Source organism: Drosophila erecta, unplaced genomic scaffold (assembly GCF_003286155.1).
Source record: "Drosophila erecta strain 14021-0224.00,06,07 unplaced genomic scaffold, DereRS2 tig00000021-arrow-pilon, whole genome shotgun sequence".
Lineage (NCBI taxonomy): Eukaryota > Metazoa > Arthropoda > Insecta > Diptera > Drosophilidae > Drosophila > Drosophila erecta.
This window is the reverse complement of record NW_020825198.1, coordinates 22,082,461-22,213,988: the sequence shown is the minus strand read 5'-3', so window position 1 is coordinate 22,213,988 and position 131,528 is coordinate 22,082,461. Positions and strand designations below refer to the sequence as shown.

Sequence of the window (131,528 nt, the reverse complement as noted above, 5' to 3'; positions counted from 1 at the left end):
CTGTTCTTCCAGAATCCAGTCCGAGACAAGGGCATCTTGATGCGTATCCAACTTTCTTGCAGTGCTGGAGTTCTCACTTCGTTGGCTAGGTGCTGGGTCGTTGTGTGGAGGTGTCTGAAGATGTCCATCGCAACTGTCGAATTTTATTTATTTCGCAAAGGCCAAGAGCTCACAATAGAAACGTTAATGGCAACGTCCGACCCCAGGCAGGGATCCATGGGCGTCCGTAACGGAGTTTCCGCCGCTTCCTCAAGGCGGTGCCCCCAATTCCGGTGCCACCCACCCCGCTGCACCGCACATTACCACCTTGCGGATGGACGGATGGCATAATGGGGTGGCCTGTTCCTCCCCGAAAGAATTGCCAAAGTTTTGGTTGTTCTTTCTGCCAACGCCAACGCCCCCCCTCCGCCGTCCCGCAGCAGCATGTGTGCGTCGTACGAGTATGCGTGTGCCTTGTAAATGTTAATGCCTTGTGCCCTGCTCACCTACAACGTACCGCTGGCCTTGGGAGGGAGTGGGACAGGTGGGTGGCTGGGTGGTGGGTGGTGGGTGGTGGGTGCCGGAGCAGCGTTTTATCACGTGTCAGCAGCAGCATTGACGTTGACTTGGCTCGTACTCTGCCGCACGCCCCTTGGCTGGATCTGCAACCTAAACCAGATGGAGATGGAGATGGAGATGGACACGTGAGGAATGAGCCAGCTCATGTAAATCACAGAGGGAAATGCCACGATTTTTCCCAGCTTGATGACAAACGGGTTTTTACAAATCATGTGGCATTTTCGTTTATTGTGCTCTGGGGTGCGAGTTTGCATCATTACACCTTGCAAGCTTGTTTTAAATCAACGTAATGAGGAATAAATACTCGTATATACTCGTATGCAAATACATATACAAATGCAGTAATAGTTGATAAAAGTAAGCAAGTAAGCTAAAAATTAAATGGCAAGTTTCATTTTAAATGTAAAATAAGTGCGCTTCCCACATTGGGAGCATAAGTAAACATATTTGCCATACAAAATATCTTGTACAGTGCGGGGTATCTGGCAGCCGGGGTATCTTCGGCTAGAGGCTGCCACCAAGTGACCCCTGAACCTATAGGTAAGCTAACCGCAATCAGAGGCAGTTCCAGCGCAAAGCAACGTAACGCCAAACGTAACGCGACGTGATGCGGACATTAAGAGCAGCAATTCTTGGCAGGAGCATGAGGCATGCCTCTTCTGTCATTGAGGTGCAAAGTTTAGCTCATTAATTCATTAATCAATGTGTCTGCGCCGTGGTCCTTGCTGTTGGGTGCGTGGGCGGGGGCGGGGGCGGGGCGGGTGTTGTGCGTGTGAGCAAGTGCGTCTGCTTTGTTTTGGCACTTTTGGGCGAGCAGCACCTGTACATAATGGCCTTTGTTCTACGCCTCGGCGGCGGGGGTAGAGGTGTGGAGAGGGGAGTGGGGAGTGGACACAAAAATGAGTCGCGGGAGGGGGAGGAGGGGAGTGGAGCATGACTGGGAAAACTCGAATGAAGATTTATGCTTGCTCCAGTTACCATTCGCCATTCGCCATTAGCCATAGAGCCATGGAGCTCCTACCGCTTTTCGTCAATCATCTCCGTTTGCTAGTTTCGTTTTCGTTTTCGTTCTCGATTCCGATTTCATGGCTTTTACACGCGCTTTTGGCCAGAAGAGGCGAGGAGAACTAGGGCGAAATTTATGCAACTCACTTCCGTGGGAACTAAAAAGCCATTTACGCAATACAACAGCACAAAAACTTAATTTCCTGCGCCATTCTGGGAGTCCGGCCAGCCAGTTTCCAGGGGAGAAAGCCACCTCCTCCGTGTCCCGCAACATATGCCGAAGATCATTAACTTGCCGGGTGGCAAGCGGGTTGGGTGGGCGAATCCACGGCTGGCTAGATAAACTGCAATTTCGCTGCAACACCTGCGAACTGCTCAAGTCGTACGAAAAGCAGCGCCAGTTATGGCCCGAGCAATAAGCTGCCTCCTGCTTCATCCCCCACCTCGTTGTAATCCAGAAGATTTCACCCTTTATGAGCCTCTTCGGGCAGCAGTGTATTGCTGGGAGCCACTGCATCAGGATCGGAGGGGTGTGCAGCACATAACACTTAAACAACATAGCAGCGGGCCATGAAGACATAAAGCGCCAGCCGACAAAGTAGCCGGGTGGCTAACTTGGCCACTCTGAAGCTACCAATGGAACGGCTGAGCGGAGGACTTCTGGTCTTAGTTTGCACTCCAACTTCAAATATTGTTAATAATAATTAACAACGTATCTTATATGAATAGTCTGTTCTAAGCAAAACTCCTTTTGAGAATGCCTGATAAAAGTAATTTATTGCATAAAGTAATTTAGTTCATAAGAGCCGTCGACACACCAACAAGTAAAATTAGGCAAATCCCTGGGCTTTGGAAACATTTGGTCGCCTGGCTGCACTTGAGGCAGTGGAAAAGTAAGCAGGAGCTTTTGGGTGTGTGCCTTTCTTAAGATCATTTATGGCAGAATTATGCATATTTTTATTGCACTCGACTTGCATAAATTCAGGCATTATTGCACTTTACGACCAGCTGCTGTCCTCCACCATGCAGGTGGCTGGCATTCTATGTCAGAATCAAAATCCACAGACAGACATAAAGGGAGCGGGTGGATCCAGGCTCGGCTGGGGGGCAGGACTCGTCATCGCACTTGGAAGGCATAGATTTCGGCATGCCTTTGCTGGTCACCGAGGTGTCCTGCTGCACCTGTCCTGGCCGCACCTAAATACCTCTTCGTCCTTAGGTCCTTCGCACAGGACTTTTGCCGAAAATTTCTGTCACTCGGAATGCCCTGCCCACCAGTCGATCCTCGATGACGTTTGAAAGGCTGCTTTGAAATTTAGATTTTTATTACTCGAGCGGGGGAGTGGTGGATGCTGATGATGAGAGTGCCGAAAGTGGCTTCGTCTATTAGAAATGCACAGTTCGACATATTTGGCATATAAACTGTGGAAATATGCTAAAACTTCGGAAGGCATCCAGGTAATAGGGTGTGTCGTGGCTACCATAAAAAGGGTTAATGGCTATAGAAATGCGAGACTTGTCAGCAGGAATTGCTGGGAAATTATTGAAATTCTTTTAGGTGTTGTTTCCGGTCCATCCTGTTGCTATTGCCACTCGAAGCGAATGTGACAGCATTTTACTTTTATTTCTATTTCTGCGGCATAATTTCCACCCTTTTCCCCTGCTAAGTGTTGGCTTAAAAGCGTGGCACGCTTTTAGGCTCGCATTATGCCAAGTGTTTGAGTGGGTTTCGAGTGTTGGGCTCGAATTTCTAATATCCCAACACCCGCACACCTGTGAGGTAGCAACTTGTGTGGCTGCAAAGCTGCCGTGCCAACTTCATCAAGGGATCGGAAAGTGCTGGGCAAATGAGATTTGTTAGTTTGGGAGAAAGTGGATGGTGAGGTATGGATTCCTTGACTGAATCCCTTTTAAATTCTTGTAATTTAATGCGCGCCACAACGCATTCGATTGGCCTGAGCTCATTAAGTACGCACTGCTGGCAATTTGCCAAGCCGACACATAACTCTTATTGTGCCTGCCCAGTGGGATTTGGATGTTTTGTTCACATAATTCCATTGAAAGCCATTTTATGCAATCAAATATTGTTTTCGCGAAAAAATTAAAGCACTGCTTAATGATCATAAAAAGTTGGGGATAAAGTGGCAAACGATTGCAGATTATATATCGCAAATAATGACACGCCCGCCCAGCGCCGACACCCTGAGCTTAAATCCCTGGCACATTAAACGCTTTTTAATTCGATTTTTTACGATTTTTATTCCGCCGTTGTTTGTTTGCGTCTTTGAGGCTATTTTATTTTTTATCGGCGTCCCCGCGGCCGAATCTGAAAATCATTGTTCTGCCATTGAAAATAATTTAATATGCAAATTATTATAAATGCGCATCACTATGCGGAGTAATTTTAATAACTGCAGCTGCCCAGCCAAAGCAAAACCAGCAAAAAAGGACTTAAACTGATTCCACACAGGGCCAAAACCAACCGCAATCGATGAATCGACGCTGGAAAGGCGTGCTGAATGAATAAATAAATAAACAAAATCGCTCACTACTCGAAATTTGAGCTGTTTATATCGCTGCACATACACACTTTTTATGCACTTTAGCGATAATTGTTTAAATACTCTCAGGGCTTGGTCAGAAAGTTGACAAACTCCACGTCGCACTGGCCCACTGCCATTTTCCACTTTGTTTGTTGACACAGTTTAAGTGGCCATGGCAAATGTGCAAATGCGTGTTTTAAATGGTTAATTAATAGAAATGGTTTATGAGCTGAAAAGCGATTTGCCGTCCGCAGCGTGGCCCAATGATGGAAGCTAGATACACGCTAAAAGCTGGTAACTTGATTAGCCTTATAATTATAGCGAAAGAAGAGCGCCGTCTATCGTTACCCTTAACTATAACTATTGTATTATACCTTTTTTATTTGCTAGCGCACTAATAAACTATGTAAATTACATGTTATTTATTATTTACCTTTACGAATGTTTTTTCATGCGTACTTAGCCACTTCAAAGGGCACTGCGGCAATAAGATGCACATATACTCAAATACATCGAAAAGTATCTCAAAGTACAAAGATACAGTAACTTCACACCCTAAGCCCCTTAGAATTCGCCACTGCTTAAATGTGCGACAGTTTTCCAGCGGACTTTATTTCACTATTATTTTTGTGGCTGATTCCGCAGTGCAAGAACCATTGCTTTCGCGTTTTGGTCCGCCGGGTGTTTGCCCAATGCCACGCCCACTGGCGTGGAAGCCACGCGCCTTCCATCTGCCACAACTGCAGAATCCCCCGATTGGCCTCCCCCGGCCATGTGTTTGCGCTTTAATTGAATATAAATGTAAATTAATGATGCAAAAATAATTTTGCTTCGAGGCTTGCCTCGCTTTTACCCGTTTTTCGTGCGGCTTGTTTATATTAAAGCAGTTGCGTACGTGTGCGAAGTCGCCGAGCTGCTGTTTTTGTTGCTGCACTTTGTAAACATTTCCATTTGGCAACGTTTTCAGCCATTACAGGAAGTTATGCAATGATTTTGCATTTAACTAAATTTGCAAAAATAAATACAGAGGTATTTAAGAGGGTATGAATACTCTTACTTTTGCAGGCGCAACGATGCACAAATTTAATTAAAAGGCGGTTGTCGAAATGAAAATCCATTAAGTTGAATTTAACCCGAGATGGTTAGCTGAGAGAATAAAACACACTTCATTTCTATATATATATATGTATATATATATTTAATATATATTTTATTTTATTGTTTGTTTTGCTTTTACTGTTTCGGTTTCCATCATTTCTTGTTATAGTAAAAGTTGCTTAGCTTGCGGTTTAGTATATTACAAAATTATTTTAGTGAATAACCTAAAAACATTCATAGAGAGTAGTGGTTGTAGTAGTCGGAACTTAGCTCACAATCAAACAATGTAGTTCACAATAGATAAATGATGTTCGTCCGCCGTTCTTTTGTTCTCCTCACTCTGCTTCCGGTTCGCAATAATCGGTATCATTTAGTTGGTATCAAAAATGTCTGGTTCTAACTGTGTCCGAGTGTGGCTGTTCGTGAGTGTTGATTTGGCTGTGGACTAGAGGCAACCGCTTGCTTTTAACTGTGGACAGATTGAGGTAAGGTTGAGCTCAGCCTGAGGTTAGTCGGACTGAAAGGGAATTCGTGAGGGAATTCAGTGAGTTACTGGTATTTAGGAGGTATTAACTGCGGTTCTGCGCTATCCTCTTACTGAAGTATCAAGAGCAGTTGCCTCCGTGCTCGCAGAGCTCGATTCTGATGTGTATTGCTAGTGATCAAGTGTTGTCATCCTTTCGTCGGGCTTTACTTTCAGTTCCTTTCTGGGGATGCATCTATATGTTTTTTCGGGGGACAGCTTTGGGTTACTGTGTGGTTGGGCTTAGCTTTATTTATCCGTACGTTACGATATATTAATGTTGGTATGCATATGTTTATGTATCTATGTGGGCCTGTTTGTATGTACGTATGTAGTGCGTTTCATGCAGGGCTTATACACAAATACTGATGATGTTTCTAAGATGCCGGCTGCGTTAGTTCTCTTTGATTGATGTATGGTATGTATGCTTCTTAAATCATTTCCTTTTTAGCTCCTGCGTCCTCGCTATCAATATGCAACTTTTCTACTATGGCTAACGACAATGCAACTACAATTTTTGGGGGTTTTCTAACGACACATTTAAATATTTTTGCAAACTGCTCTACTTTAAAATAGTTTTTGTTTTACGCTTTAATCATATGCAATTCAATTTCGGCCTTCTTTAACTCTCCTTAAACCTCCCTGTTCCTGTTCCCATTTGCCTTTTCCCCTTTTTCAATTCCGACCAGTAATAGATCGATCCATTTCCGTTTCCGTTTCCGTTTCGTTTCCGTTTCGTTTCCGCCAATAGGCTGCCCAAAAGTATGCTACACGTTTCCCCTGCGACCGTCAACTATGTCTTACTGTTATCGTTTGCCTAGAGTTAGAGTATTTGTTTAGCCTACCTCTCGATCTCCCTATTGATAGCTATGCGTTTGCTCATTATTGCTTTTACTTTACGTTATTTCTCATATATGTATATCTATTAAGATTAGTTTTCCTGGGATCTCCCGCTGCATATACCATCTTGGCTTAGGGCTTCTTTTGCTATGAAAAAATCAAGGTACACACTAAAAATAGTTAGGTTTTGTTTATCGCTTTAGGTAGGTTGTTTTGTTTTGGTTTCCCGTCTTTCCTCATTTTCACATTCATTCACTTCTTCGCCTTTCCGCTTCCGCAAAATAAAAACGTTCAATAGAGGGCCTAGAACATATACCCAAGTCTTGATACTACTAACATGCTATATTGTTTTTCAGTGCGGGTGTGTTTCTGTGTTTCTGTGTATCTGTGTTTCTTATTTTGCCACCTTGACAGCCTACAATCTGCATCCTAGGGAGTCGGGCGGTTTTTTCCTTGTTCTCGAGATGCCTTTGAGCAGATGAACAAAAGGTGTCTTTGAGGCGTCAGCAGGATGGGGCAACAAGTTAAACGAGCTAATTGGGTCAGTTTTAAAAACTTATTAGTTTCCTGAATGGAGTGCTCCGCTTCCGCTTTCTCTGCGCCAATAAAGGACCGTAGTCGGAGTGGGTCAAAGCGGAGTAAAAAAAGTTAAATGCCTGTAGACGGCTAGAAGACTGAGCCAAGTGGACGTGCCGGACAAAGCATTGAGCCACCAGAGCCTGAGCACGGACGAAGCCGGGCAGTGGAGATGGACTCCAAGGCTCTGCTTCGCGTTCCGAGTATTCTGCTCAGGACTCCTGTGCTCCTATCGTCCCAGGACCATGACGGCCAAGAAGCCCGATTCATTGGATTAATCTGCGCAGAATTTCGGTCAGGTTGATGCAGCTCCTTACCAGCTTATGTCCCCGAAACATCCTTTCCCGACTCCTGGCTCTCTCCATTTCCGGCTATCTTTTGCTTTGCAAATGTATGTGTGTTCCTGTGTATTTAGCTGTATTTAGCTGTATTTAGCTATATTTAGCTGTATTTGGATTATTTTATTTTAGCTTTCGTCTAGTTCTCCTTTATTACGTTTTGTATAAGTAGTTTTTGAAACTATTTTCCAAGTTTTTTATCATTTCTATCGCAAGTACATTTTCCAAAACCGTTTTTGTTGTTTGCATTTCATTAAATTATATGAATACATTTCCCTCTGTTTTTGTGTGTGTTTGAGTGTGTTGTTTGTCTGTTTGTCTGTTTGCCAGTTGGCCAAACTAATTTTCAATTGGCGAGCCAAAGAAGGAATGTTTTCGTTTTAGTTTCCCTCCGCTGCCTTTGTAATTGTGCGCCTTGTTTTTGCCCAGCTCCCTTTTCCGTTTTTTTCCGGCAAGAAGTTTAATTAATGTGCAAAACAAAGGTAAAAAGAGGCAACGGAAAGTGGCCAGGTTGCTATGACAAAGGACACAGCGGGCGAATCGAATGCCAAAACTATGAGAACGACGTTTTTGTCGGTTGCTCATCGCTCCTAATTAGACCTAGTTGGGGCTGCCGGCACGGTTGATGGCGCCGGCGTTTAACTGGAAGGGATGGGGCTCGGGTGGAGGGGGAAGAGGGTCCATTAAAAAGTTACCGACAAGTGGGAAAACCTCAAAAACAGGATGGCCCATATATTCTGGCTGCAGAAAAGTTTTACTTTTTCCGCTAACTGGGATGTCAGTGTGTGCGTGTCTCTGTGTCTGGGTGTCTGTGTGAGGCGAACTTTTAATAGTTAAGCGCAAAAAAGTGTTTCCTCTTTGTCGCTTGTTGTTTAAATGTTATTTTGATTGTTTCAACTTTGCATTTGCTTTCTGTTTACGCCAACTTGTCACTAATCTTAGTTACATCAGTTATCCTAAAATATATATGATTTGTATATATAGCGGGCGACTCCTCGCGATCGCTTCAAGGGGCCTATCATCATCTTTTTGGTATAAAAATGGTTTTCTTGTTATCGCTTTATGCTTTGCTTTATTTGCTTTTTATTTCCTTTCCTTCGGTTTTGTATAAAATACTCACATTCACATTTACAACTACGAACCACGTAACTACTTATAGATGTATGGTATTGTATATATAAACTTTATAGGTATAGTTATCGTATGTGTATATATAAATGTACTTTATATTTATGTCGTATGTATATGGTATATTTTTACTACTTCGAGCAGATCTTGGCGGCGCCGTAAAACACTTCTAAGTGCCCTCTAGCTGCCATCCGTATGTAATTTTAGGTAGAACCTAGAGGGACATTCAATACTACGCCTAGAACTGCTAGAGCCGAAAGAGCTGATCGAGAGTCGTACCTAATCACACACCCTGTATAATGCTTCTCTCCACCTTTCCACTCCTCCAATTGGTTTCCCGCTCCGTCCGCTAGAGTACTATATATTTACAACTTAGGTCTAGAGAGTTATAGCCTATCGTGCTAAACGTAGAGTTATAGTAGAACGACAGCGAGTAAGAAAGAGAGGAGGCAACACTTTGAGTGCTCAGAATATTTATGCTTCTTTTCCTTAACTTCGTTCTGTAGTTGAAAGAGCAGGTAGTTTAGCATTAGGTAACTGAATGAAACTTAGCATACAGCGCGAGTGTAGTGTCATTTAAGTAGGTGAATGAAAAGGAATAAGATGCAGGCAAATTGCAGTCGAATTAAATGGATAGTTATGAGTTGACGGCTTTCACAAAAACGAAAAACTTGCCTTGAAATCAGCCTAAATTACTAAATATATTGTGTGAGGTATCCCTCGCTTTCCGTTCATTAATTTCCCCTCTTAGTCTTTTGCAAAACAGAGTAAATTCTTCCAAGTCTTTTCTAAAGTTACGTTTAACTAAATCCTTTCTGTCTCTCTCGATTTGCTTCTCTTAAATGGACGTATAAAGTTCATGCATGCTTGTTTGTGTTGTCTTTGTTGTGTTTGTTTGGGTGTTGAGTGATGTACGAGTATTTATGATTCCGCTCGAACTTAGTTCCACGTAGTAGCTCGGACTAAACTTAACCGGGGGAGGGATGAAGGGCTTGATGCACGCTCCTCTACTTGCCACTTGATGCCTTTCCCATCTACGATTGTTTCTTGCAATGCCCAACTAAACCCACCAGACGCTCAAGCTTTACATAAGTCAGACCCTATATGTATACATAGATATCTAAATATAGGTGTATGGTTTATATCCGTATGGTTGAAGGAATGACTGCTATATATGTAGCCACGGTGTATATCTATAATATCTGTATCTTTTACAATTTCGCATTTTGTATATTTTATAACGACAACAACAACTAATTATTGCTTTTCGGTTTTTCTCGACATTGTTTTGCTTATTTTTCCATTTTGCATTTTGCATTTTCTTTTTTAGTTTTTATTTCTGTTTTTGACATTTGTTTCTTTTTGCTTAGACTACTTAAAAAAATCATCAATAATTTACTAAAACTCTAAAACAAAATCAACAAAACTGTGGAGGGAGAAGCTTAAATAAATGGGCGTCAGGGACTAGCAGGTGTACGGAGTTTGGGGCCTGGAAAAGCTGTTATACGCTAGCTTATTATGAATATTTCATGGTTTCCTCTTTTCCGCATGTTCATTCTGCTTCTATTTGTATCTTTATCTGTATCTGTAGCTGTATCTGTAGCTGTAGCTGTAGCTGTAGTAGGATTAAGAGATGTCATTTGTAGTTAGAGAGAGCTGTAGTTGAGTTGCGTTTGCTGTTTCAGTACCCTATTTTCGCCTTTCGCATTTCACTGATCTGTACTGCATCTGTACTGTAGCTGTATGGTTAGTTTAGTGTATTGAGACGGTGGTGCCTGTGGTGCTGCTGCTGCTTCGCCCCCTTCAATCCCCTCACGTCCTGAGCATCAGCAGGAGCCACCAGGACGAGGCGCCCAGCCAGAGCAGGCAGCTGATGAAGTGGCGCCCGCTCCCGCGGCTCAGGCCGTGGACGTCGGTCGCCGAGCTGCGACTGCTCCGCGCCGCTCCCTCGATGATGTTGTTGTTGTCCAGCTCGTGGAGCACCGGCAGCTCGCTGAGGTCGGACGCGGGCGGCGGTGCGGTGCGCTCGGTGGGCGTGGCCAGGGGCCGCTTTGGTTTGCACCGCCGGTGCTTCTTGTACGTCTTGGTCACATTTATGCTGTAGCCCTCGAGGAACTCGGAGCCCTGTGGGGCGATAAAGAGAAGGAAATGACAAACATTAGTGGCTGCGGCTCTGGATCTGTATATAATAAATTACGACATTAATTACATTTTTCTCCCTTTCCGACGATTTTTCGGCTCTTGTCCTTCCGAGACGAAGGAGCGCGAGGAAATTGAAAACCTTATTTATGCCGTTGGCAGTGCAACAAAAACGGGAAAGGACCCACGCAAGGACAACTGACATAGGGATACTCTTTTTAGACCAACGTGGAATTAATTAGGGTGAAAGTAAGCTTTTACCAGCACTGAATTGGGTACAAATTACGCTATAGAAATACTATGGTGTTTATATTCCAAAATAATCTTACTGAAATCTTACGAAAGAGACTAGTTTCTTAAATGGTTTCAACACCATATTTCTTTTTTGTATTGTAATATCAAAAAGATTCAATAAGAACCATCAATCTTTACAAAAACCCAATATTTCAACAATGTTTCGTTGCTCGATTTAACCGGAAGGGTTCGATTTTAATCAAAGCTAACTGATACTGCGTCCGTAAAGAAATATTTTCAAAGTAGATAGGGTAAACAGCACACAAGCTTAAGCAGAATCCCGGGACAATTGCAGAACAATGGAGCTCCGGAGCGGGATCCACACCCACTCACTCGATTCCCACGCCCACGCGGTGTTTACTCCTGGAGTCCCCAGTGAATTCACTGCGAAATTTTGTGTTTTAATTACGCTGAATAAATTTGTGTTCATAAATAGGTGGTTGCGGGAGATGCTGGGACTTGCGCTGCGGTCAAATATTTCATGCCCAGTCGAAAATCTAAATCTAGCGAATGTCTGCATTTGTATGAGGGGCGGACATCGGCGGTTGGTGGGCGGTGGTCGGTGGGCGTGGCTGACTTTATAACGAGTGTTTACTAATAATATTATGCAAATCGGGGGACGGCTACGACGGCGGCGATGGCCGAGCTCGTTGTTGGTTGTTGAATTTTTGAAAAGGCATTTTGTGAATCGTTTTGGGGACGCTGAAAGGAGGACCAAAAGGAGCGGAGTGGGATGGGGATTCCATGGGAGCAGCCAAATGCTTGAGAGACACGTCCACAGCCAGATCCACCTGCAGGTGTGGAGGTTGGAGGCGTGGGTTCCAGAAGCGTTCGCCTTGCTGCCACCCCGACAGACATTTTAATTTTAATTGAAAAGGAATGTGTGCTGGTTTGTTTGTTTGTTTCCACGGCCATTCAGGTTGAACAGCATAAAATGTGCAATTCTGTGTTATGCATAAATTTGGGGCTTTAATAGCTCGCTCTGGTCTCAATTTCTGACTGCCCCAAAGCTAGGCTATGGCTTTTCCATAGCCCTGCCTGTGTGCAGAGATTGACATGCTAATTAGGTTGGCCTGCTTTGGCTTTGGCCTTTTTTGGGGGCTCCGCTTTGCCGGCTTTGAAAGCCAAAGCCGGCCAAAAAAGTGCGCTACCTTATTTAATGCTATGCTAATTAAGTTGATCCAAAAAGAGGACTTTGTGTTAAGGAGTAAGGACTTGATTGCGCTGTGTGTAGAACAAGCAACTCCGGTCATAACTTGATATCAATCATTCAGTTTTGAGGGCATTTCCCAGTGGGTTGGGCTTCCGGAATTCATCGGGCTTAATCCCCATCGGCTTGAGATCTTTTTGTGAGTGGGAACTAGGCCGGGAACTTCCGATTCACCGAGCTCTGGGATCCGGCAGCTTTGTGAAAACTAATCACAGACTTCTTCAGCTCCTTTGTCACCTTTTTGCCGCTGTATATTTTCCGCTACATTTAACTGCCGTTCACCTCTTGGGCGAGCACACACTATGGGTTTTTTGCTTGCTTCTCTGCTAATTTGGGCGCTTGGAGGGCTTTTACAAATTCGATGGGCCTGTCCGTCAAGTGGGACTAGGGAGGTCAGGGAGATGCCTCCGGCTGAGCTCCTCAATGAATTATTGACTAAAGGACAACGGCAAAAAATGGCGGAGCCCTAACTGAGCCGAGCTGAAACGGCCAACAATATTTAACGCAATAGCACGGAAAATCGATGGCAATTCAAGCGTTGATAATTTTGCTCCAGAGCCTCAGTCGGAGTTGCAGCCACAGGCGAAACACAAAGTGGACGTCTGGCCAAGTCGGTGGCATAAAAATGGCAACAGTTCCCAACTTAAGCAATTTCCCACAATTTTCACAGTGCAAACTATTAAAGGCCGAGCCGGCAAGGCGGAGAAAGGGCACGGGAAGGAATCATGCCCATATGGGAGCATTCAGTCAGTCGATCTAAAGCATTTTGGACGTGAATTAGGGCCAGCTGGATGGGAGTCGCCTCTCGGCTTGGTCCTGTTCCGCCTCGCCTCACTGTGTGACCCATTAGAATGATCGTTGTCGAAGTCGTACGTGTGTTGGCCTGATATATGCGACTTGGTCTACGAAAAAGGGGAAGCCACCATCCACAGCACATCCACATCCACATCCACTCCGTACTCCATATTCCGCACTCCAGACTGCCGTAAAGTGGCGCCTAACAAACTCGAACGAACGCTGCCCATGGCCGCAATGCAATTGATTGCACTTTATAACGTGCGGTTTCCGGTAGACATTACCCGCATTTTGCCCCAAAAGGGGGGACTAGGGGGGTGGATGCGTGGGTTGGCCCTAATGTCTTTTCTGCCTTAACTCTGCCGCTCTCCCCGCCCCATGAATAAATGAGCACTTGTCTGGGTCCTGCTGCTGTGGGTGTGTGGCTGTGTAGCTGTGTGGGTGGGTGGAGCCATCAAATGGCAGCAAGAAAAATTATCCCAGATATTGTCTAGCAATTTAGCTGATTAAGCTGATGGATGTAAAGCAGCAGGACGAGCGAAATGCTCCCTGCGATTAGGGCGAATGGCGAATGGCGAATGGCGAAGTAAGAAGGACGAGATTGAGATGCCCAGATAGATAAAAAGGGTTAATGTGATTTCAACTGTGACAGAGCGGACGGCGACAATCCCCATCTTGGCAGTTGTGCAAAAGTGGAGCACTCCATCGCCGATATCATCGGGCAAATCGGGCATAAATCGAAAAGTCTGGCTTTAACTTACCGGCACCACATGATTCTTGGCCCCCCAGCAAATGGGCTTGAAGCTGCCCTTGCGTGTGGCCTCCTGGAACTCGCCAAATTGATTCTCCCAGTCGTAGGATATCAGACGTGCCTCCAGTGTCATTCCGGCCAATTCGGGCGGCGATGATATCAGCACGGGGTTTGAGTCGCTGCAAGACAAGACAGGAGATACAGAGCGTTAGAGGGCGAGCATAACAGCTAAGCTAAATAACATTATTAACTTTATTATTATTGTCAACTTTGATTAGGACTTCAAATTTATTACACTCCCAAAACGCAGTGAGTGCGGCACCACGAAAAGGCGCTTTGCCAGCAGATTTTCAACTTTTGCCCCCGAAATAAGGAGGCTGCGATGGGATGGGCGTGGGTGGGGCAATCCTGATCCCCTCGGTAAGTCCTGGCAGATTTACGCTCGAATTTTCGTCAGCGAAGGCGCGCGTCCAACAAAAACTTGGGCTAATTAATCTTTTAGATTTTCATTTGTGACGCGTCAAATACGCTGTTACAATTTCGGTCTGCCAAAGCGAAATAAAAACCGCACACGAGGGTAAGAAAAACCCAACAAATGGGCCAAAAGTGTAAAACCTCAGCGGCAGGCAATCAGTGGCGTAGTTCGGGGTTGCAAAACGGAAAACCCCGACCGGAAGAGTCGAGGGAGATGACTAATGGATTGGCTCATGGAAGTCATTTCTGCGGCTCTGTTTGTTTGCTGATTATTCAATTGTGTCAATCCCGCTGCTCGGGCCGTTCCCTATAACAAATATGTATAATTTGGCTTTTTAATTTGATTTCTGTTTTTACTTAGGAATGTCCATTTATCACTTTTAAAAGGCTTTTTCAGCGCTGATTTATTGTCATTAGTTGCGTTAGATTGCTGAGATTTGCAAAAGCGAGACCCTTGGAAAGTTCACTAGCCGTATCGAACACATTGATAAATCAAGCAGTCTAAAACCTTGGAAAACTCAAAGATATATATCCACTTGAGCTCCTACTGGATAAGCAGATAATCCATTGTGGCTTATTACCACCAGCCTACGTGTTAACTCTACAATGCTGAAAGTATTTTACTTGTTCGATTACTATATATGTATATTTGGATCATTTTGTATGATCCAAACTCTAAAAATTCGCTCTGCTCCGCATATGGATTAATGGATTTAATGTGTAATTCCCTTTCGGGTGGAAAGCTATACCCCTGCACCCCTTTTTGTCCACTACGCCACTGGCCTGTATGTTGTGCAATATAAATTCCTTCTGTATATTCATCTCATCTCATTCATTCCCTCCATTCATTCATTTCGTTTGGCTGGCTCACAGCCGTCTGCCCCTCCCCCTCGACATGCCCGTCCGCCCTTACAATTAGGCTAATTAATTTTGTTCTTTGCCGGGCATTACGAAAAATGTTGCTTTAATATCATGGAGCCCACACACATAGCGAGCGAGCGAGAAGGCGAGAGAACGAGGGAGAAGGAGCGAGAAACGCACATTTTCTTTGTGCTATCCTGCGAGTTGTTTTTGGCGGCTGGCAGAATCCTTTGGAAGCCGCAAACAAATCTCTTTTAATTAATTTATGATTCCACTCAATCCGCATCGAGGGTTGTGTCTGCGAGAGCCCAGCGCTCTCCGAGTGGAGAAAGGTGCTTGTGGTGGCAGGATAGGCAGGAGTGGCAGGAGTGGCGAGCAATTCTGTGGGGGATGGAGAAGGCGGAAGTGCCGCTGCAGCAGCCGCAACAATTTGCGGTGGGAAACACGAAAAATATTAATGTCTGCGGATTGATTGCAAAACCTCCCCTCTCGCCAGCATCCTCTAATGGCGCTGGCCACTTGTGCGAGTCCTCCCGCATGTCCATGTCTGTGCGGTCCGTATCCGTGTCCTGCGTCCCGCCATAATAATAATATAAAATAATATATGGCCGGCTCGATTCCGTCCATCTGTTTGCGGCAGTGCAGTACACTTGCACAAATTTACGCGCACTTCTGATCTGGCAATGGGTACTCTGCAAAGTACAATGCAATCTAGGCATGAGGCTATACTAAAAACTTAGCGATATGCATTTAAAGGTCTGAAGAATTCAGCAGTGCAGTGTAAAGTATGATTTGAACTTTATCCTCAAAACATAGTAAAAAATATATTGACAGACTAAGAACCCATGGAAATAACTTAGCCTTAAGTTTGGCAAATAATAATAATAACGTCAGAAGACTTCAAAGATTTCACGTGTTAGTATTTAAGTATTAAAACATGTTATGCATAGAGTATGGATAACTACTGGCTCTGTTAATTTAAGATTGATTATAAAATTTACTTATTTACTGCCATACTTGCTCAAGAAAATAAAAAGAGAATAAAAATAGTAATTAAAAAAAGAAGAAAAAAAAAAAACTTTCTCCTACATCCCTCTAATCTAATTGAATGCATTTCTAATTATACAGGTGCCTCTGTTAATTTAAGATAAATTATAAAATTTACTTATTGCCATACTTGCTTAAGACAGATTGTAAACAAAAAAAAAAAAAAAAAAATTTAACCTACATCCCTCTAATCTAATTGAATGCATTTGTAGAACTTTTCTAGCCGTGTATCCGTAGTGCATCTCCCTTTTACATTTGGTGCTTCGCGGTTCATTGGATGGATGGGGCGGGTGGGGAGGGGAGGGGTGTTAGAGGCGGGGCGCCAGGTTCGCCCGCTAATATATCCGGCCAGCATGACCGCAACCGAAGCCACCGTGACCTCCCACATACATATAATAAATATAAATGCAGTGGAAACGCACACAGATGGCAGTAATGTAAAAACGGGATAACATCCTATGGAGGATGTGGCCCGGCCCACCACTCGCCACTAGGACGTCCCGATGTGCGGCATCAATCGACGTCGTTTTAGCCTTATCGCCATTGACTTCATTGGCACTCAGTATAATTAAAATGATGGCCCAGCAGCAGCAGCAGCAACAGGATTTCAGCCAACTAGCCGGCAGCAACATTCGGCAGGACAAAGGATCCGGGAATCCGGGGATCCGGGTTCCGGGGATCCGGGCATCCGAGTGGGTTTCGGCTTGGGTTTGGGCAGTCACTGGTTTGGCATTGTTGATTATAAAATCCAATGGCACAGCAGCACAGCAGCACATCAGCACAGCACAATGCATTTCGGGCGGAACCAGCTCTAGGCCTCGGCCATGGACTCCAGTTTGAGCCACTCCAGGTCCCGCTGCATTCCTGCACTTCTTGTGCCAATCCGCATGCACATCTATTTCAACTGCGGAGTGGGGATGTGCAACTGCAGCTGCAACTGCAACTGCAAGTGCAACTGCAATGCGCTTTGCAATGGGTTTATTTATGTAGCGTTATGACGACGGCGCATTCCACTCAACACACAGGAGGCGGAGGGGCGTGGCATGGTGCATTTATGACCTCCTGTTCGCATGGGGGCAGAATTCAATTTTGAAGTCGAATGCAATTGCAATTGGCTTGGCATAACGACCGAATGACCGTTCTTGATGACAAATGAAAACTAAAGTGGGCGGCGAGGGGCGTTGGAAAGTGGGTGTATGATCAATCTAGCTATTAGACTGTCACAAGAGGGAGCGAATGCATACTCGTATATCAAGTAAACTTTAAATTAGGGCCAAGTAATTTCGGCAAGTGGCAATAGTTCGAGTGTTCAAGTTTCTGCGTTTTAAAGTAGCTGTGAGCGAGCTGTTTATTGTACTACCAAAATGCCAGATATTTGTATTAGAGTTTCAAAACTTTTTGAAGAGAACTGAAAGGAATCCTCCTTTTACTTATATAAAGTGACATTGAATTGGTATAATCATATTGAAGCCGAAAGCGCAAACGGCTTTCTAAGTATAAACAAGATTTCCCTCACCGTCGTATTAATTAACTGAGTAACTTTTCCCACGTCCCGAAGATTCAAGCTTAACAAGATGAGGAAGGCAAGGGATCCGAGCATCCGAACATCCGAACATCCCGCCTGATAATTGCGATGAGCCGCGCAAGGAGTATCGATAACAAAGGCAACGCGGCTGGAGCCCGAAAAACTGCGTGTGTGGAGTCGGTCATCCGATATGCAAAGATGAAGGCATGGCCAAGAAGGAGGAGTCATAAAGCAATAAAGGATATCATGAGCCTTAATGAGGCTCCCTTTTGGGCTTGGGAGGGCGCACCGCGCACAAAGAGGATATCTATATCACTCAGCCCCAAACAATTAACGAAAGCTGCGACCCAACGGCGAGTCAGGCACTATAAAATGAAGCCAATTTGCGTAGCTCAACAAACAGAAAACGCCAATAAACAAAGGCTGGCGCGGTGGGCTGGGAAAACAACCGCGAACGGGAGCGAAGTGGACGTGGACGTGGAAATGGAAATGGAAATGGAAATGCACACAACTTGAATAATTACTTTGATTTTAATGCCGGCACCAGATCCAGGCCAGTGGTAAGCAGAGGCAAACGCACGTACAATTAAAATTAATTTCGGTGGCCATGGCAAGTGCGTAAATTGTAAAAACCACTATCACATTATTTTTTCTGGTTTTCCCTTTTCGCATTTTCCCTTTTTCGCTGTTTCGCTGTTTCGCTTTTTCCGACGCGTTCCACTCGTTTCGAAAATGGTCATCGGGCAGCTCGGAAAATCAGGCAACAAAACCCCAAAACGTAAAACGAAAATTAAGCCAATAACGGGGCAATCGTAGCGATTCAGGAATCAGGCTCTGGCCAAAGGACTCCTGGAAGGGAATGAACCGTGTGCGAGTATGTGGCGACGAGGAGGGGGAAGAGCAGACGCCCATTGGGCGCATGATCAATGGAGCTCTGCGATTTCGAAGATGCACCGAGAGAAACCGGTGGATGATGCTGCTCTTAATCAGTGCATGCAATCCTTCCAATTGAAGTGCTACCCTGTAAAATACATCTCTTGTAATATGTCGTTTGAGCATAACTATGCATAACTCCTTCCGTCGCGAATCCTCGCCAGCAATTGTCCACCAACCGATTGGTTTCTCGCTGTGCCAGATGCATTCGCCAGCCAGTTGATGTCCTGCTGCCAGCTACTGCACTTCATCTATGACGCCCCACAACAACCGAACAACCGAACACCACCCACCACCCATCTTTCAGCAACCGCCCGCCACCCGCCACCGCCCCCTCCTCGGATGCATTGTGTGCTTTATGGCCTTGGGCCCTGACGCACGCTAACGACTTCAATGAGTTTTGCATGATGACGACGGCAACGAGGACAACGTGGTCGGTCCGGCCTTCTGCTGCCTCCGCCACCCGCCACGCACTCTGGGCAGCTCCACCTTCCCCACTTCGGTTGTATTGGGTTGCATCCCGCTCCGACAGAGTGTGTGTGTGGTGTGTTGGGCGATTCGGCCACAGTTGAAGTGCAAACAATTTCGGAAGCCCCTTGATACACTCGCCGAAAATCTGTGTGTATCAAATTAAATTGAATTTCAACCACAATAAGCATCCCGGCTTAGAGTCCATTTGGGAGTGGAGAGGGGATTGGTGGCGTTGGTGGCGCTGGTGGCGCTGGAGGAGGTTCTGATTGCGAGGATACCGGTTGGCATTTGCAAGTGGCTTATAATTACATTAGTTGCAGACCAATTGAGCCCCAATTTGGCCGCCCGATGCTGCCGGCTACGACCTGTGTGCATCATTAGCTTATCATTCAGCGTGGCATGCCGAGTGGGCACGAGGCAGCGGTTGTTTATGGCCACTGTTGTGTGAACGAGGAGATAAAAAGCATCAATTTGGAGCAAGGCTTTTTCCGATGTCTGGTTTGCTGTTTGTTGTATTTTAAACAAATCGAATGCTAAGCTGTCCAATTATCTCCTGCATTTCCAATTCAAATTTAATGGCGTATTGTTTGAGCAGCTCGATGTTCTTGCTCCCTTCCTTTTCCTGCTTAATTACCGCACACTGGCATTTAAAAGGACTAACAAGTACCACACATACTCCTACGCAGCACCCAATCCTGTGGCAAGTGATGCTATTGTTTCGCCTGTGCTCGCCTTCTATCATTGTTTAATTAAACCTGAAGCGTGCAACATGCGCTACCTGCGGGCACATCTAGACATAGAACAAATAGGAGCCGCAGTCCTCGCCAATCCTCACTGCGTTACCACCCCACCACCCACTTAAAGTTGGGACTGTTGCACTTCCCTTACTCCTGGTCTTTCACCCGCTTGTTGTCGTTCGGGCTTTCATTATGAATTTTAATCCGCATATCGCATTCGCACTTTCGGCTGCAGGAGCTTCAGACCCGCCCCTGGACCCCGGACCCGGACACCAAGCCCTATCCCAGATCAGATTCGAATTCCGGGCCGGTGGAGGAGCTCCTGCCCGTCGCCGGACATGAAGCGCTACAAAATTGCAGTGGCCATAATAACTGACCAACAGCAATAATAAGAACAACAATGGCTACAATGCGGGGAGCAGGGAGCAGGAGCATTGTATTAAACAAACAACAACAAGCGCGTGAAACAACAAGGCCAACAATAACACAGGCGGAGCTGGCCTGAACCCGTACTCCTCCCGACTTCCGAGTTCCGGCTCCCAGCTCCCGGCTCCGGCCGTCCGTGGCAGTCCCATAACGACAGACAATTGCAAATGACTTTATCAATTCATGTCGATTCGGGTACACGCAGTTCAGTTCAGATGTCGTCGGGCGGACGGAGGGGGGATGCGATGTTTGGGTCCATGAGGCCATGAAGTGGACATTGTCTGGACAAAAGCCAGTGGATGCGCCACGGGTGTCCGCTCCGCAATCACTTACAACAAAAAGCTGTAGGCACACAAAGCCGGGGATGGTGGGTTCGATTGTCCGGGCTTAGTGCCATGGAATGCGACGGGTGGTCTACTGAATGTGCGCACTACTAACCCGTTATCAAAGACAGTGATTAGCACTCCTTAGCTTCCATCTTGTCCGAAACCAATGAAGACTTAACGCTCACTTTTCATTCAAATGTAGTTCCAACCAGCCGAGTGCCTCATTTACGTGGCCATGTTGTCCGTACCACCTTTTTGCCGGGACCCACCGTAATCCGTTTATGGCGTTTACTTTGATTTGCGGTGTTTCTCCACCACGGCAGAGCCTGGCAAATTATCTTTGATTCGGCTTGATTCGATTTGATTCGGCCCTGGCCTGCGCCAATAGGAAGTGATTAATAGGGCGTGCCTCCTCGCCTCCTTACTTAATTTCGACTAATTTTCAGCGCACGCTTTAATACAATATTTATGGTCCCGGGCGGATTCATCCCAGACCGCTGGGGCTGCACTGCGGCAGCCATCCAAGAGTCAAGTGGCGGGTGGTGAGCGATGGGGGTTAAGGGACCCTGAATGGACCCCGAACGACTGCTTGGATGTCAGTGGATGCCAGCGAGGACGACTCCTGCGCGCTGTTTATTTACCACTTGACGGTAATAGAAATCAATATTTTCTAAATAAAGCGAGATCGTGGGCGGCTGCTGTCTCGTAATTTATTTTTCCACATTCACAATTCTCAATTAGAGCGGAGCCGGGTGCAGTGCAGTGCTCAGTGCTCAGTTCATTTTCCGATTGTTTGTTAGGCAAATACTTCAGAATTGAGAATACCCGAGTGCGGCGACGAGGAGCTCCAGTCGACCTCCTGGCCCCACTGGCACTTCCTATGCTTCCTATCCTTCCTATCCTGGCGCTCTGCGAGTTCGTTAGGTGATTTGGTTATGCAACAACATCATTAAATCACCAATTACTTTAGTCAACAGAGGAATAAACCGAATTTCCTTCTACACAAGCCGGGTGCCGACTACGTCGAGTGGGCGGAGTGAAGAGCACGGGTGGAGGAGACGAGCTTTGGAAGCTACAATGGATCCAAATTGAATGTGAATGGCGGACAAATTGATTGGGCGAGGACCTTAACGTCTCCATCTGGGCGATTAATTATAAAGTGCACGTATTTATACCTTGTTGGTTAATAACCCTTAAAAAGTTTCCTCCCTGTGCCTCCGAATAATGAAATCCATTTCCCTGAAATATTCACGCTCTCCATGAAACTTACTCATATTCGGAATGTGTCAATATTCATTAGCCCGGGATCGGCATCCGAGTCCGGCATTCGACCACCCAGTATTGTCGGTGCACTTATGATGGGCAGATGGGGCAAAAGGAAAATAAGGAAAATGTGTTACTTACGTTGCCAGTTGCTCGATGCCAAGCGAGTGCAACACGGTGGGCAGACTCGGCAGTGAGTGGCACGTTGTCAGCTTCTTCTGGCGTGGATAGTAGAGTGTCAGCACCGTGCAGCTTTCTTCCTTCATGGTGAGTCCACCTGTGCGGGAGGAGCGAAAGGAGGGTTGGAGTCATAAGAAATGCACCAGTGAAAGGCAAAAAACAAAAGCGGCGCTTTCCCGAGCCCATTCCCATTCCCAATCCCAATTCCCGTAGAATGCAGGAGGTGTCACCAGTGGAGGGGGACCCCATCCTGCCCTGGACTTTCGGCGATTCCCTCCGGTTCAAGCTGTTCCGGCTTGGCTGGCTGGCAACAAAGGACGAAATTAAGCGGCCGCTGCAGTTGGTGAAACAGCAGTGAAACAGCCAAGGTGCCATCATAATAATATTGCAGTGGAGACAGACTTGATGCTGATGGCTTGCAACAGAACTGAACTCAACAGCCCAGAACAGAACGGCGTCGCCCATTTGCTCCTGGCTTTATTTGAGCATCGCTTCAGACGGGCAACGCTTTATTTTTCCGGGCGCACGCCTCACTGACTTGCTCACTGTGTGCGGATCTATCTGGTTCTGCTCCATCCTGGTCGGTACTACATCATTACGGTTGTCTATTAAGACTCTGTGTGTCTCCATTGAGAGCTGTCACCCACTTCCAGGTTCCGCCTCCGTATTGTGTAGATTGCGTTTGAATTTGTGCAAGCAAGCAAGAAAGTCAAATTTGCGTTAGGTGCTTTTATTTTCTCAGCTCTACGGCGGAATTAATGGGCTGCAGTGAGGCACCTGGTATATTATATTATAAAAACTCTTTTAGCAACAGAAACATAATCGCATCTTGAAGAGATCTAGTTAAAATCATGATTATTGGATACTAAATTGTTTCGTCGGAAGCGCAAAGCTACGGCATCATTGTCCAGTTAAATTACTAAAATACTTCTAGCGCCTTCCTACGCGCTTCTCATTGAATCGAGTCCGGGTTATTCTCCACCCTTCAAAATCAGTTCTTTCCATTATCGTTGTCTGTTGTGTCAGCCTCACATTTTGCCATCTTCCCGTATTCCAATCTCATTAATAACAACCTCTATCCAGACTGCAGCATGCCATTGTCCGCACTGTCCATTTCGTTTGAGTCCTGAGCAGCTGTCACAACAGGAGCAGAGCAAGACCAGGACAACTCCCACTACAACACCTGGCAGCCCACCCGGCCCATTGCATCCCACTCCGTACCGCTCCATGCCGTGGCTAAGTGAAATGTTTCACTGTCTTGGTTTATGTATTTTACAATGACGTGGCTGCTCTGTCTTCGCCGGCAGGATCCACCTGCTCCCCCTCCCGAGGAGAGTGGTCGGCGCCTTTGTCTTGCGCCATCGTGTGCAACGGTTCGACCTGCTATTCTGGTATCCGCCTGCTATCCTCCCCGACCACCGCCTGTCCCGCCTGTCCCATATCGTTTGGCTGATTTAAATGTGTCATAACGACGATTGCTCACCGTTGCCACTGGCTGTTTACACAGCCCCCTCCGCCCACGCCCCTGTTTACACTTCAGCGCCATCGGCAATTCTATAGAACATTTTCGCTCACGACAATGTTGGGACTTCGTCCTCGCCTTTTACAATTTCCTATATACTGAATACTGCCTTTTTTGCAATCTTTATGGCCGTTTGGGCTGGGGCGCGCTTTCTTCGGTGCAGGAGCATGTATATACTCGTATACTCCCCGAGCACTTACCCAGGGTAATTGCCTTTCGTGACGAACTGTCATAAATGCATTCGGCGATGAGTCTGTCCCCGGGCATGGAATGCACCGATTGTGGCAGACGTCGAAAGTCCTGATAGGCAACATCTATATTGCTGTCGTGTGCAATTGGCGGCAGCTCCTCGGTTTGGCGTATCTGGAAACGGGGTTAGGAGCAGAAGTTAGCTCATTAGCATGGCGCTTCGGGTGGCTCAGTATGTCAGGGATATGGAAATCCAAGGGCACTCACCTGGCGTAACTTGACCTCCTTGCCGATCTGGTGGGTGCGCATCATCACCGCGAATATGTTGATGCCCTGCTGGGGGAAGGCGTAGCCGGTGCAGTCCTCGATGCACTGCCCCTCGGAAACGACCCGCTTCTGGCCCGGCGGGATGATGTGTCGCCAGTTGGGGTCCATTCCTGCAAAGAGAGTTCGGTTCAGTTGGGCTTCAAAAACGTTTCAGTGCTTTTAATTAACGGTTCGCCGGGGTTCGAGCGAGGAGGTGCTGCTAAAAGCTGCCTGGTTAGCGACAGATCCCGTTCCGCCCGTGAAAGCGGAAAGCGGAATGTGGCATGTGGCATGTGGAATGTGGAAGCCCCAACCTCGTTATCATCGCTCATCAGTGTCTCTCCAACGCCCACAGCCATCCACAGACACCCACAGCCTGCACTCGACACTCTATTTAACTTTGAACGCTGATTTTTTAATTCGATTTGTCGCAGAACGTGTAATTACATTTTAATTGCTGCTTTTGATGTTTTAACAACTTTGTCAATGCAAGGCAGCTTACCACCACCCAACCACCCAGCCACCCATATATCAATTAGGAGAAAGCTCTTTACTTCCATGAGATTCTTCACAAATCAAATTTTGCATTTTCCAATTTTAGGGTGCTCCTGCTGGCCCCACGTTGGCTCAATTAGTTAAATGTTGTGGAATATTGTTCATACGCAGGATTCCCACTCCCCGGCCACTTCCCATCCCAGCTCCCAGATCCGATGCTCCCCACACTCAATTAGGGCCTCGTGTCGCCTGGCCTGGTGAAAAAATATTTAAAATTCATGTGCCACATATAAATTTGCGCTCCTTCCCCCGGCTGTTTGGCATTTCAATTGCTGTGCGTGGGAGGCGGCGGAATCGGGAGTCCGGAGTCGGGAGTCGGGGGTCGGGGTATAGTATGCCAATCAAAATACTCGCGGGAAATACTTGGCATTGCTGGAGCAGCCCATTTCTGAATTCAGCTGGCAATTCCATTTTTGTGCTTCGCGCTGCTCTCCTATTGGGCGGCCGCGTGAATCTGGGCTTAAATGTTGTTTAAATCCTGCATCCTTTCAAAGCGATTAAGCCAAAGCGATCGATGTGTTTAAAGGGGTTTCGCATCCTTATGTTTTTGGCAAGCATGTTAGCTTGTTGCCATCGATTTCGCTTATATGGGAAGCCAATTCAGGCGCTGCATTCACTTTCTTATTGAATATACGATTTAAGATTAGTTTGCAATTGCATTAATTATTTTTTCATTGATTTCCGGCTTTGTGTTTACAACTCTTCGAGCCAGCTGCCACATTCCCATGCCGCTGACCTACTTTCCTGCCGCTCCCTTTTCCCGCTCGGGCTCATCCGCTTTAATCCCATTGAACATACGTAAAAATATTAACTTTAAAGCCCTTTGCATAAAATATCCATTTGGCTGGCCGTTGTGTACGCCTTTTTCCAATTTAACCACCTCAACGGGCGGAATATGGCATAATGAATTGAATTTTACGCCCGCCGATACGCGACTATTTCCCCATATCCATAACTATGTGCACGCTCTATGCGTGGGGATATATGTAAATTTGCTTTGCATATTTGCCTGCGAGATTATTTCTATTAATTTTCATAGTCGCCACCGAATGGGTTTTGGCTTTGTCATGTGCCAGGGAATCAATTTTCAATTACCGAAAAAATTGTTTAACTATGCCGAGGTGGCTTTAAAAACTTTCCAGCCAATAGCTCCTATTTTTTGGTCATTTCACAAGTGTCATGCGACCGAAATCAATCAATCGACCGGGCGAGGGGAGTGCGCGTGTCAGGACTTTATGATACCCATACTAAAGCTCTCTATCATCAATTTAATTGAAAGTTACGATTCATGCGAGCGATGAGCTGTCGCTTAGGAAGTTTGGGCTCCTTTACGGGAACGCTTGCGTGAAAGTCGCCAGAAAGTTTTGCGGCCATCCTTTAATTGGTTTCCATTAACTTTCAATTTGATCAGTCCATTTGAATATTATCAAAGCCCGCAGAGAGCTCTGCTGTGAAATGGCTGGCCAGGCCATGGGAGTTTCCACTTCGTCCGGATTCATTTCATTTCGTTTCGTTTCGATTCAATTCCATTTCCGTCTCTATTCCTCTCAATGCGACTCTGCAAATTTCCATTCATTAAATCAAAATTCAATATTGGCCATGCGAAGCATGACGAAATTCGCCCAAATTCGGCATGGCCCAAAAGCGAGGGGCGGGGCGATTGGCTCTATTTCTATTTGATTTGGCCCAAAGCGCGGCGGGGACAAGCTCGCTCGCAATTCATAACTACACATATTTTTCAAATCGATATTTAACGCTGCCATCCAATGCCATCCAATGCAGTTGCCGGGGATTTCGGCAGTTGCATGTTGACAGCCAGCACACGGTGAATGGCAAATGGCAATGGCAAATGGCAGAATGCAGAATGCAAAAATGTCCGATTGCAACTTTTCTAATTATTTTAAATGGCAATTTATGTCAAAGCGTCAGCTCACTCACTTTATGTCCAAAAAGAGGGAACGATTTGATTAGCGTCCATGGGAGACACTGATATCGGCCATAAACTCGTATTTGTATATTTTGACGCCAAAATTGCTGACTAAAACTCGGTCACGAAATCAAATTTCATATAAATATTTTTGGGTCAGGTAAGCGCTGTGGCAGCGTCTAAAATTTATTCCATGCATTGTGTATTTTCCCGGCCAACTTAAAAGGCACTTGTATGCTTTGATTGAGAGAGATTTGTGCAGCTGAATGTGCACTTGCATGTTCATTAAGTTTCTATGGCAATATCTATACAAAAATTTGCGAAAATATTTTTTAACTTGCATGCTTTTCATTTATTAAAGTAGTAATTTGGCAATGAATCGCTTTTCCTCCCTCCTTTGCGTAGTAAACTTTTGTAGAAATGTCCATTTCTGAAGACCGACTCTTCATAACTTTCCCTTATTTGTCAGCAATGAGTCAACCCTATGAGATCAATGGATGTTCACTCATTTTCCGCTGGGCTTTGAGCTGCCGATTACAGTCCCCAAGCAGGCTTAACATGCCCAATCTCATTTGTTCCGCCCCACCTTCCATGGAGCCATCCCCATCTCCATCTCCAAGGTGCCATAAAAATTCGCCAAGCCGCAACATTAATCACAGATTCGTTGCATACTCCAGGGCGCTATATCAATAACCAATTAAATTGAAATTAAATTTTGCCGCAGCCAGCCAGAGCGAGATGGGCGACTGGGGGAGAGGGACGGAAGCAGACCGGAAACGTAGCAATTTCGTAGCTACTTATGCGTGTGGGACCCGAAAGCTTTGGCTTTAGCTCCCCTCCGTAATTCAATTTATAGCAAACCAGGAGAAAATTGTAGCCAACATTTTATTTTTCGCTGCGGCTTTCCTCATTTTTTATTTATTGACTGGCTGCTGCGAATGTGTTTGTGTGCGTGGTATGCGTTAAATTCCAATTAAATATTTCAATGGCAAATGCCGTCGGCCGCCCCAAAGCCCTCCCGTCCGAATTTTCCCTGGATTATACCGAAATTCTCCTCTGTTTTTGGCTTTCCCAAATTGTATTTTTCTATCAAGATGTATTAATCCACTTCTCTCTCTCTCTCTGTTTTTCGCCGTGCTTCAGCGTTCTACGCCGGAAGTTTTGGCAACACCTACTCAAAAAAAAAAAAAAAACAGAAAAGATGGATGAAATGTAAGTAGTCGAAGTTCTACCAACCGTCCAAACGCCCCGTTTCCCCTCTTCCCCCCTTTTATTTAGCGCTTGGCCATGTCTTTCTGTGCGGTTGGAGAAAAGTTATATTGGTTTGCGTGACTCTCAACAAAAGTGAAATAACAATTGCAGCAACAACAGCAAGGACAGGCCTGGAGTTCACCCACCACAACCGCCACCACCACCACCACCACCAGCACCACCCAAAATGCCAAAAACAAACAGAAGAAACAGGGCCAACATGAAAAAAAGAAAAATCTAAAGTGAAATTAGTATTTTAGTTATCCTCTGCCTGCTCACGAACCACACAATAAGCCAGGTACACAGAAAAATTGAGAACCTGAGGAATTTTCAGGTGGTTTGTTCGGCCGTTTTTATTTGGATTTGGATTTGGATGCGCGGTGCAGCGTAGGGTGATTGAGAAGTACTCAAAAGACGCTTTCTTTCAATCGAGAGTCGATAACCTAGACAATATGATAATTGGAGGGAAACTCGACGGAATTTCACGGGGATGTGGTACCAATGAGGAGCTCGCAAGTTGGCTTATAATGAATGAGTGATACTTGCAGAAGTTCTATCTATCTATCTACTATCTAAGTTCCAAAGTAAGAGTAATAAAAAGGATATTTTTACTGAATTACACGAGAAGCCCTCGCTGCAACCATCCACAATGAACTGTTACCGGCAGCACCTAACCTTTTGCTTTTTGAATTATTTAGTTGCCTGGCTAGAAAGTTTCAGCTTTCCGCTTTTGTTTCGACTACAGACACATGCCAAGTCGTTCGAGTTGTTTGATTTGGATGCGTGTATGTTTGTGTCCAACGGACGGCAAATTTAAAATGAAAATCTATTTGCGAGCGATTTGGAGCAGCTCGAATGAAAAATGAAGAGCCTTGCCGTGTCTGACAGGCCCGCTCGAATTACAATTGTGACGATATAAACTTTCATGGTGGATAAAAGGTAGTTAAATTGCTGTCTGGCTGCTCCTTCCCGGGATTTATCTCCTTTGTTTGTTGTTATGGCTGTTTTCGCAGACAGCCCGTGCACATGGATACAAGCACCCACACCCAGGCGCAACTAAACCGCATTTGGACAAGCTGGGCAAAGTCATAAGCTTTTGTTTTACTAGCCCCACCAATGCGGTTAGAGCTGCCATTCCACACCCGTCGTGGCGCTCCAGTCCACTCGGCAATCTCATAAATTGCATGACATGAGCTGCATACACACAGATACACACATGCATATATAGAAAGTCCTGTCGCATAAAATATACAAAGGGCACCAGCTGCTCTCCCACTCGCACCCGCTGGCAATTTATTTATCCACATACTCGCACATGCATATGGCCAACCCCTTGCTTGGGGATGGGGATGGGGGTTGGATACTTACCGATTGACAGTATGCCAGCATCGTTAGGTCGCAGGACGTGCGTGAAGTAGATTTTCAAACCCGAATTATCCGCCATTTGTCTGGCGTGCAATTGGGCAAAGTCGGGCTTCAAATTGTTGTAATGGGTCTCCATTAAATAATATTTCGCCTGCCGCGACTCGATCGGGTAGCCGGCCTCATGTGGATAAGTAAAGCCCTGCAAAAAGAAAGCCCGAGAATGACAGCAAGCAGCGGAAAAAGGGTTACAATGGATGGACTGGGCTGGACTGGGGGAATATGTTGAGTGTTTGTTGTTGTACTCGCACACGAGTGTGTGTATATATGTATGTATAAGTTGGGGGAGGCGCTGGGTGGGGCTGCCCGGAACGGAAGTGGATGCCATGGCCATGTGCAATTTAAATGCAGCCATCGGAGGAGTCCTTGGCCGGCTCCACCCCGCAACTTGCCATCTCGTCCATTGCCATTCAATTGCAGTGCACAGCGCCCCTGGCGGACAGCAGCCGAAACATGCCACTGCATTATGGCGCTCTTCTGATGAAATTATAAAAGCCGTGCCCTGAGTCCTCGAGCTGCTCGGAAAAACAAAAACACGGATCGGACGGAGGGGTCAGGGGCCAATAGGGCCAAGGTATTCATTTTTTCGATACACTCTGTAGCGTGCGGAGTATGTGCTCTCCGGAGGAGCAACTTGAAGGATCACGTTGGTTCTGTCTTGATTGTAAATGAGATTTTATCATAATCAGTTTTTATCAGTTTTTTTACTAGCGATCTCATTTCGAAACTAGAATCAGGAGGGGTTCCTTATTACTTTTAAGGAATAAATAGTAATCAAGATATAACTCTAAAATTCCTATTTCCTGTGTGTGGCGAGCATAAACTGAAGTTTTGTGGAATTCGCTTGACTAATGTCCTTGCGAATTACTGTTACGGACGACTTAGGGTAGCAAAGAGTTCGTATAGGCTCCTTTGCCATGGCTTTTTCTTGTTTTCGCGTTGAAAGGAGGCATTTGCGAAGGTTAAATTAATATTGCATGGTTATGGTTATGACGAAAATGGTCGAGGGTATTGGGTCTCGGGGCATCGGGACATCGGGTTCGAGGCTTTGGGCTTGGGGGCATGGGGCATCGGGGCCGGAGATTGTGATTCCGTTCTCGGATGATTATGCTTACCTCGCTGCCGCGCGACCAGGAGGCCACGATGGCGTTGCACGCCAGCGGAATGGACCGGGCTCCGAGGCACGGGCGGCCCTGCTCGCGTGCCATCTCCTCCAGCTCCGCGTGGGCACCCTGGCACTCGTGCAGCGTTATGTGCTGCAAGTAGTGCACGCTGGACGATGAATCATAAATCGGCTCGTACTGCAGCCATGAAAAGAAAATGAAGCGGAGGACGGGAGACAACGGTTAGTGATGTGATGTGCATGGTGCATTGTGGGAAAGATAGGGCGCGCGAGACGGGGATAAATTTTTAATATTTCAATTTGGTTATGCCGAGGCCAAGAGACAACGGTGGCTCACAATGCGGAATACAGCCGGCGGAGAGCTGGAGCAGTGACTGCCAGACAAAAGCGGAATGCCCGAACGCGTCACTGCACTTGGCCTTAATTATGCATTGTATTTAATGTCGTTTAGTCCTGCGCCCAAAATGCTCCTGCAAAAATGTTCGAAGGAGGTGCAGCAGTTGGACTTTAATGTGTCCTTCTATGACTATAACTAAGTTGGATTATATTTTATTAAAATTTATTATGTAAAGGTATTAATGTCCTGTTCACTAGGCAAATATCGCGCTCTTAACTTGTTACTTTAATGCAGACGAATCATATCTATATTCAAATGGTAAGCGAATCTGTACAAATTTAGTAAATTATCCCGGTAGCAGGGAGGGGCCTTGAACCGAATTTCCTTACCCGGATCAGGTGGTGCTTGCGATTGATGTCCTCCAGCTTGAACATCTTGCACCAGAAGAGCGGAAGGTCGCCGGCGGGCAGCTCCACATCCTCGTTGCGCAGCTCCAGGACTCGCACGCGCTCGTCGTGCGTAGGCGAGGGCATCGGCAGCTGGGCGCGCTGCATGAGGACCATGGGGCGGTAGGGGCGGAAGGCGCGGGCCGGGTCCGGAAGGGTGCCAGGACGCACCGAGCCGTGCGGCGGATCCTGGGCGTGGTACATGTACAGCAGGCGCATCGTGTCGTTCTGCAAGGAAGAGCGGATAATGGCGGGTTGAAAAATGAGAAATGTGTAAAAAATTAGTTGCCAGAGGTGGTCAAGGTGGGGTCGTCGAAATGGCGTTATAATGGCGCTGCAACAACCCAGCAACAGCGGCAATAATGTCCTTGCTGACGTGTACACGGATGCACTGTCTGGCTGGGAGTGCCCCTCGTGGACCGGAAGCCGCCCTGCCTGCTAAATGAAGTACACACTCGCAAAAAAGGCAGGAGCTCGCGCTTGCGAGTTGGGCAACCGGTAACAACAGGGCAGGAAGGAAGCAAGGATGTTTGCCTGTGGGCAGAGCGGCCAGTTGGCAACGAGGGACGAAGGTTGCAGGACTATGGGGCAGGTGGCTGGGATGTTTGGTCAGCTGCAGTCGGCAGCTGAAGTTGCGCATTGTCGATGGCGGGTTAATGGTGCAAATTGCATCGTACGCGAGAATGTTGCCGCACTTCACCCGGAACGAATGCCACTGGGCATCTTCATTGCTCGCCACTACTCCATGCTCCTCTGGCTCTCCAAGTGACCGCACCTTATTCATTCAATGCTCATTTAAGAAATGAATTCGGAGTTGCACTGTTGTTGCGTTGCCAAATTTCACGGGGGCAGACTGTACTTGTGCAGTTCAGATGTCTGCGCGGTGCATTTAGCTGAATTAAATTGCAATTGCATCTTTGGGTGCTCCCAGCATTCGTCTAGCTCAGCGATAGTTTCCCCGTTTCCCAGTTTCCGAGATTCGCTCCTCCCAGGAGGTCCTTTGTATAATGCAAGCTACGTACTGCATGTATTTCTCATTGGCCACGTAGTTTAATTGGTAAGCCCGAAAATTAAAGCAGTCATTAAAGAATCACGGCCTGCTCTATGAGTCCTTCGACTCCCCGGCTCCTCTGACTCACCCCTGACCCCTGGCGTCTGCCCCTGCCGAACTCTCGTTTGTGGACTGCCGTGGCCTCGGGGCTTTTGGAAGCCAACAGTCAGCTGTCATTGTGTGCACGTCATGTCCACGTGTGTGTGCAGCGACACAGGAGACACAACAATAACAACACATGCAGGCCTCGGTGTGTGAGTGCGGTGCAGTGAAAAAAAAGGACGAACGAACGTCGGGGGCATCCATTTGAATTCATTGTGGCAAAGTGCCCATTGTAGCTGTTAAGTGGAACTGTAGAGTACCATGTTCGACAATTGACGGCCAGGACGAGCAGAGTAGGACTAGTGGGGCCAGGTCCTTGTTTCTACTTGTTCATTTTGCCAGCAACGAGGAGACAATACTTTAATTAACAATTCCCTTTCCCCACTCCCACCAGCCCACCAGCACACCAGCCCACTGCCATCGCCGAACGAGGCAAAGTGTGTAAAAAACCTGTACAAATGAGTCGGTTGTCCTGGTTGTCCTGGCAAACACTGCGGGCGGTTGCAAACGCGGCGCACTAACCGCCCGGCAATCGCCAGTAACAACAACCCACAATAACAGCAGCGGAGCAGCAGAAGAAGCGGCGGAGCAGCAGGGCAGCAAAAACTGCTGGCCAGTTTTAAAACATTTGGTCAGGCGAGTGAAGGGAGCCGGGCAAAGGAGCGGGCGCAGCACAAAAGTCATTAACGCTGAGGCTACCGAAGCTGACTGGGCCTGGACATGGCCCAGATGTAAAAACATGACCAGTGTGGCAAAAAACTCAACGGTCAGTCCCCGGAAACACAAAGAAAAAAGAGGCCGTCGCTGGTCAGCGTGGCTCCGGACTGGGGAGTGACCTGTAATCGTTTAATTTGCGACCTGAAAGGGATTTGGATGTGGATTGCAAAGGTGGCAGGACAATGGCGCAGCATTGAGAGCTTATCAAAATGATGGTGCCACCGTCGGTTGAATGGTCAAAAGCTAGAGCATTCATGGCGTAGAAATTTAAAATGAAATTACTTTGTATCTCGGAAGTGTCAGTGGCTTTCAATTGAATGGGTGATCCTGATTTGAACAATTATTGCAGTTTGTATTCATGGGATCAGCAAGTAAAAATGAGTATTCTACAATTATAGATGCAATTCCACATTTCCTAGCTACATCTAAGCCTGTAGGAGACAATTAACGTAAATAAGCAAAATCATTTTCCTATCTGAAATTGCTGGTTTTTCATCTATAATATTCAAGTTCAAATAGCTCAGTTATTTAGGGGGCAATTCATAGTATCTAAGATTCCATTTGTGTGGCTGTGTTCTAGGTTATCTAAATTAAATTCCCAGTGTTCTAGTTCCCAGCTAATCATAAAGGTTATAGCAGAATAAATTGGCTTTGGAGATTTCGAGAACCCTGAACGCCGAACCCTTGGACCCCTTAAACCATGCCACCCCTCCAGGTGCTGGGCATCCTCTGCAGAGCTCTGTAGGTACGACCAAGTGTGAAAAAGTGTGCACCGAACTATGCACACGCACGACAAGGATGACGAGGAAGAGTCCGGCAGTCCGGCAGTCCGGCGAGTCCGGACGAAAAGAGCCCGGCCGTAGTCGGTGGAACAACAACTGCGAGGCGAAAACTAAAATGAAATGAAAAGCTTCAGCAAGGATTACAACCAAAAATTAATGAAAGCAAACTGGCTGCGGTCATTTGCCGTGGTCAACGGTCGGCCAAGGCTTAATTGCCAAAGACGATGACGATGACGATGTTGTGGGCACGGTGAACGGGCTGAAGGGGGTGGGCAATGGGGAGTGGGGAGTGGAGTGCGGTCAAGAATACAGGTTACACTTTAGTGACTGCTGCAGGACCAGAAGGACTCGAGGCTAATTGTGAATGCGGTGGGACTGGAGCTCGGACTTGGACGACTCATTAGAGTGGCTTTGGTTGAGACCCAAAAAACTTGCGAGGGTTGCAGGACGCAGCACGAACTACACACCAGCACAACCACACACACCGAGGCAGATGCAGCCTCGAATGGAGCGCTTGGCTGAGCCTGGCTGCCTGGTTAAGTGCACTCCAAAGGTCATTTAACCTCTGACTAGGCAGGTTTCACTGGTCGCAACGCGACGGGGGTGGCTCTAACCCCTTCGATTTCTCAGGGGGTCGGGAGCACTGGCGCCTTTTGGCCCGGTTTTCATTTAATTAAGCCTTGTTAACAACGCTGCAGATGCGCTCGTTTCGAATGCAAAATGTTTGTTTAGGCCTAATGAATATAGGTATTTAAATATGTTAATTTTAATCCGAAAACTATATTCCCTAAAACAGCTTAGCTTGGCTTAAGTAAATGATATAATGTCCTACCACATATCCTTGCTGCAAGATGGCTCAACAATGTGCGCTCTAACATTTTCTTCGAACTTTGTGAAAACTGCTTTGGCACTGAAAGTTCAGCTGCATATCATTGCAGTTGTTTCTTATTTCAGGCAGCCAACTCCTGCCTGCCCATTCGTCGGCACTCGGCATTCGTTCACACATTGCACCTTTAAGAGCCATTTGCAGTAGTTGTTAATGGCATTGTTATTCTGGGCGCCTTCCCCTCGCACTCTTTGTTTTTTGCCCGCTTTCGTTTGCCGTTTCAACGCGCTGCCATAATGGGCCAATTGTCCTTAAATGCGGAGCGTGTTCCGTTCGCTAAGTTGGCTCTGACTCCGGACCACATTCTGGACCAGACTCTGCCCGGCAATGGCCGTGGTAATGGCCCTGGAACTGCTTCTGGTCCTGGTCTTGGCCCAGTGGTCAAGTCGGAGTCCTTGGCCCGACACCGAAAACTTTGTCTGCGCTGGCCCCGTTTAATGTGCACGTAATTGAAATGCATTTACAATTGAATTATAAACAGAGCAAACAAATGCGGCACAGGACTTGCACACACATTTACATGAATTCACACTTGAGCGGGGAAATGGAAAAAGGGAAATGGGAAATGGGCAACTGGCATTGTGAAAACTTTCTGCAGCAGCTGAGCGCAAAACCCACGGTCCATTCCATTCCTGCTGCTCCTCTTTTCAGGCGACTTCCTCCTCACTCGGCAATCAAATCAACCATTCCCCAGAAACCCGTGTCCTTTGGATATGTGTGTCTGTTCCTGCGAGTGCATGTGCCTGCATTAGGGTGACCCTCGAAGGTTTTATCCTCTCATTTTGCCAGATAAATATATCAGCCGTACGCAATGTAGCTTGTACCGAATCGCAGATGTTTTGAAAAGGTCACATTACACTCCATCCATAACTGACTGGAAGAACATGCACCACATGTGACCGTGAGCAGGCTTTTTGGGCTACCCTAGTGTGAATGCCAACCAGGTTACCTAGGTCACGTCGGCCATTTTTGTGAGTGGCTGTCGGGGGATCTGCTCTTCTTAGCCGTTTTACACTAGCCAAAGCACATTGAATATCAATTTTGCATGTGGGAAATTACATCGGAAACTTCGATTGCCACTCAGACGTGCCCAAGTTGCCCTGACATTTCCTCGATTTCTCGCAGTGTGTGCCAGTGCCTTTGCTTGCTGTGGCATTTATGCCATTCCAGTCATCAGTTGGGACTTGTGCAATTTCGGAACTTTCTGACAGCTGATTTCAATAACTAATAGGCAGAAGTGGTCACTCCCCCCGAACCCTTTTGTTGCAGCCTAATTGCCGTGTCAGCCTCTGTGATTGCCTTCGACCGGAGAGAAATCATTGCACATTGTTGACAACCCTCTCGAGCGGAGGCAGCCCACATGCATCATGACATCTTGGGGCACAGCTGGAGGCTCAGACCAGGCGGAATAAGAAGAGTGGCCAAAGCAGCCGAAATATTCGAGTTAGTCCCAGGCCTGTAATCGTTTTTCGACACTCTCTACGTCTCCGCAAAGTGGCTTAATGATTTCTGTTTCATTATATTGAGTCCTTTGAGCCGAACCTGGCCAGAATGTCTGGACACATTTGTGCCGAGCCGGGCTGCTGTTGTTGTTGTTGTGTTCGGTGCAATTGACATTAATTTGATTTATTTATGGTACGAAGGCAAAGGCCATTTGGCTCAAGGTGCAACTGCTTTCGGCAATTGCATTTAAATTAACAAATCTAATATGGTTTCTCCCCAGAGTGCCCGCAGATGTTGTCTCGGCTCATTCACTCTTCCACACACTCACTCGACTCGCTCTACTCACTCTACTCACTCTACTCACTAGCCCATTCACTTATTCACATGTCTGTGTAAATGAAAATGTTGTTTGAGCTGTGAGGAAAATTAATGCTTTTGAGTGGACAAAAGCGGCAGTATTTGAGCTCGGAATGCACAGGAGGAATGCAGCGTAAATTATTGCAGCAAATACGTTTGGACATAGACATAAGTATGTGTGCGATTTGGCAAATGAAACTAAAATTGCCACCCGTAAGGAGATTAAGACAAAAGTGTAAACAAGATGGCATCTTCAAATGGGTCAAAAGGAAAGTGTTTGGCCAAGCAAATATAGTTTAAGTTATGGCTCAAATTAAGACGAGAAATGGTGGGACTCAGCAGGGGTAAATAGCCATAAAAAGGAGGGTTTTGTGTCCGAAAACTAAATTACCAATAAGTTGGTAAAATAAATAAACCACAGCCAGGAAGATGGCAATTTATAACGCCTCTTCCTTTACAAAGCTACAAATCTAATCGTATTTGCCGATGCTTAACTCATCCTAAGCGTTAGAGTCATCCTGTATTATTTATAACATGTCACACATTTATTTGTTAGGAGAATCGCTCGTTAGCCATTACCAGATTTTGTAACCAATGTCATTCAATTAATTAAGTTAAAGTCGAGACAAAAATATCCAGGTTGTTTGCACAGCTATGCAAAGCAGTCGATTGGGGTCTCTTTTCATATTAGTAGCACATCTGTATTGGGTTACTTTAGACTTTTCCTCCACCCTTTGCTTCCCTGTTGCCTAATTCATATTCATTTATTGTGCTAACTGCTGCTGCAAATGCTTTTAACATATATCCCTAGGACCGCTTTTCCGATAAAGTGGAGTGGCGCGGGGAAGGGTGAGAAGTGGGGTGCAAGCCAAACTGGCATATCCGTTGCTTTATTACATTTCGTTTAGTTTTTGGCCAACTGACCACTTTTTTGCGGCTACTTTGTGTGTGTCAGTGTGTCTGCATCTGTGTTCCTCGCCCGTCCATGTGTGGATGTGTCTTAGTTGCTCGGACTTTGCGGTTGCTTTGGTCACTAGCGCGGTATTTGGCTTACATCGGAGTATGAGCCAGTCCCGCTTGGCTTAAAATGAATTTACTAACCGAGTTTGTTCAGCGAGTTTACCGAATGAAAAGCGTAAAAAGCGGGGCGAAAAAATGCAAGTTTACTTCGCCATTTGACCATAAATAATATAATAAAATAACTACACAGGTCAGGCAACTATTGCATACTTTATGGTGTCCAGCAGAGCCCCCCCAACCCCGCCAACCCCCGCCATATGTGGTCTAATATTTTTATAAACAAATTGGTTTTGCACAGCTCAGCGGATGAGGAGCATGGAAGCGGCTGGCATGCGGTTTCCATATAGCATATACGTATATCCACGCTTTTTATATATGACGGATTTTTAGGTGGCGCCCTCTGGCTGTCAGCGTTTGCCACTTTAATTACTTTGGCTCGAAGGATGCGCAGATTTTCGCGTTTTTTGCTACGACCTGGTTGGGCCGTTTTGGTTTTTGTGCCGGCCCTGTTGCATTTGACAGGACGTCTCCTCTCCGGTCCGGCCATAACCAGCTGCGCTGAAAAGCAACTCAACTGGGCTCGTTATTTATGGCCCTCCCGCTGCCGTGGCAGCTCACCTCGCAAAACGTTTGCCAAAACTCGGACGGAAAATGGCCAAAAACGTGCGATCCCCGGTCGAGCTTCTCCACTTAAGCCCCTGGAAAACTGAAAAACTGCGAAACTCGAAAACATAGACGTGCCGGCTGTTTTGTTTGTCATTGCATTACTTTGGCTGTTAAATCGCCTACTGGAGCTTAGTATTGCAGTCCCAGTACCAGACTCCAACTTCACTGCGCTCTCTTTCAATATTTGTCGCTTTGGGGCATTAAAACAAACGTTTCCCATTGCGTTGTGTTGGGTTTGCCTGCTGCTTTGCTTTCGGTTTTTTGCTCTGCACGTTTCACATGCACTTCGAGTGCCACAACACCATCAGAATGGAACCCCAGCCCTTCCGCCTCCATCACCCGATCCCAAACAGCCAAACAGCTACACACCCAAACACGGCGAGTGCAAACCTGCGAGCGCGATTCGGGAAAATCACAGTCCGAAAAAAGAGCGATAGGGGGAAATTCGGGCCTGGTCGGAAAGTGAACCATTTGGGAATGTACTCTCACTGTAGATGGAGTTCCGATACGTTTCCATCTTTACATAAGTATTATAATATATTAGGTTAGTCTTAGGTGCGGACTCTGTGCTTACCAGCGACTATACGCGAGTATAAGCAATATTTGAAAGTATATTCTACAAATGGTTAATTCAAAGTGTTTTTTTTTTAAATTAAAGCCTTTCAGTTCTAATATTAATGCACATTTCCATGACATGCCATTTGCGGGTTCGTTCCGGTTAACCAAGGCTGACTGACCAGCTTTTACCCTAACAACTTGGATTGTTTTCTGCGCTGGCTGCAGCTGGAAACCTGGGCATACGAGAATCCCTCTACAGTTTATATGAGCTGCCCCAATGGTTCCCTCGTCCTGCGACTGTGCATTCGTTGGTTGATTTGCTCGCTCATTCGAAGCTCGTCAACTTGCAAACTCATGTGTGAAAAGGGACAATGCCGGCTTTAACTTTAATAAAGCGACTAGGCGGGCGAGCGCCGGAGTCCAGGACCAGCCGACCTCCGGCTCCGCGTAGACCACTTTTCGGGCACCAGGCAACATCAAAATCCACATTTCACTCCCTCCAATCCTGGCCCGCTGGCGGCACTGTGTTTTTGGACTGCGAACTGGCTGTGTACTTGATTTTTGGGCAAAGCGGCAAATAACATTTTTGTTTGGCTTTGACGTTGTAGCAATTGCAGCGGTTATTCCATTTGCTTGACAAATATACGAGGACGGGGTTTCGGGCTGGGGAGCGTTTAGAACTCCGTGGGCAGGACTCCGCCGAAAAGGAGGAGTGGTGGAGCCCATCTCAGAACTCGAAACTTTCACCGAGCCGGAATTATGCGCAATTTTTGTTTGGCTGCGCGGCCAGTGTAAAGTGGTCTGGTTTAGATGAGAGTGTTTGCGTTGCAAAAGAGGCTTTCAGCGCGGAAGGAGTTTCACGGTTGCAGGGGCTAAAAGGGGCTTGCCTCTTTTTTGCCAACATTGTGCGCTTCAAAGCAATCAACATAAAACGGTTCCCAAAAATGTGAAAAACATTGCGAGGCGTAATGAGCGGGAAGCACAAATGAACAAGGCTCTAGTCCAATTCACATTGCGCTGCTTTTTTTTGGCATTTACCTCTGCGTTTTGGCCGAAGGTTAATTTCATCATTTTTTGGCGACCACTTGAACTTTGCCACTGCATTAATGGTATTTTTGGGCGGAGAAACGAGCGGCTGACCACCTTGAGCACTTAACTTGGCTTTTAGTTGCCATTTATTTTTTTCGGGCAAGGCTAAAATGTTCGGTTATGCTCTTGTGACTTTGGCACTAACAAAGTGCCAAAGGATTTCCAGTCGGCTGGCCGAGCTCAAAAAAAACCTGAAAAATTAAATCAATTTAAACTTCTTTGCATGCTTTTGGGGGTTCGGGTGGCTTCTTTTTGGGTCGGTAGTCGGCGTCGGTAGTTCTGTTGCAGCCCTATTAAATTTTTAAGTGCCAAGCTGAAACCGCAAGACCCGCAAACACCACACATTCAACCCAAGCCCCCGACCACTCCACTAATAATTCATTATAAAAGTCAGTGCTTTGGTTTTGGTTTTTGCGTTCTGCTGTGACGCGAATCCATAGCTGCACTCCTTGGAGCCCCAAGCCCCCAAGTTGAAGCCCCAAGCTCTGGCTTATGCCGTGACAAACTGCTCACATATGTGGACCGTTTGAATGTTGGCGCTGGGATGTTGGGAGGTCCTGTTTATGGCACGATTTTGCACAAAAGTCAGCGCCACGAAGGAAATGTCTGCGAATGTCTGTTCCCCAAAACGCTTTCTCTGCGGAACCGCCGGCCTTCCATTGGGGCCCACTTTCTTGGCCGCGTTCGTCACAGGATTTCCCCCACTCAGGTTGGATTTGTTTCGAAGAATTCGCTGCTTTGATGTAAAATTGCAATGGCCATTGGGGTTCTGAATCCCGAGGTCCCGAGGTCCTGAGGTCCTGAGGTCCTGCGACTCTGGGGCTCTGGGCACCCTGGGTCCTTAGCCCGCTGGTAAGTGTTGAAAATTACTGTCGACTTGACTTGTTGCCTTTTTGTTTCCCTTCTGCTCCACCCTAGGTCCCTATTGCGAGGAAACAACAATATGTACAGCATGTATGCACGTACACATGTGAGTATGCAAGGACCCGCCATTAATGGGCAAAAATTACTGTTTACAAGTGGGGAAAGCTCCCCGCGGACCCCGCCCTTCGGCTCGAGTGCAAGTTTCGTGTTAAAATAATAAACACATAGCAAAAATTGTAGCGCCATGTGCGGATCTGATGGAGGGCAGAGCGTGGAGAAGGGGCCATAATTCCATTACAGAACTACTTCGACTTGTGCCCTGCACCGGGCACATAAATTATATTAAAAACAATATTTTCACCCGGCTTCGAAGCTTCGAACTCGGCTGAACTTCACACGGCAAAGTTTTCGTCCCACGATTCTTTTTTCTGCACTCCAGTTTTTGCATTTTAAATTGTCGGTACAGCAAAATGCCGTGGCCAGCTTAAACAATTACCAGAACAACAACAGCACTAGTGGTAACAACAACTGAGAGCAAAAAACAATATGAAATTATTATAATGACAATTAGTGTTAATTGTCACTTTCGGCGCGGAATGTTGCTTTCGGTCTCTGTTGAATTATAATTTGCCCAGTTTAGAAAATTAGCATTTTAAATGAGTTTCTTTTTGTTCTCCCTGGCGTAGTTTGTTGGCCTAAGCAAATAATAATTACAATAATAATAATATTGCAACATGAAAGTCAATGGGAAATTAAAAATTGTAATTACTCAATTATTATGCATAAATCACAACAAAAGCTCTTCTGAGTGGAGGAGCAGCTACATATAATGCCCATTAAGGCGGACTTTTCCATTTGGTCGGGTGGTCCGATGGAGGCTACGTGATGACAATTCTGTGTACGTCGTCAAATTGAGGGTTTTCATTGGCAGGGCGATAAAGATTGGCCGGCCCATAAAGATTTTAATGATTTGCAGTGGGCGTGGGGCAATTAAGCGAGTTGAGAAAATTTAATTAAAGCCACGACAAAAACACTTCGAGCGCCTATTGTTGGCCCGAATAAATTGAAAGCCATTCATTATCAATTCAGAAAAAGAACCGAAAGTGGTGGGCAAAATTAGGAGGAATAATCAAGCAAATGACAGGCGAAGGACGCAAATATTGAGTGATAAATGTGTCTCAATCTGTGCTTGCCAAATTTATCTGACAGTCGCTTCCTAATCCTTTTGTGATTACTTTGAGCTATAATTTCGCATTCGCCAGTGGTCGTTTAGATTTGAGTGCCAAAGTTTCGGGATAACGCAGGAAATCATTAAAAATATTTCAATGAGCTGGAATTGACCGACTCAGTGGCAGAACTTTACAATTTCTTTACAACTTTTTTGTCCATTTTCGATTTTACGCCCTCGCATTAGGCAAAGTTAAGCTTCGCAATCAAATTGAAATGACGCACTAAATGGCATTTTATGGTTTATGCGCAGTATTATTATTCCTCCTCTGCACGCCCTTACCACCTATCTATATATATCATCCATTTCCCCCATCAAGCTCGCTATCTGTGGAATGCTTGATTTCTGATTTCTTTTCATAGATTGAACGCCCCAGAAAACTTCCTTTATCCACTTGCAGTGGGTCAAGATGGAGATGAGATACTGGGCGCACAATGAAGGAAAATCCAATGACGTCATCTGCCCATTGCGCTCCTGACTCTTTTTGGCCAATTGGTAATTTCGTTATTAGTCGCGCTCTTTGCGCTTCATTAATGTTCATTACACATAAATGAACCCACATCGATTGATATTTTCAACTTCGTCGTCGCCAATGTCGTTGGCGGTTTTTAGTGGCTGTAATTTTTGTTTTGTGGTTGACGTTTTTGCGGCTGTCTGCCACACACCGCCCACCACCCACCACCCACTTTGGTTTTATTGGGAAAAAAGGTGCGTGCAACTTCTTCGCCTCCCCCACAGTTTTATTTATGTATGAGCCCGAAAAAGAGCGGGAGCCAGCCAAAAGGGTTGCTCGCATGGCCAATTTCCTCCGACTGATACAATTAATTATATAAATAACATTTTTATTTATACTTATAGGAACAGCGGTCGAGCCAAACTTTGAACTTTCCCCGAGATCATGCCCTTCGCACATATGCTCCGCGTTCGAGTACCGCATACCCTATATCGATATAGGATATAGGGGTGGCTCCACGGCCAGGGAATTTATGGTACACGCTTAATTGAGCACTGGCAACTCGAAAGGTTGAGCAGCTGATTGACTCCGCCCCGAGCACCCTGCACCATTTTTATTCCATTTTTTATGACCTTTCGCCGTAATATTCTGGGTCTCGGGGGTTGCTGTGCCGTGGAAATTCCTGAAATCGCTAAAAGTTATTTAAAATAGGATTTTATATTACGGACTCAAACAGCTGGAAATTCTTATTTTGGTATATCAAAAACGCAGGCTCGGCTTGAGTTCATCTCCTGGCGGGGTTAATTTGGGCATTCTTACGAGAAAATGGGTCAGATCTGGCGGGGTGCGCTAAAATGATTATGCCACTTGAGCGGCTTAGACTGATATGTTCATATGCCTGGCTTCAATGGGCTCTAAAGTGGCCGAAGTCCAAAAAAAATGTGTAAAGGTGATGGAGATTAAAGTTGAAAGTTTGGGAAAAGGATCAAATATTCAGTTCGGCGTGAATGCCAAAAGGGCTGGGAGTTTTCATTTCCAAAGGAGCTTGAAGTGGTCCGAGGTTCTTACACCAAAGACAAAATGGAACAAAAGTATTCTTCTGCCAGCGAGCTTTTGCTGTAATTTGCACAATTGCCGCTCGTTAAACGCGCAAACGGGGTGGGGGTGCTGAGGGGCGTTTTCGGGGCGTTTTCGGGGCTTTGGGGGAGTACTTCTTGCAGAAACGCAAACAATTAATAAATTTTTAAGTGCATGGCAAATCATGCCCCGCACGCTGACCTCAAAGTTCTGGACAAACCAAACTCAAACCTTGCAAATGGCTCTGCACACAATACATTATTAATTTTTCCCACCTCCCACCTCCCTCCTCCCGCTCACCCCCCCGGATGCACAACAAACAGCGCTTAATTTGCCAAATGGTTGCTTCTGCTTTCCTACTCCACTGCCCTCCACCACTCACACCCCATCCCCATCCCCCACCCTTACTTAATGCAAAAAACTGCAAGTTGTAGTTTACTTTTTATTCATGGGGCGGCGGGGAGTTCCGGGATGGCGCACAAGATGCAAAATACCTTGCCCAAAATGGTGCAAAAGCGGAAATCGGTGAAGAAGTTGGGGGAAAGCACAAAAGCAAGGCCAAAATGGGGAAAACTTCTTTTTAGCTGATGAAAATGGGAATAGCGGTTCAGGGATATAATACAACCTGCACCACCAAGTTATTGGAAAGAGGAATATAGAAATTTGAGTCACTGGAGATATCTTCATGGTTGATACACATCCTTTAAATGACAACCTTTATTAGTCTTTATACACAAAAATACTTGCAACCGCCTGTATTTAAAGTGGATAGGGGCAATACCAGCTCAAAGAACTCAATTGAAAACACATTTTTCGATGATGTGAATGCCAGTTTCAAACCCAACTGGATTTTTAAAAGCAAATACTTCCTGTGGTCCTAGGGTATTTGGATTGTACAAATAGTGGCAATCCGGAACGCCCCTCCACCACCTCCGTTTATCCACTCCCTGATTCAGAGTAAATTGTAGTGGCAAACTTAAGCGAACTGCGTAGAGCGGGGTCAGCTGAAACAGAAATTCATTAAAACTTTGCATTGTGCTCCAAAATTGCTCCAAAAGCTCCAACGAGAGCTTGCCAAGGCTACAACAACACTAAGTACTGGCTTATTGCAAACTAATTTGTCTAGGGCGATTTGGCCGAAAGACTTTTCCTGCTGAGGTGGGTCTGAGGTCCCTCCATTCGCCAATCCCCATCTATACGGGTTCACTGATGACGCGACAAAATCCAATTAATATGCTAGACAAATAAAATGCTCCCTCCCACAAAAATGCGCCTGGTTCCTGGAGGGAAAAGGGAAAGGGGAAAGGGGAGGGGATTTACTAGGACCGTTTAGATAAAGCAATAACCAAATGTGTCTACAAACAAACACACGCGACTCTGCATAACATTTTTTGCCCACCCCGCTGCTTTTGGGTTAGTCAAACTGGAGACACACTACATCTCAATATGCGTATACTCTTTGTGGTTGGGGCGTTCAGTTGCCTTTGGTCCTTGTCGCCATGTCTGGCATATGTGTCCTTTGCCCCTTCCCTGCTCGGGAAGTATTTGGGTGTTTGCGCCACGCGCTTTGTTTACTCAAGTTAACCAGAAAGTTTTCTTTAAGATTTACGCTTAAGTTATACGTGATAAAACTTTTATCACTATGACTTGTTCGCCCGCTCTCCGGATTTTCCCAATATCTGCGGCTTTGATAAAGTGCCATGAGCTGGCTGACGATGAAGAGATTTGGCAGCTAATTGCACAGCCCATATGAACCGATTGAAATGGCCCTGGAGTGCAGCTAATAAGCGGCAGCAGGGCTTAACGGATAGCATGCAACCCCTAAGCCGCAGTCCGTAATCTTTAATCCTTAATCCTTGCTGCTTGCTACTTGCTACTTCAGTCTGGGAAAAAGGAAACGGCCTGGGGGCTGATTCCGCATGCTTAGCATGCCACAAATTTTATATAAATGTTTATATTTGTTTAAGGTCATTGGCGAAACGGGCACCCCTCTATTCCTTACACAGAAAAACAAATTCTTTAAAATTAGTGGATTTTGAAAGGGTATCAATACCATAATACGGTTGCTAAGCAGGAATTAAAAATGTTGGATTACTTAAATTTCATTTTGATATTTATAAAATTCAACTAATAGGATCATTTATTCGAACACGAATTTCATCGCCTTTGCCGGAATGGTTTAATTACAAATTATTCGCTCCCTTCCGTATTTTTTCCTCGTATTCTATAAGCCAATTATTCTCAGTGTACGCCCACGAGCGCCTCCCCCGAGAAAAGTGGAAGTCACTTGAGTACTTCTGGCAGTCGCTCATGTCATAGTAGTTTTGGAGGCGGCACTCGGAAACTTTTATTAACATAAACTATGAGTCGGGCCCGCAGAGGGTATAAATTAGCAGGGTATACCCGCAAACTTGCAGCTGCCGAAAGTTTGACCAGTATATCTGTTAAGCAGTTGACTCCGGATGGACTGAACTCACCGTTATGGCGATGTCGTGGCTGGGGTCGCATGTGTCCAGCTTGCGTCGGAAGCGGAGGACCGTGTGCGTCGCGTTCTCGTAGCCCAGCATCAGCATATAATCCTGCGAGGGATCCACCACCGGCTCGGGGTCTCCGTTCCGTGTGACGTGACGATCCTGTAATTAAATGCAGCGAAAGCGAGCGGGGATTAATGAATGAAAAACGCGGGAGAATGCGGGAAAATACTTAATTTACTCCGGGCTTTTGCATCTCTGTGGAGATTCTCGGTTTCGTTTCGGAAACGTAACCAGATATCGCATATCATATATACGCCTATCATTTGGCAGAAGTCTTCCTTCGCCTTTAATTCGGTATCCCAAACTTTGCTCTAGTGCTTACTGTAGTGTTTACTGTACATATTGTAGGTGCGCGTGTTTCGCAGGATTTTTCTGGGTGACGCAACCTACCACCGAGTCCGGGACCCTGCACTTTTGGCTCCTCCAAGTGTTTTGACAGAGTTGCCAAAGTTAAAGTTCCATAAGTAGTTTTGGCCAAGACCAGGGAAAGAAGCAGATGGGTAAACCCTTTTTCGGTTTAAAAATACAAAAATGTTCGTGGCCCTTGTCCCTGTCGCCCTATTCGTTCTTCTCCTCCGATTTCTTCGCACATGTTGGCCAGCCTCGTCGAACACAGAAGCCAGATATACGTGGGTGTATGTAAATTCTTATACATATAACAACATGACCCCTGTCTGCTGTCTGCCTGCTCAATATTTTGAAAATGTTCTCTCAGCTTGTTGTGGCTGAGTGCTGGGCGGTGGGCGGTGGGTGGTGGGTGGTCGGTAATGGGTGGCCAGGAGCCGGGTAAAAGGATTCGGCTTTTCATATTGGCAGTTGACTGGAAAAGGGCGTTATGCTCGCCATCTTCCCCATGTTAGCCCCATCTCCCCAATTCTTTGCTCTCCATCTTTTTGTTGTTTGGCAGAAATTTTGATGATGTTGGCAAAGTCAAAAGTGAATTGGGATGGGTGTGGTTATCGGTATGGGTATGGAGATTGGGTGCCCCCTCTTCGCCCTTCGATCGTAATTGGAGCTGATGGAATTCGGGGAGTTGTCTTCAGTGAGGATATTTCAAAATTTTATTGATTTAATTATTTGTTTTCATATGGAACTATGAAGAGGCCTTCTCAAATATTCGCTTTACATTCGAATCGCTAGAAACACATCTCGACTTGCTTTGGCTTTTACTGTGCCAGGAATCGATTGAAATAAAAGACTTTTTATTGCTTATTAGATCTTTGAAACACAAATCCTGGACAGACGAGCTTACTTTTGAATTACTAAACTGTTTGGTCTCGATTTCCTCATTTCCCGTTTAATAATTTCGCTCTATTCACTTGGGAGATTGCATTTACCATTATTTACGAGGAAACACGCAGCTGGTGGTCAGTTCCTGATCCAGCCTCCACCTGAGCATTTGATTTATTTCTGCTAATGCCCCATCTTTTATCACACTTAACAGGATGTGCACTTTCCCAAGCTGTTTTATCCCGGCTGACAGATTATAGCGTATAGAAAAAAGTTATCCATCTGTCTTATCCTCGACAACGAAGCGACCCGCCCCACCCCATCGCATCTGATAGCAAAATGAGCGTTTTCCATCACCTAATTACCTCGAAAATTTCCCACAAACACACGCAAGCGGGGAGGCTAGTCACCCACGCACACACCTACACACAACCACACACACACCTGAGGCTGTTGCAATTAATTTGGCCCAATTTATATCATCTGGATCCAGTGCTGCGTGTTGTTGCCGGCCGAATTACATGCCGGCATTTAATTAATCATATCTCAGACCCTGCGCCATTTGCCATTTGCCATTTTAGTTAGCTAATTAAAAGTTTCTCTGCTCCCGAAACATTTAACATAAATTGTAGAAATATTTTTCATCTATGGCGCGATAACTGTACCCCTCCACTCTCCACTCTCCACTCTTCCTGTCTATTCGCTGTCCGTTTCGCGGGGAGGGGAGGTAATCTGGGAACGCATAATTCAAGATCGCAGGCGCGCAGTTCCTCTTCCCGTTACGCCTGTTTTGCACAGCTTCCCTTTTAATTTTACATTATCTACAAACCGGCACACACACACTCGCACATAGAGCCATACACATAGTCATACCTTGACATGTTTCCCGCTTATCTAGAAAAAAGAGAGAGAGACAGCGGCAACTGACGGAAATTAAAAATACGCGCTGCAATGTTGCAAGCACCCAACATGGAGCGACGTTATCAAAATCTGCGTGTGCGTGGGCGCTGCCGGGAAAGGGGGCGGGGCGGGGCGGAGGGAGGGAAGGTTACCCCCGGTCGTCGAGGGGTAATTATGCAAAAAGGGAGGGCGCATAAATTTGCAATATTCTTGGAGCTGCTCTCAAATGCCAACGACGTTTAAACTGCTCGCAACTTTCTTTACAGGTGTGTGGGTGACTCCCCCTGTGTGTGTGTGTGTGTGTGCTGGCGGCACAAAGGCTCGCGGAGAAGAAGCAGAAACGTCGCCAATGTCGACTGAAAGAAATTCAGAGACTTTAAGGCACTCAGCAGCGCTTATGAGTTTCCAGATAGATTCATAACATTTAGGTCCAAATAATCAACACCAAGGGAAGTCGAAAGATTTACTTCTAAGTCAAAAGTTTAATAAAGAAACTGTTTTCCTTAAATTTGACTTAACACTTTTTAATTAGTCAAGCAAAGCTGTTAGCACCATTATTTCGATAATTAAGGGAAGTGTCTCCTTACATTGTGTCACCCTCTTTCGAAAGAGTATTCCTTTAAGACCTTTATTGAAATTTGAATTTCCCACTTTCTTTTTACGTTGCATTCCACGTTGACTCGGCTCTTGACGCAGCTCCTCGACGCTGCGTTTCCACCCACCGGCTCCGCCACCTTCTCCTCCAGCCGGATCCCGTTCCCGTTCTCGTTCCCATTCTCGTTGTCGTTGTCAACGCACGCGTTTTTTTAATTGCTGAAATTTTATCACACCTTCATGGTTCGCAGGACTCGTAAATTGTAATCCTTGCGCGGCTCTCGGCGCGTCTGCCTGACTACTTCTGCTCGAGCAGACAGCTCCTTGCCCTGGTTTGCCCAGGCTTGCCCTGGTTTGGCCTTTTTGCGATGTTGTCATTAACGTCGCTGCCTCTTAAGCATTTAATAGCCTTGTCAAGACTTTAATGCCTTTTAGCCGGCGCTGCTCTCTAATGTGTGTGTGTAGGGCGGGGCGGGAAAGGGGCGGCGACTGGGAGAAATCAATAAAAGCAGCGCACAAATTAAGCACCTTTTGCGCTCTTCACCCCGCCAGTTGCTTGCTTTGCTTTTGCACGCCGCAACGTGAATTTAATAGGATTATGCGGCAAGGATGTGCCGTTGAGGAGGAACGCGATTTATGCAAAGTCCTTCCACTCTCTGCTCCCTGCTCTCTGCTCCTGCTCTCTGCTCCTGCTCTCTGCTCCTGCAGCGCTGGAAACCCTTTGCGCCGCCACACAACATGAGCCTAATTGTCCCGATTTTCGCCTGATGGCAACTTTTCACACTCCCATTCGCAGATTCGTGGATCGCGGAGGACCTCCGCCCAAGTTTTGTTATGCCAAAAACAAACTTCGCCAATTTATGATAATTCAACGTCAGCTGGGACAGTTCAAGTACATAGGGGGAACCGTCATCACGGCAAACTCAGCTCGACTCCGCTCAAGTCATCTGAACTCAGCTGAACTGACAGCTGGCTAGCAGAGGCCTTAGAATATGCTCGCAGCACACATTAAACTTATTGCCCACCCCACTCGAAGCGCCCACTACAGATTTGCTCCGCAGCAGACGTACAGCAAAAGGGTTGGTTCTGGCTACCCCTCCCGTGCCCTCGCCTCCCCTCACTGGCTCCGGAATCCCACTACACATATCACACGAATATCAAAATGTTAGCTCTCCTTTCGCTTCACACACAGACCAACTAATATGTGCCTCGGAGAGTTGGCAGCAAAGTTACTCGCAGTTCTCACGCTTGAGAAAGGTTTGCAGCTCACGACAGGTTTTTATGATTCAGACTCGAAAAAATGGGAAACGGCTTGGAAAAACTGTGATGAATGGCGGTAGAGTTCTCCGGACTAAGCTGTTGATCTCGCCGAGAACTTGTCGAGCGCACCTCTGCGCAGCGCTGCTTCCTGCTGCCAACTATCTAACTGTCTCAGTCTATCTATTGCCATTTGCCAGTGCCAAAATTGTATGCAACTCCCCCAATCCCATTCCCCGCCCCTGAGCCTGCTCCTCCGCTCCTGCGCTCATCCTGTTTAGTTGGTGGCATTGTAAATTGTTTTCCTGTGCACTGCTTGTCCTTCCTTTCCTGCGCCATTTCCTCGCTTGCCAGGCGGCCAGGCGGCCAGTCTCCTAGCCTGCACTTGATGTATGCCACAGGAGCTCCTCTGGAGAACCGCACCCACTCGCCCGCGCTTGTTTTGGCCTAGGAATTGATGGCGTCGCCGCCGTCGTCGTTTGATGTCTTATGTACATTTGATTACGTATCCGCCATGTTGCCTGCTTATTTGCCTGTGGGAGTGCACAAAGTCTGCTCCGTGTGCACAATGCACATCGCTCGGCAGCCCAGAATCTCCCCTATGTCAGCGCCAAAAAGAGAACGCGCCTCTGGGCAAAGTCATCAAGAAACGAAATCTCCACCCAGAATCAGGCTCCAGCCCCCACACCCCAGCAATTCCACTTCCAAATCTCCCATACTCCCTCTGATAATGACGAGTAGTTGGAGGCGTGGGGCAGGGGGCGGGCTGATGATATTGGCATTGGCAAGCGACTTCAGTTGGCTTAAATTACCGCTGCGAGCAAGTATATCAATTAATATAGTTAAAGTGGTTTCAAGGGGGTTCGAGCACATTGAGTGCTTTGGATGGTAGTTAAGCCTCAGCCAAAAACCGAAGGAGCTTGTATCTTCCAGCCAGAGTGCTCCATCTCGTACTCTGGCAAATTAAATCGCTTTTAGTTGATTTTAAGCCAGCCTGGCCAGTCGGCATCTCATCTTCGGGAGCTGCGTGTGTTTACCTAACCCTAGACTTTGGCCGCTTTGGCTTTCTATGTATGTATGTATGTATATGCAGACACTGCAGATTGTGAGTTAATATTTTATGAAATCAAACAGCAACAAATTGTGCAATGCAATGCAACTTGGCCGGCACCAGCGCTCCGATTGTAAACATTGTATAGATCCAAGTGGGAGAATCCTTCATTCATCTTTCCCATCTCTCAATCATCCCAACCCAAAACCCTCCGACCCACTGCATTTCAATCTATCTCCCCTATCCCCCTATCCGCCCTCTATTCATGCAGATAAAAGGCATTTTATTAAAATTGAAATTGCCCAACGGACTTTCGGCTTTTATTTTAGATTAAATATCAATCACTTTGTCTTGTTCAGTCAGTGTAGGCAATTTGTAACCCAGCGGAAAATGGGAAAATGGGAGAGCAGGGGCGAGAATGACAGCAATTGAACGAGTTAAATGTTCTTCAATGGTCATATTACATTAAAACGTCCAGTGATTATTGCCCACTAAGGCTGTATGAATGCGAGCGATGGCAGTCGACACATTTAAATTAGTCAGTGCCATTTGTCAGCCCCATGCCCCGAGTTTCCCCACATTTCCGCCGACTTTCCCGCCGACTTTCCCGCCTCGGCACTTGTCCGTTGATCACTGTTAAATTCATTGATGCATTAAGCAGCGTTGGACAGCCGGACAAAAAGTGGCATATTAAAATGATTAAAAACGGGCAGGGTGGGGCTGTGTGTGTGGTAGGCTGGGTTAAAACGTGGCCGAATGAAATGTAGCTGCAAACAATCAAAATCAAAGTGGAGCAGAGCGCGCAGAAAAAGCAACATCCGGATTAATGGATGTGAACAGTGGAGATACGCGAAAGTGAACGAGTTATGAGTGCGAGATTCGTTAATTAAAAACTAAAGTGCTTTCCAGTTTGAATTCAATTAGATCGCATACCTTATATACCGCCGTAATAGCGTTATTGGAACAATTTCAAAATATTGTATTTAATGGCCAAAAAAGAGATAATTTCATTGTTGTTCTTACCCCTAATTGGACAGCACTCATCAAAGGGATTCTTTAATTTTCAAAGTCAACGCTTGTTTAATTTTCCACTTCTGGGACCACTCCACTCCCCATTGTTTTTTAGCACTCTCCTATCCGCAATCTCAGACTCGTAGCCCCGAGGGGGAACTTGATTTGCCCATTTGCATTAAACAATTTCTCGAAACCCAACTGGCAACGCAACTCGGCTGAACCTGATGGCTGTCCATAACCGGAGGGCGGGGGTGGGTGGGTTGTTGACGTAATGGAAGGGAGGGGGAGCGCAAACAACCCTTTTAACTAGTGCGCTCAATTAATGTCATGTACACAACCCACTTAGCTAGTCCCCACTGTACTGCGGCGTCATCATCAATGTGACATACATATCAAAAAGGCAAATTCAATTAACAAACTTTGCACGTCACTCAAAATTAACTCTAGGGCGTTCAGCCAGATACTTTCCCCACCCCTTTTCCACTGCCACCCCGCCATTGTTGACAAATACCGCAAAAAAGGAGAAATAAAAGAATTCACCAAAATGGCAGGAATTATGAGAAGAAACAAGGGAAGCCAGATAGAGCGAGCCAGAGGAAGTGACTATTTTTTATATATCGCTTTCAATTGTCCGAGCGTGTGCCGCCCCAACGCTGTTGGCCCTCTGCTTTCGGCCACGCCCACTCGCCTGCGGATGCGGATGCGAGTGCTGTCGCTGATGATGGCACTCTGCGCTGGGGGGTGGGGCTGTGAGAATAGCCCAACGCATTATACAATAATGCGTTGTTATAGCAAAATGAAATTATAAAGACGAAAAATTGTATTTGTCATATTGTTAAGCTCGCGTCTGTCAGTTTTCGTCTGCGGTTGCGGGTGTCCCTTTTCCAGCTGCGAGGGTTGGTGAACTTTGGGTTCTTTGGTACCGTGGAAAGTCGAGTGGTTGCTACCCTGCTAACACAGGGTAATATTATCAACTATTACCGGATTTTCAAGTAAATCTACTGGGCTGTTCACGTGCACCACTTATTGATCTTGCAAGCATACAAGTAAAAAATGACTGCCAGTTACGAGTAAGTGCAAAATTCCTTGTCTACTCGGTACCTCTCTCGTCCATCACTGCAACCGCCGGAAAGGCAACTCTGTTCCCCGGTCTGAACATTGAAACCACTTTTAAATGCGATCCGTAACGGCTGCCATCGAAATCTGTTGAATGTATCTCACACACAGGCAAACCCGAAAAACTAAAAGCAAATTCAAATAAATTTCCAATCCCCCAGTGCATTTTTAGCTCTTCGGCCTGCCCTGCGTGGGTGGTGGACGGGGTTGGGTGTGGGTTGGGTCTGCCTGTCTACGTATCGCTTAGCATAACGGGGTGGAGGGTTGGGGGCGGTCTGCCCTTAAGGGCTGCATTTATGACACTCCATTTGTCAAGCGAATGAACGACGGCTGGATGAGACGAAGCGCGCCAAACGGAATGGATGGAAGTGAAATGAAATGAAAGTGTGTGAAACCGAGAGCCGGAATTGAGGGATTGGCATCGAGATGTGTGTCCTGGGTGTCCTAGGATGCTCCGGCTCCGGCTCCGGCTCCTTTGCCGGTTCGCCTGACTCTGCGAATTCAATTGCGCTTCGGTTTCCAATCCCCAATCCCCAATCCCAATCTGCAATCCTGAAGCCCTGACAGCACCCCATTCACCTCATGCCCCCCGGCCTCGTCCTTCCCGACTGACAGAAGTGTGTTTTGTTTGAAAAATTTTGAATTTCGCCGCTGACTTGGAATCGCCTGACATTGACGTTTATTAAGCGTTTTTGACACTTTCCGTGCCACCAGAGAGTTATCTCAGAAAAATGGACTTGCACTCATCCCTCATCCCCTGCCTCCTGCCTCCTGCCATCCGGCTCACCACTTAACCACTCAATGTCAGTCGCAGATTGGGGATTGCCAGCGACATTCGGATTATATGCCTCGGAACGTTTTCGGCTATTTAATATTTGTGCAAAAATTTTATTTTAATGAGCAAATGGTGTCTCGCTTCCCGCATATTTTCCAAGCACACATGTGTGTGTGCACCCTTTGTGGCAGCTGCTCCTTTTTTGGGATTCTTTTTTGTTTGTGACTTGTTTGGGAGTTTGATAAGCTGTCAACCCTGAGGGTCGCTCTTAAGAGGCGAAATTGATGAATATGCTTGTGTACCATGGGGACTTTAACAAGTGCACATTGGACCAAAGAGTGGTGCTAAATTCAAAGCAACTAAGATTTGAAATAGAATTCCTGTCCTCGCGTAAATTCCTGTCATTGCTATTTGGCCAACAGCGCACGTATTTTACGGCCGTATTTTTTTGGAGGAAACGAAATGGCTCATTTGGCAAAAAAAGCACAGGAAAATCCTTTTTCTAATTACTTGTCCACTTGCGTTCTCCCTTCCGTCCCCTCCCTCCCCTCCCTCCGTCCCTTCCGTTTCGTCCATTATTAAGGCCATAAATCCATGATCGCTTTGATATGAGCCTCATCCCCTCGGTTTTATTTCGCTCCTCAGCAAATGCCCCCAAAAACGTGCCGAGATGCCTGGAGCCCTTCGGCTTGTTTCCAATTTGGGAGGGAAATGTGCGAAGTCGGGGTAACAAAGATAAAAAATGTAAATATCATTGTTTGCGTCATAGTCCAGGGGAGCAGTTCCGAAGGGGAGCTCTTGCGTAATGGGTGGTGGGTGACCGGCAGCCAAGCGGCGAATGCTGGAAAAAGGTTAACAACGACATTGGCATTGTTTTCACTGCCGGGGAGCAAGTCTGAAAACACGTTTTTGTGCCCTCTTCCCGTTTCTCTGATTTTTGACAAGTTTGCAAAAGGTTTTCCCCTGCGGACCCCAGGGAATGAACACCTTATCACCAACTTATTGCATCCGCCGGCAACAATTTCGAGTGTCTCGGCCTGGTTTGTGCGCGTGTATACTGAACTGTAGAGATGTGTGTGTGGCTGGAAAACGCTTTTCCCCTTTCTGGACACATGCACACGCACACACTGACACGACAAGGGTTTCCCCATACACTTTGTGCTGTTGGTTCTTGTGCCTGGCGGCGGATACGTAAAACGTTTTAATTACATTTGTATGTTAAAACTTCAATTGACGCAGGCATCGCCAGGCGCCCCAAGCCAACTCCACCCACCCCGCCGAACCCTGGATAACCCTGGCAAACCCTGGGATCACCCAACCCCAACCCTCCGGGATTCGCTCTACCGCTCAAACATTTCGTTGCCTCGAACGCTTTTGAACTTTAAACCGGGCTCGGAGGAGGTATAAAAGTGTTTATGTCGGCGTGTCTGAGTGGCGATTAGGATATAACTAGATTCCCCACTTGCAGGCGAGTTTTCTGATAAAGGTACATTTTCACATTTGAAATTTAGCTTGTAGCTGTTCGACTGTTTGGCTGTAGGTTTCCACGAATGTAAACAAACAAAATTAGTGCCAAAAGTCAAATTAATTGTATACGTAATTGAGGTAATTCCAATTCGTAGACTATTGAATTAATTGTCCCTTTAAAATTCAAAGGGTTTTAATTCACTCGCCGAAATATTCTGATTTGTAATGAAACTTGTATAATACTTTCGTATCTTTATTATTGTTCACATATTTTCTTTTAATATTCTTCTAATCGTTAATAGTTATTAATTATTCATTCAAAAGAACATACACCGAATTTAAGTTTTCCTGACGCTTGGGTATTCGTTGAATATTGAATTAATTGTCCCTTTAAAATTCAAAGGTTTTAAGTTTAAACTCAAAAGTTGTATATCACCAAAACATTCAGATTTGTGATGAAATTTGTATAATTTTACTTTCGTATCTTTATTATTGCTCACATATTTTCTTTTAAGAATCTGGTAATCGTTAAAAGTTATTAATTATTCATTCAAAAGAACATACACCGAATTTAAGTTTTCCTGACCCTTGGGTATTCGTTGAATATTGAATTAATTGTCCTTTAAAATTCAAAGGGTTTTAATTCACTCACCGAAATATTCTGATTTTTAATGAAATTTGTATAACTTTACTTTCGCATCTTTATTATTGCTCACATATTTTTTTAAGAATCTTCTTATCGCTTATAATTATTTATTATTCATTCAAAAGAACATACACCGAATTTTAGTTTCCTGACCCTTGGGTATTCGTTGAATTGAATTGTCCCTTTAAAATTCAAAGGTTTTAAGTTTAAACTCAAAAGTTTTAAGTCGCCGAAATATTCTGATTTGTAATTAAATTTGTATGATTTTACTTTCGTATCTTTATTATTGCTCACATTTTTTTTTTAAGAATCTTCTTATCGCTAATAATTATTTATTATTCATTCAAAAGAACATACACCGAATTTTAGTTTCCTGACCCTTGGGTATTCGTAGACTATTGAATAATTGTCCCTTTAAAATTCAAAGGGTTTTAATTCACTCACCGAAACATTCTGATTTGTAATGAAATTTGTATGATTTTCTTTTGCATCTTTAATAATTTTCAGATATTTTCTTTCAAGAATCTTTTTATCGTTAATATTTATTTATTATTCATTCAAAAAAACATACACCGAATTTAAGTTTTCCTGACCCTTGGGTATTCGTTGAATATTGAATTAATTGTCCCTTTAAAATTCAAAGGTTTTAAGTTTAAACTCAAAAGTTTTAAGTCGCCGAAATATTCTGATTTGTAATTAAATTTGTATGATTTTACTTTCGTATCTTTATTATTGCTCACAAATTTTTTTAAGAATCTTCTTATCGCTAATAATTATTTATTATTCATTCAAAAGAACATACCCCGAATTTTAGTTTTCCTGACCCTTGGGTACACGAGACTTCGGTCACCGAATAGATTCTCTGTTCGCTTAGGGCTTCCTATTTATTTTGTCTAAACCCCAATTTAATTTAACTAAACTGTCAAATCAAAAGCTCAGGCCTGCAGCAAACACCCCAAGAGCACGAAGATGGGGACTTAACCAGGCGAAGGACTTTCCCCAAAGGCGAAGTGGGGATGGGGAGACCTCAGTCGGGTCCCTAGCCGTAGGATCCTCGGTCCTTGGAGGAGAAAAGCGAAGGAGAGCTTATAGCAGATGTGGAAGCGGAAATGGAAGCAGAGGAAAGGCTGTCAACCTAAGCGGCTAACACTTGTGTGTGTCAATTTTATTTGATGAAAACACAAACACAAGCGGAGAGCAGATAGGGCGAGATAGGGGAAGCTGGCTTGTTGCTATTTGTAGAGAGTCCTGATTGCTGTCGCAGGCCAGGCCGACCAGGACATGTGCCAGCTGCCATCCTCGTGGTCCCCTTTTAGTGCCAAGTGTTATCGGCAAACAAATAAAAAATACATTCGAGTGGATGGAGAGGGCCAGCGGGAAAAAGCCTCTTCTCTGCCTCTTATTGTGTTTACTTTAGGGATAATTCCCCCCTGCACGATCACATGTGGCAGGACTTCCTTCCACTCACTTCATTGTTCGAGACCAATTCCCCAATCTTAATTCACTCAAATTCGATTATTGCTCCATGCACTTTCAGGCTTCGAGCTTCAAATAAACTTTCCAGGCAAAGAGTCATTTATTTCTACGTTTAAATGGCGGGAGCGTGAAAAGCGAGCAGCGGCAACAAAGCAACTCTAACAATAATGGCAGCAACAGCGGGCGAATAAAGAGCTACATTGAATGAATTGCTTGGGGAATCGAATCGGGCATGAATGCAATCGAGTCCTTAGAGTGTAGATATAATATCCCATAGAGCTGGAACTTTGGTGCTAACTTTGAAACAAAACAGATGAGTGCTGTACAGCCAAAGATCCAAGACCTCAAATGCTTCACTGCATTCTAATCAGAAGAGTGTTCAACAATCGGGCTCGGAAATGATGGAGCCATCTCCACAGATTAAGTAGAATTATTCAGGTCCGAGTATAATATCCCAGGCAAATCAACTTTTATTTGGGTGACTTCACTTTCAATATCCGGGCGTCAGTCCAATTACGTTTTTTCTCATCGCCCCGACCCGTAACCGGAATTATTGTTATTTATCAGCAATTATTTAGGCACATCTGCTATCTGCTGCAACCACACTCCAGAGACGCCCACGTGCCACCCCAGCAGCAATTTCACACATCCCCACTTGCTCTACCTGCCCCACCAGGCCAACTCATTGCTAGATTAACCGAATTGGCTCAAACGCGGAAGTGTTGTGTTCAACCCCCCGTCTCAAGACTAACCCCAATTGGAAGTGGCCAACCCCCAGGAGCCGTGTTTCAGCTGTATCTGTTTAAATTCTACTACTTTGTGCATTTGCGCCTTGTTCCTGAAAGCGTGCTGTAATTTCTGGCTCTGCTCTTTTCACTGAGTCACTTCCCCGAAAAACGCCAGAGTTCGCTTCGGTGTTTTGGTGCTCACCTTGCCACAAGGACTCGCATTCACGCATACACAAACACACGCGTTGGGTGAGGCACGCACACACACACAGTGGCCTGCGGAGAGCAATAAAATAAAAATTGAAAACACAAAGGATTTATAGCTCCAATAGGTTTTCAAGGAGCCTTCAAAAGCTCAGTACAATTGCTATGAGGGCGGCGAAACCCTAACCCAATCCATTCTACTGGGTAGCTTGGCTTTCAAACAAATCGAGTCGAATTTTATGAAGGCTGGTGGTAACCGAATCAAAGACACCCATTGCATTGCCCATAATACACAATTTTGTTAATGCATTTCAGTGTTTACCATTTAAGGCCAGTTGAATTACCAGGACTTACTTCTAGGTATTTGAGTTTTGAAAGAGTTATAATAAAAAACCTGAATTTGTTCCTGCCCAAAGCTATGTTGTCATTGTAATTGTCATGCCCCGGGGATTACCCTTTCTTCGCTACAGGGTAAGCACATACAACAGGAAGATATATTTAAGCAGCCATTTCATTGTCTATGTGCCTGGGTGTGTCCCTGTCTGACTCCCTCGCCATCGGTTTGTCTGTCTGTTTGTCGACCTGGCGCTGGGCATATGGCGCCCACAGATTTAACTTCTCTGATTATTTTTCCACTTCCTGGTGCCAACCACCCAGCCGCCCAGCCGCCCAGCCGCCCAGCCGCCCAACTACTTCCACCAACCTTGCCTATCTCGAATGTCTACCTTTTTCGCCCAATTTTTACATTGATTGAAGTATTTTCCGTTTTGTCGGCTTTCACGCGCCTTGGGCCATGTGGCTTTCGGATTTGGATTTGGATTTGGCTCTGGATTTGGCTTTGACTTTGGCTTTGTCTGCCTTTTAGGCACATGCAAAACAAACAAGAGCGGAAAGCGTCGAGGAAGGGAGCGTTTCTCCTTCGGCGAAGGTGTAAATAAATATTCTGGGAATTCGGGGGCTGCGAAAGTTGTGTTTTCCCCCAGTGCGACTTTAATGAGACGGAAGCAGGCTGGGATCCTGCGAAAGGGAAATTGATATAAAGTGAAAAGCTGCTTTGAGTTCTTCATTTGGTCCTGCCCTATTTTCTTTGGGCTGATTTTGTGTACTTTCGTCTTCTTCCTTTGCTCTGGGCCCTTGGACAATATAAAAAGCTGAAGTTGTTGGTGAAATAAAAATGAAATTACTTAAAATTTGTCACAATAAGCTGGTGCCCGGTGCCCATCCGCTTTTCTAGCCACGATGTTTGCCTTTCAGGCTTCTCTGCGCAATATTATTTTGTATTATTAAAATTGTTTCAAATTGCGAGGGACGAACCTCTAATAGCTCGGCAAAAACAGCAACAAAGCACTCTAATGGACCATATTGTGCCTTTGGTTTTTCATTTTTATTGCGAATTTAGGCATCATTAGTTACGGTTTTTTAATAAAAGACCAACGGTCTGCCGACCGTACTGAACCAAGTTTGATTTGTGTGCATTTTGACCGCCTTAAGTGCGCCTTTGGGTGCCATTGTCTTGCTCGATGTGGTCAAGCTTTGTTTGACTTGAAGCTCGTTTCGGGGGCGCAAAACTTTGACAGAAAGTTGAAAAATAAAAACTTTTCTTTGGGGGCATTTCGTCGAGGCAAGTGGACAAATGTCCGAGTATTAGCCAAAGATGTTGGCCCAAACGATTTCAATCGCATGGCTTGAATTATTGGGGCGCCCTGCTCAGAATTTCTAATTAATTTTCCATACTGCATAGCCCGAGTGCTTGGGCATATTTTCACCGCCTTAATCGAGTCACTGAAATTCCATCATACTTATACTTCTTACATACTTATGCAAATAACTCAAAGGCTTGGGCCGCTCCCAATCCCGGCTTATGGCTTCGCCATTGCACTTGTCCCGGCTGCCGGAGATCGGAGGAGTCCGTGACAGAGGCCACAATCTGTGGCACTTTAACACCTACCTCAGGGGCTGGGCATTTCTGAAAAAACTACCTACTGATGACTGGCCCGGCATTCATTTTTCATGCTAAGCTCCAGCGTCAGCCGTTTGGTTTATGGCCCTAATCCTTTTCTACATAAATGAGACCCGTACCCAACCCAGCTCAGCGAATGCCACGCATTTCATCATTAGTCAGCGGACGCTAATGCCCAGTTCCAGTTTCAGTTCGCAGTTCCCATTCTCAAATCGCCCTGTCTCCAGCTACTGGGCACGCAGGGGGATTTATGGGCAGCGTTTATATTGATGCTGCCTACGCATTCACATTCACATTCACACTCACATTCAAGAGTACATACTCGGATTTATATATAAATGGAGCGAGATGTGTGTGCCCCACCCCAGTGCTGCAGCCATAATCGAGAGGCCGAGGCGTTGACTAAGTACCCAGGAAGTGCCAAGGTTGTTGCACTCACTCCCCGTCGCCTCTAATCTTCCTCCTGCTCTCCTCCTGCCCACCAGGCGCCCGGTCCAGCTTCCAGTGGCTTTTAATTAACACGCTGGCCGGGCAGGAGTCCCCACCACGCAGCATCCACAATCCGGCAGCTCCACCATCATAATCGTTCCTCTATCCCCATGATGGGCTGCTTCTATTTCCAAATCAATTCCGTGCAGATTTTAGTACGTGCACTAAAAAAAAGTGTCACCTATCTATCTATCTATATATTTATCTATCTATCTATATCTAATTTGTCGCAGAAATATCTTGATATTATAAGATCGAGCGCATCTTCTTGTTTATATACATTATTTAATTGGTTCTATTAAATAAAGCTGTAAGTAAAATACCTTGATCTAGGCAATACATCCGTGAGCTATAATTTTTGATTTTTCTAGAACAGAAAAACGTAAGATGTTTGGAACCCAGATTTTTCTCAGTTTTCAGCACTCACATTGCTCGCAGCGCTGCATTCATGCGTTCCATGTTATATGACGACTTCCCTTACCAATTCTTGAATATGATGATGATGTCATGCTGAGCGCTGTTCGGAGCCCCACCACTCCCCGATGAAAAGCCCCCAGAAACTCCTCGCAGCGGGCGTCTGTTTAGCGCTTAATTAATGATGAATATAAAAATTGCCGCCGCAAGGAGGAAAGAGAGCAACGTAGCTGGGCGGAGGGAGATGCAAGATGTGGGATTTCGCTTAGTTTCTTTTTGTTTTTGCGTTCCGCTGGCCATTCGGCAATTGCAATGTCACTTAACTCGCAGCTTAGGGAAAGCCTTTCGAAAAGATACACACATTTTACACAAATATGCTTTCACGCAACTGCTTTTGGCTGGGTGGCATCTGCAGTCCCGTTACCAAGAAAAGTGCGCAGATATCAGATACAAACCAAGGCAAAGATACCAATAGCCCAGGCTAAAAAGGTTACCCAGTTCAAGATAGTCTTTTACAGAAGTAATCGCGCAGGCCGAGTATGCGGAGCAATTCTATCTACATGTTTGGGCCGGGTGTGATTTCTGGTGCCTCTGACAATCAAAAAGTGATTAGCAAGACACTCGACAACAGCGGCGACAACGGCAAAAACAATTGGGAATGTCGGCAAGGCCTGGGAAGCGAGAGGTCTGAAAAAAGAGGCGAAATGCTTAACATACAAACACACTTAACGTGTAAACATGGCTAAAAGAGCGTTGACCATATTGGGCTGCACTCCGGCGGTTTACGCACGCCAGCAGCACGAACAACAGGTACAAGCAACGACATTGGCAACGGGACAGGCTAATATGACTGGCCAGAAGAAGATGCTGCCTGGGAACCGGTTGGAGCTGGTTTGACGTTGCCCCCTCCCAACCCCTTTCTCCTGCCGACATTATCAACATAATCAAGGGGCCCGCTTGCAGCACCCCTCCCCCCACCGCCCTCTTCGCGATTTCTAAGCCTTTTCAACGCTCATAAATTGAGCCGGCAAGACACCAGCAAATATTTTGCAAACGCAATGAAAATTGCGGCTTGGCCTGGTTGGGCTGGCTTTGTTGATTGGGGGAGTGGGGTTTGGGGGGTTGGGAAAAAGAATCTTTCGCATATGGGCAACGGTACTTTCTGCAATTATCCGTTGTCTTGGCCAAGAAGCGAACGTTGTCGAAGATGCGGCCGCTAAAGCAAATATGCGCACTTGGCATTGTCCCGCCGAAGACAACGACGCACTAATAGCCCCGAAGATGGGGCCTTGAGCTGGGATGGCATGGAGGATGGTGCCCCTCCAGTACCCAGTACCCAGCACCTATTACCCAGTAACCAGGATGCAGTCATGAGGAGTGTCTTGGGGTCTGGGCTGGCTGTCTTGCGGTTTTTGAGGTTTGCGTTATGCGCAACAGATTATCAAAATGCTTAGAGGAGCCATGGAGCCCGGGAACCAGAGGCTTTTGACCAGGCCTAGGCGAAATCCAGCCAGGCCATCCGACAACGGTTTATGTCACATGAAAGTAATGAAATTAAATTCCCCCTGCCACACACACACACACACACACAAGCTCAGACACTTTGTGCAGTTTTGATATGTGCGATAATTTTAAAAGCCAACCAACTTGGCCAGGACAAGTCTCAGTTGAGGCCGCAGTCTTAGCCCGAGACTGCGTAAAAGCCAGAACCAAAGGCCTGGCCATCTACGCAATATTCTGCAATCAAGTGTGCATATTTACTTCCTGTAATTGAGCATTTATGGCTTTTATGGCCTAACGGATTTGCCCGTCCTCGGTCTGGGCCCTCCTCCATAATTGTTACGGCTTTGGCTTTAAAACGGCCAAGATGGATGGAAGGGAGATTCAGGATTCAGATCGAGGCTGAGTCATGCGCTTAAGTCTATTGATTATAAAGTTTATGCATAAATTGTAAATTGATTTGGCAGTTAATTGATTTGCCAGTGTCTTCGCCCTGTGTGTGTATAGGAGTGTGTTTAAGCCCGAAACTGATGAGTAATGACTTTGATATTGGCCGAAAGTTAGCATAAATCGATGCACTTCGAATCGCTCAGCTCGGTTGGGCTCCATTGGATTCGATTCGCTTCGATGGGGTAAGTACTTTTGCGGCACATCCAGAGAAAGTTTCCCGTGCATAGTTTATGGCCATTGGAATGTGTTGGGTCCATTGGGGCTGGAATGCTGGTGCATTAGTTGGGGCTACACATTAATAAGTTATGGCATTTCATTAGTTGATGAGCAGCAGATTCGAGTTATGTTAATGGCAATAAGCGCCGCAATTCCGTTTTGCAAAGCTTTTGTACAGGACACAGCCAAAAAGGAAATGCCATGCAAAATAATAAGTTTCAAACTTAGTTATCATCGTAGGACTAGCAGGCCATTCTTATCCCATTGAAGACCTTTTGCCCAAATCGAAATTCCCCTCAACTCCCCATAGCAATTGAAGCAATTTGCTACACACCCACACTCAATAAAAGAGCCCAAGGCAATGTCGAGGCTAAATATCACAGAATTAAATAACAAAATATTTGTGCCTCTGGAGAGCAGTAATAAAAAACTTCAACTATTATTTATTCTCATCCATATAATTTGCCAGCATGTATTTATGATTTATAAAGGAGCGACGGGTGCGTAGGCACTTTGTGAGTGTGCGTGTCTCCACTGGAAGTAGTGCTTTAAGGAACAATAGAGAGTGTGATCCAGTAGAGCCATTGAGCTCAGCACGCGAATCGCTTCGGTTATAGATACAAGCTCGCACTCCCGCGAAACACGCAGCCAACACTCCCAGAACCACGAATCCAAATGGAAGAGGAACAAATTGGATAATGTCTATAAAACTAATTGAATTCTAAGCGGTGAGCACGCCACCAAGCCACATCTGTGAGAAAGTAATGAAAGCACCAGCGGACCAATCAAACAAATACAATAAGCGAAAAGCGAGAAGCGAGTAACAAAAGCTGAGAACGAAACACAGAGCTCCGCATCTGAACTCTGAAGTGATGACATGCAAGCTGTGGGATAGATTTATCTACGAACCGATGACGAGTGTGTGTGGGCAGCAGCTAGAATTTGTGGTACGAGCAGGGAGAAAACAATTTCACACACAAATTGTACGAGTACAAGCAGAAAAATGACTCAAAACACTCCAAGATGTTCGCATGTCAGGCACCAAAAAAATGAAATACGAAAAGTGGAAAAAACGCAGAACAAAAAGCTCATTACTCATATGCCAATCAAAAGGGAGAGCTGGGAGGTTTTCCAAACCGGACCCGGACCCGGACCCCAAACAAGCCGCAGATCTTGCGATGCTCGAACTGGACCGAAATGCCATAATTAATCATTCGCCGATAATTAACAGCGCAGTACGACCAAATAGAACATCGCGCTAATGCCAATGCTAATGTCGATGGTAATGGAATGTAACTCCCAGATACTCGCGCATCTAAATCTGGGGAAAAAGAGCGCACGCATGGGGTCAATAGGTTGCCAAAACTGTTGTTACATTTCGAGCAACTTTAATGAGTTTGTAATGAAGCTGCGGCACCGGTGCGGTTCGCCTTATTTTTGTGCAGCGTAACCACTTGAAAATGAGATAAGCAGATGGACACCGACCAGATACGCTGGATACCAAGAGCTCGGCCCTTCCCGCCGCCGCTGTCAATTCTTGGCCAACCTTCGGGTTGAGTGATGTACTGCGCTGGCCATAAGCACAAGCACAAAACATCGACATCGCATCGATGGTCATTAGCAAAAGATGACGACGACTGGGATGTTGATGGCGCTCCGCTGATGTTGCGCACTCGTAATTCTCCTATAATGGATCTGTTATCTGTGCGCTTAATGGAATGGGTCTCTTCGAGACTGGGGATCGGGGTGGAGTGCCCGTAGGGGTAAGCTACAGTCGGAGTGACTGACAGTCTTGGGGCACGCTTAAAACTTGAAATTAAATAATTAGTCGGTGGCCAAGTTCGCCGTATTTTTTGTTTTGTTTCGCTGCGTATTTAGATGGGGCCAGGGTAACGACCTTTTAAGTACTTTTAAGATACTAATCGCTTCTTGGTTTTTGTTGGCTGCTCTAAACAGCTAATGGCTTGTTGTGGCTTGTTTGTTGTAGTTCACTACCGCCAGCGAGTGCAACAAAGTCGCCAGCCACTTCGGATGGCACTAATTAACGTCAGAGAAGCTTTTGGCTCTTGGCTCTTGGCTTTGGGCCCTTTCGGCCTTGGCCAGCCGGCAGTAGCGACAGCTCGGCGTTGAAACCGTTTTCACAAAACTTTTCTCAGATGCGTATTAATTAAAATTTTGATAAGACTCCCGCTCCTCGGGGCGCGTGTAATAAAAGTTGAAAATAAATTACACGAAATTAGTATTTCTCTTTAGGTGTGGCATCATCATCATCATCGTCGCTCTTTCGGCGCAGCGGCAGCGGCAACGGCAAAGGGCTTATCGCAAAAGTATCTACAAAATAATGGGCGACTAATAGGCCGGGACCCCATCCGCATCCCCATCTTCAGATCCACTTCTTGGCTTGTTGATTAGGTCAGCTTTTAAAGCGGATTCGCCGAGGCCATTTACCGCCTGTCCCCGTCTTGAATTCAGTAGAGTTGACCCGACTTGGCTTGACTTTGCGTGACTTGGCTGACTTCTACGTCTCCTACTCTGCGGATGAAAGTGGGCAAAGTTTCTGCTCGCAGGGGAACTCCGAGAACGGACTTACAGAGTTACACTTATAGTCGTCGTCGGCGCTGTGGGAGTGTCAACTTCAGATGCTAGTCAACTGGCCAATAAATGATGATAGTTCTGGGTGAAATCCGAGTGGCCGGGGAAACTTATCAAATATTTGTCCCACTTGAGTGATATCCCAATAAAGCTGTGTGTAAGCGGTTGGTAAGACTTAGGAATGCTTAAAATGCCAGCTAGATGCGTGCTTATCTGTAAGATACATTTCAAATTTCGGAGCCGTTTGTTTACAGCTAGGAAATGAAATATTTTGATGTGATTGAGTTCGTATGGCGTTCGATGCATTTTCAAATTGTTTATTTTATTCTGGTACGTTTATTACTCACGCTTGATATTTTATGCCTCCCTAAATATTTCCCAACAGTTTATAATATTCAATTTAGATCTCACTCAATTGGCTTAAAGTTTTCCCACAAGCCTTTCGAAAACCAAAATAAACTTGAGATTTTGTCAGACTCACGAAATAATCATAATAATGGCAGAAGATATAACCATGCCACCAAAAACCATTTTAAGTATGCCAGGCCAAGGCACATGGCAGTTGCCCAAAAAACCGAGCCAAAGGAAACCCAAATTGAATGCGAAAATTCCCACACATTGTTCAATCTAATGAGAACTATGTCAGTGCCTGCTCCATCGTTTATCCCCCATCTGGGCCCCCCATTTGGGCTTCCCGCCCAAAATACTTAAGCTTATGCTTATATATTTGCCCTTGGGCTGACACTTAAGATAAAAACTCTTGACAGAGAGACTCTCAATGTCGATTCGCCCGTAGGCTTGAGGCTCCGGATTCCATTCCCTCTGAATCTGCTTAAAGTCAATTGAACAAATTCTAGAAGCGAGTATTTTATGGTCAATGTGCTGCTCTCACTCTCTCGGTGTGTGTTGAATTTTAAATGAAAATTCCATAAATGCCCGCCACATAAAAATGTACTGGCTATGCCTATTCATATTTCATACCCATCCTGACGACAATAGTATTCCAAAAATTAGACAATTAGTGGGCGACGAAGCCGCTCTGATTGCCATAAATATTTTCATATCGGAAATATGCATAATTGCATAATTTGTTTCAATTAGCAGGCGGCCAGCAGTCAGCAGACACTTGTAATTAAGAACTTAAGGGCGATAAACTTCTGTGGGCCGAGGGAAGGGGAAAAACACAACATGCCAAAAGCACTGAGCCCGAGGCAAGTGCACACTAGACCTGGTCCTTTGACGCAGTATCCTTTGTCACTCACCCACACTTGGGCACCTGTGGCACTTAATTAATATATTAAATCGGCATATCTATTTCAGCTCTAATTAACCTTTTAACCTCTCCACAAATCGGCGCCTCTACAAAAAGTCAAAGCGAGGCTCGACCCCACCCACACCCACAAAAACCGGGGTGGTGATGTGACAGTCACGAGTCCCATTATACGATATTGTATGTACAGTTTGAAGCAACTCGCAATTACCAACGACACGTCAAGATGTGAAATTAACACCGTCACACAAGCAGACCGAGCAGGGGGCGGGGCCGGTCGGGGGCGGCAGACAGACATATTAATGTATCTGGCTGGTATTTAACATTCAACAACAATAACAATCACTATGTGTGTGGGTGACATTTGCGTCGGCTGCCTCGAAAATCATTAAATCACACAGCAACAACGGGAAGGAAAAAAGCTTTCCCTGCTTGTGTCAGCCGTACAATTGGCCTACCACCCATCGTCCTCCCCGCCCACGCATATCCTGCCAGGCCAGAAGTGAAAAAAAGACGGAAAAACGAAAAAGAAGAGGAAAACGAAGAGCTACGCAACCACAGCACGCAATACTCGCATTTCATTAGACACTTTGCAGTGACGACTCCTATTACTCTTCCTGGAGGGTCACCCACTTCAATAGTGTCCCTGAAAATGCTGCCACTTCCTTTGGCGCAGGACCTTGGCCAAAGTCTTACAAATGAACAAGGAAAATTTGCGTTTTATTGGCTACTATCGGAATGAAGTTCAAACAGAAGCCTGAATTGTGACCGCAGTAACTAGATGTCACACCTTTGTATAATACCGTCATTCATTTTCTCGACTTTCCTGAGCACGTCCCGGGAAAATGACATAACTCGGCAATAAATATGTGGCAATAACTCCCGAGCGGCCAGATTAAGTGATATAATCAAGTAACAACCGCAGAACTAAAAACTATTCCATTAGCTAGGGAAGCGCGGACGGAGTGCCAACAAAAACTTTGCTGTCCAACGCCACAAATGAGTTTGTCATTATTCAAGCGGCCGGCAAAGCCGTCCCCTGTACATATATACATTTCGCGCACCTTTTTTGTGGGACTGTGACTGTGACTGTTTGTTTTTGCCACAAATTAATTACAATCCAAGTTGAGTGGCAAAATGTTTTTCTTGTGTACTTTTCATACAACATATTTATCAACGCACTGGCAGCGCAAAATGTTTGCCCTGGGAACGAGACTTTGTGAGAATAAATTGGATGATATTACGGCGACAACTTTTCATTTAGTTGGCCGGCCTGGACTGCCCTTAATTTCCGTCCACACGCATCGGAAAAATCGCAGAGCGTTTCTGCGGGGCATGAAAAATCGTTAGGCGCACAGAACCCCCATCTACCCCTCGAAAATGTTCCTTGTGCTGGGTTTTTATTTTGCGCTTCACTTACCTGAAAATAGGTTTGACCCTTGTCCACCCAGCCGATGGCCATATCGGCACCAGCCAGATTGCCATCGGGCGAGAATCCGAACCCGACGTAGCCCAGGGTACGTGCCTGTATTTCAAATGTTATATCCTGATTAATGATTTGCCATAGTATGCGAAAATCCTCATTCAAATCGATGGCGTGATCCCAAATGGGTGTTCCTGACGCCGCCGCCGCCGCCGCCGAAGTTGCCGCAGTGCCGGCTCCGACTCCGGATGCTGCCGATGCTGCCGATGCGCCCGATGTTTTGTTGCTCCGAGTGGCCAGCTTGCTGGCAGCCCGGACTCCGCTGGCCAGAAGGAGGAGCAGCAGGAACAAGCTGAACGTGTGGCAGGATATAAAACATCTGATTAACGATGACCGCCTTGAACTTGAGGCTCTTCTGCTGCGCAGCAATGTTGCTGCCGGGCTTTGTGCTGTTTGTGCTGGTGGGGCAAGTTGGAGTGTTGCTGGTGGCGCAACTGCCTTCCGAAGCCGTGGGTAAGCCATTTTGTGAGATTGTTTGCTGGGTGCTTGGGTTTAGCAAATAGTTGTGATTACTTTCCTTGTTGCCACGTTGACATTTATTGCGCGCAAAATCACTGGACGATGGCTCGTAATTACGCAACTTGTGATCGCTGTGCTTCCTTTGGTCTTATCACAGTTACGAGTATTTACTTAAGCAGTTTTACTTTCGCTGCTGCTTCCTGCTTCCGATTTGTGCTCATTAGTTTCGCTTGTCACACGAACAAAGCCGCGGATGAACACAGCTTAAGCTCTGGCTGATCGGCGGAAGCAACCTGAAAGTTGGGAGGAAAGAGAAAAAATGTTATATAATTGCTATAATTTGTTGTCGGCTATAATGGTTGAAAGAACTCGATTCCTGCCCTCTTCTTTCGTGCTGCAATGTTTAAACGCATATAATTACATAAATTATGAACCGGTATCTATGGGATACACATCCCCAGCTACTCGGATACTCGTCTACCCAAGCCGCGCAGACATCCATACATCCATTCATCCATCCGTCTATCCACACATCACAACAAAGTTGATGGTCGTGAGTTCGTCAACATTTTCCTTGAAGCGTTAATTAGCCTGGTCACGCAGTTTTCACTGCAATGTACGGCGGAAATCGCAATTGTTCAGAGTACTCGAGTGAGCGGAAAACTTAAATTCCGCGCGGCGATAACTACTGAAAACTGAGATGTAAGAACTGGAATCCCACAAACTGGAAGATGGCAAATATAATCTCTCGCACTTACTTAAAACGTTACAATTTAGGAATGAAACAGTGTATTTGTGTATTAGCTTGACTAATTCCGGCTCAACTTCTTCGATGTCAAGCGTCTTCCACTTCGCTCGCAATTAGTGCGTGCTGGCTTGGCCAAAGCAAATCGAAGATAATTACGGCTTGTCATAATTTTAATGAAGCAGGTCGCCCAGAACCCGAACCCGAACCCGAGATAAATAGCTGTCCGTTTGTCCGCTTGTCCGTTTGTCCGTTTGTCCGTAACTCTGTCCGGCCGTGTAGCCCGCCTTCAGTTAGCTGGGAAGCCATGTGGGGCGAGGCCAGACTAGGGCGAGAAATGGGATTTATTGTATTAAATCGCCGCGACTTAGCCAAGCGAACCGCAAGCGCATTGCCGACGTCTAGTCCATCCGTATACCACCAGTGGTCCTACGCTCCAGGCCCTCCTCCGTTGCCATCGCAGCTGTCTGCGCATATTTGGTGTGCGGTTACATTTGATTACATGCCAAAAGTGCTCTCCCAGCCGCCCCCTGTTCAGCTAACACTCCCTTACACAAATCTTTAATTTGACGTCGACGTTTTGGGTAAATGTCAAATGCTTGGTAATTTGTTATAAATAGCCAACTTCCGCTGGCCCGACACAACTCATAGACACCGCCGTAGCTGTGTGCGTGTGTATTGCTGGGATACAAAAATGTATTTGCGCTAATTCCAAGTGCTTAGTCGCGTGTTCGAAGTTGACAAAGGTCAACAAACGCAAACGCCAGGACGACAAACAGAATTGTAGGGCCCCAAACGGAGCATGATTTTAGAGAAGAGAATGCTTTCCCCCAGGCCGAATAAAAAATGCCCTCACTCACGCTCACTCTCCAGATAGTAATACCGTTTTGATTATCTTATGCGATACGCCCTTGGGAGAATTGAATATCTCAACAAGATATAGCCCGCCATAACAATCTCTTCCTAATGTTGACCAATAAAAGTAATTTTAGGAAGTTCCTGCCATTCGACAAATGTATCTCGAAGATACGAGCGCAATATTCTAGCAGATTTCTATGGTATATTTATAGGTGACTTTTATGTTTCACTTCCTTCCCAACGACAAAGTTATTGTGCCGACCCTCCGCTCCACCGTTGTTATCAAAAATGTATCCGAAAGATACACAACAATGAGCCTGATGTGGCTCCTCTTGCTCCATCTGCTCGATGGCGCTGAGTGACGGCCGGCAACGTTAAATGACGTTGATTATAATTATGCGGACTTGTACTGTGTACAGCACAGGGCAACAGGGAACCCCTGTTTTTGCTGTAGCTCTTGCTGTTTGTTATTATTATTGCTGTCGTCATCATTATCATCATCATGGTCGTCATTGCCAGGCAGAGTTTGCAGTCTGCAGACTTCGACTGTCGTTGATGGGGCGGTCAGATGAATGATGTCTCTTAAATACAGGCCGAGCCCGGGCAAGGCCAATCGTTCTCATCATCATGATTGCTGCTCTGGCCGTCGCTGCTGCTGCCGTAAAATTCAAGCCAATTTAGCCTGGAGGGAGGCAGGTCGGGCAGGTCCGGCAGGTTCCTCCTTCCGCCAGGCTGCACAGCATGTTGCCCAAGACCAAGACGACATTCATAAGTACAAGTGGTGCTCGACACAGCTCCTCCTTGCCCGAGTATCGATCATTTCGGGCTGGGGATCTCCAGCACCATCTCCAGAGGACATTCATAAGCACAAGTACTTCGCCCGGTCGCTCGTATAATATTATTACTTGGCGAATTAACTACGCCAAAAGCAAAACAAACACAAACTCGAAGATGGCTCCGCCAACTGGTTCTAAAAGGCACGAAATGGCTTCCGTAGACACATTAGTCGCTTTTACACAAAAAGCCCAGACAAAACGGACAGAGCCCCCCTCTACCACCATCGCCATCTGATGAGAGCGCAAAAAGATGCAACTGAATGAGGCATATAAAGGCCTTCCCAAGCGCCGCGCGGCACGGAAAAAAGAGCCAACAGAAGCGGAAAGAAAGAATGGGAGAAAGAGCGAAAGAAAAGCTGGAAAAAATGAATACAAGTCAAAGACTTTGTCCAATGGGTTTCATCATTGCACGATTTGTAGATGGCTCGGCTGTTGGTTCTACAGGAGGGGAGGCTGTGGCCCCAGATCTGGTCTGTGGCTGCTTCTGTTCGCCGACGGACGGACAACGACATTGATGAGGATGTTTTGCCATGGCCACAGTGGGGCAAGTCCACATGGAAGAGGTCTCAGGGGTCCGAAGGTGTTTGCACTAGGCCAACCTCATATTGACTACCACCCTGAGTTGGAAAATTAGCCAACTAATCAGTTTCAGTTTCCTTGCAGCATGTGCCTCACTCAGACCGCTCCAGATAACCAAACTATTGCAATAAATTGTCTAAAGCAAATTCCATTTCAGTATCCAACTTAAAGGTAAGCGAATCTATTGTTCTGAGCTGTCGATGCTTACGGCAAAATAAATGATATTGTGCCATCACGGCCATACCCACTGGGAAATCTGATGCTATACAAATTGTTTTCTGGCTGCCGTCATTCTGGGGTATTCCATTCTCTTAATTGATTCCATTCTAATTACACTATTTAGCCAACTCATTGGCCCAATCACAAGCCATTCCTGCCCTCTCCAGTTCACACATCATTAATAACGATGGGTTCTGATTTGCGCCAACTGCTGTTCCTTTCACCTTCCACTTTCGGCGGTAATCGAATGCTTTCACATTTTAATACCTCTCGCCACCATTAGTAATTAGTTAATTTTTTGGCACATTTCGATACTTTCTAATCGCATCCCAGTGTGCAGTTTGTTGCAATTTCTTTGCTAGCCGCTGGCCCAGGAAGCCGGGGATCGGAGAAAGGGGCTGGTTGGCTGGTTGGCTGGTTGGCTTTCCGTGTATGTTTTCATTTAGCAGATACAAGCGGCATGAACACGGGATGCTACTGGGCCTTCGTCATCGTCCAAGATGCTCCATCATGTGGCTGCAACAACTACAACGACTGCAACATCAATAACAACAACAGCCATGCCGTGCGTTCCTGAGTTCTGCGGTTGCCGCAGCTTGATTATAAATGTACGAGGCAACTTGTATGACATGTAAGTTGTTGTACTTGCAGCCGAGAGTGCATCTGTATCTGTATCGGTATCTGTATCGGTATCTGTGAGAACGTGCATCTGTATCTGCATGTGCATGTGTGGTTGTCACTGCACCTGTCATCCTTGCAGCCTGCCAGCGAAAATTGCCAGTGCCGTCAGTGCGGTGGGGAAAAATTATTATTTATCGTCAACGGAGCAAGGTTTTCTGAGACAAGTCAAACTGGAATTATGCGGGTATGCACGTTTATACAGATGCGCTGGGACTCCACTAATTACTGCACATTTGCTTACTCGAGTGGCTCTTCTGCCGGCGTCTTCAGGCCCATCAGCCCATCTACCCTTCTGCCCTTCTGCCCATCGGACCCACTTCCTTCGCTCGCCGCCTTGCAGATTTAATTGAGTAAAAAAATTGACTAATTAGAGTGAGTCCAAAGCACTTGGCCCCGGGCAACAGAGGCGGCGGAAAAAACAAGTCTGGGCTGAGCTCGCCTTGAGTTGAGTGGAGATTTTCGGGACGGGTGGAAGAGGAGGAACTACCTGTTCTCATTTATTAGGGCCTGGTCAAGAGCGGTTTGAATCAAAACTGCGCCTGCGACCCAAGGCTTCTGTGTCCATCGTGTGTCGTCTTCGTATTTAATGATCATTAAACAAGCTGGCAGCCAATTGCACTAAAAGCTGCAGGCTTCTTCTGACTGCCTACCCCCAGTACAGTGGGTCGAACATGAGAAGTTTGGGCGCATTAGGCTTTACTCGGTCAGAGGCCTTTGAGTTGGACTGATCCGGGACGTAGCCCACTGTGAGTGGCCAGCCGGCTGATGAAAACTATTAGTGAAGGCAGCTATGGAGCTGCAAAGTGGCTGCCTTTCGCAAATTGCACCGACATTCCAGCAGTTCTTACCTGGGCTTCTTCAGCTCCAGCTCCAGCTCCAGCGTAATTTAAATAATCGTAAAAAATAATAATTCCTTCTATTGGATGTCGGGATGGCCATGTTCAGCGCCCTGCTGCCTGTTGATTATTATGGCCCTGGTAATATCTTTTGCTCGTTAGCAATTTTCGTTTCGAATAAATAGTAATTAGTGTGCCGAAAAGAGTTGAGTCCCCCGCCACCCCGTGTGCTGCTTTTTATTGGCATTCTGCACCTCCTGCCTCCTTTCACCTGCAAACTATTACACAAAGCTTTTTGCACTTTGCTGACGTTCTCTGTTTTGGGCACTTTTATTTGACATTTTTCATTAAACACGAAATGAAAAAAGGTTTTCTTGCCATCAAAGCGGGGCAAAGGGGAACGGGGGAACGGGGGCAAAGAGGAAAAGGGGGAAAGAGGAAAAGCGGTGCTGTCGGCCTCAGAGCTGCGTTGACATAACATTTTTGTATAGCTCCGCCCGACCTCGGTCTTCTCACCACTTTGGCATGGAAGTTTGAAGGCATCTGGGGAAATATGTCAGCGTAGTTTAAGTTTTTAACATTTTCAACTGGTGCTGGGTGGAGATTGCTATTTACTCTGGCATAATTGGCTTGTCGGCATAGTTATAAAAAGTTATACTTGGGTGCAATTGGATTAAATGCACGGATATATAAAAACACACACACTGCTAAAAGTTGGCAAGCTCTGGTTATCTTTTGAGTTGGCTCTAAGGAGAGGCAAACAAAGGCCGAAAAAATTCCAACTTTAAAACGGAATATCTGAATCCAAAAGTATCTGCGCTGTGGCATATCCATCTTATCAAAGGCATATGTTAATACGTCATGAGGAGGGTTCTATCTCCATGCATTGCTCTTCTATGGATGATTGATAGGGTTGGTTTGGAAAGGTCTGTGCGGATAATTGGACGATCTTGACCTTTGGCCTCGCAATTCAGTATGCAACTCAAATCTCGAAGTCCGTCTGCCTGCAGAATATAACTGGGTTTACTCTGGGTCTGCTTTGTGATGTTAGCTTGCAATGGATACACAAATAGCTGGAGAAAGCTGCCAGCCGGCTTTCCAGCCCCCACTCTTGCTACTTCCAGCGAGTTCTGCTGGCTGTGTGTCATCTTTTTGGCTTATCAGCTGCGCATCATAAAATTTGCCTCTTCTCTCAGCTCTCAGCTCTCAGCAATTGCGAAACTCCGTTCACTTTTCTCCAGCACTCCGAGCCGAACGTTCCTTTTCTATTCCCAGGCCGGTAACTTTCTTTTGTTTCTGTCTATTGCTATAAGTCGGGACCCCGTTACAACTACTCCCCGCAAGTCTCCCCGCCCCACACTTCTCGTAGTTGTGTTTTTTTGAACCAGGCAAGTGAATTTTCTCATTTTGCACTTGATATTGTTGCCGTTTTTGCTGCCTCCTGCCTGGGAAATTCTTCTGCTTTTTCTGCTTGTGTTTTATTTTGGCAGAGTGAAACTTTTCAACGCTGCCCCTTTTCCCCTTTTCCCCTTTTGCCTCCTTCCCAACACCCCCCTCGTGGACCCCTCTGTCTGGGCTGCCTTTTGCATTTTCGGTAGGTATGAAGGTAGGAAATTTAATCTCAAAGTCGTCATCGTCAACGCCGTCGTGCGCCCTGTACTTGGTCTTATTGTTGTTGTTTTCAACGACGTCACAGAAAATATTTAATTAATTTTTCGAATTTTAATTAAAAAGTTTCCGTTCCGTTACGTCACCTAGCCAGAGCAGATCCAGATTCCGGAATCCGCATCTTGTAGGCTGTGAGTTTTGGCCCTCTTACTGCACCAAGTAGCAAATATTTGGTGGCAGGTAACCCGAGACAACTCTTTCAGCCAGCGCCATCAATCAATTCGCTAAGGAGAACGCAGCTCGCAGCTCGCAACTCGCAGCTCGCAGCTCCAAAGTCCCCACCAAAGTCCATTCCAATAAACATAAAGCAAACACTTAATTGTCTGTCAGCGTTAACAAACCGACAACACAAATATCATATGGCCAGGGGCTGGGAGGCATCGGCATCAGCAACGGCATCGGCATTGGCCGTGGTATTCGTATTGGCCGCTTGTTGTTTCCATAAGCAGGCACACACATATATCACCTGCTGCGCACAGAAAATGTTTTTTCCACAAAACTTGTAAGAGATGCCAACTGGCTGATAGGGCCTCAAAAAGAGAGAACTCCCTAGCCGAACAGAATCCAACCCAACTGAACTGAACTGAACTCACTGCATGCATTTTGTTATCTGTGACAAAGATCTCCTGGCCATTAAATTAACACTTAATGACTTGAGTGTGCGTGTGTGTAGGTGCAGACGACAATGATGACTAAAGGAAAAGCAGCAAAAAGAAGAAAGACTCTCTGCAGCAGCCACACATCATTAGGCGGCAGCGGGGAGGCGTTGCCTGGGCTTTCGTTACCTCGGATATCCAGCCACATCTCTTTACCCTGATACCCTGCCAAAGGGCCTCTCCGACCAGCCTGATGACTTTGTTAGCCGGGCTGAAAGGCTCGACCTGCTGGCCGAGAAGAATGGAAGAACGGACTCACTGGCCTAAAGGACCATAAAGGTCTTCCAACAAAAGATGCCTGGGAACACACCTTGCCCGGCCGAATAGACTTTTGTCTGGTCCGGGTTATCATCGTGAAAAATGGAATTATGGCACAAGGAAATGGATTAGGGAAAGGAAACCTTGTGTCCAAGATGTGATTGCTCTTTCAGAGCTCAAAATAAAGGGGAAGACAAGTGAAATATAGAGTCTGAAATTTAATTTCGTAGGTAGTTTTGAGGGGTTTGTAGGGAATGGACATACATTTCTAAAGATTCAAATTGAATTGTTAATTGAACAATATTTCTTTGAAGTTTTTCTCCTTTTGTAGTTTTAAGTCTTTGGAATTTTTACTTAAATACAAATTTAGTTTTCAGATCAAAAAACGACTACCGATCTGTACATAAATTTATCTGCCTATAAATTTAAATTCTAGAGCCAAGTTTTCTGGTTTCAATTTCTGGTTTCCTCAACCAAAAGGGCATTGAAGGTTCGACGCGCTTGGAGCCACGTATCTCTCAGATTCCATCTCATTTGTATCTACATCTCGCGGGTATCTTGTTTGTAGCCATAAGTTTCGAATTGTTTTTAGACTGACAAAATAAATGATGACAGGCGGCACGGCTGCTATATCGCCGCTCCATTTCTCCCCATGTCGTTAAATCGTTCTAATTTTTTGTTCCCCACGAGATCTCTAATGGGCGATGGGCGGTTGCGGGGTGCGATACATGCCTATATGTATGCTAGATGAATAGATAAATCTGTTTGGGACATACTAGGAAACTGCGTTTCAGAGAAGACTCCGCGGGGAGGAGCGTGTGACGACGTGTGGGCAGAAGTGGAACGCAATTTGATGTTTCTCACTTAATTTGTTACGGCGAGCGCTAACAAATTTCCTGCCATTACCAATTTTCTTGGGCCTCAACTGAGGCATATATTTTTATGATTATTTAAATGTGTCGGGGTATTAATTAATCGAATGCAATCATCGGCAGAGTTCGACAAGTGGCATACATATTTCATTTGTGGCGAGACAAAATCAGTGCAGACCAGGGAGCCACCTGTATCGCTGATAAATTTATTGCATAATTGAGCAGGACGAAATCCTCTTCAAGGCTTTAAAATACATTTGTTGTTCTTGGCGCACGCTCCACCTTGATACCGCGTATCCTGCCCGCACGACACTATTCCGTCTGCTCCGGCTGCTCCGGCTTCCTCCTGCTGTTATTTATGAGCTTGTGGTAAACCAACAATGGGGTATGGGGATTTTTGGGGGCTGGGAAATGCGTGTGGTGCGTGCGCCCGTTTTGTTTAATTAAGTAGCACAACTGTAAACAAATTAATTTCAATATTAACAAAGAAGATTATTGAAAATCTCTCGCATTATTTACAATGTTGAATGACAAAACAAATAAATTATTAATTTCCAAGAGCTGCGCCACTCAACTGGATGACAATGCCTGATATTTCCCTTTGAAATGGCTTGAGGTTCCCAGGGTGGGGATGTGGGGATGTGGGGATTCCAGGGGAGAATGTGCACAAAGCAGTCATTTGAGTGTAAACATTCTGTACGATTACAGCTTCGGTTACCGTTTTAATTGTCCCTGCCACAAGCTGAGACGCCACCAACCAGCCCCAAGCCACCCACTCATCCACTCGTCCATTCCTCCAAGGCCCCTCAGCGTTTTCTTCAATGTCATGCTCAGCAGGAGGAGAGGGCTCTGAATGGGGCAAATGTAGCTTGAAAACTGTGGCTTTTGTCGGCGAACAGCTCAGTTGGCTTAGCCAATATGACAACATCTGGGAGATGGGAGGTGGGAGGTGGGAGATGGGAGTTGGTCCCCTGGGTGAGTTTAGCTTGATGATGGAAAAGCAAGTCACTTGTTGAAAGGGTTGGCAAATAATAAAAACAATCGTAGCATTGGATTAAATTAGGGAGGTGCTTGAACGCTGCTGGAAAATATAATTGGGCGGGAGCTAAACTCTAATCCGGGTCGTCTTGAGGGCTTCTAAGCTTTTCTCGGAGTAAAAATAAAAGTTCTCCTGCATCCTATCTAAAATTGGTTGTTCTACTAATTAATGAAGCTATGCTATGTAATCTCCACGGGTTAAAGGGCTTCGTATTGAATTTCCCCCGCTCGTAATAACTTGTCTGATCTCATGTCATCATATGCGTTTAACCTCAATGGCAGTCTCGACGTTTGCAAAACTTGGCAGGACTTTCCGTCCCCTCCCGCTTTCCGACCCTGTCCCCTAACATAACCTTGTGGGTCAGCCATTCCAGCTGCCTTGACTGCTGGTGACATGGAGTCATGGCAAACATGGGCACCGAGCGGGAAAGTGCTGGGCACACAATTAATAAAGCTCAACGTCGACTAAGTCTGTGTAATAAACCAAAACGCTAAGCTAGACAATTAAAGCACAAGCCCTTAGATCGCTTTCGAATGCCGTCGAATGGGGGCTGTCAAAGGCAGTGACACGACATATCTGTGGAATATCTGTGGTTCGTAAACTCAGGAAAGTGAGGAGAGTCCACATAAATAAAGCCGATATGGCGGAAATCTTTGGCTCATTTAAAAAATTAACTTCGAGTACCTTGCCAGTGGCAAAAACGAGGGACGGGGACACAAAGGCGATTTATTGGCCACGCAAGATAAATGGCAAAATGTTTACAATTTCCCAGAGCCCCGCTTCCACATTGAAAACGAAATGTAAGCATTTTTCGCAAAGGTTTTTTTGTTGCCTGTCGAAAAACTTTCGGCAGGTTTTCGCTTCTTTTTTATTTTCCTTTCTTTTTTATTTCCCCCCCTCCGCTGTTTTTAGTTGTTGCTGCCTTTGCTACACATGCGATAAAAATTGCTCAAATAAACTGGCTAAAAGGACTCTGGGCCGAGAAGAGACTCAACTGAGCGACAGGGGCGGCGTCTGCAGCAAAAACATCATTAGCATTACCAAATAAATCACATCCGTTTTTCAGGCGCAGTCCGAGTCCGAAATGTAAGTGATGGACAGGGGGCGGCACACCACCAAAAAAATAAAAATAAAATGATAACAACAAGCACTGCTGTATAGAAAGTGGTACGGACTACAGGATACCACAAAGTATGTCCTTTTTATTGCAGTGAAGTAGGCAATGCGATTATAATTGCTTCACATTGTTCTTGTGGGATATATAATCTTGTAACTGAAAGTGGATCGTTTCCTTAGACCAAAGGTTATAATCCCAACCGAAGGTTAAGTCACGCTTTCTCCAACAACTAGGATTTTGGGCGCAAAGTGTTTTTTGCTGCAATAGAATATATTATAGCAATAATGCTCGTGGTTGCATACAATCTAGATCTAGTTAGCGCAACAAAGGACCTGGTATCATCGGTAAGCTCTGGTAATTTAACCAGATCAGTTGATCTCCTGCACTTAATTGTGTTGATCCATCCCATTTGCTTGCAATACTTTTTCGCATGGCTCATGGTGCGTGTATACCCTTGTCATATATGGCTCGTCGTGGAGTATAAAAAGGATAAAAGCTTTGAACACCGGAGTGCAATAAATTTCTCTCGTGACGAGCATTAAACTTTTTAAACACAGCGAGGAGGAAGAGGAGGAGAGATGGGGCGGCTATGGGAGAAATGGGGAATGGCGAATGGGGAATGCCACAATAGCTCCGAAAGCAATACAAGCGCATAGCGAGCGGCAAGTTCCGTTTAAAGTCCTTTGCCACCCACTGGCCACAACCATGCAACCCCCAGTAATGCGCACATATGGAAAGGGAGCTCGACTGTGTGTGTAGTCGCTGGTTGCGCGCTCCTTTCTCCGCTTTCTCCGCTTTTTCCCTTTATTTTTTCCTTTTTATTTGTGTGCATCAGTTTGGATTTTGTGGTTTGATCCTGCATCCTACTTGCTACATACTTCGGCTATCCCTCAGCGTCGTCGTTGCTCCGCCGATGATAAAGTATGCCAACTGTCAGCCCGCTCCCGCCTGCCACGCCCCGCGCCCCACGCCCCACACCGAACCGCCCACTCGCCCATCTCGTCGGATGCCTGCCTACCAGGCAATACATCAGCTCAGCAACTTTGCCCAATAAATTTTCCTGCACAGCGCTCAGAACCGGCGCCCCGCAGTATGCTATGATTTTTACTGATGTGCAAAGGGAGAGGCTTCGATGGGCATCCTTGGGGAGGAATGCAGTGGGCGGCAGCCTAAACAACTCGCTTACCACAAGTGGGACGGATTATGAGGGCCGAAGGGGTTCGACAAACGGTTTACCTGGGCAGAAGTTTTCTTGCGCTTAAGTTATTGGAATACGAAGTTTAAGCTTTTTTACAGGCAAATGATTTATCATCTGGGAAAATATATCAATTATTTTGACTTCCCAAAGTGTAAGCTATTGAATGTTTAATTTTATTACAAGCGCGGAAGGTTTGGTTATTATTTAAAGTTACCAAGCTGTCGAACAACTCTCTGTAAATAAACATTGTCTACATTTCCATTCTTATAAATAAATGAATATGTTATCAGTAGGTATAATTTGTGGAAGTAATCAACTAACGCATATACCCGCCAACGGAGATGCCCTTGATCCTGGGAGTATGAAATTATAACAAGTTTTGTAACAGCACGAAGCGTTTACATTGTTCGACCACCAACCAGGAGTGACTGGGACTTTGGCCTGTTTAACACGGGAGTTCATGCCGTCCGATCCCCCGATCCCCCGATCCCCCGATCCCCCGCCCTCTGACCGCACTGCCGACCGATTCGACCATCCTGCGTCCTGTTTGTGTCCCGTCACAGTGGCAAATTTTATTGTTGCCCCGGCTGGGGCCAAATCGGAAAGAGGACGGGGGAAGAGGGGTGGGGGTGTGGCGCTGGCTGTCTGTGGAAAAATCTGCATTGGACATAAATGTCAACACCCGAGGAGGCAGAGCAGAGAACAGAGAACAGAGAACAGAGAGGTTTCCCCTGCATCTGTGCATGTGTGTGCTCGTGTGGATTCCTGTCTAAACCAATCTGCAATCAGCTGCAGCTTTTGGCCTGCTCCATTCCGCCCTTCTGCCCGGCTGGTAGAATGCTGAATGCTGCTTCAGTCGGCTCTGTGCTGGGCTGGCCAACTCTCGTATCTTAATTTTTGGCCAGTGCCAGTGCCAGTGCCGTGCCGGCTTTGACGTAGCCGGGAAATGGCCTCAAAAGATGCATTCGGGAACGTTGCAGACATTTTTGGCCAATTGGCAAAATGGGTCAACCGAAATAAGCGCAGTTCAGCACTGCACCACCCGCTGTACGAGGCCCCTCGAATCATAGTCGTCGTTGCAATTGATTGAATACGTGATGTCCATGCAAAAAACAAACTTAAAATCCTCGCCAGACGCCACCTCCACCTCCAATCGAAATCGAAAAGTGGTTTTAAAAACGAAATTGCTGCAAAAACGTTTGCACACTTTTAATCAATAATAAAAGCGGAGCGCGGCGTGAAGGAAGGATGGAAATTGAATGAGCATTTGGCGTGTCTAGGCCTGGTCAGTTGGTTTTGGCCAACTGGGTGGTGGCTTCCGGAATACGGCGGAATACAGTGGAATGCGGACGAGGTCAGCGGCGAGCGTAGGAAGCTATTCAGCCCTTCCTCAAGTCCCCGCCCCCAAGACGCCCACTCAAGTGGGATATTTCCTGATGCATATTCAATTAAGCAATTGAGCAATTATCATAATTTTCAATAAGTTATGACCGACTGATAATTTTGCCCAATTTCCAACTTTTCGGCGGGGCATATTGGTGGATTTTTTTTGTGAAACGACCGCAGATTGTCTGCAAGGTGTAACCATATCGCCCGACCACAATTTGCAACAATTGCAACCGATTCGCCTGTCTGACCCTAACTGACTGGACAATATAATTTATAGAAATCCGCTTAAATTGTATTGCTAAAAAAAGAGAAATGGCGGCCTTTTCCGAATGGTAATTATATGGAGAGCCATACCGAATGGTAATTGTTAATTAAAATTGAAATCGAAATGAGAACTTGGTCGATCATTGAAGCAATTTGCAAACTGCGCTGATTAATTTATTTATCTTAATAGCGGGGCGGGGGAAAGGCGGCGAGAGCTTAATATTAAAAGTGCATTTATTATTAAAAAATTCGATATAACTCCATAAATATCTGGTCGGTGCGTCAAAGGGGCGGTGCGTAAATTGAATAAATTTTCGTTAATTGTTGTCGCGCACCTGTGCGTATCCTTCGTGTCCTTTGGCGGAGTGGCCTCCGCGGAGGCCTCCGATAGTCGTGCGGTCGATTTGTGGCATATGAAAAAATATTAAGTGGCACCCTCATGCCACAACCCGCCCCCTGACCCCTTGCGGGCACATTGTCTGCCCTTTGACATGCAATATATAATTTTTACGCTGTGGAGGCTCTCCGCTATCTGCTCTCCATCCATTCCATTCGCCATTCAAACCAAAACCGAGGCGAGCCGGTCTCATCCCAGATGCTCCTGGCAATTTGTTGTATTTTTGTGGCACGGCCAGCGAGTTTAATTAATTTACATGGAATTTACAACAACAAGCGAGGCCAACTACAACTACAAGCGACATGTGCAAGTTAAGCGGGAAAGGTGAAAAATGAAAAATAATCGAATTGACTGTCCGACCACGGAGATATACAAAAATGGCCACCGATATATACGTACGTATGTACATATGTACATCTGATACATACATGTATGTATAGTCGTGTATCTGGGCTAAGGGAAACAGGCCTAATGCCGATTCACATGACATCCGACATTTTCCGTCACCAGACAGAGCCAAGTGGCGCATATTTGGAGTGGGGTTGCATAAAAGTTTAATTAATATGACTATATTTGTGGTTGGAGACTCAACCTACTGAGCCCAACACATGCCGTTTATTGATACCGTTTGACGAATGCACAAGGAAACTTTAAATGCTTTATGAAATAATAAATAAATTTCCATCTTAATCCGTGGAAAAAAAACTGATAATGGGGCATGGAGTGGAAATCACCTCAAGAACAACAGCTTTCAATCATTAAGCCGATTTGCATTGTCCAAAATCCAACCATAAACATGTGCGTGCCATTGTGCCTAATAAAACAGGAAAGCACAAACAAAGGACCGAAAAACCATTTAGCCAGGTCCACAAAAACTTTTCATTTTCCAGCACGCCCTAATCCGCAAGCGAAGCTCGAAAAGTGCACAAATATTTCGGCAAAAACAATACAAGTCCGAAATTTAAATATGAGATGTAACAAAGAATTCTACAGAGCTAAAATATATTTGGCCAAGCGTAAGACACAAGATTTATCTGCGTAGGTGTCTCTAACCAGGCTCTAACTATTTAGCCAGCCTACGACTGAGCGAATGCACGTTCTAGATACTTTGCACACACACACTCGTATGCATATGTTAATGGGAAAGCATTTCTCTGCTGCTGGCAGTGCCGTATTCATTTATCAAAAATAATATATTAAATTGCCAGCATTGAATGATATTTTAATTTGCATCTTCGTCTCTGAATGTTTCCTTTTGAATAAAACATTAAAATGTGAACATTTACTCTATGTCTATGTCAATGTACGTAATGTTCTCTCTTTCTACCAGCATGTCCATCTGCAAGTGTGTGTGTGTTTTCCTCTTATCTTTATTTATTCAAAAGATAATTTTATGTGTTCCGCAGTCGAAGCATAAAATTACTATGTCGAATATTGTTTGAGCAAATAAAAACGGAACTGAATAAGAGTCACATGCAAAGTGGCGAGGCGGAGTGCGGAGTGGGTGGCATGAGAATCATGCATCACCAAAAAATGGCTGCCTAGCTGGGCCTGTGTGCGTGAATGTGTGTGTGTGTGTGTGTGTGTGTGACAGGAAATGCTATGCAGACTAGAGAAAGCGGAAACGGCATCAGGAAAGTTCATTTACATTTATATGGTCTGCTTACAATGTTAACGTTCATGTAAGAGTATGTGATGCTGTACCCAGTGCCACAATCGCCCAATCGCCCCTTCAAACATCACCCAGGACACCCGTCCCTGTTTGAGGAGTCAGTGAGTCGTCGCCTGGTCTATTTGTCTATTTGCTCTATCATTCCTGCCTTTGCCAACTGATAATCTTTATTGCAGTGAAGTATTTAATTTAATAAAATAACGAGCAGACTACCCTCGCTGCAGCGATCACCTCATGCTGACCCGGCAACCCTTGCAGTCATATTTTACAATTTATTTAATTTATAGACTTTTCCTCCTTGTTTTTATTGTGTTTGTGTCCGACTGGCAGTAGCTGTGTGAGAGGAAGTCGGTTCAAAAAGCGTATAAATGATAAACAAGCATAAAATATGCCAAAACAACAATTGGAGCTTGTGCAGCCAATAAGCCAGATTTAGACGTTGTTTTGTTTGAGGGTATAGTCCAGTTGCTTGTTTGGCCATATATTCTGGTACTATTAATATATTAACACTTTCTAAAGTGTGTATAGATAGAGAAAATGTTATACAAATTAGGAAATCCCTGTGGATTTTTTAAATTGAATCAATTTGTATTCCTTAATGTTTTTATTTTTCTTACGTGTCTAGCGGTCTTTTAAGATGGATTTTGCCTACAACAAATCAAACCTGTTTATGACCTAATTTCTCAGTTTCCTTTGTTTATGGCAAATCATATTTTCCCCCATCCCCTCTCTACGATAGGCCATTTTTTATGGTTTTTCATTTCAACAATATTCAGAGCATGAAATTTATATTTGCTGTATGCCACGGCGGAATTATTATTTGTCGAGTTAGAAAATGTGTCGCGTTATAATACAAATCCAGAAGCAGGAGAAGAAGGACGCGGCGAGGGGCAGCAGTTTGGCGTGCAGTTTTTGGTTTTTGATTTCGGTTTTTGGCAGCCAACTCGGCGCCTTTTGTTATGGTCCTGATAAATTGTAGCTGATACAAATACTAAAATAAGGCAGAAAAACCGTCAACAGCAGAAAAAACAATCTAAATAACAACTGCGTGCACAGAAGTGTGCAACATATTTACATAGCGGGTTTGGGCGGCAGCAATGTGCCTAGACCGAGCAAACAGTAAATAAATAATGTGGTTAAAAATTTGCCTCCACGCGTGTGAGTGTGAGCGCGAATGAAGTTTGACTTTGAATAATGTTTGGATTGTCCCGGCTGCTGAGAGAGACAGCGAGAGCGACAGAGCCGGGACAACAAGGACAAAACACAGGCTGTCGCTGGCGAGAATAAATCGAGAAATTATAGAACTGTGACTAGTATAAGAAATGGTCTAACCGAACCGAACTGAACCGGGACAAGGGAGTGCGAAAAGATATATGGCCGTCAGTTAAGAGCCAGCAGCCGAGCAAGAAAGCTACGGGCTCAGCCTCAAAGTCAGCCTCAATTCCTCCATCTCAAGGTGCCACATGCGCCAGCTCCTCCAACTTGGCAGCTACCAAGGGGTACGTGGAAAATGCAACATCTGTTGTGCTCGCAGTCAGCAAAACTCGGGCCAAAAGTTATCCTTAGCAAAAAGGTGGAAAAAGGCAGTGAGCCCCAAGAAGGCTTAGACTACAGATATGACCTAAAGGCGGACGAAAGCGACCCTAACAGTAAGTCGTGTTAATCTCTTAAAAGATAGTAAGCTTCTAGTGCAACAACAGTGGTATACACAAAAAATAAAACCTTCCATCTCATGCTGTTTTCCGTCAATTAATTTTCAGAGCTTCTCCAATTTATTGTTTTTTTTAATAATTTCTCATGGCTTTTAAAAAATCTCAAGCCTCCAAAAACAACCTTCACAGGGTATCAATCAGAAGCCTACCCCACAGCCATAAAAATTGTTGTCGTTCGTGTGAGCTTTTTATATGCCGATGGCCGGGCAGGACATAAAAATTGTTTATTAACAAATCAACAGCAATAACAAAGGCAGGACCCTTGTTTGGGCGGAGGGTCCAAGCGAGGGCTGCTGGGGCAAAACATTGACAAAACATTAAAATCAGCAAAAATGTTATTTGTTTCCCTTCGTTGTTTTTATTTTTTGGTCGCTTTTGATGCCGGTGGCATTTTTCAAATCGCTCGACTTACGAAAATGCAATAAATTGCAGACGTAGTAGGGATTTTTGCGCATAAATTTTATAAAAACGAGAAAACTCACCGACTGATGATGATGATGATGATAAAAGCGAAACGACGCACCAAATATATATGTACAGCAAAAAATGATATATATGTGTACGAAAGGCCAAGACCAAGACCAAGACGACGACGACCAGCGACTTGGAGCTGAATCACCAGAAGGGAAAGGAATATTTATCAAGCAAAAAATGCCAAGGCAGCTCAATGATTGGAGGTTCAGAAGGGTGCTGGGTTAGGTCGCAGGGTTTCAATATTTATGCATTATGGATATTAGTTTGAACCACAGGAAAAATACCATTAAAAGCAAAAGCATGAAGTCGATTACGCGCCAAAAGCAAAAATTGCAAGGGCCCCACCAAGGGGCAGTGAATGGGTGGTGCTGATGCTGGAATAGGATGGAACGTCGACGAAGCGATTTCAAACTGACAGTTCCAGTAGTCAAAGCCAAGAGCATAGAAAAAATCAATTTACTTGAATTTCTTCTCCTCTGCTACTCCACGCAGCAGCTCCAGCATCTTGAATGTGACAAAGTCTTGAAGGGGCAGAAGATTGTGGGGGGGGATGTGGTGTACGAGGTGTGGAAGTGGGTGGTTGAGCGACAGCAGCATCTGCTGCTCCACCAGCTGAACTGACTGGTGGGGCACGCCAGCTCCTCACCGCTGTCGTTGGCATTTTTCCTCTTCCTTAGATTGCCAGAGACATTTCGACTGAGCTGCAGGATTATTGCGGCGGTGGCGGTGGCGGTAGCTTCCTAGCGGAAGTAAGTCTTGGGGGAATGGGGGGAATCGCAGGAGACAATTTGCTTGACGTGCAACGTGTGGCGAGCGGAACTAACGCAGGTTTTGCCACTAGCCAAATCCGAAGGATTTCTGGATACGCGATCCCTGTGTGAACTTGCTTGTGTAGCGGTTACATCGTTAGTGAGGAAAAGTGTCATGGAATTTTAGCCGTCATAAGTCAGCGTCGATGGGAAGAACAATGTTCGACACAACAATTGATGACCGAGCTGCCTTCCCAGGAAATTAAGAACAAATGGAAGGGAACATACTTTTACGCGCTATCTGCGCGGCTTTAACCCTTGCATAATTATCCCTATCTAACCCCGAAGTGCCTTTATCCCTATAAGTTATCGCCGTCGGTAACCGCTCGAATCAATCGACCAACCCCCTGACCGCACATTCGCCTAATTTATGCCGCTTTTTCTCCGCTTCCGCTCCGGCCGCACATAAATATGCATCATTAATACGCTTTACGCTTACGCTTTCCCCGACTATTGACATTGCCCCCACCCGAGGAGAGACCCGCTTGCCAATAACCATTTAATTAAAAGAGTTGGAAAAAAGGAAAGAGTGGAAAAGTTTTTATACCCCGCCCCTTGGTCTCAAATTAAGCGAAATTCTATTAAAAAAGGGCCCAGTCAGGGAAAAGCAAACAAAACAATAAAAGCAAAACAAACATTTGCTAGTTCCTTCCATTTTCCGACCCCACGCCCCACGCACCCATCGTTAATTTTTACGGTACGACTCGAGAGTCATGGAGTTTTATGACTTTAAAAGCTATTTTAGAGGCCTCTAGTTTTATTTGACAATGTAAGCCCGCCCGTCCCTGCATAAAAATTGGCGTACAATATAGACGAGTGATTCGAACCAGGTTTCAACCGTGCAACCATCAAATGGGGCACTGTATGGACGAAGGCAGCACAAGGGTTAAATTGTGAGCCACACACAGTTCGGAAGAGAGAAAACTTCTAAGGAACCTGCGATAAGCAAAATGTAACAATAAAATGGTTAAAGAGCAGCCATTAGCCAAGTTAAGACCGACCTTTATAGACCGACCCCTCCTCCGAACCAGTGCATTGCCAGCTCCTTTCATTCGGCTGAGTCACCGACATCCACGAATGTACGTGGATTGTAGCTGGCCCGATAAGAACTTTCCATCTACATATCGGCCCCTGATGGAATATTAATGAAAATCCAGCCGTCTGACGGCCAAAGTGGTAGCAAATGGAATTAGTAAATGGCCTAAAGACCGAGATAGGGTGGCACAGATAAACTGTCATAATTCAGAGGACGATCGACGAAATGGAGATGCATTAGCTTGCCCAACATCGTGTGTCCGCATAAAATATCCGTTAAGTGAAAAACTCACTCGAATGTGTCAAGTGCATTACGAACCTGCAACGAACAGAAGAATAGCAAATAAATTAGTTCGAGTCAAAAAAGTGTATCTTAATACATTATTATTTGTTTGTGTGGTGTTTGCAGTATTATACAATCGATTAACATGGGCTTTTCCATGGAACAGACTTGTCAAAGGCAGCAGCCCGGCCGCAACTTAAATCAACAACCGAGAGCAAACAAAGCGCCATGGAGCGACGGAGTACGAGTATAGTGCATAAAAAATGTTGCGCAATAATTTTTGAATAGTGTGTAAACAGTGGCAAAATGCATAAAGTCAACTTCCGGTTGTAAAAATATGTATGCACAAGCAGCGGCAATGCAAATATTGTCATAATCATCAGCAGCAGCAACAAGGAGGCCAACATCAGCCATAAACAATCTCCGCCATGGGGCATTTGGCTTTGTTTGTTGCATAAATAAGTTTCAATTCGCCAAGAGAGGCGGGAAACGGGAAAAATGCATTGGGCCGCTCTTGTCTGTCTCATTACTGGCTCAAAGTGCAGGCGAGCGGGCCAAAGAAAATGTCAACGAGATGGAGATGCAACAACTTTTTCCACACAATTTCCCGCTGCACTACAATAGTCACAAAATGTAACGAATTTCCACTAGGCAGCGAACCAGCAGGTAAGCGAGCTGCTGGAAAATGCAGCTGAAAAATGCATTGAAACTTCCATCTGAATGAGTTTCCACACAATCCGAAAACCTTTGTTTGTTAGAAATAAAGCAAAGCAAAAACCAAACGAAATCTACGATATGCGTCATTGGAGCAGCGCAGTTCCAAATCATTCCGTGTTATTCATCCAATACGGTCTGCTAATGAATCACTCTACTTTTGGGAAGCCTCTAATCAGCGAGTTCTGTCGGAAACGCTTCTCCAAATGAAAAATCTTTGAAATATTCGTCGCCTGCGTAAATCCCCCGATGTTTATTCACATTTGGCAATTTCAAATAAATTCTACATCATTATTTAGCAAATCTCTTGACTTTTGTACTTCGATGCAATGCAGGCATGGAATAAAAATACATAACAGGACGACGGAGGCGCTCCACTTCAGAGGAGCTCCCAACTTGAAGTTGGCAAAAGTTTTTCGTCGTTCCTTTTGGACTTGGCCTGGAAGGACCAGCGCAACTTTGTTTTGCTTTTTAGTACTTTTGATGACTTTCTGCCGAACAGATGTCGATATAATGCTAAATGTAGTTATATGCCATATACACAGCGCAACTGCAGCACCAGCAGAAACTGAAAGGAAGGGCGCTATACACTGCAAAATAAAATGTCTGGGAGTATTTACTTTTCTCAGACTATGCTTAGTGGTACCGCACCAAAATTTTAAATTACTTGTTGTACGCAATAAAGTCTGAATACTTTCCCATGTCGATATTATCATTGTTTCGTTACAATGACAATTTCGAGTTTAAGTCAGCTTTTCTTGCTGTGCAGGAGCAGCAGAAAGAGAGTCCTGGGGCCACTTACATGCAGGCAGTCGCAGCTGGAGTGGCCCGAACCACAGGATGAAAGAGCGAGCGGGCTAAAAAGAAAGCAGAGGAGAAAACTCCAATGAGCAGCATCAGCAGCGCCGCGCCAGACTTTTCCCTGTTTTGTTCTGCCTCGCTGTTGCTGCCTGCACACACTCATTTGATTTGAAAAGATGCAGGCAAAGGATGCCCAGGATCGTGGTGGAAGGACCAGAGTGGAGGAGGAGGCCAAGGGAGGCATCCAAACAGCCATTAAAGTCGCGTTGAGTCGCAACGACGTTTTTATTATAAACGACATAACTACGTCAAACCAAGTTAACCAACGGCAGCAGCACTGAGCGAAAATAGGCAAAGCGCTTTCCCCCCACTGAATGCCTTCTTTAACCATTTTTCTCGCAGTGCCTGGGGCCACCTTTGTGCATTTTCCGTCATTTATTGCAACTTTGTTTGCCATTGCTTTCGCCAGTAGTCCCGCTTCCAGTCCCAGTCTCCATTCAACGCACTTAGTTGCACCTTCCCCTTGCAACAAAGGCGCCCTCTGCCAGACGTTTTTAACAAAATGAACAAGCTGGCTGAAGAAGATGAAGAACGGCACGGGTACAGGAACAACAACAATGCTACTCCATACTTAATTAGCTGTTTGCCAGTTAAAAATAATCAGCCCCAGCCCCAGCCAAGCCAAAAAGCAAATGAAAGTCAGTAATGAAGAGGAGCGAGTGAGTCAGTCAGTCAGTCAGTCAGTGAGTGGGAGCGCGAGTGAGAGGCAGGATAGCGAGGTCCGGATACAAAGTTGCTGTTATTGCCCAGCTCTGCCTGCATTTTGTTTGTTATATAAAACGCTGTAACAAATTTTTCATTAAAAGAAATCTAGAGATGCTGGCAAAAGAGCAGGAAAGGCGAGCGAGGACCATAAAAAATGACTGTGGGCAGCAAGGAGTCACTGCAAAGGCGGAATAAAAATGAACGAAAGGATAAAGGAGCCGAACGGCCAAGTGGACGAAGGCAAATGAAAACCACGCTCCTTCAGCCCGGAAAAGTTGCATCGAGTTCTCGGGATAAGTACGGGAATTCCCTGGGAATTTAAGTGCAGTAAAATGAACCTAGAACCTAGTTCTATTCAGAAGAACGCAAATGAAGAACTTTCTTCGGGATACCTAGGGTTTCAATAAAAGATAAATGGGCCCATTTCCGAGCAACACACTCACATGCCCTCAGAATGGATCTTACCCCGACCACAATGTTTTGACTTCTCCATTGAGGTTCCCCATAAAATTCACTTTGTACGGGAATAGCTCTTTGTTATGGTTTAATCTGGCCTAAAGGCGATCCCCTGTGCTTTATTAATAGATCAACGTAAAAGTCAGATTTCAATGCCCGGTGGACTCGCATTCAAATGCAGATTTCCACCAACCAAACACCAAACAGATCCGGAGAACTAAGGGCCCCCATATTACCGACAAATATTGCTCCCCCGCTCCAGCTGCGTTACTAAAACTATTAACTAAAGAGCTGGCATAATTAAAAGGCGTGATGTTCCCATCGCTACCAGTCCCCACGATTAATGGCGTACAGGGTGCTCCCATTTCATCATATCACGACGTCTCGATTTCCCCATTCCCAGTCCAGAATCCCGTCCCATGCCCATTGCTAATGCCATAAATAAAAATCAGTTTATGTGCGGACTCAAAAAACTTTTCTTTATGTGCTTTACATAAAAATAAACCACACATAGAGTCGGAAAACGAGCTGGAGGAACAAAATAAGATGTGGGGATGGATACTAGATGAGGAGGAAAAAATCCGCTTGAACGAACGTGATATCAAGTTTCGAACATAAATCAAGCTCACGCCCCCGAAATTCATATATGTATATGAGTGAATATATGGGGGCTAGGCAACCGCAAAGAGTTCCACCGAACTCCGGATTCCTCACTTAAACTCAGGCTGAGAACTTTTGGCCAAGCCACTAAAAACAACTAATTTATGACGCCAACGATGTTGGACGGAACACATAGTAAATATTTTTATTAAATATTTTATGGTTTTCATTACACATCGACACCAATTCTAGCTTGTGCTTTATTAAAGCCCCTGGAACACATGATGCATACATAAGAAAGTGGGCGGAAATGGCGCCAAGAAGGAAAATTTCACTTTTGCCACAGCCGAGTCAGCGAAAATGCCCGCAGATGTCGAATAGGGATGCAAAACTGCCGAATAGGGTCACAAATAAACAGACGGCACGATGGCGTAGCTGACATATATTTAGATTTAATTGTAAAATATTTACGCATGATAACTGATTCGTATTGGGAATCTAAATGCATCTTTGAAATGCAACAACGCATCTGCAGTACTTAGACTACTTAGCTCCTTTGCATACCCACTGCACACCCTGCAAAACCGACCAAAAAACTTTGACTTGAAGAAAAAGCGCTGGAGAAGACTATAAAAATAATAAAATGTGCGAAATGCTTTTGACAATTTCATTCAATTTCCAACTTATTCCAACAAATTGTTTGACTTTGTCAACGAGACTATGTAGACGGAACATGAACTTCTCTGGGAGGTGTATGGCACTTGTCTAAGAGATGGTTGGAGAACCCAGAACTGAGAACTGAGTACGGAGTACTGAGAACCAGTTTCCAGTTGCGATTTGTCACCGCAGACAAAAAGCAATCACATGTGTGCGCAGTCTGAGGCGAATCGGGGAATACGAGTATGTATGGGTCGTGCACCAGAAGAACAACAAATAAACAGGCGGCATAGCACACACAATCGTCTAATTTTAGAATCTTTAAGATACACTCAAAAAGATATCAAGCGGGGGAGGGCCGGACTGGCAGACAGGCTGGAGGCCTTTTCATCGTATTAGGTGTAATATAAAAGTCATTTAATGACATTGACTGACATTTTGATGTTTCATAAAAAGCAACTCGAGCAGACGACGGAGCGGCCTACGGGGGGATTTCAGGAGGAGGAGCACCAGGCGCACACAGGCGCACACAGGCGCACACAGGCGCACACAGGCGCACACAGGCACAATAGTTTGACAATAGCAATAAAAGGCCTACACACACACAGATACAGATACACAGATACAGACACTGAGGCTGAGACTGAGACTGAGGCATACACCATACAGTGAAGTCCTTGCTCGTCGCCTCAGCTTGACGTACTTGTCGTATCGCCTGGCATCTTCATTGTTGGGGCTTTTCCCTGGAGCTGCCTGGAAATGCCGCCCCCGGCCACCCCTTTTGGCAGGCATTATTGCCGGCATTTCCTGGTGCGGTCCGTACATTGGCGTGCGAGATTTTCCACATATTCAAAATTAATTCGTTGCCTTATTCATATCCTAGACACATTTGTACCCGCCGCGCTCAGTTAGGGGAAGCACGTGCTCCCTCGACGGCTTTCCAACTGCGGCGCACCACAATATAGGCAAAAGATACAAAGGGAGCCGAAATCTGTGCCGTGGCTTCTTTAAAATATGCGTTGCAAAGCCCAGCAACTTTAAGGATCCAGCAGGAAAATGGCAAACGTACAGTGGCGAAGCAATTTTGATGTATGCAAGCCACAGAGCCGTGAAAAAATTCGTTCGCCATTGTGCTTTATTGTATTGTTTCTAGTTTTCTAAGAAATCCCAAGAGCTTCGTACGTTCGCAGAGTTCCAAATGGCTCTAAAAACATTTGAAGGGGTCCCTGGATCTCAAACACGTTATATATTAAGTTTGGGGGCAATACTTTACATTGATTTGATGCTGCCAAAGTCTGAGGAAAGGGTTTTACATATTAAATCATTTTAAATCCAAATGTATTTTACTTTCCAGACTTTTATGGCTTCCTCTGCGCTGAGAAACCCTTCAACCTTTTTATAAAGATTACCTTCATTATTATTATTTCTCAATGAATTTCCAATCGATTGGATTTCTTTCAGATTAGTTTTCAAGCTACCGAGATTGAGAAATCCACTCGGGTTACGTGTCTCCCCCAGTCGCTCTATGTCCCTCTTGGACGCATTGCTAAACCCTTCTTAAATTTCCATAAAACTCGAGCACTGATGCCACCTTATACCGCCTGTCCAACTCCGCTGAGCCGCCCTTCCCCCTCCGACCGACATGGCAAGCTTCCCCACTCCCCGCTACCCACTCCCCCGCTCCCCGCGATTCAATTAAACTTTGCACTGCTGCACCGGCTAAGTCCGCTTGCTCACAACTTTCCGCCCAAAGTGGGTCTTCATCTTGTTCGGCGCTCGCCGCCTAAGCCGCGCTTAAATACCTGCCTTAATATCCCCCGCTAATCTGCATGGCCACCGCCCAGCGAGTGGCGGGAAAACCTTTTAGCGTGCATTAACTGTAGCGGACCTCCGACAGCAACTATGCCAAAATGAAGAAAAAATGGGAAAACAGAGTGGGCAGCAGTCGTTGGCCAGGAGAAACTGAAATGTTTCTTAAATGCTCGCCGCCTTCTTGCTCGTCAGCTTCTTATGAATTTAATTTTAGGTACGTAATTACTTTGTAAACACATGAGCAACGACGGGGGGATGACGGCAGAAATACACGCGGAGAAAACTCCAACATAAATGTTGTAAACAATTCGACGACATTCTATCCCTTGGCAACAATGAAATGGGTCGGCAATTCATTTTTCCAGATTGATTAAAGTACGAGCTCATAAAAAGTAGACTAATTACAATTGGTTTACTATCAACTTAAAAGTACTTTAATTTTCCATTGTGTAATTATGTACCAGAGCACCGAAGCCCATAAAAACTCCCGACGCTGCTGAGGAAAACTTAAATTTTTTCCCTGGCTCAAGCCAGGGGAATTGGCCAAGTGCTTGAGCCACCGGCAGCCACCACTGGACTGCATCTTGGGGTGGTCTTTGGGCCACCTTTCCGCCATCGGTTCCCCGCCCCTTTTGGTCAGTGGGTCCGCGCTGCAGCGGTCCTTAGTTCTGGGTTCTGGACTTCTGTCTTGGCCTTTTGGGCTGTTCGGGGTGTGTGCAACGAACCAACATAAAAAGTTATGAGTGTCTTGTGAGTTTTGTGCCAAAGTGCGGTTTGTAAGTTCGCCCCACACCACGCCACTCCACTCCGCCCCTCGGCGGGACTACCTGCAACTTCTGGCTTTTACCTCTGCCTCTTTTTGCTACTTGTTCAAAATTTATGCGGTAAATTCTTAGCGCGCACTTTATGTTCGAAGCAAAAGTTAGGGCTACGTGTAGGATCCTCGGCGCACTCACTCCACTTGAAACCTCCCGGCCGGTGGCCACAAAACTATGCCAAGTGTCTGCGAGACTCGGTTTCGGCGAGGCCCTGGGCCTGTACAGCGAATTCAGAGGCTCTCTTGGCAAGGTGATAAATTCCAAGCCCGGAGTACCCAGGAAATGGGAGTAAGATTCGACATCAGAATTGGTTTAGAGGTCCACGGGTATTGGGAATTCCCTTTAAAACAGACGCATCTTGCAGATCCTATTAATTGTGTGGTATAAAAAGTGTATATGCTATTTCCCAACCTCCCCTTTTGTAGTCAGAGAGCTTTCTTCTCTAGAAAACCAGGTGTGCAAACACAAAGGTAACTTTAATAGAGTTCCAGTGTCCTTTGACCAATAACAAGAATATGTATTAGACTTCGTATTATATTGTAAATGAAATTGATCGGCATTGACCACTCCATTTAATGCATTTCCCCTCACATTGAGACACTTAATTGATTGCACTCAGTGCCCGCCCTCTCATTTTCCGCGTGTGGATATCTGCCTGATCTGCCACATTGGTCCTGGCCCTTTCTTCTGCCAATTTTCACCTCCACCCCGCCGTCCTTGCTGTCTGTTAAGTGCCGCGACGCAAATATTATTAAAGTTTTTGGTGCGTTTCAGCGTGAAATTGATTTTCATACGCCTGCTCGGCCACAATCAAATTGCCGAAGCATGCACACGTTTAATAGCAAAAAAGATACGTATTTCAGTTGTGTACAGTGCACATACGTACAGCGCATACCCTGTAGTTGCGGCACTGTGTGTTTTTAATTTAATAAGTGCAGCATCCACCCACGACATTCAAATGCCCGTACCCGCGGTTTTGTTTCTGTTCGACCTGGATCGGATAAGGAGGAAGTCGCTCCTCTCGAATGCAAGTCACATTCTCGATTGCCAATCAGCGTACAATTGAGGCAGCATTAATATGAAAAGGGCGCGCAAAAACTACATTGTGGGGAGCAAAAAGACCGTTGACATTTTAAAATATATTACAAAATCTTGTTGGGCTGGCGGCGAAAAATTGCGAACAACGGTTGCAAATAACAAACATAGCGATTTGATTTTCATGCACGGATGCGCCGGAGTCAAACGATGGGTGGGGATCCGATAGGTGGGTTAGTGGAGCGGAACGTGCATGTGGTTAAGGTGCAGATACTTGGCAAAGGTCCGAGTAGGTAAATGGGTAGCAGCTGAGGAATTTTAAAAGCAAACTAAAAGAAGATGCTCACTCCAACCGAGAAAGAGCTAACGAGGGAAATCATTAATGACATCATCTTCCGTACCGAAAGATCCGTTTTCATCGCTTCTTCCGAAGGCCAAAACAATTTCCACTCCAGAAAATCAACCATAAGACTCAAAAAACCGAAACGGCCAGGCCAAAGTTTTATATTCTCCCATTGAAACCCCTTAAATGGCAGAAAATTCCCATCAATACCAGACGACGGAAAAATGAAACCAACCAATTGTTTTTCCCAACCCGAATTTCGGTGAATGCAGAGCTCAATGCAAGCATGCAAATGTCTAAGCCGCCCCCTCTGTCTACTTTTCCCTTCACTAGTCAAAACTAAATGCACAAAACTAATGCCATTAATTCCAGTAGACAAAATCTAAATGGAGAGAGCTGCAGAAGAGTTCGCTACGCTTTTGGCTGCTATAATTGACCCACATCATTAGCCGAAAGGAAATGAGCTGCTGCCGCTGTGTCGAGCTTCAAAAACAGGGAGCAAGGACTCCACAGCTCGACAGCACAAACTCCAGCAACAAATTACTCGGCGGGAGAGAGAAAATGAAAATGGGGCACGCCATAGAGGAAAACTTGGACGCTGGAAAAAATTGTATTTTGCCATACTTCAAATGAAATTATCTGCACTTTGAATAGAGGTGGGGGGCGCACTGCAGTTTGTTGTGTGCAGCTGTTGAAAGAGGGTCATGTGCAGCTGGTGCCCCTCAACTCCTCAGCTCCTCGAAATCCCAACCCAGACCCTTTATGGCAACAGTTCACGCACTCTGCCAATTTGTAGGGGCCCGAGGAACAAAAAAAGAGGAGCTGGGACGGCTCCTGCTGAAGCTCGTCGCTGTTTACACAGTCCGGCAGGACACCTAACCCACAGCCCCTGGAACAGCTCCCTCCCTCGGAGGGAGTCCATCCTCCGGCAGACAGAGCACTGTAAACTGTGCTCAGGCAGCCGAAGCCGAAGCCGTAGCATCCCCAATGCTTTATGTGTAGTCCTGCCTTGGCAGCTCCTTGCCACCCTAGCAAAGCCCCCCAAATCCCCGCGCCAGCACAAACACAACCAAATTACTTTGCATAACCATGCAGCTTCAATGGTCGGGTGTGCATGTGAGTGTGCTTTATAAAGTAAAACAATCCTGGCGAAAACGAGAAACTTGGGACTTCATGATGGGGCACTTAAACTAGTTCAAAATTTTGCCGCTGCTTCGTCAACGGCTTTCTTTTCGCCGCTCCTGCTATCATGTCAACCGAGGGCACATACAGGAGGGTTCGTGTAAATAAAAACACATATTTCTATATATACATAGATACATAGTAGTTTGGGGGTTGGGGGTTGGGGGTTGGGGGTTGGGGAGGGGACACCTCCATGCGGGTCATGCGAGTAGGGTGTTTGTGATTTGTTTATGCTCTGGGTTGGTAGGAGCACGAGCATTTTATATTCCAGGACGCTGGGCGAACTATACTTTGCTTTATGGCACCCCAAAGTACACAGTGTCTGCTGCAAGTACACACATGCCCCACCACACAGACTGCACTCCAAAACTATCCTGCTGCGTCTGGCTTCGATTTATGTTGACCTTACTCTTGAGGCCTGAAGCTTCAAGCTGCAGTCCCTTCAGAAGTTCACTGCCAGGCTGGCTGGGATCCTTTAGCCGGAGTGATGATCTCACAGCTGGAACCGCTGCGGGATCTGTGAGCCTGGCCAGTTAGCCGGCAAAAAATCTCCAACCGCCTAACCAATTATAAGTTCAAAACTTTCCGCTAGCATAATTCCGTCCAGTTCGAGCTCCTGCCAACACCTTTGCTCGAGGTTGGGCTGGGAACCCTAGTTTTTCTAGCCCTAACCCCCAGCTGCGAGACCGCCCTCCATGACCGACACTATTTGCATGCAAACCTCGGTGTTCTTGAGTCAGGGGTAGCACTCCCACAGCTCCTGCCCTTCTGCTCGGCGCAGCATCCCCTGACACCCAGAAGGAATATGCCAAGGAGCTCTACTGTTGCCGCCACCACTTCTTCGCCTGAATTTGCCTTTAATGTAATTTTGTTGCATTTTTATTTATTTATTACGGAGTCACCTCCGCCAGAATCCAGAATCCTGAATCCCACTTCGCGTCCTGCTGCTGCACCTGCTTCGCTGCAGTGTTCGCAGGAGTACTTTGTTTGGCACTTTATTTATATTTAAATTTGTACCTCAAAGGGTGTTTAGTTTCGCCTTCAGCTTAACTTATTTTCCATGGTCGGAAAAGTTTCTCTTTTTTTTTGTTTGCCTGCGGGCAAGAAATATTGTCCTGCCAGGCGAGATAACTTGTTGTCGGCACAGAAAAGAGACAAAACTGATTGTCGAAGGCAGCATCTAATGGCCAAGAAGCTTCCTTCTGTGGCTGGCCCATTCCATCCAAGTTTTCGGCCAGACTTCCTGCTCGATATTCAAAGAGCCTCGCCCCCTCACTGCGACCAAGTTGGAACAAAGTTTTAATCAAGAACAGTTCAGCTCACACCGCGCACTCACAGTTGGTTGGCTCGGGCATTCGTCCCAATCCATTCGCAGCTACTAATTCCTGGCCAAACGGGGCTCCCTCTGACACTCATTGTCATAGGAGGTCCGCTGAGGTTGCCGTTTCATAAACTTTAATCGAAATGTTTTACTTCCATCAGCGTTCCGTTCCCGGCATGGGGAAAACTTTCACCACTCGCCAACCTGCGAGAGGAGTGTCTGTCACCTCATGGATACCCAGCTTTCCCACTCTCCTCGCAGTCTCCAGGTCGCCTGGTGCTTTTTCACTATTTATCATTGTCAACTTGAGTGCGACGTTTGGCGCTGCTGCTGATGCCGATGTCGGGATGTTCGGATGCTGGGATGTGGATGCTGGGATGTGGATGCTCGGGTGGGAGCTGAGTGCTGGAACTGGCAACTGGTAGCTGATGCCAGCGACGCTCGCCCGCTCCGTTGATTTATCTTTCCGCTAAGCAGATGTAACATTATACGCCACAAATACATCCGCCGCCGTCCGCTGACAACTCTAGGCAGGATGCAGGGCAGCGTGGCGTGCCCAGGGGTGCAATATTTCGTATGTTGTCAAATGGGCGAAGGAGAAGCCCGAAAATACCGAAAACTCATTCGGCTGGACCCAATGGTCAACGGAGGTTCAACGGGGCAGTAGGGACCGAGTAGAGACCGAGGAATCCCTCCCAGGATGTGGCTACCTGAAAGGTTGAGAGGCTTCGGCGGAACAGTGATATTTTATGTTTTTGGAACCACAAAGGAGACGAATCGAGTTAGATTGTAGGATGAGACATTTTGGAGGGTCGTCCCACTAGACACCAACTTTCGTAAATTAATTTTATTAACAGATTTATAATAGGGCGTATTTAAGATGTATGTATTAAGATGTATCATTGAAAAGAATACTGGCAACATAGGCATCCCTAGTGTTTCCTGACGGTCTCTAAGGGGAACTACCCGCAAACTATTGACAGGGTATTACTGCATTCGCATACCTCAGCCAATCACCTCGAAGCTTTAACATTCTCTTTATCTCGCGCTGGTGCTTAAATTTTTTAACAATTGCCGCCAGCTTCAGCAGCGCAAATATTTTGAGCCAAACCGAGTAAAAAGGCAAACTACAAAGGAGAAGCAGGCGAAATAAAAATAAAAACTTCCCAGCAAAGCGTCGGCAGGTCAAAACCTGGGCACGGCCTGGCCAAAAGCGACTGTCTGTCCGCCGCCGGAGACCCGAAAGATTCCATTCCAGAGACGTGGACTGCAGACAGGCCAGAGACTCCCCCAGCAACGTTGTTGCTATTATATTTATTATTATTTTGCGATTCAAACGAAGTGATATAAATGTGTCACGTTTTGCGAGTTCACACATAGTCCACACCGCTCCGCTCGGCTCCACTCGGCCCCACTAGGCCTCCTCCGCCTCCTACTACTGCTGGTGGTAAGATCTGCAGATCCACAGACACCGCATCGGGCCGTACAGGTAACAGCAACTACAATCAGCTAACACCAACGCCTCCTTTTGGTTTCCAGGCAGCCCCTCACACGCTGCCAGTTTTACTCTGATTTTGACTACCCTTCAACAGCGGGTATCATCACTCGACCATCGATGAGACTTTCAAGAAGTTGGGGCTTGAAAATGTTACATTTTAAGTAGCCGAATGTGTTCATATGGAATTAATCATCTGTGCATTCCGAAGTACAGGTATATATAAGTTGTAAGTACTTGTAAATTAAGAACTTGTCAAATACTTTTTATTGAGGAACTATCCTTTGGTGAGGGTACTCTAAATAGTGACTACAGAGCTGCAATATTTGGGTTTGTTTTGCTCTGTTTGGTTGCTTTTCTTTGGTGAGGCTTTGTTTCTGTTTCCTTTGAAAGTTTGCGCAACAATTTCGTGAGCGCTGGAAGATGATTTGTGTTCCGAACTGAACTCGACTCAGCTCTCACCTAACTCGGGACTGGCCGGGACTCTCCACTGGCCATGTGCCCTATCAGATACACGTTCAGCGGGCGTTGCGACCGGTCTCTGTTGCATTCACCTTCCACCATCCAGCATCCAGCATCACCATCGACTATCCAGCTTACAGCATCCAGCATCCAGCACTGAGCAGTGAGCATTGTTCAGCATCCCGAGCTGGACTTAATTCTGTTGTTTTCTTGGCTTTGCATTGTTCTGGCCACAGGCTTCAAGTTGGACTGGCTTCTTTGCATTATTCGGGGCCGGTCCGGTCAGGTCCGCAGCCGAGTGGTATCAGTTACTGCTGATCAGCATTAGCACCTCTGGTGAGGGCCTCGCCTCGTGAATTGCTTGTACGTGTTGGTTATGAGGAAAACGCCATTGTGCATCCATAACATACACGAGTTGGGTCCATCATCGTTGTCATGCGCACGGTGGTGTGCGAAAATTATGAGCCATCTAGGGAGAATGTGCAGGCATGGGCATGGAGCTGGGCAGGAATGCGAGGGATCCATCTTCCCCTCATCTTTGCGAGCTGGAAACCTAATTTGAGCCAGGCATGTGGCCAGTGCTCGGATTGATCCATGTGTGCCAGACTCCGACGCGAACTGCATCTAATTTGTGATAATCTGTGGGAAGTACACCGGCGGACTCCAATTGCATCGCACTAGGCCAATTGTGGGAAGGTTTCCAAAGAACCTGGGAATGCAGACAACGCCTGCGATGCATGTAGTCGAGGATAGATGAGGTGCATCAACACCTTGCTCGGCCTAATTGTGATTATATAATGAAATGATTGCCAAAGAAATAACATATGTATGTGGTGTAATTCAATGGAAATGAGTTGATTACTGCTCTGATTGCTCTGATTGATTGGAATGAGCAAGGTATTAGTGAGCAATTACTTACGCGATACGATGATCGGCATTATGGAAGTGTAACGGAATGCTGTGTTTGGTTTGGCGAACTGTGGAGTTTTATAAAATGTGTTATGGAAGCCCCAGAACATTAGTTTTATTTATAAATTGGTTACATCCTTGAATATCCTCTTGTCTACCCTTTCGAGTATGTTCTCTGTACACTTTCCCCTTCACACGTTCAATTCCAATCCGAATTCCTTCAAAATGTGCTTAGCCGAAAGAACCCACATGCAGCCCATTATAATTGAGCTTAACCCAGCTTCGCCACCCTTTTGGGTGGAACCAGTTGCCTTGGCAAGTAGACAAACCGCAGCCCAATCAACTTTCCTGCTGCGAACCCCATCACACTAATTGTATGTCCTGGGCTGACTTTGCCAGGAGTTTTCAATTCCAACCCTTTTTCCTTTTTTCGGCCTACCTGTCGTTTGTTTTGTAATGCAAATCTTTTCGCTTTCATCTGCTTGTTATAAATCGAAGGCTATTAACCAAAAAAAAGGAAGTCTGAAGGAGGCAGCTCGAATTTCTATGCCAACTGAGTCCCCATTCCATCACCTTTAGTGGCATGTGTGTGCTTGTGTTATTTGCATTTGAATCATTCGTTTGTGCGAAATCAGATTAAATCGCATAATCGAATCTGATGCTTTGTGTGTGGGGCCATTCTACATTTGAAAAAACGAAAAAACGATGACAAAGAGCTGATGCAGCCGCAGGAGCAACCAATCAGACGGACAGCAGCGCAGAAAAAGCGGAAGAAAAAAATGTATATATTGTATAAAAATCAATAGGGAAAGGAGGCATTGAAAATCCTATGCACATAAACCCGGGCACGTACAAAACGATTCTGGCTCAAAAAAAACACAGTCAAGACCCAAAAAGGTAGAGAGCGGTTAAAGGAAAAAGGGAAAAGCAACCACAGGAGCTCCCAAAGTTATAGCCAGACACATGCGGCGGGAAAATACTTTTCAAAGTGAATCAACAAAGTCGGAAAGTCGGGGAAAGGGTTGGTTTGAGCTCCTGTTGAATCCGATGGCAAATGCCAAAAATCTTTTTGTCTCAGCTGATCAAAAACAGAAACAAAGTAAGGCGAGAATGCACGGGGAAGTTGGCTTGTTGAAAATTCAAATTAACTCGATCATAAAAGCCAAGATGAGTCCCGTTCGAACCCTCTTTCCCAGCCAACTTGAACTTCTCCACCTATCCCCAACTCATCCTTGTTTGTCTTACACTTTACGCTACATTTTAACTTCAAATTAAGTTTGTGTGCACGTAGCAAACAAAACAACAACAACAACAAAAACAGCCACAAAAACTGGGGCTTAGAGGGAGAAAAACCTTTTTGCCTTTGATTTTCTATTTCTTTTTGGCCTGGCTTGCACTTTTTTGCCGCCTCAAGTGGCCTCAAACAGCATTCGACTTCGCTCGTCTTGGCTTTGGTCGTCTTGGTTCCTGTCAAAATAGTTCGTTAGCCTTCCCAAAAAGAAGAAAAACTAAATTGTACCCTCCCCCACCGCCAATCGATTGCCATTCAAAAAAGGGCAAAAGACTTTCGGAGTCAGTGTGTGGGTGATTGGTTTTGAGCGAACCAAATTATTGGCATTTATTTCTCGTTTTGACTTTGTGAGCGTCACAACTGAACCATCTAATGCGCTTACAGGGGGCGTGGGAAAGGGGAAACTACCCGGGCTTTGGGTCCAATCTTAATGCCGCCTAATTAGCAGCCTGAATGCGCTAAGACTACAAAAGCAGGCAAAAACAGCAAAAACAGCAAAAGCAGCCAGCATCAGCAGCCAGCAGAATGAAGTTGCCAAGGGAGAGCGACGAACGAAACGAAAGTTTTGGCAAATTGAAAATGCGCAAAATGACTTTGACCAAATCCCCGGTGCCAATTGGCAAGTTACAATAGCCAGCTTGTCGGGGGAGGGGGCGAGGTGGGTGGAAAAAGCTGAATGAGCGGAAAGTGGCACAGGGAAATGCTTTGCTGGAGCGGTGAAAATGGCACAAAGCGGGAAATAGTGAGCCTGTTGGAAAGTGGGTTGCATCTGCTAAAAGGAAGTGCTCACTTAAAAGACTGGGATACTAAGATATTTTATGTATCTCACAAATAGCTATAAATAATAGCACTATGCTTAAAAATCCAAACAATGAACGATAATGCAGTGTTTGCGATCAGATCATACCAGTTTCATCGTGAATTGTCAACTTGCCCTTTTCCAATTATCTTGAGCTCTGAGCTAATCCCAAATTCCATTAACACTAGAATTGAAACATCGAAAAGAGCAAGCAGCCGGCGATCTACATTTATGACATTTCGATTGTTCACCGAACCGATGATTCGCCGCCTCACGGAATGACCCAGCAGATCCTGTGATAGACCTTGTCAAACCCCCTGTCAGTGGCATAATACCCGCTCTGAAACCGGCAATTCTGGCACTCCGAATTTGTGGCAAATCCCAAGCCGAACCGATCCGATCCCAAACCAAGCAATGCCTTCCATGGAAGCATCTACAGCCAGCTTAGCATCCATCCCCTGAGAACATTCGCGAGATCCACCCCTCCCCTAGCCTTTGTGGCAGATCCTCAGCTGCTGCTGGCTTTGTTTTCTATTCTTTTTGTTCAATTTAAATGATTTAACATAAAGCGAAAAGGTAACACTGAGCAGACACACAGGAACACCCCTCGGCCGATGCTATTGTTGCTTCTTCAGCCTTATAAGTGCGATTCTCCGACTCCTTGCAACACGCGGCCAGAAAACTTTAACAACCAACAGCAAGGAGGCAAGAGCGAGCGAACGCGCGCAAATAATTCCAATCGTCGTGAATCATGAATAATTCAAAATCATCATTACCAACACCTTTTGAGCCGGGCCTGGGAAGCAGGAAAGCGGCAGCGGGCAGCGGAAAGGGGAAAGGGGGAAAGGGGCAGGGCCGGCACGCGGAGTGTTACCCAAAATGTTCACACTTCCCAGAGGCTGGCAAGCTGGCAAACAACAACTTTTGCTCAATCTGCAGTCAGCGCTTCGAGTGGACAATGGGGGGTGGGCACTCAAGGCAGCGCGGCGGGTGCGGGCCAGGGGGTGGGGAAGGGGGAGGGGGGCAGACTGAGAAGATGCCGCTCAAGTGCTAAAGTGAGGCGGATTACCAAACCAGCAAAAGCAAAAGCAAGAGCTTTAGCAACCACCAAAGCATCGACTACTTGTGCAGCACCCAAAAAACAGAAACAACAAATGCAAAAAAATACACAGGAAAAGGCATCACTCGAGTCCGAAATAGGTGAATACCCTAAGTACTCACAAGATAAAAAAGTGGCAAAAGACATTGCAATAATTAACTAAACAGAAATACCTTTAATACGGGAAAATTAAGCTTTAAATAAATAAAAAAAAAAGGTAATTTTTTCCCAAACTAAAAACTAAATGAAATCAAAGTATAAATTAAGTGCCTCTCAATTACATTAAATCATGAATACAAGAATACATATACACTTGCTTCGTTTAAACTAAAACAAATATAAATATTAATTAATAAAAATAATTAAAAATGGTAAACTTTTAGGGGCAGAGGCAGTGAAAATAATACTATAGTCATCGCCATTAATTAGAGTTCGGATTTTTTTGGCTCAAATCAAAGTACCCCAAGCCAGGGTATGGAAAACAGTAACAACGAATACCAGAAAACACCTCCGCCCCCTCGGCACGCCTGCTGCCGCTGTTGTTGCTCCGTCGTCTATTGTATTCCATCGTCGAAATATGAGGCACGACTCTGGCATTAAACTTCAAAATAAAAAAGATACGAAAATAAAACGACCGCTGCAAAATGCCAAAATGCAGCCGTGTCGAGGACTCTGGTGTTGGCCAGGCCAAGAACAATAAAATGGGCACAACACCACACCAGCGTCGTCGGAAAAATCCAGAAAGCAAGAGGAGCAAAAAGATAAGCATACGGACGAGGATGAGGATAGTCGGTGGCTCGAGGATGGGGATGGAGCAGCCACTTCAGACATGGGATGTGCAAGTGTTGGCCAAGAAATAAAAGTTGCTGACCTTAAGCCAAGTCTTAGGTCTTTGTCTATGCAGCCGGGGTAAAGTATATATATACATATATATTTTTTTAAGGATATGAGGCAAATACAGAAAGTTAGTACTGCAGCTGGGGGTACAACTTGGTAGAGGGGTTTTGTAGCAAGCTGCAGTGGCAGCTGTTTAATAAGTTCAAGCAATTAAAAGTGTTTTCAGAGGTTGAAACCGGAGGTTCTTCGTGGCGAAACTTCTGCTAGTCGTAGACATTAATAGGTGCATAAAACTGGAGTGGCGTAGAAGGTGCTTCGAACTGGTCTTTGGCGTTGGCTTAACGATGTGAGGATCATAAATGCGGGTTAATGATGCCACCACTTTGAATGGACGCTGGTTTTCTTCCAATCTGGCTCTCCAGATGGTTGATGAATAAGTTGGAGGGCTGAGGTTGCTAAACACGATCCATTAAGACCCTAAACGTCCTTCAAGGCTTCCCACTTAGTGTTAAGAATAAATTGCAGATTTACTTTCGTTTCAAAATATCAAGCCCAGAATCCGGTCCGTACAATAAAAGTGCCCCGAACCAAATCCTGCATCAATTTGGGTCATTAAAGTTGCGAGGCACACAAAAAACTTTGCCGCCAAATGCAGCCATTAAAAGTGCCAAACAAAATCATTTCCAATGGCGAGCCAGCGACGGCAACAGCAATCCACTATGAAAAAAGGTGGAAACGTAAAAAGTGCACACAAAATCCAACATAAAATTAAATTAATGGCCTAAACACTCACCCCCAGCTTTGATTGGCACAAAAAAAGGTTCACATTCGGGGCATTAAAATTATGGAACAAAGTAGGGGAAAATATCTTTAAGCTCTCCGATATTTATATACATATATAAATTGGATGTTTACGACGATATTTTCCCGATGTTTGTTTATGGCCGGACTTTTATATGGCCAGCTGCCGCGGTGCTGAGACCTTCTTGCCAGCAACCCACCAGTCGAAGATAAACGTTCCATCGCTAATTTGAGTCTTTGTCACGTCTTACCATATGGAAATATTATTTGTAAATACTTTTATGTTCCGTACGTGACCAGGACGGGGGCTCCGGAGTTCCAGAGTTCCAGACTCCGGCCGCATGTGAGGAGCGTGCGGATCGCGGGTCACTTCATAGAGTGCGTAAAAAGCTGCCCGGAGACATCGAACCGAACTCCGTGCGAGTTCGACTCTGTTTTTTATTGTGGCGACGAAATCAAATAAAGCGCTGTGAGTGGGTGCAGAAGGAGAACGCCTCCTGCCTTCTGACTCTGCCTTCCGCCCTCGTGCACAAGTATGAAAAATGTATATTGCAAATTTGGCAAACGCAAATCCCTCGAAGAGGCAGAAATGTCATCGTAAAATTGCGAGACGGCTTAGCGATGGCAACGAACGAATAAATAAAAATTATTTCCAGATGACATATCAACGCGACTCGCTCGCTGCTGACACCTTAAAACCCAAATGCGCTTATAATACAAAATGTTGCGTGAGCCAAATCCTCGGAAAGAGAACCAAAAATAAGCGGGCCAAAATCCAGACCGGTACAAATTGAAACGTTGAGGAATATACAAAACTGTGCAGACTCGCCGTCAGAAGTTTCCAAAGACGAGGGGTCCAGGAGCGCGTGAGGTGGCCAGACTGGGACTAGGAGCGAAGAGGATGTGGATAAGAAGGAGGAGGAGGAGGACGCGGAGGAAACGAAGGAAGCGGAGCCCGGCGAATCGCAACTGTCAGTTGCCTGGGCTCCCCATCTCAGACGTCAACTTAACGTGAATAATTGTCTAAATCCCAACGACAAACACTTATTGTCCTGGATTAGCAGGCCGCCGGAGAAAGAGACCTGCAGATAGGGACCGAAAGAGAGGGAAAGAGAGAGATAGGGAGAGGGGAGGCAGCCGAGAGGGGATCGAGGGGATTCGCACCAGAAGCCCAAGGACTGCGTGTAAAAAATGAGTGAGAAAAACTTTGAAACGTTTCCCTGCATTTTTTTATGCCACAGACTATTACAGGGGGTAGCAAATGAGTATATAAGTTAGGTGTTGAAAAACTAAAGAATAGGTAGGTCTTGGTCGTACTAACGTTACATAGATAAGCGTTAAAATAGAGCTAGTTTATTATAAACGTACTACAAAGGAAATAAATTCCATTCCTTTCAGCATAAGCAATCAATGTTTGCAATTTGCTCTTTAACTGCAGTACCTGTGATATTGTCCAATTATAAACTTTAAAGATCAAGAGCATTCCCCAGTCGTAACCTCTTGTCTCTGAGGTCAGTGGAGCCGTTTCTATTTGCCTCACTTAGGTTTTCCCCAGGTGCCAGAGCATTGCAGACTGGTAAGCGTTTTAAATTTAACAAGCTAGCAGCATTTGGCCGGGATATCCACCGGGATAGGATCGGGATAGGGACGAGATTCGGGATAACGAAGAAGTTTCGGCGTCATCGCGCTCCACCTCCTTTCTCTCTTCTGTTTACCTTCTGAATTTCTTTGCGTTCAATTAATTTGCTCACAACTTGGATGGCAAAAGAGCCCAAGACGAAGTATGGCTGGGCACCAGAGGGAGCGGGTTTGGATAGGGCGGAGGTAGGAGTTGTGCATATATCTTCATACTCAAAGACAAAAAGCAAACTTTAAGTAGCAAAAGCAAAAGTAGCGGGCATGCAAAGGAAAGAGAAACCATAAGGGAGCGGCAGCCGAGAGGACTCAATATGTAAAAAGGCATTGTGGAAAAGTTTCTCCACGAGGAGGCAGGATCCCCTGCGGAGGCAAAAGTTGCCCAAACTATCCGGATGAACCCCTTCCCAACTCCAGTTCTGCAGCCCAGCTGCAGGTGGGCGAGGAGCTTCAGCACCAGGTGAGCATCGGCAACTTTTCGATTTTATTGCTGACGCGGCAAGTGCGTTTTCCACCATTACGGCAGTAGCAATTGCAACAGCTCCAGATACGTGCATGTCAAACTCCAAATTGTAAGAAGTCTTACCTTTAGGTTTTATGTATTAAAAGTCGCACTTTCTGTATCTTAAATTAACCGCAAAAACGTAAAAGTGAACCCAATAATATAATAATGTTTAGATTTTATACGCATGCATGTGAGTTAGGGTTCTATTCAAGCTATTATTTCGAGATACGTTAATTGTAATACATCGGTTGCCGAACCCTTTCCAACCTCGATTCATGCTTCATTAACTTTGTTCCCGAAATTTCTTAATTAAAAACGGGTCCACCCGTCAGGGATTGCATTCAATCCAAACAAGCCCAGCAATCCGAATTCATTTACAATTGCCAGTTGGCTGCGAAGGATTAGTTTCAGATTTGTTTACCTCTCTAACAAGGAGCACAAGGGTAGCCGTAACCCTAGAACCAAAACCGGTTATCGGAATCAGTTTTTCTAGGAGGACCGGACGGGACGAACCTACCACGGTCTGACTGATATATGAGCACTCGCACACAGGCAAAGAACTTATGCACGGTCTATGCAAATCTCGGGCAGGAGGGGACAAAGTTTTTAACACACCGTGCAAAGCCCGGGCTCGGACAAAAAGGATATACGAGATGATATATATGCAAATGCCATTTGAGAGGGTCGCCCGTGCTGTAGGAGTGGCTGCTTTCTGAGGCGACAAGTATCCTTGCAGCCTGCCCTGCTGCCGGTAATGTCCTTCAAGGCCTACGATGTCCTGGCGAGCTTTTAAAACTTTCTAGCTTGCCGAGGCACAGGCTTTAAGCACAACGAATTTCAATTAATAGCCAGAGACAGACGCACGCAGACACACACTCTACGGCCCGAGAGCCATTTCCTGCCAGTGTCCTTTTGGCCCGCCCATTTCCTGCCACCCGCCGGCTGACACTAAGCCCGAAGGCTACCATCAGCTCAGCTGTGTGGCCCACCAAGTTCACTAGACAATTTATTTTTGCTTTCGATTTTCCAAGCTGTCAGTTCACGCTTAAATGCGCACAGTTCAATTTAAAATGGGTAGCCCAGGACATGCACAAGGATACGCCTCTGTCAGTTGCCGCTGCCTCGGCAGTCTTGCTTCTGAGTATCCGTGTATCTCAGTATCCCAGTAACTGAGTAACTGGGCATCCCTGTAGCCATGTCTGTGTATCTGTGACCAACTTCGCTGCCTGCAATCGCATTCGCATTCGCACTCGCAAACTGGGTTAAGAGGTTGTTATCCTTATGCCGTGTTTTTGAAAATAGGCAACCAACTTGGTGGCCCCGACCCCCCTGGTGGCCTGTTTGTGATGCCACTGGCTCATATCCGCTGCAGACACACGAAACGTCCTGGCTGCCAAACCGCAGAGGGAGACAGGAAAAGAGCGAAAGAGAGCCTAGACTCCCTGATGATCACAAGGATTTCTCATCATCCGGCCGTGGATGGTGATGATGATGATAAAATTATGAGCGCAAAAGCATTTGCATTCATTATGTATGATTTTTTCCGTATTCCTGAGCTGGAATGTTGCTCTAGAAATTAAACTAACGCCGCTCGTTAGTCTCAGTCGCAGCTCCGGATGGGGTCTTATATGGATATGCGGGCGAGCTTTAAGGGGCTGGCGGCTTAAATGCAATTCCACAAAGCGTTAATGGATTTTTTCGCCTTTCTTTTGCAATTTTATTATTTTATACTCTCGGTAATGCGATGCGTACGGAGCTTTCTGTCTGAATGCGCTTTTAGCAGGGGCACTCAATTGAATGCGTGCATTTTTAATAAGAACAGGTTAACAACTAGCATACTTTATTAATCTTTACAATCAGAAGCAATCCTTCAGCCAGAATGTACAATTGATACGTAAGTAAACAAAAACGGCTCTGTACGTTTTTAGACTGCCCTTAGGTAAACCTGAAAGTGTGAACTTCATTCTTTTCGTATTAAGTGACATTTTTCCTAATTGGAGGTTAAGGAATGAACCATTTATAACTTTATTGTCGCTTGCCTTTTGTTAATAACTTCCTTTTTGTGCGTTAAACACATTTAAATTATAAATTCCACAGCCACGTTTTTTAAAAGGATGCCTTTTACTTAGGGAACTGGTAGCAGGAGGGCCACTTTTTCTTATGCTAAATGATTACACTTAACTAGATTTGCATATATTTAAACATTTCCTTATGCGCACGCAACACGAATTGTGTGCACGTGGTTCCCGGCTCTCGCTTCTCCGCCTGTGTCCTGTGCACAAAAGGATTATTAAGGAGCTTCATATGTAAATGAAAACCAAATGCACACGACGTCGCCAACAACGGCAGAAGGACGGTCGATGCGGGGAGTGAGACAGATAACCTGGAAGCCACAGTTTGGCAAACACAGGCGGCAGAAGCCGCTCCAGCTCCAGCACCAGCTCCAGCTCCAGCCTCATCCTGAGCCTCAGCTCAGGCCAGACAATGTTTGTCCTGGGATCCAGAGGGGATCCTGGATCCAGCAGAGCCAGGACGATAGAGCGTGCGTGTGTGGGGTGAGTGGGGTGGGGTGGCTACCTTTCGGGCCCCGCTAGAAAGTAGGTGAAAGCCAGAGGCAGACGGAAAGCCAAGTGGAGTGCCCGCACCCGTTCGCTCGCTCGCTCGCTCGTTCGTTGGCCCGTAATTTATGCCTAAGATAAAGTCCTTGAATAAATACATGGAAAATCCTTTGAAATTGAAATTAAATACGAATATCATCTTTTTTTAAACATATGAGAGTGAGACAGAAGCAGGCGGAGGCTGCGTCTGAGTCGGGGCCCACAGAAATGCAGACAAAAGGCGAACGGGAAATGAAATTAACATTTGAGTGCGCTTTCCCAAAATTAAACCAGACTCCCCAGGAATCCGGATGCGGGGAGTCCGCACTAGGGCACACACACGTATTTATTTATTGAAGCTTCTTTGGGGTTTTAGATATGTGAGCCATCTTATTTAGCATTTTTGGCATCTCCCCGCTCCCCTGACGCTCGCTCTGCTATGCTGGGCTAAAATTCTCATAGATTGTGTGGCAAAACATTTTTCTTATCCATTTGCCATATGAAATTAATTTTACAGTCAGCAGACAGAGCTCATGTGCAGCTTTGAGAAGAAAATAAGCAGAGAAACCATTTAGGGCGAATTTATTTTAAAGGGGGAGACGTTCTGGCTTGCGGTTACCTCTGGAAAATTGCAGGGAAATTGGAAAAGCTCGCAGAAGCCAGAAAATAATCCATAGTCTAAAGCACTTGGGAGACAGACTGGCTTTAAAGCGCACTTAAAAAGTAATAAATGGCCGAGTGAATTGCTAGCTAAAATTTAATTTCGAGGAGGCTATTCAACTGTTGCATACTTCTCTGCCAGTCCATTTTATCTGTTCGTCTCCTATTCTTCAAACTTCAATTCCCATTTGTATTCCCATTTTTGCAAATAAAGTTATTTCAGCTCTGGGCCTTGCCATTCACAATTCAAATTCTCGTTGGCCTCAGTTTGGTTGTGATTTTATCGCATCTCTGGCCTTGGATTTCCTCTGGGTATTACATATTAACAATCCTTTTTGTACTCGGCTGGGATACAGTTTGAAACTGCTTTTCATTAAAATTAATATTAATTTTACCTGAACACACAAATTTAAATTGCATTTCCACAGCCGAAATATCCCATTGAAGTAGCAGTTGTTGCAATTTCTGCAGTTTTGCTGCTTTGACCAATTGGCTCATATAAATTGCATCGCATTTTTCCAGCCCCCCTTTGGCAAAGTTTTAATATTGGAAAAACAAACATATTGCCGCTTTCCTGTTCAACTTTTGTTATTGCATTTTGAATGTGCGGTTGGAAAGAGGCGCATAAAAAGCCTCTGGCTTGGGCATAGAAAAGCAGAGCACAAAAATTAATTATGAAACTTCGTTGGAAATTGTGTAAATATGTATCAATGAAAATGCAAGGCAAACAAAGCGTTCTATCATCGAAGCGCAGATGCTTCACTCAGGTGAGCCCCAACCATTTAAATGCGATTTGAAAGTGATTTTCATATCAATGCAACTGTTTACAAACATGGCAAACAGGAATTGAAATATTTTCATAAGAATTACAATATCTCTGGGCCAAATTCCTCTTGACTGGCAACCGAATTCCGGCAAATAAATCCCTGAAATAGCATGGTACATTTTTCACTTTCCCCGCCGCGTTTCGAGCACTTTTCGGGCCACCCATGGTGGCAAATGTTAACCAACATGGAAATTGCTTTGAAATTTCGGGTGCGAAAATAGATACATCATAGATTTAGTTACCTAGTCAATTTATGTGCCGCCGATTTTAGTAGGCCGTCGCCCGAGAGCAAATCAAAACCCATTGAGCAGTGTCTAAAATGTGCAATATGAACTGGGAAACGAGCGGGGAGCGCCCGCTCCCGGGGCCCATAGGCTATATAAATTTCAATCTATCATTTATTTAAGTCCTAGGCCAGCGGCAGAGCAAGAGGAGCTGCGCCCGGACCGAGGCTCTCATTGCCATAAATCCCCATCAGAGATACGCGTATATTTATTTACTGCAGCGCGCCCAGATACAGATACACCATAGTCACCCCCACAGAGGACAACGCCGGGCGACAAAAATTGTAGCCGAAAAATAAAATAGCTCCTCCCGCCCGCCGAACGCCCCCTGTTTCATATTTTATTTGGGTTTTATTTGTGCCTCTTCTGGTCTTTTTCTAGTTTTCTCCACCGGCGCTGCCGTTGTTCCTTTTTGCTGTGTAAATATTTTGGAAAATGCGTTTTTCTTTACTGCCACTGTTGTATCTTTTCATACACCTCGCTCGTCCTGTGCACACACATACATATGTATACGTATGTATATGGAGCGCAATGAAAAAGGATTTTTTGCCGATTCCCGCCGGGCTGCCAATTTTTATGGTTAAAATATTTGTGTTGCTCTGTTTGGAGCGCGGGAACCTGCTAAAATATTTATGACAAGCGCCGGGGAATACCCGGCATACGATATTTCAATATAGCGGGAATAAAATTCTTAATGTTTTGCTGGTAATTAAAAAAGTCCAATTGAAAATGGCCCGAGGTGGCGGAGAAGCGGAGTGGACTGGGCTGAGCGCTGAAGTGGCGGTCGTAAGTAGCCCAAATGAATTTTTATTGCTGTTCATTAGGCATCGAATGGCATCGAATCAATCAATTGTGGCATTCCGACTCCAGATCAGAATGGGATCGCATAGGGGTGGGCCGCCTAGGCAAGGCACGGCTATTGAAAGGGAAACTATTGGCTAAGCCGGAAAGCCCTTCGGTAAATGGACTGCACAGTGTACACCATTGTATTCAATTTTGTGCCGTCGGGGACCTTCGACATTGGCCACAGTATCCCGACAAAACTTTTAATTACCCTCTCTGCGTTCCGTTTCTCGCTCTTTTCTCTCTGGTTGCATTCGGCGCTCGCCTGCATTCGGCAATTCCAATTAAGCTATCATATTCTTGTCTCGGAAACTTTCCCTGAATCAAAACTTGTGGCGCCCCAACCCGTCTTACCATCGGAACTGGGCTAACGAATATGTTCAATTTCATTCCTGCTGCCAGCCGAGCACAACAAAAACTTTATCTTTATAATTTCCATATTCCATAAGTTGAGCACTTCTCGGCAGTCGAACTAGAATAGTGAAACTTCTGTCCGGAAACAAACGATTCGCCATCCAAAACATGGCCATTTTAAATTATAGGGGTTAGTGGTAGTAAAATGTATGAGCGTAATTGCTTGCTAGAACCTTACTTTTATATGTCCGTTAATAGATTTATCACCCCTTGAACACAAATTTACTAACTGAGCTGAGCTGATCACTAAAATATCACTACTTTTAAGCCCTCAATAAAAACTTCGCTTTTTATTTTCAATGCCTTCTTGTTAGATAATTAAAGAGTTTAAATATTTTGTATATTCCCATTGTATCCACTCAACCAAAATCAGTCTCTACAGATTCCTTAACAGCGAATTTATGCATTTGCAAAATATATAAGTTATAGAAGAACGACCGAAATGATGCTCCTTTTGAGTGTTGCACCTGCAGCAGTTTTCCCGCTCTTAGTGGGGCACTTTTCCCATTTTCTTTTGTGGCACAACTACAGAATGCAAAACGGCAAAAACTCTAAGAAAAAAGGAAAATGCTGATTGAATGGCATTCCAATGAAGTTGATGGATGCATTAAGGGGCTCCCCTCCACTCCCCCTCTTTCCGGAGATCACACACACTTGCGCAGGCCAAGTTTTGTGGTAACCGAAAACACACACAAGGCAAGCTCAGAAACAGAATCAAAAACAGGACAGGACAGAACAGAACCGAACGGGACAGAACGGAGAAAGGGACAGGGCAATAAAGAAGGCGAGAGGCTAGGGGGAGAGCAGAGCGAACCTGCATGTGCAAGGCACATATCTGTATAATGGATTGCACTTAACATGCCACACACAGCAACCACAAGTGCCGCCGCAGGATCCCCGCCTCGCCCTCACCACACATCGCATGCCTCTCAGGTAATACATCATTTACGAAACTCACCTGAGAATGGAAGCTGGAGCTATCGGAAAAAGTCTGTCACTACTGCTGGCGTAATCCCGACAACGTAACGTCTAATCCTTTTGTTTACGTTTATGTTAATCGTTATCCACACACACACACACCGGCACACAGTCGTACACAGTCGTACACATAGATTGCAATTTAAATTTCGGCACACATTACGTGGGCGGCATCGCGTTTCTCATCCGCCCCCTTGCCAATTGTTAAGTCCGCAAAACACACACACACCCGTGCGCGAGCTACGTAAGCCGTAAAGCGGAAGCGTAACGGTTAACGGTTCGCGTCGCGTAACGTTCAACCAGGCGTCCGTTTAATGTCCTGCAATTGTTGTTGCTGCCAGGATGCCGGCTCAAAAGAGCGAGACGGAGCGACGTGTGTTTTGATTTAATTCGCAAATTATGTGCTGCTTAGTTTGCGGCACCGATTCCGATTTGCATATGAATGTGGCGCACTGTGAAACCGGGCTTATTCTGTCGCTTACAACGTTTTATTTACATATTTTCACTGGGTGCTTTGAATAGAAGCACTCGCAACGCTGCACAATGTTTCACGCACAGCCTCGCCTTTTCGTGTTTTCTTTTGAGATTTTGCTTGCCTCGTCGTGACGTGCTAAAAATGCTGACTCGTTTCGCTTCTCGAGCGAATCGTCCGCCCGTGTACCGCTCGCTTTGAAACTTCGGAAGTAACTGGTTCGCGTTCGACGGCCACCTGGCTACGTCACGTCGGCAGAAAAACAAAGAGAGAGAGAGCCGCTCTCTGCTGTTGCGCAGAGAGCGCCTCTGTAAGCGTTTACATTCTGCAGACTCAAAACACCCTCTCTGCTGTTGTTGCTGTTGATGGAAGTGCTAACAGGGCTTTCCCAACAGCGGCAGGTGCATCTGTTACGCGCAATTGAAATGCCAGACGGCAATTGAATAGGTTCAAATGCCACGCACGTAGCCTAATTACCGCAATGTACACAACATTTTTGTGCCGCGCGCCATGCAAATTAACATTACACAAGGCACTTGTATTCGGTCGCCGGAAGGGGGTGTGGCCCGCCCTGAGCTTTATTAATTATACTTTTCGGCTGCTGCTTAGTATGCCACATATGAATAGTCATTCAGGAAATGAAAAAACTTTATGGCTAATGAAGTCATCGATGGACTTGTGATAAGTCCAAGTTTCGTTGCTGTAACGCGGTTTACTTTTCAATCGAACTCTGGAAAACCACGGTGCGTGTAGCATTTTTGAATCAAACTGCAATAAAACAACTCTCAGGATTCGACAAGACATGACATGTTTAAAATCAAATACAAAATTATGTGTGTGGGAGCAAACCTAATGGCAGAATACTTTCCGGAATCATAAAGGGTCGGTAATGTACCTAATACAAGGTAAATATATTAGGCTTAAGTCCCATTCGGAACACGTAAAATTAGTTATCGCCCCACGGGAACTTATTCCGCAAGTAAACACGTTAATAGTCGGCACACACATTCAACCGTTTAACAGGCCCATTAACATTAGCGGAACATCTCGTTTCACAGCATCTGTGAAAGCGAAACAACACCATTTACAGCCTGCGACGTGTTTCTTGCCCTAGGTTAACATGTAAACAAAGGCACTGTAAAGACACACTGTTAATTGATTGAATAGCATCTGCTTACAGAAATCGTTATCAGTAACATCGAATTTTAATATTTTATAATTGAATAATCTATTTACTGAATACGCGAATTAGTTGAATTGTTAAGTAATTTGTGCTTTTTTATGCTTAGGATTGAATCCATTTTAGAAGTTCCTTTGCAGTTGCCCCACCATGAAAGGGTTCTTTACAATTGGAAAAAAGACTCGATGCACTCCACCTGTGGGCGGTCATTTAGGTACCTCATACATTAGCAAAAGATTAATGGAGCCGAAGCCCTAAAATTGCCTGCATTTCATTGTCAACCGCACAATTCTGTCAACTCTGTTAGTGGAAACAAGTTTCAATTCAGTCGGCCATTAACATTATGGGAAACTGCTCTGTTATCGGGCCCCGCACAATGGGAAATTTGACCACTTTTCTGACCAAAATTAATATCTCCAGAACGGAGACCATATCTATGCGAGTCCGAAAAAACCAAAAAGTGTAGGCGTGATTTGTAGTGATTTGGTTATATTGTTTGTGTATTAAATAATTTTACAACAGTTAACTGCAATAATAAGAATAAAAGTTGTAAAATTCAGCAATCACTTTGTTTATCTCCTTTTTTAGCACACTATTGCTCTGAATTTGGACATTTCTCCCAAAATAATAAATTTGTATTAAATTAATTAAATAAGCTGCAACATGGAGTACATTTCATTAATGGACTATGCTGGACTCTTTTGAATCCATGTTGCAAGTTACATAAGTCATTGTCAAAGAATGATTTTGCTTTATCTATTATGAATGCGTACATTTAATGATATATCAATCTTCCGACCTTCAGAAAATGGGTTTGGGCAGGAAAAAGTGGCCAAATTTCCCATAGTGGAAGGTCTTCTGCATTTCTGTTGACAGACAAGATTTCAATGTCACCACTGAGAGCCCAATTCAACCAAATTCAAACGGGAGAGCACATGCATGCGCATGGCATGCGAAAGAATTTATTACAGAGTTCAAAACGTTTACGTGTCGAAAAGAACTAAATTTTACACTCTGAGAAAAAGTGCTGCAATGAAATGATTTTGTGATCAATGCATTCGTATTAGGTGCTGGTGCTTCCTATTAGCCAGGAACGCCAACAGCAATCGCCTGTGAATATTTTCCTATGGATACATTATTTTTTTTTATAGGCTTGAAGGATAACAACTCAAAATTCTAGAAAACAAACCATTAATTTCCAAATATTTCAACCGCGATTCGCTCTCTTTGGCCACACTCTGTTGTGTTTACACACCTACATTCGCAACTCATTTTCCTTCGAATTTCCCGCTCTCTCTCGCCATTCGTCTCTCTCGGCCGCTCTGCCGGGGATGTGGGATATGGTGGAGGGGCATTCCAGTGGGTGGCTGCTGAATTGGTACATTAATAAATGAGTGTTATGTGCTTTTTCCTAGTTGACTTCATGACATTCATTCATTCATGGGATCGTCGGAAGCTCGCTCTTCCGATTTCGTACTTGACGTCCGAAAAATAGACTTTTCTTTTGGCGCATCTTTCGAGACCTTAATTGGGTTTTTTATTAACTAAATGTGATGTAATTTATTATTTATTTACCCGCTGCATTTTGAATTCATTTCGCCTTAATTTATTTATGTCAGCTTTTTCATTCACCATTTTTTCTGACAGCGAGCGCTTGAGCTCTTAAATTATTAATTATTTTCAGTTATTTATTTGTATTTATTTTTTGTCTCACCTTATCCGCACTTTTTCATGTATTGATTTTGCAGTCATTAGTTTCCTCGTTGTTTGTTTTACATTTTATGTGCATTTTTAATTAGCTGACAGCATTGTTGTTTTTGCCCTCCTGCCACTGACTGTTGTTTTTGTTCTTCTCGTTGTCCGCTGACCTTTGACACACTCGTAGAAAAACGTTGACAGTTTATGGTTGGCTTTAATTGGTTCCATCGCCCGCTCGTCAAAGTTAATGTAAATGGCTTGTCAATCAATCAGTTGATGGCCCCGGGATCCCAGATATACATAGATTGAAAGCCCCATTTTTTACCACTGTATCGGGATTAGTGTCGTGACTATGGTCCATTGGTCAAAGGGTGCGCAATGAGATAAGTTAATACCCCCGACGGGTTAAACACATGTTACTGTTGTTTTGGCAAGCAAAATTTCTTAATTGACAGAAAAAACGAAATAAAGTCTAGAACTTTTGAATTAGGGCAGATCAGGAGAATTATGTAGACTTTTGTGAAGAACTTCCAGTTCTAAGACTTATGAATGACTTTTTATAAACTAAAACGGCACTTAATTAAAAGGTTCATTTTTTCTTATCGGTCGCGAACAAGATCTTAAATTAATTAATTGCCTAGCTCTTTTAAATCGCGATATTTTTACGTTACATTCAGGTTAAAATGAGGTTTTTCCAAGTAGTTATAGATTCCAGAAACATTCACGAATCACCGACTGAATTCTTTCATTTCCGAGCCCAGCACTGCCCGCATATCTCGAAAATCACAGAATCAAAAGATGATTATCTTCAATACTGTCTTCAATTTCCCTACGTTGGCATCAACAATATAGTAAAACTATATTACAAGATCACCGCTCATGTGTTCCCTAAAGGCCAGGGTCATTAGCCCGGCGCTTCCCTCTCTATTTTTAATTCACTCGTGAGGGTCATTCATCAGAGATCTGTATGCACTTTTCTCTTGGCCTTCTCTTTCGCACTCACTCACGATCTACCTGCTACCTGTTGCAGGTGAGTGAGCGCGCCAATCAGATGGCTTCCTGGTTGCACCGTCCACTGGGAACAGGATTGCCCAGCAATCATTGGTGGATGGTCTGATTTGCGACTCCGATAGTGGATATATTGGATATATATATACCATTTAATGGAATTCTAGAAATGCTTTTATTAATTTTTTATTGAGAACTCCCCAACTTTGTTATCCATTAACTTAAAACAACATAACAATCTATCAAAGTGTGGTATAAAACACAACTCATCGAATTACAACTAGAAAATAAGCTGGTCATTATCGTTTTAAAATCACTTAAATCACTAAAGTTGTACAGTATATATTTAAGAGCCCACAGCTGCATAAAAAAGCAAACATTCAGACATGCAAACATTCACTTAAACACAATTGTGCCGAATTTATTCTCTCGAGAAACGGAAAGTCGGGAACTTTAGCACTTAAATTTCATTTGGCGATAGTCCAATTTCCATGATGCATTTCCATTAATTTATATAAATTTATGCAATTACTTTTGTTTATTTACTTGACCAGAGACACCCCCCGCCCCGGCTTGCGGTCCTTGTTCGTCCTTTTCAGGACTCGCTTCATATCTGCGCGCCACCCCAACCCGCCCCTCCCGCTCCTTGTTTGCATTGTGCTCCAGTGCATTGTCCTTGCAAAATATTTGGGTCACTTTTGTTGTCGCTGCTCAGTTTCGGTTGATCAGAGGAGGGGAGGAGCGAGGGGCTGGCTCAATTTTTTATTGACTCGGCAGGACCTCAGTGGGTCTCACTCTCGCAACTCCGCTCCTCCGTGGCTCTCAATTTAAGTCGCATTGATGGCGACACATGTTTGACGTGTACAAATTTAATTTAATTTATTAAAATCATTGTGTGCACAAAAGCAAAACAGGCGCCAGGAATTACCCATGGAATGCCTGACCCCAACAAAGGACGCCATCGGCTCGCAACAGGACGAGCCAGGACAAGCCAGGACACAACGAAGGAGTGTGCCATTGAATAAGTTTTAATGATGATTGCAGCGGCGTGCTGCAAACCAACGGCAAATAACAAAACGAAGCCCAAAAGGATACATTTAAACGCTTTACTCAGACATGTGAGTCGCAATTGTGATATCCATTAAATCGCCTTACAATGTGGAGCATGTAGAATGTGCAAAATGTAGAGTAGAATGTACATGTAGAAACACGTAACATTTACCAGTTCCTGATCGCTCAAAATTCAAATATAGGTTTTAGAATTGAATGTTAACTAACTTAATAAATATCGTATTAAGTGAAAATCTCCTAGATGTAAAATTAGTTGTCAACATTCTTAATATAGATCGAAATAGAATTATTTTTGAGTGGTACTTACATCAATAATATGTGTAGATAACAAATATATTTAACTGCATAGATTGCAATAATTGTGATATTTTTCAAATTAGAAGGACCAAAATATTTGACTATTTTGAATATTTGCAAGTGACCATTAGCACTGCTCATAGTCAACATTCCATCTAAGCATTTAATTTAAATGAACTAAAAATGAAGTGAAGCACGAAACGCGCCGAAGGGGTTTCAAATGTAACAGCTATTTCTGGCTGGTCGCCCTTGCATTTCAGAGTCCTAATTGCACCACGCTCCGCTCCGGCTGAGCTGACCCCAGAACAAACCTGTACAGGATATCGGAGCGGAGACCGTTGACGAGGACAAATTCGTTGAGGTCGCTCATAATTCCTGCCAGGCCAGAACCACTAAGAAACCGCATTTAAATTTGTCGCAATTGCGTCAGTGAGGAATACCTGCACAGCAGGACCGTTGCTCGGGGATCGGGGAGCTGGTGGTCGGGGTCGGGGTTCATGAGGTCCAAGGACCTCGACCAGAACGAGGCCATCGGCGACGGTTAGCGACTTGATGGCCAGTCGGGCACTGCAGCCCGATAGACAGACTTTGTTGTGGGCCGGAACATGCGACCGAATGTCAAGGGAGTTGGCCACAAACTACCTACGCAGATAGCCAACCCTTTCGAGCCAGTCCTGTCGCCCCACCCCGTCCCCTGTCCCCTGTCCCCTGTCCCCTGTCCTCACCCTGGCCGGCCCCTCCAAAGTCCCTGCGTTGCGTCCGTCAGTCGGTGCGTCAATGACAGTCAAATAATTGACAGTAGTTGCGTGTTTGTGTGGCCAATCATCCGCCACAAACACGACGAACCATCCACACAGCTGCTACCTAAGCCCCCCGCCGTCGCGCCCCTGCCACCATCCCGCTATCCTTTCTTCCTCCGGCTCGGACACTGCACTTGGCTTCTTCTCTGGGCCATTCTTCTGGCTCTGCACTGGCGAAAACAAGGTGTCCTGGCAGTGAATTGTAATATTTAATTGTAATTGGGGCTATACTTAATAAAACTGTGTAAGCCTACTTACATTATACCCTGATCCTAAATAGAAAAATAGAAATCCACTTGCAGAAAAATATTACGTCGCCTGATTTTTACGTAACTTACTGGTAAGTAGTGCTGAATGATATCCATAGGATTCTAAAATTCAAACTTAAGTTAAATAACTAATATGAAATGACTCAGGCGACTCAATTTCCGTTTTTCTTGAATGAAGTTCCTGCACTTTAGAGGAATAATTAGGAATCCAAAACCGAATAGTTTTTGTTTTTTGTGGAGCGGTTTTTCTTGGTTATTGCAATCGGGATGCCATCTGCACTGGGTGTTTTCTCCGAGTGTAGCCCACTCAAGGGAGGCGACAGCGTTTTATTATGGCAGACACGACACTCAGCTGCAGAGGGAGATGGCAAGTGGTCGAGCGAAAGAGAGGGGTAGCAGGAGAACGAGGAAGCAGGAGGGGGGAGGTGGGTAGCGGGGAAACGAGTTATGTCTTTCGCCTGGGCATGGATTTTAATTTTTATTGCACACCCGACCCGGCGCTTCCATCTCGCTCTTCCGGTCGCCCGCTCTCGCTCTCGCCCCTTTGGCCGTGGTAATGGGCGAAATTGGTTAAGAAATTAGGGAAAATTAGGGGTTGGCAATGTCTGTTATTAGGGACACTCGGCCGAGTGTGAGTCCTTGTCCGCAGCCTCGATGAATGCCCGAAAGCATGTGTGATGTGCAGTGGGAACGAACTGCGACTTTGCGAATTTGCGACAACTCTGGCGAATGTGCTAAGTGCCACATATTTTTTGGTAGTGGCGCAGATCAAGGATCTACACGGGGGTAGCTCTTCGACTTTCCGCATTTCGGACTACCAGACAGGGGTGCGCGGCATAATTAATGATAGCGGCGCTCGGGGCGGAAAGTGTTTGACTAATCGATTGTCAATGAATTGCATTTAGATTGCCGCGGAAACTCGTGACTCAGTCACTCTACCGTTACAATTGCCCCACTAATTAATTCGATCCACGATTACCCAGAACTTGAAGAGCCCAGCCACCAGCCCAGCCATCCAAACAGGCCATTCCAACTGTCCAACCAACCACTTTTGTCCGCCGATCTATGTAGCTGTTCTTGTCGGTTCTAAAAATGTGGGAAAGTTTGGTCGGATTAGAAATATTTACAAATATTTGTATTGTGTAATAAAAATTACTTTTTTTGTTTTATATTTATTATGTGTAGAATCATCATAATATTGTATCTTAACATCACAGGGTGGAGAAATATTTTAAGGAATTACCAAACACTATATCAAAATAAGTGGAGAAATATTCTTAGGAATTACCAAACACTATTTCAAAATAAGTGGAGAAATATTCTTAGGAATTACCAAACACTATATCAAAATAAGTGAAGTAGGAACATAAGTGAAAAGTTTTTACTGCTGTACAAATTACTGAAACATATTTACAAAATTGTGCCATAAAACCACGCATTTTCTTAAATTTTAATTGATGTGGCTCAATGTCATCATATATGCTGCTAAGAATACTATATTTACGTTATATATAACAACAATTCTTACAATGTAAGCATTTCTTACAATATTGTATTAAACGAAATTACGTAGCTTTCGTGAGCGGTTTAGGTGCATGATTTCTTTCAGTGCAGGCCATGACCAGCCAGGTTTATTTTCGTCCAGCCATCAATTTATTAATTTCGAACGAAATTGTTGGATAACGACCGCCTGGTGCCGTCTGATCCTGTGCCCCAACGGAGGGGCAGGTGCCTGTTGCATATAATTAGGGGCGTCGAGGCAAAATTGGTGCTCTGGGGCTGCACTCAGATTTTTCCAGCCCGGCTGTCGTCGTAGTCGTCGGTGGATTTCGGGGCGTTGACGTTGCCTGTGACACAAATTACCCCAATCTGCGAAAGCTAATCAAAGCAAAACATGTCCCGGCCAAATTGCTCAGCGAGCAATGACTGAAGAAAAAGGAAATAAAATCGCATGCAAATGCGAGTAAATATTTAATTTAATTTAGACCCCTCCCCCCTCTCTTCCGTCCACGGGGGTTTCTGCGGTTCCACACGGGGGCGTTCGACGTTTGGCATTTGATGTGGCGCTTGGGTGTGCGAGTGCGAGTGTGAGTGTGAGTGTTTGTGTGGGTAATGGCAGGGCAATATCAATTTGTTTTATGAATTGCAATGGCAATAACTTGGAGTTCGCCCTGGCCAACAGCCACCCACCACCCACCACCCACCACCCACCATCCAACACACAACATACAACATTCGCCGCCCCCAGAAACCGCGCACAAAAAGACAAATCTGCGGGAGCAGAGCAAGAAGGGTATCTGTGGGCGGGCGTCGCCAATACATTTTGCACATTTCTTCCGCTTCATTTCCTGTAAAGGAGCGTAAATTTCATAGTGATTGGATTTTATCAGTGTGGCCTCATCTTTGACACTCCGCACCGATTTCCAGCTAGGGGTAGGACACATGAATCGATTGGTTACGCAAGTGAAAAATTATTATTATACCCGCGGCCCGGCCACACGGTATCGGAAGTATATAGGATCTGGCGAGGACCAATGGAGTCTGCAGAAGAGGGGAAGGGGTTGGTCTGTGGAAAGTGCAGTAATTAGTTTCCGGAATTTTCCTTGAGCAAATGTATCAACTGCTTAGAAGCTGGAGCGCATAAGTTCTTTCGTCAAGCTAAACTAAGTGGTAAGCTGAGTTTCCAATTTATACAAGGAAAAAGCACAACTACAGGATATCGGGATAGGCGATCAAACGCATGGACACATCCTATTCCTGCACTCGTTTTGCTTCGCATTTTTTATGTCTAGCCATTACTGCAAAAATTGTTGGAGATATTTTTATGATCCTGGGATAAAAGGTCGGTTGGTTGCTTCGTGATTCGTGATTCGGGGTTCGTTTTTTGGATTTGTCAAGTCTGCTCAATGCAGCATCAAATTGCCGGCTCGTGTGCTCTATCCACGCCCTTGGAAATGTGTTTTGATTTAGTGCAGCATTTACATAGCAAAATTGGGCCGGAAAAGGGGGTAATTGCTCTGGGGACGGGACTATCTCAGTCAGCTCATCGCCCCGTGACTTTGATGCATAACTCTCGACTTTTGTCGATCGGTTACGCTGATAAATGCTTCGATTGGATTAGAATACTTCTGCCACTTCTCCAGCCTTAAGCTTGTGGGCGTGCCAGGACCTTTTGGTGCGGCGTGTGCTTTGGAAAATTGAAATTGCGAATGAGGGGGCGGTCATGGAAATTGAAAGTTGTCATAGTCTCGGAGCGTGCGGGGAAAAAGAAAGCGGAGTGCAAAAATGGAAATAACGCAGCTGTTGAACACATCTAACACATCTAAGCCAGGGCTTAGCCGGGCGTTTTCCAACCTCGAGGGGCGGCAAAGGGCATGTCGGGCATTCCTGACAGCTGAGGTCCTGCCAAGGTTTGCCACAGTCTCATATCTGTTTTGGTCGAAGGATTTGCGAGTTTGATAAGCCGTCCACTTATGTCACAATTTGCATTTCTGACTCTTTGGGGGAAGCAGTGGCGGTGGAAAGACTGGGCTCCCCTCATCCCAGGTCTTCGATTCCCTTCGCCGAGATGAAAGTCAAGCGGCTATTTGTCTGGAAATTGATCGAATTAATATGCAGTTCAGAGATTGAAACTTTAAGTAATCGATGTTTGTCGATATGACAAAGCCAATGCAAAATAACAAGGATGCTTAAAACATTTTGAAAATATCGAGTTCTGTTCCACTTCTGCCCCAGTGGCACCTTTCAATCTCAGCCAACGACACTACTTTAATTTAAATTTGATTACACCTAAAATTGATTGCCCACATCCTGAGCAACCCATCACCGCAGTGAGACCCAAACCAGTGGCCACATGGAAAACTTACCAGCGTACAAAGCATATGCAGCGGGTAGAAAAAAACCCGTCGTTGGCCAAACCGACGACCGTCATTAACCACAAATCCTTTACTTAACAGTACGTAAATTTTGGCACAGCACACCCAAAGATAAGCCGCAGACCGCCCCAAAGGCCCAGATCCCAAAACCTTTGTGGAAGGACCTGGGCGGGTTTATTTGAATGCGCATATCATTTGACCTTGACGAAAAGCCAGCCAAACCTCTGAAACTGAAGCCGAATCGTAAGGACCATTAAATGTCGACCGGGGAGCGGAGTACTGGAGGAAGTTGTCTAATTAAACACTCCACATGAAGAAATAAATTTGGGTCACATCGTTAAATAAATATAAGTGGGTCGGCAGGACGTCTGACGGCTGGCGCTTTCCATTTCACAATTTACATAAAATCACCAAAAAAGTTAATTTATTTCCAGCCTTTTGGCATTTCGGCTTTTCGGCTTTTTGGCTTTTTGCCCTGTGCCCTGTGCGTGTGTGTTAGTCCTTGCTCCTGCTCATACATATCTCTGGTCTCTTTCACTTAACCGCCGCCCGGGGAAAGTCGACGTCTTTAAAGCGTCAACCTCAATTAAGTTATTAAAGGGTTACCAGGCTTAATAGGAGCCGGCGTGGCTGTTGTTAGAGAAACCATTTGGTAGTGATGGGAATCCGTAGTGATCCGAATCCGATAAGAGGACGCATTTCACAGGGTTGTGTAACAAGGATTCTGGGCTTACGAAGTTGGTATTTCTTCATCCTGGCATGCGGCCAATAAGAAAGATTGCCGAAATGCACATGCTCGTACGACTAAGCGAGTTTAACTAAAATAATGAATAACTAATAATGATCAGAGCCCATTTTGATATTTATTATATTTGATTCCCCGATAAGAATTTATCTGTGGGCTTTAAACGTTGATCTTCAGTCTAATAAACGTAGGACAAATGTATATACATTGAATAATCGAAGAATATTGGATAGCAATTTAGAATCCTTTTTGAGGAATATCGATATTTACAATGCGCCCTTTTCCTACCGCATCTCTGGTGTCCTGGCTGTCTCGTTTCCTGGCGTGCAAATATTGTAGCCTGCTTTCCGGAGACCGTTGGGCTTAATTTAATTTTCTACCTATTATAACTATGTGCGTGTCAACTTTCGGAGCCGAGCGATTTGCGCCCACACATGCAGCACACGCACACGTGGGCAGTGGAAAACACACTCCACTAATGGAAATCTGTACAAAGCGTTAAAGCTCAAAGCGGCTTCACTTGCTCCTCCACTCCGCTGCCCCGGAATGGAACCCATTCCCCAACTCTGCATTTTCCGCTGCCTGTCGACACATGTACTACATTTTGTCTGTCCCATTTGCTGCACTTGTGTTTGTTTGTTAGCACTGCCAGCGTCTAACTGGGCGTCCAACTATGTAGGAGTGTGGGTGCGTGGTTGGGAAATGTTATATAATTACACTTTGCGCATTTTCACAATGAAGTAACAATGTTTTAATTAAACCATTGGAAAGCCAAATAACTCTTGTTTGCTGCGGAACTGTGTGGACTTCACAAAGGACTCGTAACGGAGCAAACCTGTGGAAAGGAGTCGGCAAGGACCTTGTAGCCTTTAAAAAGGGAAGGGAAACCGTAAGCTTTCTGATTTCATCATCTGGCTTGAAAGGCTCTGAAACCATGAAGATTATCTAATAGAAATGGAAAAGCTGGAAAACCCAAATTGTTCGGCGCATAACTGTGATGGAAAAAGGCAGAGGAGTATCGGAAAACGCATATCACTGTTCCCCAGTAAATGAATTTCCAAGTTAGTACAGCTTTTTTGTGGATTCATGGCGATATTTCAGTTTTCTTTCCATCATGCTCACCTCCCCCATGAAAATATCTCAAACGAAAATTGCCAGCAAAATGTGTAGCATCCTAAATAAAATACCAGCAAAATACGCTGGGAAATAAATGAGCCAGCTTCACAATTACTGAGCTCGCAACACGCGTAAGTCCGGATGCCATCGCAACAGGGCGGCGGATGAGGAGGTGGCAAAGCGGTCCCATTGCCGCGTAATGCTCGCTGCCAAGTGGGGCAAGCTGTCTGCCATATGAATCAACTCAAGTCGCTCGTACCCACGCATGCAGGCCCCACTGTACTGCACTGGGCCACGCCCCCTGGCGCCTCGCACTGCGCAAATTGCGCACGAATCTTAAATTGAATTGTTGAGCTGCTCTTGCAGCTGCTGCTGCCACACAATAGCCCCCTCCTTGCACCCTTGCCACGCACTCTGACCACGCATACTTCAAGTTGCGGCAGCAGCAGTTTTGACTCCTCGTTGCGCTTCTTTGGCTCGGGTTTGCGGCCTCGATTTGGGGATGGGCGCCAAAGATGTATCCACGTTGCACAGATATCAGCGCTTAAGGGAACCAGCCATTTGGCCAACAGTGGAACGGGTTACCTTCATAAAAGGCAGCAGTGGCCGCTGAACTGCTCTTTTCTGTAAGTGCAATCAAGTTAAAAAACGCTGCAATACACTGTACAGTTTAACGCTCAGAAAACTAAAATGGCACTCAATATATGTGATTGTTCTAGTATGTAAAGAAACTCTTTCAATGCGAGCATCTACTGTACTTGTGCACATCTTGCCTGAACTCCACCATATTTGAGATGTTTTCAACTTTTGCTGCGGTTGGCAAGCAAAATTGCATTGCCTTTGTCAGCATTGCGTTTGTTTTATCTAATTGCCAGCCCCGTTCCCTGCTCCGCGCCAGGGAAACTCCCCCTCCCGAAACTCCAAGCTCCAAGTGCCGGCTGCGTACGTGTGTGGGTGTGTGTGTGGTCGTACATCTAAACTTCCACACGTCGTCTGGCATTAGATAAAGTATCTGCTTATGTACGAGCACTACACACATACGGGGGAAGCATAGTTTATCTTCTTGTTGAGTCTCAGCTGCGAGCTCTTGTGTGCTGGTCAACAGCTTTTTACAAATTAGCTAGCTAACGGAAATGCAAACCTGTGGCTTGGGTGGGAGTGGGTGGTCCACTGGTCCAGTGGTCCATTGGGGTGTCTGTGTGCTTTCGCCCTTTCATGCTGACTTGGAACTTCCGGCGTATTTATAATTTATTTCCTTTCTGCCGGGCCCGCCAGCTGCTGCGGCTGATGAAGCTGCCGATACCGCCGGCCAACCCCAAAAGGACCGCCCATCCTTGGGCCATACTATGTACACCGCCTCCACCTCTACCTACGCACATATATACATGGTTTCGGCTGGGCCAATTTATTATCCGCAGTTTAATTGGAAAATTCTGATTTCCATTTTAACGAATTAGCACCTGCGACAAGGGCTCTTAATGAGTTATACGGCAACTCGCTCCAGATGACATGCGAAGGCGAAAAAGAGTGCATAAGTGCTGGAACATATAGCGATTGCCAGTTACCCATTACCAAATGTCAGCAGCGCAGAAATGTATGCTACAAAAATTGGACATGTATTTCAACTATGCCCATATGAATTTGACTACTTGCAAGATGGTTTGAAGATTTCCAACTATTTAGAACATTTAAAATATTTGATTTCTGTCTTGTAAACTGGTAAAATGCACTTAAGAATAAAAATATATGCCCAATATACCCCAAAGCATCAACATCAACTCACTTCCAAAACTTTTGGTCTGTAAATTACGTTTTTCAGGCTACTGCAGGCCGCATGCCCGTAAACAAACACAAACATATAAATTGCAAGATTTATATGACAAATTTTATTTAATGCATTTTTATGTGCCCAGTTTGTGTGTATCTGCGTCCCGGCGTGAGTTTCAGAGGAGCACCCAAAGGACTGGCAGAGGTCCTAGTGGTCCTGTTTCATCCAGGACCAACAGCCTGAGCCCGTATTTATTTTTCCCATTGCGGCCGGCTTTTTGTTGACCGCACGAGGCTTAAGCTTTTGGCCTTTTTTAAACGCTTGCCACGCGAAAAGTCCTAAAAAAGGGGCCCAAGGTGGAGCACATAAAATTACACCGGCGAAAAAACGCTCGTAAAGCGATTTATGTATTTACAATTAAATTTGTGGGGCATTTCTGCAAGCTGTATGGGCGGCTCTCCTCCGCCATTCGATGCGAATCTTTATGCAGAGCCGGAGCAGTCGGAGCAGTCGGAGGAGCAGTAAGGAGGAGCCCCACGAAAAGCCCTGCAAAATAAATGGGAAGGAGGCGCAAATCGGATTTCCGGAGTTTACTGCATTGTGATGGAGTTTCAGGACAAAGTCGCAAATAGAGAATGGGACTGGAAACTACATTCGATGTAATTATTATTGCCGGTTCCCAGTGTTCCCACTTTTCCCACTTTTCCGGGTGGCTTCATGTTTGCGTTCTTGTTATTGTTTTCGACCGGCTTGTTTGCACTCGTTCTAGTTCTTGTTTTATTTGCAGGCAATACACAGGGGCAACATTTAGTTTCAATTAAAACATTTCAATTCTGCGGTTGAAAAGAACACACTGCTGGATGGCACAAAAAAGCAAACGAACTAGCTTTGAAAAAATACAAAACGAAAAACACCAAATTAGTAACGAGTAATAATTTGACACAGCGTTTGGGGTTCTGGGGTGGATAGAGAAGTCAAATCTGCCCGTGAAAAGCAACCAAATGGAAATGATATATATTTGCAAAAAACGTTGACAGCAATTTAATTAAAAATCTAAAAAATGTCAACGGCCATGTCACCAAAGCATTTCAATTAGCACCCGCATGACCCTCTGTTTCCATATGCATACAAACTACATATGTATGTATGCACGAGTATATGCGCGTGTAACTTCGGAAATAATTAATTTTATATAAATATGTGAATTCAGACTAATCCGCTATGCAATAAGCAGACAAACGGCGCCAAATGACACTATTGACGCAATTTAAGAGGGATTTAATAGTTGGCTCTGTGGATGTTTATCATTTTATGAGCATTTGCGAATCCACAGAGCAGTTTTAGCAGGAAACACACCTATACCTGTATGAAGGTATAATTCGACGGTGTTCTGCTGTGTATTGCCACTTCTGGTTGGAGAATAGAGCAGCGGCAAACAACTTTCACCACCTAACT

General features: G+C 45.3%; 1 protein-coding gene across 1 annotated transcript; it reads right to left on the bottom strand.

Annotated features, from left to right (window-relative positions):
- Nucleotides 1-9,965: 9,965 nt before the first annotated feature.
- LOC6543980 (MOXD1 homolog 2) lies at nucleotides 9,966-116,465 on the bottom strand. The gene is made up of 11 exons (XM_001973685.3): nucleotides 115,755-116,465; nucleotides 68,717-69,531; nucleotides 45,891-46,046; nucleotides 31,063-31,347; nucleotides 30,329-30,514; nucleotides 29,160-29,355; nucleotides 24,020-24,189; nucleotides 23,764-23,926; nucleotides 22,003-22,138; nucleotides 13,809-13,977; nucleotides 9,966-10,733 (listed from the first exon to the last, which is right to left on the bottom strand). Exons 2-11 carry the CDS (start codon nucleotides 69,239-69,241, stop codon nucleotides 10,422-10,424), a joined length of 2,298 nt encoding a protein of 765 aa, XP_001973721.1. The 5' UTR covers nucleotides 69,242-69,531; nucleotides 115,755-116,465; the 3' UTR covers nucleotides 9,966-10,421.
- Between the last annotated feature and the right edge of the window lie 15,063 nt (nucleotides 116,466-131,528).

Coding starts and splice junctions, on each gene's coding strand:
- LOC6543980 (XM_001973685.3), bottom strand. CDS start 69,241: ATGGCTTACCCACGGCTTCGGAAGGCAGTTGCGCCACCAGCAACACTC. Junction 46,047..68,716: donor AGGGTCAAACCTATTTTCAG/GTAAGTGAAGCG, acceptor ATTTAATTACAG/GATCGTCACGTCACACGGAA. Junction 24,190..29,159: donor TGCTGGCATACTGTCAATCG/GTAAGTATCCAA, acceptor CTCTCTTTGCAG/GAATGGACCCCAACTGGCGA.